We start from the raw sequence: 142,465 nt of genomic DNA, 5'->3' as shown, positions 1-142,465 counted from the left end.
CTTTTGTTTGATAACAGTTTGCTCTTTGGTTCCCTTAAGATGATTAATTACCAAGACCTGTTCTAGGGCAAGCATGGCGGCCAAGCCTACATCCCAAAATGGCTTCAGCCAAAAATGGCTTCTCTTATGTCAAGAAATTCATGCCTGGTTCTCCTTCTTGGGGACCTCCTACCTTATCTGTTTACAGGGGAGGGGGTCCCAGTGAAATATCCCTTTCCTCCTTCGCGTTATGAGAAGGCTGTGAGCTGTCCAGGTGATCAGAAGTGTTCTCTTCCCGGCGCTGAGTTTCCTGGCGTTTCCCACCTGGACGCTTTGTCGACCAAGTTGGTGAGAAACGCCTTAGAAAACTCCTTAGAACACTTCAGAAAGTGAACATTGTCGAGCTTTGGGGGTTTGTTTTTGGCCTTTTGCGGTCCTTTCCGGAAGCAGCTGTGACGCCTATGTGGGTATTTACACAATAATGTGTGTCTCTGGGGAAAAGCGAGAGAGGGTGCCTTTGAAATCTGCTTCTAAATCTGCCATCCCATTTTATCTTCTGCTATTGTGACAAGCAGAACAAAGAGGGCAGGTGCAGCTGGGTGGCGAAGGGTGACACCCCGTGTGTGGATATTTCTCCAACTTGGGCATCCTTCTCTAGCACCAAACCCCATATAAGAACCCTTTCACTTCAAGGAAGCGTTCCAAAGACAGTGATGGGTTCCATGTTCGTTTCATCCTCCCTGTCTTTGCCCAAGTTCTGATTTTGTTTTTTGAAATGGGTGTCTTGTTATTCATAACAAACCTCTTTCCATGACAGCTGGGTTTATGTGAATGGAGTGACGTGTTTTGGTTTGTTTTTTTTGCCGCCCCGCACAGCTTGTGGGATCTTAGTTGCCCGACCAGGGATTGAACCCGCGCCCTCCCTCGGCAGTGAGAGCCCCAAGTCCTAACCACCGGGCTGCCAGGGAAGTCCCCAAAGTTCACATTTGTGTTTTAATCCTGTTGACGTTTACAGCTGTCCCTCCTAGATGCCGTCACAAAGAAAACATGTTCAGGAAAGTAAAACAGTGGGAAGACGTTACATGCTTACATGTTCAGTGTATAGAATCTAGAAAAGTTCAAACGCCTTGGAGGTCCTCCGCTCCTGTAGAAATTCTAAAGACTAAGCAAAGTGTGAGATTCTTGCACCCAACGTCTTAAAAGTCATTCCTTGAATTCTTTCGCTTTTAACCGAATCATGACCCCACCATATTTCTCAGGGGCATTTTTATTCTTTTTATTTTCTAAATTTATTTATTTATTTATATTTATGTTTGGCTGCGTTGGGTCTTGGTTGCTACGCGTGGGCTTTCTCTAGTTGTGGCGAGCGGGGGCTACTCTTCGTTGCGGTGCGCGGGCTTCTCATTGCAGTGGCTTCTCTTGTTGCGGAGCACGGGCTCTAGGCGTGTGGGCTCAGTAGTTGTGGCTCGCGGGCTCAGCAGTTGTGGCGCATGGGCTTAGTTGCTCCGCGGCCTGTGGGATCTTCCCGGACCGGGGCTCGAACCCGTGTCCCCTGCATCGGCAGGCGGATTCTTAACCACTGCGCCACCCAGGAAGTCCCAGGGGCATTTTTAAAGTCTTATCTGTGTTCCATTTTCCTTTTTATTTCTGTAATATGGAAGCAAAATTCTTTTCTGATGAGAAAATATCTGACTCTATTTCCCCGGAAATTTATGAACTTAGGTGTCAAAGTTGGTGACTTCAGAAGTTTGTAAGTGTCTCCATCATCATCATTATTATTTATTGTGCATCCTTTGGTCCTCTTTTCCTGGGAGCATTTATTTCACAGACTCTTGATCAAGACTTCATAATCCTCTGTCCTCTGGTCATTCATCCTAAGAGAATCACAGAAAGCATGGCAGGTGTATTCTGTCTGGATTTGCTGGGGCTCCAGGGAGGCCTTTGAACATGAATAATAACATTGGGGTTTTTCTACAAGCCCAGCCGTATTGGGACCAAGTTATCTAGGAGTAGAAAACGGATGTGAGAGCTGAGAGTTTGGGAAAAAGACATCCCACACCCAACCTCAAACTTTTGTCTGACTGAAACTGAGCGGGAGGGGCCCTCCTGCGGACAAATCCTTTCTGTGTCCCCCATTTCTTATTTGCAGAATAAACGTTTCAGCCTCCTGGACCTTCCCTGAGTTCCAAAGGGCAGGTTCACACAGTTGCTAATCAGGGAAGGGAGGGGATGCAGAGACAAGGGAGGGGCAGCCAAGAACAATAGGGGTGAGTCACAAGGTCAAGGGGTCTGATATGGAAACACTTAAAGTTTGTATCTGCTATTTCCAGCACCAGGGTCATCTGGGGTGAATTGATACGGGTTTTTTTTTCCACTTGATTTTATTATATTTTAGTTAGTTTTTAATGGAGTAGAGCTGCTTTACAATGTTGTGTTAGTTTCTGCTGTACAGCAAAGTGAATCAGTCATACGTATACATATGTCCCCGCTTTTTTCGATTCCCTTCCCATTTAGGTCACCAGAGAGCACGTGGCGTTCCCTGCGCTGTACAGTAGGTTGTCATTAGTGATCTAGTTTGTACATAGCATCAATAGTGCGTATGTGTCAATCCCAGTCTCCCAGTTTATCCCACCCCCCCCCTTGATATGCATACATTTGTTCTCTACATCTGTGTCTGTAATTCTGCTTTGCTGATAAATTCATCTGTGCCATTTGTCTAGATTCCGCATGTAAGCGATATTTTACGATATTTGCTTTTTCTATTACTCAGCCATAAAAAGGAACGAAATAGTGCCATTTGCAGAGATGTAGACAGACCTAGAGATGGTCATACAGAGTGAAGTAAGTCAGAAAGAGAAAAACAAATACCCAGTTGATTTTAGATTATGTTTTCCTGGTTCTTCACATCTATCGTGTGTGTGTGTGTGTGTGTGTGTGTGTGTGTGTGTGTGTGTGTGTGTGTGATGGACATTGTGGTCCGTGTGCTGTAACTGACTCTGTAGACAGTTAACTTCCCCTGCAGAGTCCAGCAGACAGTTCACTAGGCTGGATGTAAGCTCTAAACTCTGCCTTCCCTGCACTGGGCAGCAGCTGAAACCTCTGCTTCAGCCTAAACCGTTCTACTTAGTTCCCTGGAACTTTCCTACACAAGCGTCATTCAGATCTGCCAAAAATGTGGGCAACACTCACACACAGATTTTAAGGCCCCCTGGCCGCAGACGCCCCACTGAGGAATCTCACCCTCATTTTCCAGGTGATCAGGCACCTGCCAGCTCTGTTTTCCGACTTACAGACTAGTAAACCTGCAGTGGTTCTAGCTTCCCCCGGATTAGCAGGCTGGCGGCGGCTCTCAGGAGAAACGCTGTAGAAATACACAACTTGCACTGTGCAGTTCCTCACTTTTCAAAAGAGCTCCCCGCCCGGCTCTGGTTCCTGCTCGTTTGGGGTCACGCCCCAGTGCCTTCAGAGAGTTTTAATGTTTAGAAATGGCATCCAGAGTTTATACTTGTTATCTGTAGGACGTTCGGTCCAACTGAAGCTACATTCCAATTCCTGGGAGCGGAATTCGATACTTCCTGGCATCTTTAAGACGTCAAGTTGCTCAAAAGAGCACTTTGCTTTCATAAATTGAGCCTCAGCACTTTTATCTCTTGGGCACGTATTCCACTGCCTTTCCTAACTGAGATCCTTGTGTGCTGCAGCCTTAGAGATGATTTGGAGAAATTCTATAATTATATATTATTATAGAGAAGTTTGTTCGTTGTTTAAAATCCTTGCGGTTGAGAGTGGGTATTTTCCCCACCCCTATGATAACGGACCATATCCGCCCACTTCTTAAATGAGGACGCTGAATCGGACAAGTGTTTACTGCTTAGAAAGCAAATTACCCGCTTCGTAAGTGCGGGCTGCAAATGGTACAGTATGGAAAAGAGTGGGAAGCGGTATCTTCCCAGGGGAGAAATCCCATAAACACTTCCACCAGGGCACCTGGGTCAGCCTCACCTGTGATAAGCCGTGTTCATAGCCATCACCCTGGTATAATGTGATGAGAAGCGCACTTGACCTCTGTGGTCTTCCTTCCCCAAAACCCACAATGCCAGTCTAACCATGATAAAAAAAATCAGGCAAATCCCAATAGAGGGGCAGCCTACAAAATCCTTAACCAGCACCAGTCAAAACAATCAAGGTCTATAGGTAAATAGGTAACTAATAAGAACCTACTGTAGGGACTTCCCCGGTGGTGCAGTGGTAAGAATCCGCCTGCCAATGCAGGGCACACGGGTTCAGTCTCTGCTCTGAGAAGATCCCACGTGCCGCGGAGCAACTAAGCCCGTGCGCCGCAACTACTGAGCCTGCGCTCTGGAGCCCACGAGCCACAACTACTGAGCCCGCACGCCTAGAGCCCGTGCTCTGCAACAAGAGAAGCCACCGCAATGAGAAGCCCGCGCACCGCAACGAAGAGTAGCCCCCGCTTGCCGCAACTAGAGAAAGCCCGCGCGCAGCAATGAAGACCCAACGCAGCCAAACATAAATATAAATAAATAAATAAATTTTAAAAATGTAAGAAAAGAACCTATATATACATAAAACTGAATCACTTAGCTGTAAGCAAAAACTAATACAACATTGTAAATCAACTATACTCCAATAAAAAGTAATTTTAAATGAACTATCAAGGTCATCATAAACAAGGAAAGACTCAGAAATGGTCCCAGTCCAGAGGTCCCCCCAAAGAGGTGACAACACAATGTCATGTGGATCCTGGGATAGAAAAAGGACATCACAGGAAATCTGCATAGCTATGAACCAGTAAATAATAATGCATCAAGATTGGTTCACTAATGGTAAGGAAGGAGGGAAGGAGGATTTAATAAAGGCTGTGCAAGTTATCGATTCAGCAGCCCTACGACATCCCTTTCTAATTAAATGCAACAAGAGCCTTAAGAGCATTCATGTCTGTTTCTCGCGAAGGTTAGACGGAGAACGGCAGGCATGTCTGCCCCTCCTCCACCGGGAGCCTCAGCTGTGATTTGCTCCACGTGATGGTTCCCAGCGGTGAACACCTAAGCAAAGAGTCTGCGCCGCGCCCGAGCTCTCTGGGGGGCGCCGCTGCCATGGGGGGGGGGGGGGTTCCAGGTGGGTGGCCCCCGCGGGTGTCCTAGCATACCAATGACTTATCTTCCAGTCTGTGTGCAGAAACCAAGTGGTACCACGCTAGGTTTTCTTTTTCTTTTCTTTCTTTTCTTTTTTTTTTAAAGATTTTTTTGATGCGGACCATTTTCAAAGTCTTTATTGAATTTGTTACAACATTGCTTCTGTTTTATGTGTTGCTTTTTTGGGCGCGAGGCATGTGGGATCTTAGCTCCCCGACCAGGGATGAAACCCACACCCCCTGCCTTGGAAGGCAAAGTCTTAAACACTGGACCGCCAGGGAAGCCCATAAGCTATGTTTTCTTGACTTATTTCACACAGGCGTAGGAAGTCTTAACAAATATCCTGGTTAGTGGACACTGGTATTTTTTTTAATGTATTTTTAAAAAAAATAATCTAAGCAATGTTCTTTCCTTAAAAATATCTAAGGATGGTTACACAATTGAGACAACTGGTGGGAAGCCAACACAGTTTTTAGTTCCCAGATTATCCTGAGACGCACAGGAACAGGATAGGTGGAACACAGCAGAGGTCCCTGAAGAGTGTTAATGGATTAATCCTTTGTCTGTGTTTCATGGGACATAGAGCTAACATGGGTCACAGTTATTGTAAAATAACAATATAATACATTGTGCAGATTACAGAAGGCATTTTGAGGAGCCTGATGCTTGATATCCCAAGATCTATGACTCTGATGACTATTGCCCTTTTTAATGTCCCTTCCTTCCTTCCTTCCTTCCTTCATCAAGGATGTCTTAGTGCCAAATGGACCCAGAATTTTTGTTGGACCCCAGGACGGTCGTGAGCACAGCAAAACATGTTTGTTCCCAAATGCCACGGACTTCAGTTGACTCAGATGATTTCATCATTTTTAGAAAGATTTGTTGGCATCCGTTCTCAAAGCCTTTGTCCAAACACATTTTTAGAAAGCGAGCATTTCTCCTCTTTGGCTTACTACATTAAAAAATACTTGGAAACACAGAGGAATGGTGGTTGCCCAATAGTATAAAAGTAATTCCTGCCACTGAATGGCACACGTAAAAATGGTCAGAATGGCAGATTTCATTATTTTTATTGATTATATATATTTTTAATAGACCTTTACTAGAGCATAATTGCTTTACAATGGTGTGTTAGTTTCTGCTGTTTCACAAAGTGAATCAACCATACATATACATATATCCCCATATCTCTTCCCTCTTGCGTCTCCCTCCCACCCTCCCTATCCCACCCCTCTAAGTGGTCACAGAGCACCAAGCTGGTCTCCCTGTCCTATGTGGCTGCTTCCCACTAGCTATCTCTTTTACATTTGGTCGTGTGTATATGTCCATGCCACTCTCTCACTTTGTCCCAGCTCACCCTTCCCCCTCCCCATGTCCTCCAGTCCATGCTCTAGTAGGTCTGAGTCTTTATTCCCATCTTGCTCCTAGGTTCTTCATGACCTTTTTTTTTTTTTTTAGATTCCATATATATGTGTTAGCATACAGTATTTGTTTTTCTCTTTCTGACTTCATTCTGTGTGACAGACTCTAGGTCCATCCACCTCACTACAAATAACTCAATTTCGTTTCCTATAATGGTTGAGTAATATTCCAGTGTATATATGTGCCACATCTTCTTCTTTTCTTCTGTCGATGGACACTTAGGTTGCTTCCATGTCCTGGCTATTGTAAATAGAGCTGCAATGAACATTGTGGTACATGACTCTTTTTGAATTATGGTTTTCTCAGGGTATATGCCCAGTAGTGGGATTGCTGGATCATGTGGTAGTTCTATTTTTAGTCTTTAAAGGAACCTCCATGCTGTTCTCCATAGTGGCTGTATCAATTTACATTCCCACCAACAGTGCAAGAGGGTTCCCTTTTCTCCACACCCTCTCCAGCATTTATCTTTCCTAGATTTTTTTGATAATGGTCATTCTGGCCGGTGTGAGGTGATACCTCATTTTGGTTTTGATTTGCATTTCTCTAATAATTACTGATGTTGAGCATCTTTTCATGTGCCTCTTGGCCATCTGTATGTCTTCTTTGGTGAAATGTCTATTTAGGTCTTCTGCCCATTTTTTAACTGAATTGTTTGTTTTTGTGATATTGAGCTCCATGAGCTGTTTGTATATTTTAGAGATTAATCCTTTGCCTGTTGTTTCATTTGCAAATATTTTTCTCCCATTCTGAGGGTTGTCTTTTCATCCTGTTTATGGTTTCCTCCACTGTGCCAAAGCTTTTAAGTTTAATTAGATCCCATTTGTTTATTTTTGTTTTCATTTTCATTACTCTAGGAGGTGGGTCTCTTGCTGTGGTTTGTGTCAAAGAGCGTTTTTCCTGTTTTCGTCTAAGAGTTTCCTCTAAATGTGTGGTCTTACGTTTAGGTCTTTTTTTTTTTTTTTTTTTTTTTTTTTTATAACAAAATTTACCATTTTTAATATAAAGTTCTATAAGTCATATAACTACAACCACATTAAAATCATAGAACAGTTTCATCACACCAGAAAATTTTCTGTGCTTCCTTATAGTCAAATTATCCCTTTAACCTCAGTTTCTGGAAATCAGTGACAACCAGTATAAAATATTTGGGTTCCCTAACCATTTGCAGATATCATCTGGCCCTCTTCAGGCTTCCCTGTGGGAACTGGGGTTAGAGTTACTAGCACAAGAAAATACTCATATTATTACGTTTAGGTCTTTAATCCATTTGGTGTTTATTTTTGTGTATGGTGTTCGGGAATGTTCTAATTTCATTCTTTTACATGTAACTGTCCAGTTTTCCCAGCACCACTTATCAAAGAGGCTGTCTTTTCTCCATTGTATATTCTTGCCTCCTTTGTCATAGATTAGTTGACCATATGTGTGTGGGTTTATCTCTGGACTTTCTATCTTGTTCCATTGATCTATATTTCTGTTTTTGTGACAGTACCATACTATCTTGATTACTGTAGCTTTGTAGTACAGTCTGAAGTCAGGGAGCCTGATTCCTCCAGCTCTGTTTTTCTTTCTCAAGATTGCTTTGGCTGTTTGGGGTCTTTTGTGTCTCCATACAAATTGTAAAATTTTTTGCTCTAATTCTGTGAAGAATGCCATTGGTAGTTTGATAGGGATTGCATTGAATCGGTAGATTGTTTTGAGTAGTATAGTCATTTTCACAATATTAGTTCTTCCCATCCAAGAACATGGTATATCTCTCCATCTGTTTATGTCATCTTTGATTTCTGTCATCAGTGTTTTATAGTTTTCTGAGTATAAGTCTTTTGCCTCCTTAGGTAGGTTTATTCCTAGGTATTTTATTCTTTTAGTTGAAATGGTAAATGGGATTGTTTCCTTAATTTCTCTTTCTGATTTTTTGTTATTAGTGTATAGGAATGTCAGAGATTTCTGTGCATTAATTTTGTATCCTGCTACTTTACCAAATTCATTGATTAGTTCTAGCAGTTTTCTGGTGGCATCTTTAGGATTTTCTACGCATGGTATCATGTCATCTGCAAACAGTGACAGTTTTACTTCTTTTCCAATTGGTATTCCTTTTATTTCTTTTTCTTCTCTGATTGCTGTGGCTAGGACTTCCAAATCTATGTTGAATAAGAGTGGCAAGAGTGGATATCCTTGTCTTATTCCTGATCTTAGTGGAAATGCTCTCAGTTTTTCGCCATTGTGTATGATGTTTGCTGTGGGTTGGTCATATATGGCCTTTATTATGTTGAGGTAGCTTCCCTCTATGCCCATTTTCTGGAGGGTTTTTATCATAAATGGGTGTTGAATTCTGTCAAAAGCTTTTTCTGCATCTATTGAAAAGATCATATGGTTTTTATTCCTCAATTTGTTAATATGGTGTTTGTATAATATGATTGTATATATATATTTAGATATATAATATATATTTATATATTATCACAATAAAATGTTTTGTTGTTTCTCAATAGGTGGTATTATATTGTTTACAAATGTTCTTTTTATTGAGATATAGATGATTTACAATATTATATTAGTTTCAGCTGTATGTACAATAAAACTTTTAAAATGTATATATTACATTTTAGCATTGCCTATCTCACCTCCAAAGGGCAACACAACACACTGAGTACTCACACACACACACACACACACACACACACACACACACACATATACTCAAGGATCAAATGATTCTGTATATTTTTGGGGGTATGAGTTTTCTTTTCCTCAGAGCAGGGTATTAATCTTCATGCAAATTAAATTTGCTCTCACTTTTTCTGGAAGCTTCACACTGTCAAAGAGTTGCTTTCTTAATGTGGGCATGAAAAGAAAAATCCACACCACCATTCTCAACATGATACCAGATATCCAGCTAGAAGCTGAGGTGTTTTTCCTGAGGTGGCAAAGTCACAAAGGAATTTTCATTTGTTGACATATTTATATATAGCTTGGTGTCCTACTTTCTTCTGAAATGGCCAAGGCATTGATACTGAAAATAACATCTGCACTATTTTTTTTTTAACGTCCTTACCAAGTTTTCAGTGTTTCTATAGCCTGAGGATTTTTGAAGGTTCTGTGGACAGATTTGGTGAACACGCCCCAGACAATGTAGGTTACTCTCTTCTTCTATCACATCTCATACACACACCTGGTCCACTTTCCAGGGGTTTCTTTCCAAGACGATGGCTTTCCTTTTCAAAATTTCTTCTAGACAGCACTATTCACAGTAGCCAGGACATGGAAGCAACCTGAGTGTCCATCGACAGAGGAATGGATAAAGAAGATGTGGTACAAATATACAATGGAATTACTCAACCATAAAAAAGAATGAAATATTGCCATTTGCAGCAACATGGATGGACATGGAGATTATCACACTGAGTGACGTAAGTCAGACAGAAAAAGAGACTTATCGTGTGATAGTACTTATAAGTGGAATCTGAAAATTGATATAAATGAACTAATGTACAAAACAGAAACAGACTCACGGACTTCAAAAACAAACTTATGGTTACCAAAGGGGAAAGCTGGGAGTGAGGGAGATGAATTAGGAGTTTGGGATCAACAGATACACATGACTATATATAAAATAGATAAACAGCAAGGACCTACTGTGGAGCACAGGGAACTCTACCCAATATCTTGTAATAACCTATAAGGGAAAATAATCTGAAAAAGTGTATATATATACATACATATATATGTATATATATATATACATATATATGTATATATATATATACAACCGAATCACTTTTTAAAAAAACTAGTGAGTATAACAAAAAAGAAGCAGACTCACAGATATAAAGAACAAACTAGTGGTTCCCAGTGGGGAGAGGGAAGGGGAGAGGGGCAAATTAAGGAGAGAGGATTAAGAGGTACACACTATTATGTATAAAATAAATAAGCTACAAGGATATATTATCCAGCACACGAATTAGAGCCAACATTTCGTAATAACTGTAAATGGAGTGTAACTGTTAAAAATTGTATAAAAAATAAAACATTTAAAAATAATAAATAAAATTCCCTAGTAGCCACATTGATAAACAAAAAACAAAAAAAACATGGTTGCAGGCTTCCCTTGTGGCGCAGTGGTTAAGAATCCACCTGCTAATGCAGGGGACACAGCATCTTCCTGGTCCCAGAAGATCCCACATGCCGTGGAGCAACTAAGCCTGTGCGCCACAACTACTGAGCCTGCGTTCTAGAGCCCACGAGCCACAACTACTGAGCCCAGGTGCCACAACTACTGAAACCCACACGCCTAGAGCCCATGCTCCGCAACCAGAGAAGCCACTGCAATGAGAAGCCCACGCACTGCAACGAAGAGCAGCCCCCACTCACTGCAACTAGAGAAAACCTGCATGCAGCATCAAAGACCCAACGTAGCCAAAAATAAATAAATAATTTTTTTTAAAAAGGTTGCAATCCAGTATGCACCCTCTTCTAAAAGAAAATTTGTTTATGTAAAATGTACCCATCGTCAGGTACAGGTAACATACCTCAGAGATGGTGAGGATTTGGTTCCAGACTGCTGCAATACAGTGAATATCTCTTTAAATAAAGAGAGTCACACAAAATCTTTGGTTTCCCAGTGCATGTAAAAGTTATGTTCACGGGCTTCCCTGGTGGCGCAGCGGTTGAGAGTCCTCCTGCCGATGCGGGGGATGCGGGTTCGCGCCCCGGTCCGGGAGGATCCCACGTGCCGCGGAGCGGCTGGGCCCCATGAGCCGTGGCCGCTGAGCCTGCGCATCCGGAGCCTGTGCTCCGCAACGGGAGAGGCCGCAGCGGTGAGAGGCCCGTGTACCGTAAAAAAAAAAAAAAAAAAAAAAAAAAGTTACCTGTGAGGGCTTCCCTGGTGGCGCAGTGGTCGGGAGTCCGCCTGCCGGTGCGGGGAACGCGGGTTCGAGCCCCGGTCCGGGAAGATCCCACGTGCTACGGAGCGGCTGGGCCCGTGAGCCGTGGCCGCTGCGCCTGCGCGTCCGGAGCCTGTGCTCCGCAAGGGGAGGGGCCACAACGGTGAGAGGCCCGCGTACCGCAAAAAAAACAACAAAACGAAACAGGATACTGAGCAGAGTTCCTTGAACTATATGTTTTAAATGGAGGAAAGGGCCCATCAAGGCTGTAACCTAACCCTGCATGTAAAGTTCCCCTACGCGCAGCAGTCAGGAAGTCAGGGGCCCCTCCCAGAGCCTCTTGGGTCTTTTCCACGTTTATCATTTTAATGATCTTTTCATGGTCAACCTCAGGGGCCCTGGCGTCAGGGTTGGATGTGATCCCTTGTAAGAGACGGCAGGGCGAGCTCGAAGCAGGGAAGCTGTGCAGACCCTGCAGATGTGGTGGGTGCGAGGAGAGCAATCGGCCTCCTGTGGGCACCTTGCGAGAAAGGTCGAGACACCCCCCCCTCTAGCACCGTGGCTAGAGTTGCTCCTAATTGCACAAAAATCTCTGCATCCTCCGTAGTGGAGAAAAATGCAGAATTTGGAAGCAATGCGCATGAGAATTAAAAGGAAAATCAAGGAGTTGTTGGGACAGAGGGTTCTCATTCAGCCTTGAAGTGTGCACCAAATATCACCCTGTCAGAACCAGGATGCTTATTGAGAGAGAATCTAAATTCCGTCATTGGAGCCTGTGTGTATGTAACGCACTATTTTTTTTTCTCACGTGATATCTGACTTCTGATTGCCGCGTTAATTATTTGAGCTTGGTCTCTAGGGCTTGTGTGTGAAGGGTCCAATTTCTTTTTTAATTGAACAAATAAATTATTCATCTGAGCTGATTTCCTGTTTTTATGGAGACAGATGAAAGCTGATTTATATAACAGATCTGACTGCCAAATCGGTAGTCTTTCCACGTCCCTGGCTTCTGCTGAAAACTGCGAGTCCAAATGCGATGTTTGCCCGTGGTTTTGTGCATTGAAATCTTCGGTTTTGAAAGGATAGATCTTACTTAAACACAAATAAAGGTAGACAACTACAAATGCACCTCTGTCTCGCTAGGTAGCCCCGCTCCAGGGCAGCCCCGCCTCTCAAATTCCTGAAGGGTTTTCAGGCTCTTGAACCAGAAAGAGACATGCAGTCCGTCTGCGTTGAGAAGAAACCATGGAACTTTACCATCCAAGGTGGCACGGCACCAAATAAAAGTTTTAAAAATGTTCTGTGCTCGTAAGAAAGCTACAAAAATATTTTGACAACCTGAAATCTGCTTGCTGTTGGATCTCCTTCTGTGAAAGAAAAGAGCGGGGAAAAAAGCAAGTCTGTCTTCAAACCCACCCTTGATTTAGAAACAGAACATCTTCTGGGCGTATTAGTCACATCTCCTGACTCAGATGCTGCTGCTGACTCATCACGTCGGAACCTTCTGCTTATTTTGAAGCTGCACCTTTTGGGGGCGACGTCTGGGGTTCTGGGTAGGCCTCCAGGAAGCTGCACCCCGGTTGCAGGTGAACTAAAGGCTCTGGGCGTGAGGGAGCAGGAGAAGCGAGGACCGAGGGACCTTAGCAACTGGGACGCACCTCGACCCAAGGAACAGGGAAACCCGCTCCTGAGTTTGGACGGAGCTGGGCAGGAGGCCGGAGAAGCGAGGGCACCTCCTTGACGGAGCCCCTGAAGGAGATGCTCAGGCTCTGGGCTCCCATGCAAGGACCCCAGGCGCTGGAGAGGAGGGGGGCGCCCACGCAAGCCACCGCTGGACCGAGAGATTGGGGTCGTGTCCTCTTCTGGAAGCTGTTGGCACCTCCCGCCAAGGCACCGCCATCTCCTGGGCTCCGTGGCGCCCAGCACAATGGTGGGCCCGCCCGGTGAAGGTGGGACCCCCGGGTGTTTCAGATACGGCAGCTCAGGAAGCGGAGGAGGACGCGTTTGAAGGGAAGGGTCAGCCGCTATGGCTCCCCGCGCCCGTCAGCGTGTCTGGGGTCCACATCGTACGACCCCGGGGTCGTCTCCCAGCACAAAGCTGCCTTCCGCCCCATCCTTGTCTCCAGAGCCTGGGGAGACCTCCCGTCTGCGAGTCCCCTCCCGTCCGCCCCGGGAGCTGAGAGAGACCCTCGAGGCCCCACCAAGGGGCCGTCTCTGCCATTCTCGTCCCGAAGCTGTGCCTGCCCTTCTCAGGGGGCTGGCCGGCCCCTCCTCTCCACTCCCCTGATTTTCGGTCTTACCTTTCTTGAGGCGCGTGTCCATTCCCACATCTATGCCTACACCTTCACCTGTACCCCACTACCTGTCCACCCGCACCTATGCATCTCTACCTGTCCACCCACACCTATGCACCCCTACCTGTCCACCCGCACCTATGCACCCCTACCTGTCCATCCGTACCTATGCACCCCTACCTGTCCACCCGCACCTATGCACCCCTACCTGTCCACCCACACCTATGCTAGACCTACCTGTCCACCCACACTTATGCAAGACCTATGTCTAATAGCTATACCTGTGGATGCAACATGTATGTATCTAGCTGTGGATGCCTCTAGCTCTGTGAATACTTTTACCTGTAGCTCTAGCCCTACATCTGCATACATTTGTTTAAATTCATACACCGATACTTATACGTTTATACCTACATCTATACTTTTACTTAAATGGATTTCTATATACCTATATCTATATGTGTATCTCTATACACTTATCTATATTGATACCTATCTCTCTATATTTATAACTACATCTATAGGCATATACCTATATTTATATCTACATAGCTTCAACTGTAACTATATACTCCTAACTGAAGACCCACGCTTATACTATATGTATATACCTATATATGTATTCTTATATGTATATACCTATAGCTACATCTGTACTTTATTTATAACCATGTCTATATAGCTGTATATACCATATCTATATAACTGTATGTATATGTATATCTCTGTCTATAAACCTATATCTATACCTATTCCTATATGTATATATCTTTACCTATATCTGTATACTTCTACACCTAGACTATATATTTGTAGCTCTGTACTTATATTTATACCTGTACCTATACTTTTATATGTCTACCCCTACACTGATGCTGTCCCTATATCCCACCTATAGCCACACCTGTACTTCTATACCTCCCCCTCCACAGTATGTACACCTGTATCTACAGCCATCACTCAGTATGTGCCAACATACCTCCACCTCCATCTCTCTCTGTTTCTGCATCTCTGTACCTTTCCCTCACCTCTGTGTGTGTCTATATACAGTGGGAGAACCTAGGATCCCAGGATAAATGCAGCACCCATCTTTTAATGCAATAAGGGCATGCACCCCATGACTGATTCTCTTGTCACCCTGTTCCACTAGATTGTGAACTCCTTGAGACAGAGGCTGTTAATCTTGCTTTCTCTTTGCAAGACTTGGCATGGCACTGGGTAGGCATTCAATACATTTGTGCTGAATTGAATGAACGCATACATTATTCTGTGCTAAAGTTGAGTAAAGTCAGAGGCTGTGAAATCCTAAAGTGCGGTTGTTTGATTAATGCTTTTGCTGAGTAGACTAAAGATCCAGGAAAAACGGAAATTCATCTCTTTTCTGTCCCTTTTTCTCCCAATGCCTAGTACCATGCCTGCCACATACCAGGGGGTTACGTAAACGTAAGTGAAAGATGCAAAGAGCTGTATCATTTCACCACGATGGGTGTGAAAGCAGAGCAATGATTCCCTCTGTGAAGGATACACATTTGAAGATACAAAGACACTTATTCCAGAGGAGGTGAGTGAGTAATTCTGTACTAAGTTTTGTAAGGAAGGGTAATTCTGTACTAAGTTTTGTAAGGAACTCTCGACTGTCTCCAAACCACTGAAGGAGTCTGGAGTGGGTTAGGAAGTCAGAAGTCTTTTTTCCAAAATTGAGGAGATTGGACCTCTGTGCCATGTGCCAGGAGAACATTCCTCCTCAACCCGCACCCACTAAGGAACTCAGGTTAACAGTTAAAGTAGGAGGTCCCAGGAAAAGAGGTTGTGTGGTGGACAACATTGAATTCTTCATGCTCCCAGCTTGGAAGGATGAGTTGGAAGGTTTACTTTTTCAAATGGCTTATATAACTGCATGGAAAGATTGTCAGTGTGAGGGAGAGGCCACCTCTTCTCTGGAGTGTCCCTTTGTGTAAGCATTGGATCAGTACTAATTTTGTTGGGTTTTATCCTGATGTATCTCAATCCCTTGCTTGGAACAGCAGACTATAACACTAACACTATAGAGTTACTGTGAAGATTGAAATGGGATCATGGGACTTCCTTGGTGGCGCAGTGGTTAAGAACCCGCCTGCCAATGCAGAGGACACGGGTTCGAGCCCTGGTCCTGGAAGATCCAACATGGTTCAGGGCAACTAAGCCAGTGCAGCACAACTACTGAGCCTGTGCTCTAGAGTCCTCGAGCCACAACTACTGAGCCCGCAGACCACAACTGCTGAAGCCCTCGCGCCTAGAGCCCGTGCTCCGCAACAAGAGAAGCCACCGCAATGAGAAGCCCGTGCACTGCAACGAAGAGTAGCCCCCGCTCTGCACAACTAGAGAAAGCCCGCGCACAGCCAACGAAGACCCAGTGTAGCCAAAAATAAATAAATTAATTTTAAAAAATAATAATAAAGTTTATCTCCTTCTTGGAAGAGATCTAAAGTAACCTTAACCATGGTTAAGCCCAATGTATCTCATATTGTTCACATTTAATTTTGTACAGGGTAAATGGAAGGTTGAATCGGGAACCCTCATTCCACAAGCTCAGAATCAGAAATTTATGTTGTCTTCAGCTTACTAACAACTTAACCAAACTCCTTGCTCTGAAAAACTTAGTTTACAAAACCTCATTGAAATTTTGACAAAACAGCTCAATTTTTATTATTTTAGACACTATTCCTGGTATGTTCAGTGCATTCAGTTATCATCCCAAGAACTGCTTTTTTTAACATATATATATATATTCTTTTATTAATATTCTTTTCCATGATGGTTTATCCCAGGATATTGTATAGAGTTCCCTGTGCTCTACAGTAAGACCTTGTTGTTTATCCATTCTGTATGTAATAGTTGGCATCTGCTAGCCCCAAACTCCCAGTCCATCCCTCCCCTCCACCCCCACTTGGCAACCACAAGTCTGTTCTCTACGTCTGTGAGCCTGTTTCTGTTCTGTAGATAAGTTCATTTGTGTCATATTTTAGATGCCACATATAAGTAATATCACTTGGTATTTGTCTTTCTCTTCCAAGAACTTCTTGATGTGGAGAACATGGAGCCTTCATGGGATATACAAGAAGTAGGAGATTTTCAATTATCTTAGTCAACTCTTTAGGAAGTATAACAAATGCGCTTCATTAGAATGAGATAATATTTGAAAAGCTAATTATAACCCATTTTATTCTACGAACTAAATCAGGTCCCTGTTGGTCTGCTACCTCTTGGTACTTTAATAGTATATTACCTTTATTTAAAATTTTTTTTCCAGTTTATGAAGGTGTAATTTTTTTAAAAGAAATTAATTTAAAAATAAAGAAAAGGGTTTCCCTGGTGGCACAGAGGTTAAGAATCCACCTGCCAATGCAGGGGACACAGGTTCGGGCCCTGGGCCAGGAAGATCCCACATGCCGCAGAGCAACTAAGCCCGTGAGCCACAACTACTGAGCTTGCGCTCTAGAGCCCGTGCGCCACAACTACTGAGACCGCGTGCCACAACTACCAAAGCCCGTGCACCTAGAGCCGGTGCTCCGTGACAAGAGAAGCCACCGCCATGAGAAGCCCGCACACCACAATGAAGAGTAACCCCTGCTCGCCGCAGCTAGAGAAAGCCCACGCACAGCTGCAAAGACCCAATGCAGCCAAACATAGATAAATAAAATAAATAAATTTATTTTAAAAATAAAAATAATAAAATAATAAAGGAAAAAGCCACCGACACCCCACAACATAGCAGAAGCTCAAAACCCCCTACGTTAAGTGAAAGAAAACAGCCTCAAAAGGTTACATAGTGTAATCCCTTTTGAATGCAATAATAGTTCAACTTGTAAAACCCTCATAATATAAAGCTTGGCAAAGAATAAACTGAAATTTGAAAAACATGAAGTTCTTTGCTCTGATATGTTCATGTCTTTTCCTACAAATAGGAAGAATCTTCGTAATTGCCTTCTCCTCTTTTTAAAAAAAACACGCAAAGTAATTCCTGCAGAGGCCATGTATGATTTAAAATCTCTTGAATCCCTCCTTTAGTAGCATATTTGTGACGTCTGGTATTGTTTTTGCTTTTCATTTTGTCCAAGTCCCCCCCCCCCCCCCCCCCGCACAGGCTGCGTTTTTCTCCTCTTTAATTTGCCTCATGGTTTAGGAATTTTTATTTTAAGAGGATTTATCCCTTTGAAGCCCTACTTCCCTCCCCACCCCCCACCCCCGCGCCACGGTGAATCCGTTCTTGCAACCTCGTCAACATCCAGCTGTGTCTGCAGAGTTGGGATGGGATTGTTTGGAGCAGGTTCTTAGGAAGGGTCCCGCCTTTGTGTCCGGTGAGTCTGTCTCTGACTGTGCCTCAGATCTGCTCTTCTCTTCCAGTCGCAGTTTTCCACAATATGCCTCTTTGTTTTGTTTGGGGCCGCGACTCCTTCCTCTTCAAGTCAGCCTTTTCTTATTTTTTAAATAGAAAGCACTGCAGTGCACATAGAGTTAGGAACTCAGCTTGCCTCTGTATAAATGTTTGACCTGAATCCACACCCAATACAGGTGTGCGGTTTTCCTCACTTATTTTTACACTCAGGCAATTCTTTTTATTTATTTTTTCCTACTTACACCCTTGTGAGATGGAAGGGCCAGAAATGGCGCCAAATGCAGCCAGTGGGCCGCCATCTTGGTTTCTTCTTCTCAGCTGCCTTCTCCGTATTGTTTGATAAGCCTGCCTTACCAGCTCATGGTCACGGGTCGAGTCAACCTCAAGGAAAACTGAAGAATACTCATCACGGTTTGGGCTTAAGCCACAGCTATTAAACAATTATTGAAAGATAAAGCAAGTTTACTGCTTTTCCAACTTGCCATCTGCAGTCAACCGCTCAAAGTTTGGGTGGTTTCGTTTTGGGTGATTTTGTCTTGGAAACCTTGCTATTAGAGCTGCAGAGAGATTTCTGTAGGGGACCAGAGCGTAAGGATTTGCAGTGGTTGACCGTCTCCAAGATGGTCCCTCCTGAGCCCCATCTCCTAATATTCATGCCCTTGTGTCATCTTCACCCCAGGAATTCGGGTGGAGTCTGTGTCTTTCTTCTAATGAAAAGATGGCAAAGGTTAGGGACTTTCCTGGCAGTCCAGGGGTTAAGATTCCACGCTTCCACTGCAGGGGACGAGGGTTTGATCCCTGGCTGGCGAACTGAGATCCCACATGCCACCCAGTGTAGGAAAAAAAAAAAAAAAAAAAGATGGCAAAGGTTAGTGGATGTCTCTTCTGAGACTGTGTTGCATAAGACAAACTTCTGGGACTTGCCTGGTGGCGCAGTTGTTAAGAATTCGCCTGCCAATGCAGGGCACACGGGTTCGAGCCCTGGTCTGGGAAGATTCCATATGCTGCGGAGCAACTAAGCCCACGCGCCACAACTACTGAGCCTGCGAGCCTAGAGCCCGTGCTCCGCAACAAGAGAAGCCACCGCAAAGAGAAGCCCGCACACCGCAACAAAGAGTGGTCCCCGCTCGCTGCAACTAAAGAAGGTCCACACGCAGCAACAAAGACCCAATGCAGCCAAAAATTTTTTAAAAAAAGACTGAAACTTCTGTTCTGCCAGCAGAGCCTCCTGCCCCATCTGCTGGCTCTAATGGAACCCAGGGGCCGTGTCCTGAGATGTCCACACAGCCAGGAATGGACGGTGGCTTCCAGCCAGCAGCCAGAAGGGAGCCAAAGCCCTCAGTGTAAAAAGCCACAAGGAACCAGTTCCTGCCAACAGCTGCTTCAGACCCCCCCACTGTCTCAGGGGAGACCCCAGCCCTGGCTAACACTTTTGCAGCCTGAAGCAGAGCACTCAGCTAAACTATGCCTGGATTTCAGACTCCCAGGAACATGTGCTGGTTAAGCCTCTGAGTTGGGCGGGAGGGGGGAGATGTTTTGCATCAAGAGGTAAGTGACACAAAGGCAGAGGTATTTGGAGCAGAGACGGATTTTTGAAAAGAGCCTCAGTTTCATCTCTCGTGGGTTACAGAAGTAAAGAGGAGGATGCTTGCAGTATTTGGGGTTTCTGGTGCCTCGTATTAGGGTGTGCGGCCCTAAGGAGGTCTGTGTCGGTATTTCCTGCTGGACACAATCTTCCCAAAGGAACAAAGCTTTTCAGGCAAGAGCTCTCTGTGGGGCACCAGCCAGCCCCGCTGGCTGCAAGGTTTGTGGGGGAACATCGCATCCATACCTCAGAGACTAAGGCAAATTCTTACCTCAGTCATGCTCCGGTTTCCTCTGCGTTCGTCTTTTTTTAAAAACAAGTCTCATGAAATTGGACCTCCTTCTGCATTTCGGTTCTCTGTTCACCAACAGACGTCCCTCAAGATGTGGATGTCAGAAGATGTCCTGACCCAGCCTTGATAATAGAGAATCCTGCCTGCGGCACTGAGTCTGTGCCGGCCCGTCTTACCTCCATGCCTAGGAAGACACAGATTTCTCCGGAGCAGGAAAATTGAACTTGGCATCCCATTAACACTCACAGCTAGAGATTTTTTTTCTTTCTTTCTTTCTTTTTTGTCTTTAGTTAAAAAATGCTATGCAGAAGAGATGGTCTATTTTGCAAGTGGAAAAATACTGTACACACAGAGACACACACACACACACAGAGTGTGGTGCTATATCTGTAGGTGTGAAGGGATGCAGTAAAGTGTCAGCTCAGCTCACCTGGGTCCAGATCGAAGGTTCATCCTCCAGGTCCGGAGCCAGGAAGGCGCTGTCTACACCAGCTGCAGCTTCAGGCTGGGAACTGAACTACAGTCAGGGGTGCAGGTCAGGAGCCAGGAAAGCGCTGTCTACACCAGCTGCAGCTGCAGGCTGGGAACTGAAGTACAGTCAGGGGTGTCTGTGATCCAGGTGCAAACAGTCCCACCCTTGGGATGCAGGTCATGCTCCCTCCCTGATCGCTGCTTTGTGGCCCCAGAGTTCTGGGATGCTGGGGGTTCCAGGGGGAGCTCTCGGGAGAAAAGGGAGTGAGGGAGACAGAGCAGCACAGGAGGGACAGGCCAGCAAGTATGTGATCTCTGCAGCCTGATCCCTTGGGGAGGTCTGGCGCCTGCATTGCTCCGCTGAGCTGGTCTTTTGTACAATGGGTCATTGCCTGTTGGCTTGCCTGAGCTTGGGGATATGTGGGGTGATCTCCCAGGCCAGGCAGCTTCCATAGAACTGAGCCCATCACAAGGAAAACATGTTGCTCTATTTCTTTAATTTGGAGAATTTGAATCATCAATATGAAAAGATGAACCTTCTCTAAACTTATCATTGTTTCATGGTGTAAGTCAAATCGTTACGCGATACGCCTTCAACTGTTCCAGCGCCGTATGTCAATTCTATCTCAATAAAAATGGAAGAAGAAATAAACATTTTTTAAATAAGAAAATTGAACCGTTTAAAAATGTGAAAGCCGTTCTTAGCTTAGGGGCCATAACGACCCAGTTTAAATTTCATCTCCCGCCGGAATACTTAGAAATAAATCCTTCCCAATCCTATCTCGTTTACCCTTAATTTGGTCAGCACTGAGGATGTGGCTTGTGCTACACTGATTTTTTTTTCATCGTCAGAGATTTTGTATCAGGTTAAATGTGTGTCATCCGAAACAAGCTTCATGATGATGGCCCTTGATCTCCTGGACCGGAGAATATTCAGAAAGTTTGGTTTCGGGATCCTGTACGTTGTATAGATAATAACCGCCAAGGAGGTGAGTGAGGACGGTAAAAAAATAGCAAAGTGCAGACACAGCTGGAAACGCCCAACCCTCCACGCGGTGACTATGTAATTCGCACCCCCTCTTTCCCATCCGCTGTCAGGTCGCGCCGTTCAGATACTTAGTCATGGAGTTCAAACACCGACAACAGCTCCTAAAATGTAATTTGGGTTGTAGATCCCAGATAGAGGATACTACGCGTCCCTTCTGAAAGCCAGGCACATTTTTATTAGGCACGGTTTTGAATTCTTGACTGCTCCCTTTAATTAGAATTGAGGAAAGAGGCTTTAGATCAATGCCGAAGTCTGCGTTTTAAAGTAAATTAAAACAGGAGCTGAAAGGAATCTGTATCCTTCTGGCACCAAGCGTGAGCTATGATTTTCTCTTTTTCTTAAGCCCTCCAACCATGTTGAAGTGCCTTTAAATACAGGCTTAGAGATATATCTGGAGAATGATTTATCAATTTGAACTACCTTATCGCTAATAAACTTCGGGAGAACAGACGCACCTCTTCTCTGGGTCTCTCTTCTTGGTTGTGGAGCTGTTTTCCTTACAGTTCGTTGAAAGGCTGGGATGAACACGTCCTTTTTCATGTAAACTCCTCCCACCTTTTCCTTCTTCCAGGTTTATTGAGATAGAATTAACACACAGCACTGTATAAGGTTAAGGGATACGGCATAGTGACTTGACTTACATCCGTCATGAAATGATGACCACACCAAGTTTAGTGACCATCCATCATCTCATAGAGATACAAAAGAAACAAAACAGAAAAAAGACTTTTGCTTTCCTCGTGATGAGAAATCTCAGGATTTACTGTCTTAACGACTTTCATATATAACACAGAGCAGTGTTAATTATTTTTATCATGTTTATAATATTGTTGTACATTACACCCTTAGCACTTATTTCCCTTTTAACTGGATAGAAGTTCCTCTGGATCACCTTCCTCCAATCCCACCTTCCCCCACCCCCTGTCTCTGTAACCACCAATCTGATCTCTTTTTCTAAGAGTTTTTGTTTGCTTTTGAAGTATAATTGACCTACAACACTTTTAGTCCTTATGTTCTATGACATAATGATTCGATACTTCTGCACACTGGTCCACTTTCTAAGTTACCCAGCTTTCACGTGTTTCTGGGTTTATTGGAACTACAATTTCATTGCGGAACGATCATCGCCAAACTGGTTTATTTTATTTCATCTGTCGCATTTACCAACGTTAATCACCACCAATTATTTGTACGACCTCCTTGTGTTTCTTCAGGTAGAGGATCAATAAAAATCAACCCATGGCAGCCATACTTGAGTGTATGAACGTTTATATGCAGCATTCAGAAACTCTACCAGAATGCAGAAAAAAAAAAAAATGCAGAAAATAAATCACACTTGCACAGTTCTGAGAAACGTGGGTCTTGTGCTTGGGAGGGATGAAACGCAGGCTAAGGGTGTTTTGTTTTTTTTTTTAAGGGATGTTTATCTATTAAGTATGTTCACATATATTTATTTGGCAAAAAACTTCAGTAAATAAAAAAGCATGTATTTATAGAATGCAGGCCTAGGAGTCTTCTCAGCATCCAGAGGTTGTAGATCGGGCGAGCTGAATGGTCCATGGGGATGGAGCACAGTAAGAAGCGAAGAGCTGCCATCAGCATTCAGCAGAGGCTTCCAAATGAACCACCGGATTCTTCTCTCTGTGTCCTTAAGTGTTTTCCAAACTACACCAAGCAAAATTCCTTCCAACACAAATAACTCAGGACACTCACTGTAGTGTCAGCAGGGAGTAACAGGGGCTCTGGGGTTCAAAACACGTGGGAAACATGGGGCTGCAAAGCGTGAGCTATTCATTTCAGCAAGATGTCTCTGTCTTTCCTTTGCACAAGTGCAATGAAATCTGTCCAGGGAAGAGAGATTATGGTACAATCGTCAGCTTTCCCCAAACCAACTTGACCACAGAACACATTTTGCCTGGGGTTGTTTAAGAACATTTCAGTCCAGTTGGATTCCAGGGAACAGAATCATTAAACATCTTAAGTTCGCTGCCTTGTAGATGAATACTACTGTTTGTATAGAGTTAGATACTGTTTGTTAGATACTGTTGAAGTAACTTTGGACAGGAGTAAAATCCCTTCTCCAAGAGGTTGCAGGTAGAATATAAATATACCATGTGCCCTACATTGAAATATAAGATTCACGTTACATATACAGGTACGCTTCACGTGCTAAAAGCTTGAGTTATCAAAGGCTGACATTTTCCCTTAAGCAATGGCTTTCTTGTCTTCCTCCAAGAAAACCTTGTCTCTAGAACAAGGTCTTCATAACTTTCCAGAAGTTCTGCGTATGTCCAAAATATGTAAGAAAGACATCGAGGTTTCCAGTAAACTTTTATATGCATGGAGCTAAAAACCAGGAGATTTCCAGGCAAGTCTAGATGCTTAGATGTCCTGGAACCTGTGAGTAAAAACTCTCCTGCTTGAATGACCTATAAGAAAGAGGCATGGCCCTACATTCAGGTATCTTTCATCACTGAATTAACAGAAGGGTGAATGAAAGGGAGGCTCAGGAGCTGTCCTGGAAATGACACATTCCACAACCACATCCCTGTTTTTTCTCCTCTGAACCGTGGCATTTCTGAAAAGGATGCAGCTGATATTGCCCCTTTGTCCGGCAGCATCTCCGTCTTTCTCAGAATTAAACTTGGGAAACATAGGTCATGCTTGGAAGATTTCAGACTTCAGCCAAGGAAAACCCCCAACTCTTCATTTTCTCATCATTCTGCATGTTAGGGCACAGCTACAATCCCAATGAATAGGGGACAGTGGGCATACCCTCTCATGGGCTAATGGTCCAAGGAATTGTGGAAAGTGATGAGTGTCTTCCAGGCATTCACCAAACTCCCTGCTCTCCTTGAATGAGCTGAGTCCACCATCAAATCAAGGTCCCTGTACGCACCAGCCCTAAAAAATTTCTGGGGAACTGGGGACAATTTTTCAAAGATAAAAACCACCATGCTACAGGGAATACAGCCAATATTTTATAATAATTATAAATGGCATGTAACCTTTAAAAATTGTGAATCACTATATTGCACACCTGTAACTTATATGATATGGTACAGCAAGTCTACTTCAACTTAAAAAATCACCATGCTGAAAATCAGTCACTCAGTCTTGTAGCTCAAAGCCTGTTTCTTGGACCAACCGCTGCAGCCGTTGCCCGGGAGCTGGTTACAGACATAGCGTCTTGACCCCGTCCTGACTAGCTGAAGCTGACTCTGGTTCATGAGACCCCTGGGTGATTCATTCTAGAAGGATACTTGCTCTGACCTGTCATATTTTAAGAGGTGAATCATTCTCCTCTTGCTGTTGTAACAAATTACCACCTACTTTGTAGCTTAAAGCAAAGCCAGCATCTTCTTTTATGGTTCTGGAGAAATGCCTTGTTAGGTTTTCTGCCCATTTTTTGATTTTATTTTTTTTTCATTGAATTGTATAAGTTCTTCGTATACTTTGGAAATTAAGCCGTTGTCGGTCCCATCGTTTGCAAATATTTTCTCCCCTTCCATAAGTTGTCTTTTCGTTTTGTTGATGGGTTCCTTTGCTGTGCAGAAGCTCGTAAGTTTGATTAGGTCCCCATTGTTTATTTTTGCTTTTATTTCTATTGCCTTGGGAGACTGATCAAAGAACACATTGGTACAATTTATGCCAGAGAATATTTTGCCTATGTTCTCTTCTAGGAGTTTTATGGTATCATACCTTATATTTAAGTCTTTAAGCCATTTGAGTTTATTTTTGTGTGTGATGTGAGGGTGTGTTCTAACTTCATTGATTTACACGTGGCTGTCCAACTTTCCCAACACCACTTGCCAGAGAGACTGTCTTTTCTCCATTGTATATTCTTGTCTTCATTGTCAAAGATTAATTGACCGTAAGTCTGTGGGTTTATTTCTGGGCTCTCTATTCTGTTCCTTTGATCCATGTCTGTTTTTGTGCTGATACCACACTGTTTTGATTTCTGTAGCTTTGTTTGTAGTATTTTCTGAAGTCTGGGAGGGTGATGCCTCCAGCTTTGTTCTTTTTCTTCAGGATTGCTTTGGCAGTTCTAGGTCTTATGGTTCCATATAAGGTCCAGTGATTTTTTTTTAAAATGACACCCCAAATAAATATTCTCAGATCTCAAAGTTTAGGTAGTGTGATACTGTGATTTGGCATAAGAAACAAATATTTGTTCCTCATCCCAGTTGCTGGGTGATGCTGATGTTGCCAGTCCATGGACCACTCCATGTGTGGTTATGTGTGTAAACACACTGAAGAGAACAACCTAGGCTGGAAATGGTAGCAAAGTGAAATCTGGAGGTTTGCTTAACTTGGGAGATGGATTTGGAGCTTGGGAAAGCCTCTCCCCTGACCTTCAGTAGGAATTGAACACACCCAGACAATTTGTCACAGAGCAGATGAGGTGAACATCCCAGATGGATCAGTTCAAATGCATCAGTAAGACTAGCAACAACCAAAAGCATGCATGGCCTCCCGAAAGGATACAGGAACAATTGCATCACTTTCCTCTGTGCCTGTGTGTGGTTTTGTCCCTGAGGAAGAAACAGCTCATGTGATGAAGGGCTGATTAGATCAAGCCAGGGGGGGAAAAGCTTACAAATGGGGCAGGGGTTAGTCGATCATGGCAGAAAAAAGGAACTTTTATCAAGTCCAAACCCCAATCAGTTTTAAAGAGTAATTAGTTGTGTAAACAGCAAATGAAGATTGAAAGGTATTTAAACTTTTTTTTCATTAATTTTAAAAGTGAGTCTTGTGCCAGTTACCATATTATGCTTATATTATGCCATTGTTTTTAAACCTATTCTACACACATTAACATATTTGTCACATGGTCCTTATACGGTAGGCATCATAGGATATTCGTTTTCATTTCTTAAGTTGGGTACCCCAGGGTGTCCCAAGGATGAGATGTTCACTCCTAGGTTTAAGCCAAGGCAGCCTGATTCTAGACCATGCTCTTAGCCAGGATGCTCTGCTGGAGGGGCCCTGAACCCCTCCACGGAGGGATGCTGTCCATCTTCCCCCAGTTGCATGAAAGTAGAGGGATCTCATCTGCAAAATGGTGATGATCTGTGGGGTACACACTCAGGTCTCTCCCTGTTCAGGCCTCCCAGGTGTCTCAGCAAAATGCACCCTGAAAATATGAGGAGGGGTCTGTCTGTCTGTGGGGTTCTTCCCCACCAATGCTTGTTCAGTTTCTGACAAAACCCCTATGTCACCACCAAGCCAGCTGCTTCTTGTACCCTCCCCTGCTCCCTTAGAGAAGCCATCCCTGGCCCCCCAGACCACGAAGCTGAAACCCCTTTCCCACGGGAAAAGACCCCCCACCGAGCCTCTTCAAACACTGCATCCTTTAGTTGGGAGTGTAGAGAGAGAAAGGATCCCTGAGTCCAGATTTGCCCAGATGTTCTTCTTTGGATTAATATGAAAATAAGTGCATTATAAGCACAAGAGCGTTTTTTTTTTTCTTTTATCCAATTAAAATCATGCTCTTTAAATATGCCTCGGGACTTCCCTGGCAGTCCAGTGGTTAGGACTCCGTGCTTCCACCGCAGGGGGGCGCGGGGTTCTATCCCTGGTTGGGGAACTAAGATCCCACATGCCGGGCAGTGTGGCCAAAAATACATTTTTTTAAATATGCCTCTTCCAACTCCATTCCTTTGCCCTTCCACCCTGTGCTGGGCTGGGTCACGAGATTACTCTGCATCTTACGTGTGTCCTCCTTGTGGGGCAGCTCACAGACGAGGCAGGTGCGTGATGAGAACTCGGACCAGCATCCCTGGAGAGAAGCATTCTCCAGCTCGAGGGCGGTGACCATCCTGAATCCTCCTGAGATACAGGGAAACCAGACCTCGTTTAGGAAAATGACATCAGAATAATAGCTCTTGTGCTCAATCACCATCCAGTTTTGCCACTGCTTTTTTGTTGTGGATGTTTTTATAGAAATTACACCCTTTCCCACCTATGGAAAAGCATCTGAGAGGCGTCTCATTCTGCAAGATGCACAGAGACGATGCTATGCCCACCTCGCGTGATGAACACCTTTCCGCCCCTGGCTATCTCTACAGGGTCAGTGAATTCTCTGTGCCTCTTCCAAGTGCAACGCTGCTAGCTGCACACACACCCGGGTTCTGTTCCCACTATGAGACAAAGAGCTGTAGGCATGCTGTGCGGTTTCAAAAATATTTTATTTTCTGGAATAGCCATATGTCTGGAAGAGCTTTGTCTTCATTGCCCATCTCCACACGGGGAGACAGAAGCTACGGCGAGAGAACAGAGGTGCTATACATCACACCTGCAGGACGGAATGACGGGAGTATTTGGGAGAATGTATAAAAGGCTCACCGGGGCGCATAAGGACAGGTTGGGGGCAGGGGTGGGCGATGCCGGGTTGCAGACTGCTGACCACACTCATCGAGACGCGCCCGCACCCCACAGCGCGGGGGGAGGGGGGGCCCTGAATTTTCATCTGGTCCCCCCCTCAGAGTTTAAACAGAGTGGAGGGAAAAAACGGCTCCAAGTCCTCCGCGGCTGCCACACTGGGCAATGCAAGTCTCACCCGTGATGCGATGTCCAACGTGCCTGACGCATCGTTTACAGTTGCAAGAGAACTAATGCTAGGTTTGTTTCTAGAATGTTCCACGACTCCCTTATTCCATGTGCAGAGGCTCTTGTCGGTATTGTATAAGGATGACTTCTTCCGGATCACGGGCTCTGTTCCTCGCAACAGACGGACAGAAAGACTAGGGTTACGTCGGCCACAAGGATGGTGGGGCGTGTCTTGTCTGCGTCCCTTTGCGCGTCTGCCTGCTGTGTACACGAGAGCAAGCCAGGAAGCTCCGGGCGTGCTTGTGTACGTTGTAGGGCATGGGCTTGCATCTGAGACTGAAGAGGGTCAGGCACCAGCTGTACCTACCTTCACGATGGCATAATCTGAAGCTGATTGTCCTCTGGACTTGCCTAGCCAGGAATAAGAGTAAACACTTCCGCTGGGCTGCCCCACCGAGCACTGGAACCCCTGTGCGTTACCACTACGCACAAGGGGAAGGCGGAGGAAAACGTCACAACGCGGAGTGGGCTGGGAGGCGGGCGGGCAGGAATGGCTAGGATGGGACCACAAGGGGGTATGGAGGTTATAGATGCCAGCATAGCCCCGGAGGTGACACTTGCCCGTGAGTCCTGACCGCCCGGTGATGGCTTGGCAAGATGAGTGACGGGGGGTTATGGCCTTAATCCTCGTGGGTGGTCACACCACCCTTCACCCCACAGCGCAGCCGGAACACATGCTTGCTGGCGGTCTCCAGAGTAGGGCCGAGCAGGGATCTCCAGGCATCCGACCCTACATCCACACTGGAGGCCTGGCGGCCCGGTGGTCCACGCGGGGGGGTGTTCTCACGACCTCTTGGCTTGTACCTGGAGGACAGGTGAACGGTAGGCTCCACGGGCAAATGGAGCTTCTCTGTCCCTTCAGGGCCCCTAAAGGGTTGTAAAGAGAAGGAAAGACAACAAAAGTGTAAGGGGGAAAACATCAATGGTCAGCCCATAAGAGCGAAATCTCTTCCATGCTGCTGAGAAGCTTTCTCCCCCAGCACCCAGACCTCGCAAGGTTCCTAATGCCATATGCTCAAATAAGAGGAAACAGGGCTCCCTGGAGAAATGGCTAATTCTAGGACCCAGGCTTAGAAGACACAGGACGTGGCTGGGAGTGTCTTCTAGTTCCAGAAAGTAAGGAAATGTTCAAAAATACACAATAATTGGGACATGTCAGTAGGACACAGAAGATAAAGTGAAAGAGGTCCCAATGGCCAAGCAATTTGAGCCAGGAAATAAAATACTAGTGGACTGTAACCCGAAATAAGCAATAAATATCCCTGTGTCCATACTGGGAGAAATCCATGATTTTTTTTTTTTTTTTTTGTGGTATGCGGGCCTCTCACTGCTGTGGCCTCTCCCGTTGCGGAGCACAGGCTCCGGACGCGCAGGCCTAGCGGCCATGGCTCACGGGCTTAGTTGCTCCACGGCATGTGGGATCTTCCCGGACCAGGGCACGAACCCGTGACCCCTGCATCGGCAGGCGGATTCTCAACCACTGCGCCACCAGGGAAGCCCCATGATTGAATAAATAAATAAATGAGGGAGGAAAAATAAACATCCCATGCAGAAAAATTCCAAATAGATACTGTGCCCTCAAGACGGTGGAATATAGTTTTCCTTCTTAAGTGTGGGCTGTTCACAGGATCTTCCTTCCAAAAGCGTGTGGAAGGAGGACACAAAAGTAGCTTTGCACTGGAGACATCTGACTACCTCAGCCAGCTGACCAAGAAACCCCCAAACCCACAGCGACAAGTCATGTTGATAATATGTCCCTTTGATAAAAGGTGATGAAAAGGGCACTTCACTCCCGTGGATTTTCTCTCAAAGACCAATCATCTCAGTCTAATAATGAAAAAAAAAAAGCAGGCAAATTCTAATAGAGGGGCAACCTAAAAAAAGAAATCTAACCCGTGCTCATCAAAGCTAAGATCATCAAAAACAAAGAAAGTTGTAAAACAGAATTACCATATGGTCCAGCAATCCCACCCCTGGGCCTATAGCCAGACAAAACTATAATTCGAAAAGATACATGCACCCCAATGTTCACAGCAGCACTATTCACAATAGCCAAGACATGGAAGCAACCTAGGTGTCCATCCACAGAGGAACGGATAAAGAAGATGCGGTGCATATATACAATGGAATACTACTCAGCCATAAAAAAGAATGAAAAAAATGCCATCTGCAGCAACACAGATGGACTTTTGAGATGATCATACTGAGTGAAGTAAGTCAGACAGAGAAAGGCAAAAACAAAGTTTGAGACACTGTCACAGCCCAGAGGAGCCCAAGGAGGCATGAGGGTGAAAGTTAGATGGTGTCCTAGGTGGGATCGTAGGACAGAAAAGGGGCTTTAGGGAAGAAGTAGTGAAACCCACATAAAATTTGGGGTTTAGCAAGAGAGTCTTGACTCATGTGCCTACATGAATATCATGTTCCGTTCATGGATTATTTCTATTCTTTGTATGGCTGGACCAAATGGAACACAAGATCTGGCCATCGGCAGTGTCTCCGAAGGCCAAAGGGATACTCGGTGAAGCATGGCGGGGAATTCTGGGGCCCCGCTGCTGTCAGGGCACCCAAAAAGGCATCGATCCATCACAGAAGCAGCAGCCATGTGTGGTGGTTTGCATGTGTCCCACAACCAGGAATAGTTTTGGCCAAGTAACCCTACATTTAGGAAACTGGATGGTTGACAATCCAGTTTCAGGGCCAAGGGAGTTCCAGGGATCCCACCCAGAAAAGGGTGGGTGAGCGAGAAGACACTAGAGCATCCGACCCTGGAGCCACCAAGCTCTTAGATAAAGCTTGTCTCAACTGACACGTGCTGTAGGTGTACGATACCCATGAGGTCCAAAGGCTTAGGATGAAAACAGCACGTCAAATATCTCCCTGATGGTTAGACAGACAATTCTAAATGCGTGGATATACCTATAGAATTTTAAAATATAATTTTAGTAAATTATATATGTATGTATATACCTATAAAATTCATAAAGTATATGTAGAGATGTTTTCATAAATTTCTATAAATTCTGTACACTAAAAAATAGAAACATACGTATCTCTATTAATATATAAATTTACATGTTCATTTATGTATATGCACACACCCATATATATACATATATATTGTTGAAATGATACTTTTTGATATACTGATTAAATAAAATATATTAATTCAATTGATTTCTTTTTTTATAAATTTATTTATTGTATTCATTTATTTTTGGCTTCGTTGGGTCTTCGTTGCTGTGCGTGGGCTTTCTCTAGTTGCGGCGAGCGGGGGCTACTCTTGGTTGTGGTGTGTGGGCTTCTCATTGCGGTGGCTTCTCTTGTTGCAGAGCACGGGCTCTAGGTGTGCGGGCTTCAGTAGTTGTGGCTCATGGGCTCAGTGGTTGTGGCTCGCAGGCTCAGTAGTTGTGGCGCACGGGCTTAGTTGCCCCGTGGCACGTGGGATCTTCCCGGACCAGGGCTGGAACCCGCGTCCCCTGTATTGGCAGGGGGACTCTCGACCACTGTGCCACCAGGGAAGCCCTCAATTGATTTCATCTTGACCATTTTTACTATCTTTTTTCATGTGGCTACCACAACAATTTTTTCCTTCCGGTTTTATTGAGATATAATGGACATACAGTGCTGTATAAGGTGAAGGTGTACAGCATGGTGATTTGACATACATACACCATGAAATGGTGACCAGAATAAGTTTAGTGAACATTCGTCATCTCATCTCGATACAAAATTAAAGAAATAGAAAAAGCCATTTTTATGATGAGAGCTTTTAGGATTTCGTCTCTTAACAACCTGCATATATGACACACAGCAGAGCTAATTATCTTTCTCATGTTGTACATTACACCCCTAGTACTGATTTGTCTTATAAGTGGGAGTTGGCACCTTGGTGGCTACCAGAAAACGTTTTAATTACTTATGTGGCTCGAACTGTGCTGCCATTCGACAGAGCTGTTCTAGACCCTGGGGAAACGGGGTTTCCAGGGGAAAGTGCAGAACGGGGCCCCGGGCCCAACAGTGGCATGTTGGGTCCAGCTGTATGCCGGAGGTCATGCCCTCAGAGGACCCCAGGAGCCCCGTGTCCTCTGGGCACAGTGGGCCAGGCAGCCACCTGCCGCCACCCCTGGCCCCTCCACCTTTGTCAGAAAGTGGCCAAAGCCTTTCCCACTTCAGATCTTCTGGAAGCAAGGCGGACCCAGCACCTGGGAGCCCCTCCGTGCTGCAGGTGGGGCAACTCGGAAGTGGAGGGCTGGTCCCTGTGAGCCGGGGGAGGGGGCCTGGGGTGGGAGCGTCGCTCAGACTTTCCCAGTAAATATCTACTGAAAGAGGCTTCTCCTCCTTGGAGCCACTCGAATTTCAGCAGCAAGCTCCAGGTACCACCTCCTAGGTTACAGCAGCTGCTTAGAGACCATCGTGAGCGTGCAAGGACGACCACACTCCCCCCAGCCTGTACGGAGGCTGGCTTTTGCAAGGAGGCCCACCCGTCAGTCCAAACCAGATGTCCCCCCCCCCACATTACATCTCTGTTATTCGTAATTCTCATCCTTAAAATGGGGTGGGTCTCCACCCCCTACCGTGTCTTCCCAGGAGACTGAAATTCCCAAGAGGGCTGAGCCTGGCAGGTCACCTGTGGGGTAATCTGAGGGTCACAAAGGACGCCCTTCCTGACCGGCCTCGAGCCTGGCTTCCCCCCACGGCGAGGTCCTCCCCGGCTTTCGACGCTGTGATGCGAGGAAGGTGCAAGAAAACTTGCAAATGCCCCCCAGGGGTAGCCATGGTCACCTGCACTGTTTCTCCGCCCCCGGTACCACTTCCGGGGGAGCAGGAAGAAGGGTCACAAAGAACAGCAGGCAGGACCGTGGGGTGGCTTTCAACCCCAGACTCGGCACGTGCTCGGCGGAGGACGTAACATCAGGACCCGGCCCGGGGCCCGGCATCGCCAGGTCCCTCTGCAACACAGCGTCCCAGCGGGCAAAGGGGAAAGACTAAATGTTGCCTCATGCCCCCTTTGGCTAGTGGCGCGATGCGTTTCCAGCAGCACAATCTCTGCGGCCGCCTGGCCTCAGCCGCACTGGCTCAGAATTGGAGCAGCCTTTCCGATGGGGGTGGTGATGTGTACGGGAAAGGGTGTCCCCCTGTGGCCCTGCTGACCCAGCCCTGAAGCCCCAGATCACAGGGGTGAGATGACGCCCACTGCCCCAAACACTGGCACATGCAGCCCTCCCTCCCCAATCCCAGGCCTGCCGTGTCCTCCGAAATGTATTTTTTATCCTTTTGATACAATGACTCAAGGCATTTTTGCAGTTATTTCCTTTTTCTTTTTCTTTTTTTAATATTCACATCAGATTTTAATTTGTTATACATTTTTGTAGTTCAGTGAATGTCCTTGATAATGTGAAACAAAAAGTGTTATTTACTTGGGACAAAAAGAGTAATCTGTGTAAAAAGCGGGGGAAGACCAAAATATGTTTATATGCTTATTCAGGTACATGGAATTTTTGTGAATTTAAGAGGAACGAAGATATTCAAACAGTAATCGAAAATCATTACACTTATTTTTTGTGTGTGTGTGGTACGCGGGACTCTCACTGTCGCGGCCTCTCCCGCTGCGGAGCACAGGCTCCGGACGCGCAGGCACAGCGGCCACGGCTCACGGGCCCAGCTGCCCCGCGGCACGTGGGATCTTCCCGGACCGGGGCACGAACCCGCGTCCCCTGCATCGGCAGGCGGGCTCCCAACCACTGCGCCACCAGGGAAGCCTCCGTTTTCCACTTTTTAAAGATTTTTATTTTATATTGGGGTATAATTGATCAACAATGTTGTGTTAGTTTCAGGTGCACAGCAAAGTGATTCAGTTGTACATAGACATGTATCTGTTCTTTTTCAAATTCTTTTCCCATTTAGGTTATTACAGAATATTGAGTTCCCTGTGCTACACAGCAGGTCCTTGTTGGTTATCTATCTTATATACAGTAGTGTGTACATGTCAATCCCAAACTCCTACTTTATGTCCCACCCCATTTCCCTTTGGTGTTTGTTTTCCATTTTGAATGAATACCTCTCTATATCTGCTAGCCCAGGGGGCCGCCGGTGAAAATGATGCATATTCTCCCTTCGTGGAAGATGGGCGTCCCGTCTTAACTCGAGTGCAGTAAACCACTAGTCAAAAATTATACCCTAGGTTCAGAATGGCTCTCATCAAAAAAAATCTACAAGCGATAAATGCTGGAAAGGGTGTGAAGGAAAGGGAACCTTCCTGCACTGTTGGTGGGAATGTAAATTGGTGCAGCCGCTATGGAGAACAGTATGGAGGTTCCTTAAAAAACTAAAAATAGAACTACCGTACGACCCAGCAATCCCACTCCTAGGCATATATCCAGAGAAAACCGTAATTGGAAAGGATGCACGCACCCCAATGTTCATTGCAGCACTATCTACCATAGTCAGGACATGGAAGCAACTTAATGTCTATCAACAGAGGAATGGATAAAGAAGATGTGGTGCATATATACAGTGGGATACGACTCAGCCGTAAAAAGGAATGAAATGGTGCCATTGGCAGAGATGTGGATGGATCTACAGACTGTCGTACAGAGTGGAGTCAGTCAGAAAGAGAAAAACAAGTATTGTATAATATCACTTCTATGTGGAATCTAGAAAAATGATACAGATAAACTTGTTGGCAAAGCAGAAATAGAGTCACAGATGTAGAGAACAGACTTACGGTTACCAAGGGGGGGGCGGGGGTGGTGGTGGGACAAACTGGGAGATTGGGATGGACATCTATACACTAGTGATACTATGTATAAAATAGGTAACTAATGAGAACCTATCGTATAGCACAGGGAACTCTACTCACTACTCTGGTGACTTAAATGGGAAGGGAATCCATAAGAGGGGATGTATGTATACGTAGAGCTGAGTCACTTTGCTGTACAGCAGAAACTAACACAACATTGTAAAGCAGCTCTACTCCAATAAAAATTCTAAAAAATTACTCTAGGAATGATTCAGTGGGATAAACAGGAGCCATCAGTCTGGGACTTTCGCTTGTGACGGAAGGTGACATCCTGATTTCCAGGCCGAGGCTGCGCCTCCCCTGGTTTTGCCTGATTCACACAAGGAGGAGGTGGGCTGGAAAAGGGCTGGGATGCCAAGGAGGACGGGGAAATATAGGCCCCGAAACAGGTCACCCAGCTCTGGCAGGAAGCAGCCTCTCTTTATAGCTCAGCGGACTAAATAAAGCCCTGAGTGCTGAAGAAGAGGCCAAGGAGAGTTTTTTTATTCCAGGAGAAGAATAATTATTTCCTAAGTAGAATTCCTTTGGTAAAAAACAAAACAAAACAGCTCTGTACCCTAGAAACACTTCAAGGGGAAAAAGAGAGCAAAAGGTGGCAAACAACAAAGTGAACCACCGGGCAGAGTAAAATCTCAAGATCCTTGTTCTGGGTTTTTACAATGAGATTTTAGTTTCCACGCAGCATGCGTATCCTGGGCCGTCTCTAACCCACCTGAAGAAATTGCAGGAAATTTTAAAGTAAGTTAATAAAAGCAAAGAAGGTGTTAAATCACAGCCAGTTCTGAAATGAGGTGGTATTCTGTGTTTCTCAAAATCACGGTGCCGGGCAAATGCAAGCTGAAAATCAAAAGGTTTCACTGAAACACGGGATGAGGGTCCTAACGCTTGAGAACTCTGTCACAGACACACCAAAAACAACGAAAAGAGATAGGAATTGAGGGCTTCCCTGGTGGCGCAGCGGTCGGGAGTCCGCCCGCCGATGCAGGGGACGCGGGTTCGTGCCCCGGTGCGGGAGGATCCCACGTGCCGCGGAGCGGCTGGGCCCGTGAGCCGTGGCCGCTGCGCCTGCGCGTCCGCAGCCTGTGCTCCGCAAGGGGAGGGGCCACAACGGTGAGAGGCCCGCGTACCGCAAAAAAAAAAAAAAAAAAAAAAAAAAAAATTCAAAAGAGTACAAGGACCTACTATACTCAATATCTTGTAATAACCTATCACGGAAGAGAACGTAAAAAAGAATACATGTGTTTCTACATTATCTATGTATAACTGAATCACTTGGCTGTACACCTGAAGGGAACACAACATCGTCAATCAACTATATTTCAATGCACATTTTAATAAAGAGGAATGCGACCCTGCATGGTGGTTGGACTGTCGTGCACTGGGAGACGCAAGCGTGCGTCTGACGTCTCACGAGTGTGGGAGCCCATTTCCCCTCCTGGGCGACTGGTCGACCTACAGCTTCAACCACTGGGTGCACAGACACCAGCCCTGCCTGCTGTGCTTAGACGGCCAAGGATCCACAGCGAGGCGAATGCGGGTGCACGGGAGGCTTGGTCCGGTCCAGTGGAGAGTGAAAGCAGGAGGGCTCACATCAGCCACTGCTGACCCCGGCAGCCTGCCCTCCAGATCCCTGTTGACCGCGTAGCCGGACCCAGTTTTCACGCACACAGACGAAAACCCAACAGCACACCCCAGGGTTTTGTGAGGGTCACCTGAAACAATCTTAAACCCACAAGAGGTGCTCAATAAATGCATGGTCCCTGCTCCCAGGCCCCAGAAATCCAGCTCGGGGAGGGGGGAGTGCTACTTGAAAGACAGTGGCAGGTCCACGTCTGTCACATCACGGTGGGGATGGGCGTGCCGGACCCCCCGTGGGGGACAGACGCCCCTCCCTGGAAGAAAGTGGGAGCTCGGCGTGGACCGCACGGGGCCGGCAGGTCACGCTTTATATTCCGTTTGCGTTTCCTTTTCATTTACATGTCGCACAGACTCCATCTGTGTCGGAGGGTGGGGGGTGGCTTACGGAAACGTGGTCTTTCAGAGCTGGAGTCCCTCAGAGGCACAGAAGGGGTTTAGGACGTTCCACGGGACTGTTTTCCTCTGTGGCCGAGTTGCTTTTATTCCTGCCCGCACAGCCCGGCACCCCAGCCCGGCGTTCGGGTTTCAGATGCAGCCTCCTTCACGCCCGCCAGCCACATGCCCGGCGGCCCCGGCTCCAAGTCAGGGCTCCATCGCGCCGCCTTCCGGCTTCAAGTCCACTTCTTTCCGATTTCACTCTGCAACCGCGATTTAGCTTGACACGCGGAGAACACCGCATCTTGAAACGAAGGGGTGAGACGCCCACTCTTCCTGACCTGCCCACACCTTCGATCTCTGTGACCTGAGCGCCCACGTTATTTAGAAACATCTGCAACGCAGGCCACTTTGAGGATGAACATCTGTGGAGTGCAACCTGAACAAAGTAGGAACAAAGGCTATTGTACGGGGCCCCGTGACGGCCTGGCAAACATTCTCTGCTTCCTTTTTCGTTGCTGTTTTTCTTTCTGAAGCTGAAAATAGCTGCAGTAGCAAGAATCAGATTCCGTACCCAATTCTCTCCCCCCAAAGTCACTTGTCTTGAGCTGTAACATGTTTGCTCCTGCCAAAGAATCTTGCTTTTCGGGGATGCGGGAGATGGGGGATAGGTACATCAGCTCACAGAGTACGAAACCCCAGGATTATACTTCCCCAACCCCGCCCATCAGCTCACACATCCTGAGCAAAAATCAACGGCCCAGCAAGCCGATACCCCGGCCACGTGTGAGGCAGCCTGCTCCTGCCCTGCTCAAGTTTACCTTTCACAGAGTTCTCTCTTACGCGATTGGCCATCAGCGTCCTTTCTAAATGTCACCAGTTTTCCCTCGTGCTGGGCTCTGGATGCTCTGTTTCCCTGTTTCCCCTGAGGCTTCTGTGCAGATCCAAGGTGCTGGCTTCCACCAACTAACCATTCTTTGAAAGAAGCCGAGGCTTCCAGCAGCCACCCTTTGCCTCTTTGGAGAAACCTTCAGTTTGGGGCAGAAAGGGGTGGGGGGCACAGGAGGGGGCTTTGGGGGCCTCTTTACACCACACAGGACGCAAAGCGCAAGCCTCGTAGAACACAAATAAGTTCGCAAGACAAAGTATGTTAGGACACTGTTATTAAAAAAGTGCAGTCCGGGAATTCCCGGGCGGTCCGGTGGTTAGGACTCGGCGCTTTCACTGCTGAAGGCCTGGGTTCAAGCGTTCAATCCCCGGTCGGGGAACTAAGATCCCACAAGCCCGGCGGTGCAGAGCCAACAACAACAAACAAACGAACAAAAACAAAAGCTTTCCTTGCCCTAGGAACATTAACTGATAACTTCCAAAATATAAAAATATAGACACACTCCTTTTAAAATTTTAATTGAACTATAGTTGATTTACGATGCTGTGTCAGGTTCAGGTGTACAGCAAAGTGACTCAGTTTTATATATATATGTGTGTATATGTGTGTGTGTGTGTGTGTGTGTGTGTGTGTGTATTCTTTTCCAGAATATTTTCACATATAGGTAATTACAAAATATTGAGTATAGTTCTCCGGGCTATACAGTAGGTCCTTGTTCGTTATCTATTTTATATATTAGGCACACTCTTGAATTCACTTTTTCAAATTTGTATAGCTGATTATCAATATTTATAAAGAAATAAGTCAAAAGCTTTTTAAAAATTGAAACCTCTGTGGACAATGCCTGCAAATACATATTAAGCAGTTATTTTGAAATCTATCAGAAACAACTTAAAAGAAGAATATCATTCCTAAGCCCTAAGGGAGAGGTGAAGATAGAAACACAATTAAAAATTTTTGGAATCGGAAAGCCATGGAGGTGAGGTTTTATTTACAGATACACATGAGCATGCACGCAGGTCCGGGGTAAGAGGCTGGAGACTCTTGGTGACTGATTTTTTTTTCCTTGCAATCTTAGGAAAATTACATAACCTTTTTCTTTTAGCCTCTTTTTTTCTGTTCTGTATAAGTGGGATAATCATTAGATTTGTGTTGCTGTCAGAAGGATAAAATGCGACGTAAATAACATCCTCTTAACTCTGTCTGGTACTTTGTAACACACTCTGTAAATATTAGATGTAATTGTTATTTATAGGAAGCCACATTTTGTTTTTTCCTTTTGGCAGGCACTCTGGATTTGTTGCTTGCCCGCAGAAAATTCAGAAGGTGACGGGACAGATATTTCTACCTTGTCACGCTCTTCCAGCCTTTTGAGATCAGCCTCCCCCACTGGATTCAGGAGTGATCTTTCTGGGCCCCAGAGAATGATTCTTGGTGGAGGCTGCTGTCTTGAGGCAGATGAGCAGTCCCTTTTCTTTAGACAGTAGATACCCAAAGGGTCCCCAGGAGCTCGGGCTCCCTTGGAGAGGTGATGGGTGGAAAGAAACATACAGTCGTGGACATAAGAGGGAACAGGGCGCTCCTTTCACAGAAGCAGAGGAAGGTCTCCCGAGCAGCCCCTCTCCGGCCAGAAGCTCCCCGGCTGTGACTCTGTCCTTTACCAGTGACGCCTCGGCACTTCTGGCTCCATGACCTTGGGCGAGAAACTACCTTGGTTTGTACCTGAAATGGGGATGCTGGCGTCGATCCGGAAGACCATTTGGGAAGGTCTTTTGTAGATCACAGAGGCTACTGTGAACGTGAGGGGCCGCGACTGCATTTTGTCTAAAGGGCCGTGGTTCTACCCTGGTCTAAGTCGGGGTGGGAGGGGGCGAGTGTCTATACCGTGAGCATTACTGTGTCACTGCAAGAGCATTAACTCACATATTCGTTAAGAGCAGCCGACTTCACACACGCCTGGCAATTTGAATTCTGGGACCCTATGCTTTTGTCCTGATTGTGCGAAGACCCTCTCCACAGGCACGGTAATGATCACGAAGGAGACGCATTTCATGGGTCATAGAAATAATATGCCGATGGCTGGTTTCTAACTGATGGGAAGGCATTCTCTGGGAAATGGAATCAATGCTGAGCTGTCAGGATTGAAATGGCATGTGAGGAAAATAACCCAAGGGAGGCCCAGCATGTACCGACCTGACACGTCACCGGATGGAAATGGGGTCCCGTTCCCGTGTGTGTGTGTGTGTGTGTGTGTGTGTGTGTGGCCAGAACCGTCAGCCGTGGGGGACCGACCCTCCGGCCGCAGGAAAACACCCTGGACCGTCTCAGTTATGTAATGCTGGGCTCTTTCCCTTGTACAGGTGTTTTCCTACCCCTGCCAGATGGGCCCCACTAGTGACCAACCCCCAACTATTGGTGGCTTCCCCTTTCCTAATCCACTCTCCCGCAGTGTACGTGTTTGTTGTAATTTTGGATCCCAATTCACGTGCCGTGCATGGGATGCAGACTTGCCAGGTACTTTCTCTGGGGGAGGGGTGGACAGTTTTCAAGGCATCACATTTGGGGATGTGATCACGAATCTTTTAACCCCCTTCCGCGCGGCTAATTCACCTGACACCTAAGGCGCAGCGCTTCAGAAATTCATCAGAAGTATTTGCCTGGTCTGTTTCGAACTCAGCCGAGCAAATCTTAGGCTCTGGCTGTTGAGCTGGGGGTTGGGGTCGGGGGTGGGGGGGTGGACAGGGGAAGGGGAGCTGGGGCAGGCCCTCCAGAGACGCATGTGACAGGGGAGCGTTTGTTTCCCCAGCCAGCTCCACAGAACGCCTTCGGGATGCATTTGCATTCGGGGCATCGTCTGGGGGGTGTCCTCGGATCTCCATTCCCTCAAATAGCGTTTGTTATCTTGAAAATGGGTCTCGCCTCCCCTCCCTCCTGGTCCTCAGAACACTGGATCTTGGAGACGTGCGCTGGAGGCTGCAGGACCACTCACCGACTCCGCACCAATTTTAACCGCAGGAGAAAACCCACGCAACGCGCACAAACCCTGATCGGCCCACATCAGACAGGCTCGCTCCCCTTGGGTTTTCCAAAGATTCCCGGGGACGACGAGTGTGTGCGCTTTCAGTTTCCTTAACCCTCCAGGGGCTGGAAACGGTTAGTGGGAGAGGAATACACGAACAGGAATTGCACAAAGCAGGGCTGCTGAGAGCTGGGGCGTCTCCCACATGACCACCGGGACCCAAACACCCCCCTCTGCCCTGATGACCCCAGGAAGACGGCCTAGCCACCCGGAGGTGCATAAGCTGGCGGCCTGTCTAAGATGGGTGTTTTTCCTCACACTTTCCTCCTGCACAGAGACGTTCAGAGAGAGGTCTTTTTTTCTGGACAACAAGCTATTTATTTAAGTCGCAAACTTGCTCGGCACACCTGGTGGAGGGCAAAGCGTTCCCACGTTTCCTCTCCTCTGGGGTAGGGGGCTAGGGCCCCGGGGAGGGATTCCCCTCCCCGCGGGTCTGCGCCTCTTGGGGGTGCCTGGGCCGTGAGGAGGGCGCCCCGGGCTTTCGACCCGTTTTCCACGGCTGGAGGGAGGTGTCCCTTTGCGGTGGATGGCGCTCGCGGCCCCCCCCCCCCCGCCCCGCGCCGCGCTCTCTCCGCACGGCTCGGCGGCGCTGCCCGGGGTCCTCCGCGCGGGGTCCCCGCGCCCGCGGGCCGACGGCTGGGGAGCCGGCAGCGCGCGGCACCAGCCGGGCGCCCGGGAGCTCGGTCCCGCTCCGCCCCGGGCCGCCGCGCAGGTGGCGACCCTTGGCGGGGGAGGCCCAAGGCGGGAGCGCCTGGCTCTTCGCCCCCGCGGCGCCGGGCTGCATCGGGGGGCGCCCGGCCCTCAGCGCGCCCTCCCGCCGCCGCCTCCCCCCGGGTGGCGGGGCCCGTCCCGCGCCGGCACCCCGCGCCCTCCGCGAAGTTGTGGCCCGCCCCCGCCTCGCCCCGCGGGGCGGCCGCCGGAGTGCACTTACCCGCTCCGCCCGCTCCGTCCCTGAAGGTCAAGGCCAGGCAGCTGCTGCGGGCGCGCGGCGGGGGCCCGGGGCCGGGGGCGCCGGCGGGCCGCCCAGCCCCCATGCCCGGCGCCGCGGGGGCGCCCTCAGCGCGGCGGGCCCCGGGGGCCGCGGCGCTCAGATGCCGTGGTCGCAGTCCACATCGCGGCAGATGTACCAGAGGATCACGTACAGGATGAGCAGGATGGCGAAGATGAAGAGGGCCACCAGGACCGCCTTGGTCACCGGCGAGATGAGCGACTGCATGGCCCCGGCGGGGCGAGCGGGGCGCGGGGCGCGGCGCTCACGACCCCCGAGCGCGCCCGGAGCCCCGCGCCGGCCCCGCGCCTCATCCGCAGTGCTCCGTGCCGGGGACGGGCGCCCGCCGCTCGGCCGCGGCTGCTCCGGGCGGCTGCGCGCGGGGTCCGACCGCCCGGCGCCGCTCCGGGGCCCGCGCTCCTGCGCTCACCGGGCCCGGCGGCCGCGGGGCTGGGCGGGCGGCGCGGGGGGCGCGGCGGCCATGGGCGAGGACGCGGACGCGGACGGAGGCGACGAGGCGGCGCGCCCGGCAGGTCCCCGCAAACTTGGGCGGCGGCGAGAAGGCGGCGCGCGGGGACAGGTGGAAGCCCGGCCCCGCGGGGCGCGGCGCGCGGCCGTCCGCGGGCGGCGTGGGGCGCGGGGCTGCCGGGCGGCGTGGGCGCGGCGGGGAGGCGCGGGGCCGCGCGCGGGGAGGGGCTGCGGCGCGCCGGGGCGGGGGGAGAGCCGCGGCCCCACCCGCGGCCCCGCGCGCGCCCCCTCCCGCCCTGGCGCTCCGGCCCCCCGGCCCTCTGGCGCCGTCTCAGCCTGGGCGGTCCGCCCGCTCCCCGTCCGCGCGCCCCCCGCGCTCCGCCTTTCCCGGGCGCCCGCCCCCCGGCCCGCGGCCGGGGCGCTGAGCGGTCATTGCGGAGGCCCCGGGCAAGGCGGGCGAGAGGCAGCCGGCGGACACGGGCAGCCCCTTCCTGCCTTCTGTCTCCCGGAGCGCGGCTGGCTGCACTCGGGAGGGGCTGCGGGTTGCGTCCGACTCAGGGCTGACCCACCCGGGCAGGACGGGGTGCAGACGCGATGGGGCCGAGACAGGGGGCCGGTTCAGACCAGAGTGCCCTTACGTGAGGGGGCGCCCCGTTCTGGGGGAAATAGACGAGGAGCCCGGGACTGGACCTCCCGGAATGGGGAGGCGGGCTTGTGCCCTGCCGGAGGAGAAGCCTCGCACACCCGCGCCCCCTTCCCATACGCGCGTGTCCCACCCTCCCGGGCTGGGCCTTGTGCACGACAAACCAGACCTTGTCCCCCACCGCCTACACACTCACGCACACACACGCACACACACCCCTTTCCTGCGGGCTGGGCTGCGCTTAGGACTGACGCCCGCTGGCCCTTCCGGCAGGGACAGGGAAAGGAGGTAGAATCCCCCCAGCCCAGCGCTTCAGGGATGCGGTGCAGGCCAGGGGTACCGGGGCCTAGACTAGAACTTCGGGATATGCAAAAAACAGAGCCACCCCTGTCCCAGAGGATAGGGCGTTCAGGCCCCAGGAGCTCCGATTCCAGTCTCCACCACGTGAGGCCCCCAACGCCAGGGCCCGGGGGCTCAGAAGGCCTCATGTGTGCAGGGTGAGGGGCTGTGAACGGGAGGAACGCATCTGCAGGGAACCCCCCATCCCTGAGTCCCGGGTGCCTCGGGGGCGGGGGGGGCAGACAGGGACTCTTCTCCTGCACTCACTCCAGGCGACCTTCAGAGCCTGGCACACAGGACACAGGACCTGACCCCACCGGAAACAGCATCCCCTTTGATACCATCTCACTCGGCAGCTGAGTGAGGATTCAGGCAAGACGTGCACGCTGATCGTAGGGGGATGGCCTGGTCCGGCGTGGACACAGGGGAGGAAAGAGTCAGGAGTGGATTCCAGAGTGGCCCTGGACCCCTTCCTGCAGCCCATCCCGGGGGACTGTGCTCTCCCCCCGGTACAGCATAGGAAGAACGGAGGGTACCCAGCCGCGCTGGTGCCAAAGAAGGAGGCCACATCCCCGGCTCCGGGCAGCCAGGACGGGTCTGCGGTCTGTGGAAGGAATAGGGGCTGAAGGCATGTCCTTGCAGGTGAGGTGACCGAGGCCAGCAGGATCTGCAGTCAGGGGGCTTCTCAAGGTCACCTGGGGGGGAGGGGAGATGCCTAGTGTCTGCACACACACAGAGCAAACTGTTGGTACCCCCCAGCAAGTATCCGATGAGCAGCCATACTATGTATGCATCTTTTTCCAGGGCTGCAGCTCTAATTTTGAAAGGCACCTGCATTCCCAGCCTCGAGCTGTTCCCTGGCCAAAACAAGAAGGGTAACCGAGTGTCTGTGCCCGTTTCCGGTGCTCCTACCACACTCACACACACAGAGTTCCTGTTTCTTGGGGGTCCGCTAGGGAGGGGAGCCCATCTCTGACATTCTTCGTTAAACTTAACTTTGTCTGCAGAACCTCTCTGACGCCCAGAGCCAGAGCCGCCCTGGTGTGAAGGCATAGGAGGTGTCCGAGGACATATGCCACCATTCTTTGCTCACCAAATGGACTTGGATGTTGACTGTGAGAAAAAGAACTCAGTTCAGGGAGCATTTTCTTCATTGCTCTTGTGAGCTTTGGTGTGTTCTGGTTGGTCCCTGTTTGTTAACATCTTGTGTGTGTGTGAGTGTGTGTGTGTGTGTGTGTGTGTGTGTGTTTAACTTAATCGGATTCCTGGAGGAGCCTTGACATGGAAGCTAGTCCTGTGGATGGAGAGAGAACAGTCACTCTGTCGAGAAGCATACCCTCACCCGTAAAACTCATAATGTGTCCAGGCTCTGTACACCCTCAGACCCAGCCTGCTCTGCGCACCCTCGTCGGCGTTACTTAACTTTTGTTCTCAGCCCCTGTTCCCCGCACTCCTGGCTTTATCTGAAACCTTCTCTCACGCGGAGGCTCCTGTCCGTTCTCCTTCCACTAGCAGAATTGTCCTTGTTGCCTTTTATTTCTATTTACTCCTGCCGTGGGTTTTCCTCTTCCAAGTCCTGCAGCAAGACAACTTTCAGTGCCTGGGATCTTCCTGGAGTGAATTGTTTTGGAATCAGATACATGGTTGGTTCCGAGATCAAAATTCAGGAGCTGCTAAAACCTCTTCCTAGGTGCAGTGGTTGAACCGCAGGCCTCCGGACCACGATGGACTCTGGTGGTCCACTCTTAGCCGTCAGGGCTTCCTCTTTTTTCCAACGTGTGTACGTTTGTCTAAAACCTTTCCTTGCTCCTGAGTGTATAAAGCAACCTGAAAATCCAGGCCAGACTGTCCCTACAGGGGAACTTGAACTTTAGAAAGAAATCACGGATGAATCGACACGCCTTCGTCCTGGCTCTGGTGCACTGTTCTTCAGGACGCAGGCCACGACCAGTGAGAGGGGTCTGAGGTGGATTGGGGTGGATGCAAATGGGATTTGTGAAAAACCCGGTGGATTGTAACAGCAGAAGGCGCCACCTGCAGGAAGCGTCAGTGCTGTGCCAGGAAGCTCTGGGTATGTGTGTGTGTGCGTGTGTGTGTGTGTGTGTGTGTGTCTGCGAGCCCATGCGCCCCCACACACACATGTGCCGGCTCGTAATGGATACTGTCTGTCAAAGGTGCTAGAGGGTAGCCACCCTGTGGGCGGAGAGTTGAAAGATGCAGAAACTACGACTGGGGGGCGTTTGGATGGAACGTTAGGAACGAAATTTTTAAAAAATGTTATTGACATAGAGTTGATTTGCAATCGTGTGTTAATTTCTGCTGTACAGCAAAGGGATTCGTCATACATATACATACATTCTTCTTTCATATTCTTTGCCATGATGGTTTATCCCAGGAGATTGACTAGAGTTCCCTGGGCTCTGCAGTAGGGCCTTGTTGTGGATCCATCCTGTATCTACTGGTTTGCATCTGCTGACCCCAAACTCCCAATCTTTTCCCTCCTTGTTCTTGCTAAGCCAAGCCATGAGCGGACATCTGTAAGCCACAGGTGAGCCCCCTGGATTGGTTTCCATTTGAGCTGGCGGCAGCATCTGGGAACTCAGGGGCAAGGGCACCCCATGGGTTTGGGGCAGGCAGACAAGAGCAGGGAAGGCCCCCCAATGACCCAGGGCTCCTGCGTGACTCTAGCAGAATCAGGAACCCAGTCCCCTCCTGTCGGATTGTCTGGCTTGATGTCTGTCGGAGCACGCATTGGCCGTGGTCCAACCAGAGAAGCTGTGGACCCCTGGCGAGCCACTCTCTCTAGGCAGGCTTGTGGAAGAGATGTGTGTATTTTCCTGAACGGACTACAGGTCTTTGGGGTAACCCTGGAGCAAGCTGGGGGCGGCCCAGCGTTTTACATAGAAGACTGAACACCCTTCCTGAGAGTTTTTGGACAGTGTCTTTCTCTGGCTTGACTCAGTTGCCTGAATTAATCCAATAATAATTGCTTCTCCCTCGGCATCACTTGGAACGCCCACATGTGTGTTTTTATCACAGGAAGACTTGCCCGAACGGCCCCCCCATGTCTATCTCCCGTGGAGGATTACGGATCTGAGGACCCGTCTCCTGGATTTCCACGTCAAGTCACCAGTATTCAGCACGGGTGAAGCTTGGTCAGGTGTCCCGTTCCTGGATTCCAGAATTCCCGCTCATAAAACTCTATTTGTAAACTGTCAGTTTTCTCTCTGGCTCTGTGGCTGGTGCATGTGTCTTGGGATGAGAGTGGCGGTATTGAAATTAGCGTTCTTTTCCTTCTTGATAGGTTTTTGGGATTATAGGTTTTCGCCTACATGTTGGCTTAGGCGAAAACAGACTTGCTAATTGAGGCCAAAAAACAAAGCAAATGATAAAAACCAACAAGAGCCAGTGGACTAAAACGGGATGTTTCCATAGTAGCAAGATGTCACCCACCCTAAGGCTGGGATGGCATTTCATCTTTTTAGTGTGTGGCTTCTGCTCTCCTTGACTCTCTCAGCTTTCTTATCTGTGGGATGTGCCTTTTTACAATTTGTCCAAATCCTTTCAAAGTTCATACGGGTCAGCGCAGTGGGTAATAGCTAAGGTTTTATGTAGGTGCACTTAATACACCGAAACGAATAATTTAGTTGTGCTGCATTTCCGTCTGTGAACAGAAGCGCCCTATAGGAGAAAGACTTGCCAGTAAAGGAAAGCAGCTGTAGCCCATCTGCCTCTTGGAGTGGGGTCGCTTTACACGGAAACATTCCTCACATTCTTGGGATATAACTGCTTTGTTCCAAAAGACGGATGCATTAAACTCAGTGCATTGGAAAGGTACTCATCAAGTAACAGAGTAACAAAGGCAGCGCTCATGGCAAGTTCAGACTTGAGCACTTTACAAAAAACTTTATTGCAGCAGCTATGGGTCGGTGACCAACTATGGGAACCGTAGGAAAGGGTTTTACTTTTGAATGGTTGGGTTGATAGTCTCCTTTTAAAAAATGTGTATCAGGTGGATGGGATAAACATCTGTATTTCATGCATCCAGGGTGCTGTCGACAGAGTGTGGACTCTTTTATAATTTGCGTGCAGGTCTGTGGCTTCGAATTAACATTTGAAACGCTCCTCAATCAGGAGATCCCGAGAACTGACTTCAATCCGTATTTATGCCCTTTTATTGGGGGGGGGGTCCTTGCTTCCCACGAAGTGGGTGCTTGATAAAGATTGATGGTCTGTGAAAATCAGGGGGAATCCTGCCAAGATAGAGCGTTGATGGCTTGTAGGAAAATGCCCACTTTTGTGACAAGCTCAACACCACCCACCCTCCCTAAAGAGACGGGGGAAACTCAGGTGTCCAGAGGACCTCCTGGTTCTGTCAGTGGGATATTTAACGAGCAGTTTTGTGTTCTTTGAAAAAAAGTCATATCCTTTAAGGCAGGAATGCCCGCGTGCTCCACAGCCGTAACCGTCAGGCTGAATGTAACATGACGAACAAAGACCTGCCGTAGAGCACAGGGAACCATATTCGGTATCTTGTAATAACCTATAGGAATGCCCTAGTAGGGAAAATATGCGACTGGGCGACTAGAGGGGAACAAACAGACCATACGGGTTAATTGATTCCCCTTTCATGGTGTTTCCTGTGTGTGGAAATATTTTACATAAAGCCCATCCCTTTGAGGTAGGAAGGACTGTGCCCCTTTCAAAGGAGATAGCTAGGGAGAGCCAGACCAACTCGTCTATGGGGTTTGAACCCCGCCCTTCCTTGCGGGGACGACGGTAGGGGTCATTCAGTGTCAATAGATGATTACTTTTTGTTTCTAAAAAGGTGTAAGGTAGAGGGTCAAACAGAAGTGCGATTTTTAAATCTCCCCTGCCTTGAACACAAATTCCAAATTTCCAAGTGTAAAGCCAGACCTGGGCGCCCATCTGGGGCGTCAGAAAACTCACGACGGCAAAGTGTCTCCTGTGCTTCACGTTGTCTGGTATTTATCCTCTTCGTAAATTGGAGTGTGGTTGGTTTACAATGTGGCGTTAGTTTCAAGGGTACCCCAGACTGCTTCAGTTATACTTCTAGAAATATCTGTGCTTTTTCAGATTCTTTTCCACTTATAGGTGATCCCGGGATATTGAACAGAGTTCCCTGTGCTACACAGGAGGACCTTGCTGTTTATGTTAGGTACAGTAACACGTATCTGTGCACGCCAAGCTCCTAATTTATCCCTCCCCCTCACCTGTCCCCTCTGGGAACCCTGCGTTAGCGTTCTGTGTCTGGGAGTGGGGTTAAGATATTCATTCTTTCATCGCCCTCTGACCTCGTGCATCTCGCGCCTGCCAGGGTTTGGGTGGGGCTGGGCTGTGACACCCTGGCTGGGTTTCCTTCGAGGATGGGGAGGGTCCTGGGGGATGATTGTGCGGGGTCATCACACGTGTGTGAGGACCTGGCACGGCCTGCGGGGTGAGGCTGCCCCGCAGACTCCAGCTGGGATCCGGGGGGTGGGGGTGGGGAGGGCGTCCCGGGACGCAGGCACCGGCGCAGCTCGGATTCCCTTTACCGCGATCTCATCGCGCCACCTACTGGCCCTGCAGGGCGCGCGCTGCCCGCCTGGTCCTTTCCAGGCGCAGCTGCTGTTGCCCGGGTGTCTGTCGGAAGCCTGGTCGCCGCCCTGGGTCCACCTGCCCGGCCGCCCCTGGGGTGCTGTGCACGGTGTCACCTGCCGTCCGTCGGGTCTGGGAAGAGCGCAGAGCGGGGACAAAGAGGGCGCATTTTGTTAGGGAGTTTGGAGGTTGCTTGGCCCGGCTAAGCTTCTGTAATAATGGAAACTTTGGTGGTGTGGTGCTGGGTTCTAGAGAGGAAGTGGACGGGTTGGGGAAAGCGGGAGGGAGAGAGAAGCCGGGGCCGATTGTCCATTTCCTAAGCCATGACTGATTTACGACATTATATACGTTCCAGGTGTACAACATAGTGGTTCAATGTTTGTACACGTTATACCCCACTTCCCTTTATTATAAAACGTTGGCTACCTTCCTCGTCTTGTACAATATATCCGTGTAGCTTATTTAATACATAATAGCTTGCGCCTCTTAATCCCCTACTCCATCCTGCCCCTCCCCCCTCCCCTCTCCCCACTGGGAACTATTACTTTGTTCTCTATCTCTGTGAGTCCGCTTCTGTTTTGCCTAGACGTTCATTTGGTTTACTTTTTCTAGATTCCACACGTAAGGGATATCACGCAGTACTTGTGTTTGACATTTCATTAAGCATAATATTCTCTAGGTCCATCCATGTGGCTGCAAATGGCATTCTTTCATTCTTTTTTATGGCCGAGTAATATTCCATTGTCTGTATGTACCACATCTTCTTGATCCATTCCTTGGCTATTGTGAAGAGTGCTGCTGTGAATATTGGGGTGCATGTATCTTTTCGAATTAGAGTTTTCATTTGTCTCTGGAAATATGCCCAGGAGAGGAGGTGCTCCATCGTGTGTGATGCACCCTTCTCCCCAAAAATGAGAGCAGCAGCATCACTGGAGTGTTTTAAGCCATCTACTGTATACAGTGAAATCACTATGGGGACACATAAGCCCTGGAATTTCAGTGTCTTAACACATTAAATGTTAAATGTTTATTTCTAGGAATTCCCTGGCAGTCCAGTGGTTAGGATTATGGGCTTTCACTGCTGGGGGCCCAGGCGGGTTTTTTGTTTGCTTGTTTGTGTTTTTTGGCTGCGTTGGGTCTTTGTTGCTGCAGGCAGGCTTCCTCTAGTTGTGGAGAGCGGGAACTACTCTTTGTCACGGTGCACGGGCTTCTCATTGCAGTGGCTGCCCTTGTTGTGCAGCGCGGGCTCTAGGTGCGTGGGCTTCAGTAGTTGTGGCGCACGGGCTTAGTTGCTCCGCGGCATGTGGGATCTTCCCAGACCAGGGCTCGAACCCGTGTCCCCTGCGTTGGCAGGCGGATTCTTAACCACTGCGCCACCAGGGAAGTCCTGGGGCCCAGGTTTGATCCCACGTCGGGGAACTAAGATCCCGCAAGCTGCTGCGGTGCAGCCAAAAAAAAAAAAGACGTGTAAAATAAATGTTTATTTCTCACTTCCCTAATCGTCCACTGCAGGGGCTGCTGGATGGCAGGGATGCCTCGGTGACTGACTAAGGACCCCTGACCAGGTGACCAGCTCCCAGGGCCGATGTGTGGATATCTGGGCACCAGGAAAAGCTGCAGGAATTCTGGTGCTGCTCATGTCCGGGGAGACTGGCCTCTGGGTTCCTCGGTTCCCAGTCTTGGTACAGATTCCTGCATCCTCAGGATATCAGGGGATGCTGGTCGCAGGTAGAGGGGGTGAAGGGGGAGTGAAGCTCCGAGTGCATCTGTGATGGACCAGTTTTCAAGTTGTCTGAAAATGGAGCATGACCCAAATTCTTGTGAGAGTCTCAGGAGGGGAGGGAACCACAGTAATTGGGAAGATTACATTTCCCAGTGGGGCAGAGTCTAGGAGCTGGATTTAAGTCCATTTAAACTGAAATGAAAAGGATGCAGTTATGCAACAGTCTAGGGGTTCCTCAACAGATTAGCTGTAGACTTACCATGTGACCCAGGTATTTTTCTCCTGGGTGTAGACACACAAGAGCCGTGAAAACACATGTCCGCACGAACACGTGTGCACTCGTATGCATGGTGCCCGTAGCAGCACTATTTATAATGGGCATAAATGTGGAAACAGCCCAAGTGTCCATCCACAGACGGATGGGGAAACAGCGTGGGGTCCACGCACACAGTGGAATATCACACAGCCGTGAAAAGGACTGAAGCCCTGACGCAAGGCTACCACGTGGACGGACCTTGAACACAGGATGCGCAGTGAGGGAAGCCAGACCCAGAAGGACACACGGCGTGTGATTCCGTTGATGGGAAACGTCCAGAATAGGCAAATCCACAGAGCCAGAAAGTCGATTAGTGGCGCCAGAGGCTGAGGAGTAGGAAGGGGATTGGGGTGAGCTGCAGAGTTTGGACTCCGGATGGCATTCCATTCCTAGAAAGGCTGAGCTCCTAGTGTGTCAAAGCGAAGGAAACTATCTGCTCTGGAATCTTCTTTCCCCCTTTTTTAGCTTTATTGAAGTATCTTTGACAAATAAGAATGACATATACTTAAGGCGCACAGCTTTAAGTTTTGATATACCTGGTGAAACTGATCACAGGTTAATCACCATATCCATCACCGCACATTACCTACCATGTTCTTTCCTTTTTCTTTTTCTTTTTTTTTTGGTAACAACAGTGAAGAGCTATCCTCTTAGCAAGTTTCAAGTTACAATAATAGCAGTCTTGTTAGCCGTAGGCTATAGTTGATTTCCAGAACTTATTTACCTTGTATAACTGAGATTTTGTGCCCTTTGGCTCACATCTCCCCATTTCCCCTCCCCCCATCCTGCTCGCTGCTTCTATGAATTTGACAATTTCAGATTCCACATAAAAATGAGATGATGCCTCTAGATAAATAATAGATAACTGATAAGGACCTACTGTGTAGCACAGGGAACTCTACTCAGTGCTCTGTAATGGCCTACATGGGAAAAGAATCTAAAAAAAGAGTGGGTCTATGTATATAACAACTAGTCACTTTGTTGTACACCTGAAACTAACATAACATTGTAAATCAACTGTACTCCATTAAAAGTTTTTTTTGATGAGATGATGCAGAATTTGTCTTCTTCCGACTAATCTCACTTAGCACAACGCCCCAAGGTCCATCCACCTTGTCCCAAATGGCAGGGTTTCCTCTGATTTTAAGGCCCAGTGATGTTCCATTGTATGTACACGACCCCTTTTCTTGGTCCATTCATCCTTGGATGGGCACTTGGGTGGTTCCCATATGGCCTTGGGCTTTAAGGACCTTTTCTAAGACTGTATGGTTAACCTTGGTTTCCATTCACAGCCTAGAAGGAGACTGAGGGTCTGTTGAAGGTCAGATTCTTTGCCGTCTTGATGGTTCCAGCTGGTTCCAGCTGGTTTGGGGTTATCTCTCCCTGTAAGTTCCTTCTGTTAAGTCCTGTTAAACGTGGAGGTCAGCAGGCTTTGAGCAAGGATCCTGCTGTAGCTTTGGCAACAGGACCACATTCTTCCCACAGCTTGTTCTTTGCCAGCTTCCAACAGCAGCAGTGAAGGGTCTGCCCTCTATTCTTCGGGTTCCAGGGAGGGAAACGGCGTCCCTGTCAAAACACGGAATTCATTCCCAACCTGGCTCTTGCCTGGGTCCCAGCAGACCCTCTAGGATTGCTGATGATCTCCCGTTTGGAGGCAGAGATAGAAGGGCTGCAGGGGAGACATTGACAAGTGGCCTCCTCGGGTGAGAAGAAGACGGGCTCCAGGCCGGACATTCATTACCAGCCTCCTGTTTACATTTCCTGAAGCAAGAGACAAACTGGGCTCCAGGACTACATATTTATGACCCGACTCCTGTCTATATTTCAAGAGCTGCACCTCGATATTAAAACCAGCAACAACAACAACAAAAAAAACCAGCAACAGAAATAGGGTAAATCACCTGACATCGGACATTTTTACGGCAGGGACAGAGTGGGACTAAACTCTCTTAAAAGATCAAGAGGTCATACGTTTCCCATCCTTGGGGCAAGGGAGGCATTGCACATGCGCAGAAAGCCTCCTTGGCGGTCCAAAAGGAGGGGGCGCCACCCCATAATAGGTGATGCTAAGGCCGTCCCATAGGCCTCTGGGCTGAAATCCATCTTGGAAAAAAGTTGCACACGCATGTTAAGGAGGGTCCTAGGCAGGGCAGGTGTGGAAAAAGAAACCAGGTAATTGGCCAAAGGTAAACAAAGACCGGAAAGAACCGCCCTGTATGAATGAACTAACCGCCTCTTTCCTGGGCTTCTCCTCATTAGGGGGGACGCCCACACCCTTTCTCTCCGGGTGTGCGTCTCTGTCCTGCTTCTGTCTTAACTAAGCAAACTGTTTCCCTGTGTGCTCTCCCACTTGTTGTGCTATGTCTCTAATCATAAACTTTGTACCTGTCTTTACAGTTTTACCACCGTGAGAAATGCATTTTTCACTGGGGGCAAGAGCCAGGGGGTGCGGTGTCTAGCATTCCTGGTTTTCATCCAGGCTTCCCAGGTTCAGCTCCTGGGCGGGGAATTCAGATCTCACTCCACGCCACCGCCCCCTGCTGGTCTCCGGGATCAGTTTGTCTTCGGGAATAACCACCCTCCACCCAACCTGCAGCATTATCCACGTTGTGTGTTAACCACTCAGCCAGGAAAGGCAGGCTCGCTGTTAATTTTGGGAAAACGGTAGAAAATCATCAGTGTCTCTGACGTCTCAAAACTGGATCTAGCCTGGGGGGAAAACGTACATTTTTCAAAGTGTGGCTGCTCTCTTGATGAGTTTCAAAGAACTACTCTTTCTTTTCTTCTTCTTTTTGGCTGATTTGGGTCTTTGCTGCTGCGCGCTGGCTTTCTCTAGTTGTGGCGAGCCGGGGGCTGCTCTTTGTTGCGGTGCGCGGGCTTCTCACTGCGGTGGCTTCTCTTTCTTGTTGCGGAGCACGGGCTCTAGGCGCGCGGGCTTCAGTAGTTGCGGCGTGCGGGCTCAGTAGTCATGGCACGCGGGCCCTAGAGCGCGCGGGCTTCAGTAGTTGTGGCGCACGGGCCCAGCCGCTCCGCGGCATGTGGGATCCTCCCGCACCGGGGCACGAACCCGTGTCCCCTGCATCGGCAGGCGGATTCTCAACCACTGCGCCACCGGGGAAGTCCTGCTCATTTATTTTTCAAGAAGTGTTTTCACGGGGGGAACATAAACTAATTGGTGGTGTTGGAAAGATCATACGCTGGTGAGACTGACAATTATGACTGTAAAGTGATGTTTAGAGTGTGGCCATGGTGGTGACAGCTGATGTTAATTGATAAGGGACGTTATGATCATAAAAGCGGTATCTTCATGAATATTAAGATAGCTCCAAGAGGTGGGTACTCCAAGAGCAACGTAAATCAAGTCATGGAGTCATGGGAGGAAGGGCTGAGGAGACCCAGAACGGTTAAGCTCATGTGCTTTGTGAGCAGAGCCCAAATTCCATCTGCAGGCTGGATGACCCCTCAGCAGGTCCCAGCCTTGTATCTCAGCCCTTAAAATGGGGTGTCTTAGTCCATTTGGGCTGCTACAGCAAAACTATCACAGACTGGGTGCTTTATAAACAATACAGGTGTATTTCTCACCGTCCTGGAGGCTGGAGGTCTGAGATCCCGGCGAGGGCAGATTTAGCGTCTGGTGAGGACCCTCCTCCTGGTTCATCGATGGTGTCTTCTCGCTGTGTCTCCACCTGGTGGAAGGGTCGAGGGAGCTCTCTGGGGTTTCTTTTCTAAGGACATTAGTCCCATTTAGGGGGGGCTCCACCCTCATGACCTCATCAACCCCCAAAGGCCCCACCTCCTGACACCATCATGTCGGGGGTTAGGGCTTCCATCTATGAATTGCGGGGGGGGACATAGACATTCACTCTGTATCATGGGGATGAGGAATCAACTCTGCAGCGTTGTAGTGCAAATAAACTCAGATCATGTAAAGGACTTCGTACCTGGTGCTTAAAAACCAGTCCATAAATGTTAACTCTCACTACTGTTAAGACATGCCTATTCACGTAGGAAATAACACTATATTTAAAAAATTTATTTATCTTGCGGTACACGGGCCTCTCCCTGTCGTGGACTCTCCCGTTGCGGAGCACAGGCTACAGATGCACAGGCTCAGCAGCCAGGGCTCATGGGCCCAGCCGCTCCGCGACATGTGGGATCTTCCGGGACCGGGGCACGAACCCGCGTCCCCTGCATCGGCAGGCGGACTCTCAACCACTGTGCCACCAGGGAAGCCCAACACTATATTAATAGGTTTAACATGAAAAGGAAAGGTGATTCTTTATTTGGTTATATGCTTCTCATAAGTATGTTCCCAGGGGCAGAAGAGGTTCTGTTTTATATTAAAAATATAAAAAACCTCTTGACTTCTCATTAGCCCCTTAAAAATATTGCGGTGATCTCCATGCTATGAAAAATGTAGGGACTTCCCTGGTGATACAGTGGTTGAGAGTCCGCCTGCCAATGCAGGGGACACGGGTTTGAGCCCTGGTCTGGGAAGATCCCACGTGCCGCGGCCACAACCACGTCCACAGTCAGATGCGTCAAAAGTTCAGCAGGTTAGGAGTTGTTCAGAATCACGGGCTCAGTCTACATGGCCCTCTGGGAGGGGCAGGGGCAGGTCAAATCACCCGTGTTTCTGAAGATGCTGAGCGGACGAGTCTGACCCCAGAGAGAGACGGGGGAGGAGAAAGGACGCATCGACCCACGAGTTTGGTCACATTGGGACTCTGGCCTCTGGGTGCTGCTTTCTCTGTGTCTGTGTTCCTTATAAAGTCCTTAGTATTCAAGATTTCATTGGCTTGTTTGCAAAAGACATGATGGGTCACTAAAAGTGGTACACCTAGGGGCTTCCCTGGTGGCGCGGTGGTCGAGAGTCCGCCTGCCGATGCGGGGGACGCGGGTTCGTGCCCCGGTCCGGGAAGATCCCACGTGCCGCGGAGCCGGCTGGGCCCGTGAGCCGTGGCCGCTGCGCCTGCGCTCCGCAGCGGGAGGGGCCACAACGGTGAGAGGCCCGCGTACCGCAAAGAAAAAAAAAAAAGTTACCTGTGTGGGCTTCCCCGGTGGCGCAGTGGTCGAGAGTCCGCCTGCCGATGCGGGGGACGCGGGTTCGTGCCCCCGTCCGGGAGGATCCCACGTGACGCGGAGCGGCTGGGCCCGTGAGCCATGGCCGCTGCGCCTGCGCGTCCGGAGCCTGTGCTCCGCAACGGGAGGGGCCACAACGGTGAGAAGCCCGCGTATCGCAAAAAAAAAAAAAAAAAAAGTTACCTGTGTGGGCTTCCCCGGTGGCGCAGTGGTCGAGAGTCCGCCTGCCGATGCGGGGGACGCGGGTTCGTGCCCCGGTCCGGGAAGATCCCACATGCCGCGGAGCGGCTGGGCCGTGAGCCGTGGCCGCTGCGCCTGCGCGTCCGGAGCCTGTGCTCCGCAAGGGGAGGGGCCACAACGGTGAGAGGCCCGCGTAACGCAAAAAAAATAATAAAATAAAAGTGGTACACCTAAAACCATCTTTATGGCAGTTTTGATTGCAAGAAAATTGACCTCCAATAACATCAAAACCTTTACTATTAGAAATGCATGGAGTAGCTTATACATTATTAAGCTTTTTCTTCTTTGGCCAACGCCTAAAATATGAGTCAAATATATTCTTGAGTGAGTTCAAGCTTTAAATGCTTGCCTAGTTCCTGTTTTGTTTTTTTTTTCTGGGTGGAGACAACTTCCTGAAACATGTATAAAATTGTTTATGCTTCATGCATACTCTTTTCCATCATGACAGAATTAAAATAAAAGACTTTTATCAATTGTTCTTTCCTTCCCCCCATCCTGTGCAAACAGAAAGCACAAGTGTGTTATAGCCCGTGTTTATTCACAAAGTTCTACCGCCAGATGTTTCATATCCTTGGAATAGGGTTTCACACACACACACACACACACACACACACACACACACACACACACACTGAACTTGAGAGTAATGGAAACTGGCTAATCCAGGTCTGGATTTGAACATACAGCCCACGACGTGTTCATTTTGGGACACAAAATATATTTTTGCTCTGTTTACCTGTTTAAGCATTCTTTGTACTTTGTGAAGGACACCCACCTCTTTGGGGGATAAGCAAGTCCATGATAACTCTGATGTGGACCCCTTCGCTGTGACATAAAACCGCACTGAACGGCCGATTTAACATGAATCACGCTTCCTCCCAGTGGCTTCTGCAGCTGCTCTGAGGTTCCTGAGGTCAGAGCTATGCTCACCCGAAGTGACAGCTGGTTCCCAAGGAAACCCCACCCCAGATGCTGCACCCGGGGAACCTTCTGCTTCCCTACGAAGCAAATGACACACACAACTGGAAAGCAACAGGGGTGTTTGCAAGGCACCCCTAGGCTCTGCTGCTTCCATTAATCTTGCAAACCTGACAGTGATTTTGCAGACTTACATCACCTCGGCCATGGTCACTCCAAGGCCTGCCTGTGTGATCCAGGGGCCTTAAAGAACACCAAAGCCAGGAGCCACTCCCCTGTGCTGAGATTCTGATGTATCTGGGGTCCTGGGGGCAGCGTCTCCATCAAATACCCAGGGCTGGGAGGTGTGAAACTTGGGAATGAAACTCTTTATTCGGTGCCCTAAGCCGACTGGCATTTGGGCTGAATGACCATGAAGGAAAGTAAGGGTTAAGTATCCACCAATCCCACTCCTGGGCATATATCCGGAGAAAACCATAATTTGAAAAGACACATGCACCCCAATATTCACAGCAGCACTATTTACAGTAGCCAAGACATGGAAGCAACCTAAGTGTCCATCGACAGATGAATGGATAAAGAAGATGTGGTACATATATGCAATGGAATATTACTCAGCCATAGAAAGAACAAAATCATGTCGTTTGCGGCAACATGGGTGGACCTAGAGACGATCGTACTAAGTGAAGCAAGTCAGACAGAGAAAGGCAAATATCACGTGCTATGGCGTATATGAGGGATCTAAGGGTAGTACCAATGAACTTATTCACAAAACAGAAACAGACTCGTAGACTTTGAAATCAAACTTATGGTTACCAAATGGGAAACGTGGGGGGGGGGAGTGATAAATTAGGAGACTGGGATTAACATACACACGACTGTATATAAAATAGATAAGCAACAAGGACCTACTGTAGAGCACAGGGAACGCAATAGGCTGTAATAACCTATAATGGAAAAGAATGTGAAAAAGAATTTATATGTATATACATATATGTGTATGTGTATAACCAAATCACTTTTCTTTTCCCCACGTAGCCTCGCCGGCATCCTCTGCCCTGCCTGCCACGTGGGTACCGCCACCCAAAACTCCCTTCCGGCTCCCCTGGGAGTCACAAATCCTGCTTCTTCTTCAACGGTCAGCGCAGAGATGGCTTCCCCTCTCGCGAACCCCTCTGATCCCCATCTGGGCCCCTGCCAGAGCCCCTGGGGGGGTTCCCTCTGGAAGCATGCAGAGCCCCAGACCCCCTCCTCACTGCTGTTCACACAGAGGTGCTTCATACTCCGTTGAAGATTTGGTTCCTAGCCTCCTTCTCTCTTGTATTGTATGCAGAAGGAAGGCAGACGTCTGGCTGATCTGGGCAGACCCTGGGCATCTGGTGGTTTTCTAAGCCGGACCATCTCCGTGGGTGCGGGACATGGAATATCGCTGGCCGTATCAGTACAGAAAGGATGTCACGGTCAGCGATTACAGCCGCCAGCAGATGGTCAGCAGGTGAGCCCTGAGGGCACTCAGGAAGGAAAGAGTACCTGCCATCTAGCCGCCGTCAGGCTGCAGCCACTGTCCACGGTGAGCCCCGAGGGAACTCCGGATGCTGGTCGCAGAGAGCTGAGGTGCCTATCAAAGGAATGCGTTCAGTGAGCCCGCACTGTTGCACCTTCCCGTGCACAGAAAAGCGCTGAAGTCCTTCACTTGACATATCTGCTTTTCTACCTGTCCTTTGTCACAAAACTCCAAGATATCCTGGAGCCACCCCCCACCCTCGCCTCCTCTGAGCAGTTCTCTCAGGGTTACTTGAGACGCTGCCTCCCAGGCTTGAAGTCTTAAAAATTCCCGCCGAATAAAACATAACCCTCAACTTTTAGGCTGTGAAAATATTCTTTAGTCAACAGGTGCACCTGTGCCCCGGGCTGGGGCCTGTCCTCCTTTTGCTTGGTTCTTTCCTGTCACCTGGACCGCCTCACCTTACTTCGCCCCCTGCCCCCCACGCCCCCACCCCCGAGCCTTCACAGATCGTGCAGCTCCCAGGCTTCCTGGAAGCTCCCCCTGACGGCAGGAATGCATGCATCGACGTGCCCCCTCCCTCCCGTAAATGCACAAAGTCTGCAGCAGCTGCTACTTCGGGACTTGGTTGAGATTTCGCCTTGTTCGACACATCGAAGAATATAATGACGACGCTCCATCCCGCCAGCAGCCGCAGGCGACAGCACCGGACACCGTGAACGCGCCACACTTTCAACAAACGTCTAACAGCTCTCCAGCTTAAACCGGGTGTCCAGCCTTCCAGCAGCTCCTCGGCTCCGTGCCCACCGCCTCCCACCTCCACCCACCGTCTTGTCCCTCCGAATCCCACGGGCACCCCTGACGATCTCTGCAAAGGCCAACATCGGATCCTAGGTCTTCGGCAAAGCCAATAGCAGGGGAAAGATGTCCCCACGGCTATCAGCGGAATCTTCCCCAAGTCTTGAACTGCTGACTTAAAGTCATGTCCTCCCCACGGTAACATAAAGGTGCTATGCGAGTTTCCCATCTTTTGCTGGGACAGGTAGCCGCAAACTCTGTGGCTGCAAACCAAGCAGGTTCGTTCTCCCATAGGTCTGGAGGTCAGAAGACTGCCCGGGTCTCACTGGGCTTCAACTCCAGGTGTCAGCAGGCCTGGTTCCTTCTGGAGGTGCCAGGGGAGAATCCACGTCCTGGCCTTTTCCAGCTGCAAGAGGCACCTTATTCCTTGGCTGCAGGCCTCCTCCTCCATCTCCAAAGCCAGCAGTGCATCATCCTGAAGTCTGACTCTGGCCCCCGTGCTTCCCTCGTTCACTTGTAAGGATGCCGGTGATTCCACTGGGCCGCCGGAGCCATCCAGGTTCATCTCCTGTCCCAGAGACCTTCATTCCATCTGGAATGTTAAGCCAATTCCCCTTTGCCACATGATATAACATAGCCAGAGGTTCCAGGGATCAGGGTATGGGCATAGCAGCAGGTAGGGCTGTGGCATGGACAGCAGTGTTACAGGTGGGCTCGTGGCTAGCGGGATGTCGACAGATGTTGCCTAGGGACCCATGTGCTGGGCAGGAGGGATAGAGAGAGAGAGGGAGGGAGGGAGGGATGGAAGTTTGAGAGGATGGATGGATGGGTGGGTGGATAGATGGGTGTTTGAGTGGATGATAGATGGATGGGTGGATGGATAGATGGGTGGGTCAACAGACAGAAAGACAAAGGTAGCTTTATAAAAATGACAGCCAGAATTTCCCTCTTTGGGTCAGAAAGGGAGAATTACATCTCCAGGCCTGTGTCGTTTTGTCAGGGTGGGGCCCTCCTCCCAGCCTCCCGGTGGCCAGAGAAAACCCAGTGCAGATGTAGAGTAGCCCTGGGCGGTGAGCCCAGCTGACTCTTCTGTGCGGTGATCTCCCCCAGACCCTTGGACTGTCCTGGGTCTCCCCCACCTCCTCTGTCAAGTGGCAGTCTCCGGGCTTCCCCTTCTCTGTGACATGCGGCTCTTCTGTGTCCGGTGGGGGCAGCCTGGGCCTCTCTGGGAAGCCCTTCCTGCCCACCACCTCCTATCTCTTTGGACCACACTTGAAAGTCTAGAATGGGCTTCTGGGTTTCTCTTCCGGGGCTGTCCGTGGGAGTCCCCAGCCCACACATGCACAAATGCCTTCCCTCACCCATTGCATCCTCTCCTTCCTGCCAGCGAGCCGCCCCTGCTGGCACCAGCCACTTCCTGACACAGGAACCCTCGTTCAGAGCTCGCTGACAAGGCGCCCCCCCCCCCCAAGTGGGAGCCCCGCGGGGCACAGCCCACTGCAGGACATTTTTGCAAAAGTCACTCAAATTCCTGGTCGTTTACATCCTGTCTGCAAACACATGTGAACATGCCTTCCTCCCCACTGGGCACATGACTCCTTGCCCTTTCACTGCCAAACCAAGGCGGGGTAGGGAGGGCTGTCTATACTGCCCACGGGGTGGCCGGAGACAGAGTCTCCGAGTGTTTGAAAGTGGGGTCAGAGTGTTTGCTTTCTCCTAGAAGCCAGGCACGCGGCACTCAGGGCCACACCAGCTGAGTTTGCGGGTGACTGGCGGGGCGGCTGAACGACCAACCAATGAAATGAGGCCCTGGGACAGTTGGGGGGCCGGGATGCCATTTCCCTGCCCCAGTAAATTGCATTCCCTTGTCCTACCTCTGGAGTCTTCCAGCTCTTTTTCCACCCCAAGTGGGGCAACAGGAAGTCTTTGCCTCTAGCCTGTCCCTGGGGTATCACCCCACCGTGCGCGAAGGAGGACAGAACACGGACCAGGAGAACCAGCTTTTTCAGTCAGCGTGTGTATTCTTTTCCCCCATGGTGACCACTCACTTACGGACACGGGCAACAGACCGCAACAGTATTCGAGCTGCCTGTGGATTTGTCACCCGTCATAATCACGGGTATTTTCACAGCACTGCAGTGGACTTTCAAATACCTTAAAGTCTCCTGTATGCTCACCACCACAGCAAAATTATCATGGCTACCATGCCTATCGATCCTGCAATTTAATGGATCTCTGAATGCATGACAGGGTTTACCCGACAGCAAATGAAACCATGATATATCAGTTGCCCAGGTGAATTAAAGCAGCCTTGACACCTGGGAAGGATCACTCAGGATTTTTTAAAGTCCCCTGTGTAACTGGATTTTAGACTTGGGGGTCAATCTAGTAGGATTTGATGCCTGATTTTAAGATGACATACACGTTTGAAGATGTTGACTGTAGAATAGGTTTTAAATGCCACGTTGGTTTTTAACAGCACGTGGATCTTATGTCGGGGCAAAACTGTATAGCCTTGGTAGTATCTAGTGTACACTTGTGTGGGCGTGTGTGAACATTTGCAATTCTTTTCTATATTCATCTAAAGTGGAAGAGAAATGGAAATAGCGTGTGCTTCTTTTGCAATTCCCATACCTCTGTTTTATTCGTATACCAATTTCTAAGAGGAGCTAGTGGGCTGTTTCGCCTTTCAGAACAATACTCTTCCCTGACCCAAAATTTGAGCTGACCTAGAACCATCCCCACTGTACCCAACAGGGGACATGCCAGCCTGAATTTTAGCGCTGATTAAAATACATTAAAACCTGAATTGCTTTTTGAAGAGCTACTTTACCCTAGAACAAATATGGAGATGTTCTCAAGTGGAAATTAGACATCTATCAGAGCAGTCCAAGCTCCGCTTTACATAAGAGACCCACAATTGTTACCAACTGTTGTCGATTCCTTGGGATTTGGAAATAACAGTTCTGACCAGAAGACAGGAACTGTATTAACCCCACCTCTAAGCACCTTCAGTTGTCTTTCTGTTCAGAGTTGCATTTCCACCTTCTGTACAAATGCAGTGATGACGAGGAGGTCACGAATGCACGACTGCGTTCACTTCTGTGTGACCAGAGAGCTTCCGTGTCGTGAATGTGGGCATCTGTGATTCTCCCCAAAGGTTTATCTTTACCTGGAGTCCAATGGAGGGCCAGGAGGGGAAGAAGAAAGCAACATTCTCTTCCTGCATCTTGCAAGAAAGCATCACGGGCACCATCTCGTCCATGCAAAGGAGAAGAGGTCCTCCACTCGCCCCTGACGCGGTCGTCGGTGCTCCAGTGCAGACGGTCCTAGACCGCGTCCAACTGTCTTCAGGTTTGAGATGAGTGCGTGAAGCTTCAGGTCTTCAGGTGTGAAGCACGTCTCATCTATCTGAGGAGTGTGCACTTAGGAACAGGGTGATTTATTCTTATGCACTGGGCAGAGGAGTAAAGATGGCGGTGATGAAGAGAGACAGGATGGCCCACCACTGGCGCAGTCTCCGGTGAGACACACACGCTATTTTTTGCCTCTGGGTCTGTGCTGTGTTTTTAAAAATACCTGTGGCTGATAAAATGACAAAATACTCAAAATATAGGAAAAATAAGATCCCTAAGATACCATAAAATATCTTCAGTTTGTAGAGATCACCAAAATGTATCTTCAGTTTGTAAAGGATTCAAATAGATACATATAGAAACTGCACGATAGAGTGAATTTTATTCTGATCACAAAAAGAATAATTTTTTTCTGTTCTTTGGAAGATTCCTAAGAAGGAATAAGATGTGAAATACCAATGCTTACTATAAAGTTGCTTAAAGAAAAAAACTCAAAAAAAAAAAAATCCACAGCAATGGCAAGAAGCTTTTAAAACATCAATCTGCTACCCGATCTCACATTTTTCACTTCCTGAAAACAAAACCTGCACCAGAGCAGGAAATCTTACTAATCTTCAGCCCTTCATTCTTTGTGGTTAAAAAAAAGCCCGATTTAGAGCTGCACAAGATCTCCATGGAGAAGGTGAAAACAAAACAGCAGAAGCAACACGAGTCAGCGGGAAGCCTGCGCTGAGGAACGCGGAGACCCAGCGGCGGCGGCCGGGGAGGGACAGGGGACAGGCATCTGGGTACAGTGGGCCTCTGCTGCTTTGCTAGAGTTTGCATTCCCCTTGGTAGTGAAGCAAACAAACAAAGCCCTGCAGAAGTACCTTCATTTGTCCTGACCCCAAGAGAACGGTGCTCCTTCTAGACCAATAAATATCTTATTTTACCACCACGGTCGGAGGGAAAAAACAGACCTAGCGTTTTCCCCGAGACACATTGACTTAATTTATGATTTAAAAAATTTTTCAAAATTTTAAATTTAACTCATTTTATATTGGAGCAGAGTTGATTTACAATATTGTGTTAGTTTCAGGTGTACAGCAAAGTGAGTCAGTTGTACATATACATATATTCATTCCTTTTTAGATTCTTTTCCCATTTTTCCCGAAATGGGAAATACACTGTATTGAGTAGAGTTCCCCGTGCTCTCCAGCAGGTCTTTGTTGATTATCTATTTTATATATAGTCGTGTGTATATGTCAGTCCCAAACTCCTACCTTATCCCTCCATCCTTAAAAAAAAATTTTATTGAGGTATAATTAATATACAATATAAGTTTCAGGGGTACAGCATAGTGATTCACCATTTTTAAAGGTTATACTCCATTTATAGTTGTTATAAAATACTGGCTACATTTCCTGTGTTGTACTAAATATCCTTGTGGCTTATGTATTTGCTACATCGTCGTTTGCTCCTCTTAATCCCCTCCCCCCTCCTACCCCTCCCCCGTTCCCTCTCCCCCCTGGGAACTACTCGTTTGTTCTCTGTATCTGTGAGTCTGCTTCTGTTTAGTGATATTCACTAGTTTGTTGCATTTTTCTTAGATTCCACATGTAAATGATGTCCTATAATATTTGTCTTTCTCTGTCTGACTCATTTCACTCACATCACGCCCTCCAAGTCCATCCATGTTGCCGCAAATGGCAAACTTGCATTCCTTCCTCTGGCTGAGCCGTATGCCATTGTGTATTAATTTACGGTTTGAGAATGGACTTCTGTGTCTCAAGAATTACGTAGGTGGGCATTTCGAAGGATAAGGGGATTTGAGATTGAAGACGCTGTGCTCTCAGCGTGGGGTACACGCTTTTTCATCAACGCCCCCCCCCCCCCCCAGACCCTGAGGTCTGCTTTCCCGGGAGGACGCCCTGCGGGGAGCTCTGCAGGAGGAGTCAGTCCTCAGAAGTCGCCGGACACACCCACGGCAGCCCCAGGCGGCCAGCGGCTCAGGGCCCTGGTGACAGCAGGTCACGAGACCCCCAGGCATATCCAGCTCACCGCCCAGGGGACCGCAGCCCTGCAGAGGGAATCGGCCCGATAGGCCCCTGCTGTGCCCTGAAGGAAAGCGGCCTTGCCACACCGAATCCGCTGTTTTTCTGGTCTCACTTCCTTGTCCTGCGCTCTTCTTCCTGCAAAGGTGTTTCATTGTGTACAGCTCCTTGGAGCTCCTTTCTATCTGCTGAGTGGGAGGTTGCCTGATTCATGACTCATTAAATCAAGCCCAAAAGACCTTTACAATCTACTCAGTTGAATTTTTTAAACATTGGAACTGGTTTACTATCCTGGATAAGGTAAAGTGCAAAGTCTTACCAATGTTTTTCTTTTTTTAAAAAAAAATACTTCTTTTGAAGTATAGTTGACTTACAATGCCATGTTACTTTCAGGTATACAGGAAAGTAATTCAGTTTTATATATACATATGTATGTGCATGTATACACCTTTTAAGATCGTTTTGCTTTATAGGTTATTACAGAGTATTGAGCAGAGTTCCCTGTGCTGTACAGTAGGTCTTGGCTGTTTATCTATTTTATACATAATGAAAACGTAATGACCAACATCTGACCCAGAGACACGAAGTGAGCAAATGCTCTTCGGAAAAACATGCATGGTCGCCTCAAAGCTTCCGTTGGTTACAAAAAGCAAAAACAAAACAAAACAAAACTACTCTATCTTAGAAGTGCAATAAAATGAGGTCTGCCCGTAACTGCAAACAGAAAGAAAGGATCTCAGTGGTGTTTGGCTGCCTTTGCTGTCACTATAGATAAATCAAATCTGGAAGCCCCCCCCCCCCCATACACACACCCACCTCCTTGACTTTGCAAGTGTTTTCTCTCGGGGCATCTCATGGCCCGGTGTCACCCTGACCGGAGCACACTGGCTGCCAGACAGGCCAGCTCCAGAGGACCAGGGACATGTGATTTTTACACGGCTGGTGATACCAAATGTCTTCCAGATGCTGGATGACCCACTTTTAAAAAAGTCTAATTCGTCATTAGAAAATGAAAAAGTATATGGCGTCCTTTTCATTTTCATTGAGTAAAAGTCACCTTTGCTCACACCGATTTTTACGGCCATTAGTGGGTTGAAAGTTGGGGACCCTTCAAAGACATGTGGGAGGCCCCGAAATAGTCTAAGCCAAAAATTATCATGGTTACCACGTCTAAGCCGAGGGAGTGCTGAGATAGGAAACGGAATTTCAAGGCAAATAAGCACGGCAGCTGGAATGCTCTCCACATGTGATTATTAATGAACGGTTCCTGATGGGCTGTGTGTTGAAAACATTAACAGAGCAGATACACACGTCCCGGGAGATGAGGAACGTTATCTATTTTATTTTGTTTTATATATTTTTTCTTGGCTGTGTTGGGTCTTCGTTGCTGTGCACGGGCTTTCTCTAGTTGCAGCGAGCGGGGGTCACTCTTTGTTGCGGTACGCGGGCTTCGCATTGCAGTGGCTTCTCTTGCTGTGGAGCGTGGGCTCTAGGTGCATGAGCTTCAGTAGTTGCAGCACGTGGGCTCAGTAGTTGTGGCTCACGGGCCCAGACGCTCCGCAGCACGTGGGATCTTCCCGGCCCGGGGCTCGAACCCGCGTCCCCTGCATCGGCAGGCGGATTCTCAACCACTGCGCCACCAGGGAAGTACCTCTATTTTTATTTGTTTTATCTTATTCTCTTCTATTCTACTTTATTCTTACTTTATTCTATTTATTTTACCTTATTTATTCTTATTTTATTCTTAGTCACACTTATTTTATTCTATTTATTCTATTCTATTCTACTGTTCTTATTTATTTTGTTTTATTTTAGTTTAGTTTTTCACAATTATGGGATTTCTTTGTATCCCAATTTAAGCAATCCAACTGTAATCCAAGTATTTTAAGACAAAGGGTGAAGATATTCCCTGCCTTGATATTTGATGAATTTGTGAATTATTGATCATTTTTAAGGTGTAGTCGTTTTTAAATATGAAATTTCACTTTCAGAGATACTCAAATATTTATTGATCATTGTTAGGGTGTAATAGTTTTTACATATGAAATTTCACTTTCAGAGATAGTTACTCAAATATTTGCAGATGAAGTTTTATGATGTCTGGGATTTGTTTGTAAATAATCCAGGGTGACATGAGAAATAGATGAAACAAGACTGGCTGAGTTTACAGGCATATACGATTCTTTTTACCTTTGAAGAAAGGGACCTCCTATTTTTTTTTCCTTTTTTTTTTTTTTTTTTTTTTTGCGGTGCGCGGGCCTCTCACCGTCGCGGCCTCTCCCATCACGGAGCACGGGCTCCGGACGTGCAGGCTCAGCGGCCACGGCTCACGGGCCCAGCCGCTCCGCGGCACGTGGGATCCTCCCGGACTGGGGCACGAACCCGCGTCCCCCGCATCGGCAAGCGGACTCTCAACCACTGCGCCACCAGGGAAGCCCAGCAGTCTATTCTTTTGCTTGCACCTAAGAAACTTAATAGCGGACAGATCAACAGTGCAGCAGAATGGCCCCAAACGACACTTGTGTCCCTTAATTATTTCTGCCTCTGACTGTCCTGTGTCTCTCCACCCTCCCTCACACACACACACACACACACACACAAAACCGATGATGTGAAGAAGGGCATGTGAGTGCAGAGAGGATATCGTTAAGAGCACAGACTCATCATTGTTTTATGGGAAAGACTGTCAGCATGGGTCTGATCTTTGTGTTTCCAGGGGCTGCCATAACAAATTACCTCAAACTAGGTGTCTGAAAAACAACGGGAGTTTATTTGCTCATAGCTCTGGAGACCGGAAATCTGGAATCAACAGGTCAGTGAGGCTGATTCCTTCTGGAGGTTCTGGGGGGAGAATCTGTTCCATGCTGCAGCCTCCACTTCATTCATGTGGCCTCAGAGGCCACCTGTGTCTTCAAATAGGTCTTCTTGGACCACCTCCTGCCTATCACCCTCCATCCTCATCACCCTCTCTATCCATCACCCTCTGTATTTCTCAGGGTTCTCCTGAGAGACAAAAGAAATAAGATATGTGGACATACGTATAAGAGAAGATTTATTATAGAAATTAGTGGTGGTCCAGTGGTAAAGAATCCGCCTTCCAATGCAGGGGACGCAGGTTCTATCCCTGGCTGAGGAACTAAGATCCCACAGGCCACAGGGCAACTAAGCCTGTGCACCACAACTGCTGAGCTCGAGCGCCTCAACTAGAGAGCCCACATGCTGCCAACTACAGAGCCCACATGCTCTGGAACCCTCGTACCACAACTGCAGAGCCCACGCGCTTTGGAGCCCACGTGCCACAACTAGAGAAGGGCGCATGTCACAACTAGAGAGAAGCCCACGTGCCCCAATGAAGAGCCTTTGCATCACAAAGAGAGAAGCCCACGGGCCCCAATGAAGAGCCTTTGCATCACAAAGAAAGATCCCGCATGCCACAACTAAGACCCGAAGGAGCTAAATAAATAATAAATTCATTCATTCATTAAATCATTTAAAAAAAAAAAGAAAGAAAAAAATTGGCTCATGGTTATGGAGGCTGAGAAGTCCCACGGTCTGCTGTCTGCAAGCTGGACACCCAGGAGAGCTGCTGGTGGTGTCAGTCCAAGTCCAAAGGCCTGAGAACGCTGAGAAGATGGATGTCTTTGCTTAAGCAGAGAGGGAGCAAATTCCTCCTTCCACCATCTTGATTTTCCATTCTCGCCCTCAGTGGGTTGCATGAGTCCCGTCCACATGGGGTTTGACCTCAATCTTTTGGTTTCCAGCTTTCTGGAAGAGTCTCAGCCAACAACTTTATACTCTTGACACGGCCTCAGATGTAAAATTAAAGCCACACGGACTTGCTTGCTGGCATCTGTTTTTCGTGTGTACCACCAAAAATGAAGTATTTCTTACGCATGATCATTTCCAGTCAGTGGCAGTAAAACAGGAAAAAAATTATGGTTTTGACTGTGAAACATTTCCTGTGACTTTTGGCTATACTGGGGTTCTACTTGTGCTTTTCTTTTTTTCTTTTTTTTCTTTTCCTTGATACACTCTTTTTACGTTAAGAAGCACCAATATTTCAGATATAATTAAAGACTATTTCAAACACTCCTATCTACATTTTTTAGTCTCAATTTTCTAACATCAGCTCGATGACACATAGATGAGGGAAAATATGATTCCTACCAATGAGAATGGCTGACGATAAGAAATAAAAGTTCTAGGGGGCAGGTAGCCGTGTAGGTGGCGGCTTGGAGGAGGGAAATGCTTGTGGGCTTGGCCCTGGTGACTGCCAAAGGCCAATGGGTCAGGTGCTGCCCAGGCTTGAAGGTTAAAGCCTTAAGCTTGAAAGGGCACTAGAGCTGGTGGGATTCAGGGTAGCGGACTGGTTGAATATACACCAGGTTGCAAATTTGTCAGTTTTGGCTGACGACCCAAGAATAAGTTAAACATCAGGAGAAAGTCGGGTGGACATGACTCGGTGTGGCCAGGTGCTAATAACATCCATCCATCCATCCACCTACTTCCCACTCACCCATCCATCCACCTATCCATCCATCTATCCATATATCCTGCCCTCCTTGCTATCTTCCTTTCTTCCTGCCATCCATTTGGTGTACGTGTGAGACTTCAAGTTGCCCTTTATCCCTCGCTCCACAGTACGGAGCTTTGATTTTATCACGGGTGGTGATGTGGTGGACATCGTTGATGCTCCCCAAGCCTGGACACCTGACTGCCAACAGCTAGGAGTGTTGGCTACTAACTGCCCCTTCTTCACAGAACGGTCCTGGCCTGAAGATGAACCATCTCACCCTAAAGGTTATACCCATATACTCCCTTCCTAGGGTTGAAGGCAGTGCCTGGCCAACGACTGACGCCTGGGGTGGATAGAAGCCCCTCTGGCCTCTAGGAGACACATTCCATGCGCCAGAGTGCCCGGCAGGGTCAGGGTAAGCCTCAGGCCCAGCTGACATACCTCCTTGCTCAGCTCTTGCCCCTGTCCTGGCCAGCCTCCCTAGCGTTCTCCTCCCGGGAGCTCTCCCTCCACAAGCCATTGGCACAAGAAAGCCCATCTCAGGTTCTGCTTCTGGGAATGCAACTTGAGCCTCTTCTTTCTCACTGGCAGTACCTGATATTTTCTGCCAACTCCAGGGGGGTACTCTGCTCAGATAGTTTCTGGACTTCAGGCTTCCCATGGACCTTCTGTCTGCTCTCACCGCGTCCACGTCCAGGGGTGAGAGGGGACGTCAGACTCCATCCTATGAAATTACCATCGTATTTCCAGGACCTCCTTCCTGAACTAGGTCGCCCTACAGGGTGTTCTCCAAATTTCCACTCTTACAATTTTAAAATACATTTACCTCCTATTCAAAGATAATACAGTGCAGAAAATTTAGAAAACACAGACACCAAAACATCCCTCAGAATATGAGAACTAATCCCTACGAAAGGTTTAGTGTGTATCCTGCTATTTACTTTCACTTATTTATAGAGCGTTTCTATAGAACTTGCATTGGCTTAGGCTGTGCCTTTAAGATTTACGAGTATTTGCGAAGCATTAAACGTTCTCCTACGATGCTTTCAAATGGCTGCAGAGTTTCCCAGCACACACTGACTTCCTGTCGTGACTATAGTTGTTTTCTGTTGTGTTTGTTTTTACTATTTTGCTGTTGTAAAGAATGTTCTTGATGGATGGAGGTTGTTATGGACTGAATGTGTGTGTGTTCCCGAAAATTCATATGTAGAAGCCCTGATTCCCGAGGTGATGGTGTTAGGAGGAGGGGCTTTTAGGAGGTGATTACGGTTAGATGAGGTCATGAGGATGGGGCCCCTGGGCTGGGATTAGTGTCCTTCTAAGAAGAGGAAGAGGCACCAGAGCTGTCTCTCCATCACGTGAGGACACAGCAAGTAGGCGGCCTCTGTAAGCCAGGAAGAGAGCCTTGCCAGGAACTAATGTGCCCACGCCGCGATCTCAGACTCCCAGCCTCCAGGACTGTGAGAAATAGACGTCTGTTGTTTAAGCCGTGTGTGAGTGTGTGTTTTAGCGGAAATATGTACATATGCATGAATATCTGGCCTCGAGAGCAGGTTATGAGTGGACCAAAGTCAGATGGATTAACAGTTAAAAAGTGAAGAGATAGACGAGGTCCCAGCTTAAGACGGGGAGTGACCAAGAGTAACGCTGAAACACAGAATTGCCCTTTGCCTCCATCAAAAACGGTCCAACCTTGGTCACGTGCTGCGGTTCGACCAGTATAATGCACGTGTTACGGAAGCAGGTTTCTTCGCCTGACACCAAGCAAGCCAAACGCTGTGATGCTGCTGAGGTTTGCAGCAGAGAGAAAGGGCTTGTTCACGAGGCAGCCAGGTGAGAAGACAGGAGAAGAAATCTCACATTGGCCTCCCTGAAGGTGAAGGGCTTAGGGTATTTATGGGGCAAAGCTGAGGTGTGGGAAGTGTGTGGGGAGGTGACTGAGGATAAGAAAAAAATGTGGTGATCACACCGGTTAGAACGGCCAACATCAAAAAGTCTACAAATAATAAATGCTGGAGAGGGTGTGGAGAAGAGGAGACCCTCTTGCACTGCTGGTGGGAATGTAAATTGGTGCAGCCACTACGGAGAACAGGATGGAGGGTCCTCAGAAAACTAACAATAGAGCTACCATATGATCCAGCAATCCCACCACTGGGTGTATGTATATCCAGATAAAACTCTAATGCAAAAAGATACACGCACCCCAACCCTCATAGCAGCACTATTTACAACAGCCAAGACATGGAAGCAACCTAAACGTCCATCGACAGAGGGATGGGTAAAGAAGATGTGGTACATATATATACTACGGAATATCACTCAGCCGTGAAAAAGAATGATGAAATAATGCCATTTACAGCAACACAGATGGACCTAGAGATGATCATACCGAGTGAAGTAAGTCAGAGAAAGATACGAAGCATATGATGTCACTTATATGTGTAATCTAAAATTTTGTGTTCTAAAACACAAAAGAACTTATCTACAAGACAGAAACAGACTCGCAGATATAGAGAACAGACTTGTGGTTGCCGAGGGGGAGGGGAGTGGGGGAGGGAAGGACTGGGAGTTTGGGGTTAGTAGATGCAAACTATTACATATAGGATGGATAAACAACAAGGTCCTACTGTAGAGCCCAGGGAACTCTATTCAATATCCTGTGATAAACCATCATGGAAAAGAATATGAAAAAAAGAATGTGTGTGTGTGTCTGTGTGTGTGTGTGTGTGTGTGTGTGTGTCTGTGTATTTATGTATAACTGAGTCACTTTGTTGTACAGCAGAGACTGGTACAGCACTGTTAAGTCAACTATACTTCAATTAAAAAAAAAAATTTTTTTTTTTTAAAAAGAAAAGTGAGGTGATCGTCACTCTGCAAAGGTGTAACTAAGGTCCAGGCTTCTTCATGGGACCATTGTTCAGAAAATGTTGGCATTAGCTTGTTCTGAGGGTTGAGTTTTTGGCCCTGGGATGTGAAAACATCATCAAGTGGACTCTCATAAATGCCCAGTTGGACGGTCTGTAGTCTTGACCAGTCTTACCCGGCTTGAGCTCAAACTGGACACAGCTGAACCCAAGTTCCTGAAAAATAACTCAGGCAAAGATCTTACGGTTTAGGCTCCATGATGCTTGGGGAGCATGCGAGGCTTTTTGTTTTCTGGGGTTTTTTTTTTGGTAGCCACAATTAAAGTGATCAGTGAAGGCAGGTTCCAAGTTCATTATGTATTAAGCACATTACAGTTTAATGCATCTAACTTATGACTCCCCTGAGCTCCCCACTCGGAGCAAGAGACCCGTTCCCAAATGCGTTCCATCCAGCTCCCAGCCCAGCTTATGGACTTCACATGGGTTCTATGGTGTTTGGATACAAGTGAGGAAGCTTTTTCAACTAATTTAATTTTCATTCTGGAAGTTAGAGCTTTTTGAAGCCAAAGCATCTGCATGATGTTATGGAAATTTTTATTTTGAACTAAGGAAGGCAGCACTTAAAAAAAAAAAAAGAAAAGTAGCCAAAAGTCATCTTAATAAATTACAGAAGTCTTCTGAATGCCTCTCTGTAGGGACATAAATATAAAGCCTCCAGGCCTGGCATTCAGAGAGCAATGGTGCCTAAAATTATGGCTGATGATGGGGACTCAGCCCCTCAGTGACCAAATGCACACAGCCTCCAGAAGCTTCTAAAAAGAGAAAAATGTCAGCCGTGGTACAGCTCAATTGTCAGAGGTTGGAGATTTGCCAGGTAGGGCCTTTCTTTTGAAGGTAATTGGGGACAACTGAAAAGTTCGCAGGGAAGGGTCTTTGGAATTTGACCTTGGCAGGAAGCACATGGTTTCTTTTATCTACGCTTCATTCAGAGGCTGACTTACCTCAAGGTGCCAAAATGGCTGCAGCAGCTCCAGCATCCCCTTCCTCCCTCAGAAGTGCCCTGGACGTCCTCTTGTTTACAACAACCAGGGTCCATATACCCTCTATTGGCCCCAAGACTGTGGTCTGGGAGAGGGAAAGTGGTAATTGGCAGAGTCGAGGCTGAAAAGCGAGGGGTAGAAAAAGATATAGAGAGAAATTTGCATGGAGGTGTGGGGCTCTCTGGCTGAGTGGTCAACCCAGGTTAGCTACAAGTAGGGACACTTCAAAGACAGGTTTTTTGGTTCTTGTTTTCCCCCAAAATGATTACATTACCTTCCTGCCTGTAGACTACAATCATGTGTTGGGGTTTCCATTAGCCAAGAAAAAGAACCACCTTCTCCCTGGGTCCAGGTGTGTTTGTTCAGACTGCTGGCCTTGTAAGATAAGCAGTCTGGGGGCCCTGGGGTGTGGGTCCAGGCACCTCTGGCCAGATGTGTGTCTGACCCAGGGGGTACACGTGTCCGTTGCGTATGGCGGCAGATGGCGGCCGAAGGACAGGTGTCAGGAGGGCAGGGAGGAGGGGCCCTGAGTCATCCCGGGAGCGGCTAGCATCTTAATTTAAAAAATATTGTTAAGCCTGGGACAGGGAGGGGCACCCACATTGCAGCTGTGGCTTGTGACTGTCGCCAGAGATGCCCCTCCCCACCCCAACCTGGGCGCCAGCTGCCTCGGATGGGGGAGGGGAGACATGTCCCGGCCCTCCCCACCTCCGGCTCTGCGGGGAGACGCTTCCGGAGCGCGGAGGCTCCCGCAAAGGAGGTCCTTGGTCTGGCTGGGAAGTAAGGGCGGCCCTGCGCCCCCAAACCCCTACCTGTGCTCTGCGTTCTGCTACTTCAGACTGGACTTTGGGGACCGCGGGCTGTTGCACCCGAGGCCGACCCCGGAGGGGGGGCTTCACTCCGTTATCTAGAGAGGCCGCCCGGGGGCGTCGCCCTTAAAGAGGGGTGGCAGGGTGGAGACGCGGCCCTGCCCTTTCGGAGCAGGAGGGACTGGCCTCGCCCCGCCTCCGACGCGCCCGCCCTGCCCCTGCGGCTCCCCGGGACCCGGGGGTGGGGCGGCCGCCAGAGGGGAGGGCTGAGGCCGGGGCGGGGCGACCGCGCTGCACCCCGACCCGGCCCCGCCGCGGGGGGTGTCCCTCCCGCCGCCGCCGTCCGCGCGCCACTCCCGGGACGGATCCTGTGCGTCGCGGGGCGCACCATGGCGCGCCGGGCGGCCCTCGCGCTGCTCATGCTTGGCCTGCTTGGCACCCAGGTGCCGGCCCGCGGTGAGTGGGCGGCGGCCGGTGGGGCTCACGGGGGCGCTGGCCTGGCTTGGGGACCCGCGTCGGGGCCCCAGGGAAGGGCCGCGGGAGGGGGTCGAACCTTGGGGGACGGACGCTCCGTGGGGGGGGGGGACACATACTTCGGGGGGCCTAGTGCGTAGGACACGCAGTTTGGGGGGCGCGCTGTGCGGGGCCTACACACCTTGGGGGGCTCATGGCGAGGGACGTACTCTGGGGGCTCACCGTGTGTGGGGGGGCGCGTGGAGGCGGACGCGCCGGGGACCCCCGAACCCTCCTTCCCGCCTAGAGGGACCCGCTGTGCCAACGGGTGGCCAACGCCCCAAGGAGGCGGCCTTACCCTTTCCGGCCCGCTTTCTTCCCGGGCGCCTCTCGACTCACTCCGCAGCCGGAATGTCAGCGTTTCTTTTCAGATTTACAGACTCTTAAAAGTTGGGGGGCCCCTGGGTGGGGCGGCGGCCCCCGAGTCCCCCTCCCCCTTCCCCCCGGGGGGGTTCCCTTCAGTTCCCGGGCGCGCGTGTGCGCCCCTGCGGCCGCCCCGCGCCCCGGCCGGAGAGCTGGCAGGGCCCGGGGACCGCGTCTTTGTTCAGGCGCTCGGTGGCCGCCTCCGGGCGCCACGCCCTGCGGCCCGGGACTAAATTTGGACTCGGCCGGGGAGCCTGAAATCCGGGAAAGGGGGAGGAAGGCAGGGAAAACTCGGAGCTCTAGAAACGCTCAGCAGCTCGTGGGGTGTCCGGGCCGCGGGGACTTTTGGCGAGCGCGCGGTCGGGTGCAGAACGGCGCCGCCACGGGACACGTATTCTCAGCCGATCGTCCGTGTGTCCGAGGAGATAACTCGGAAAACCGCACCCAAAAAAGTGTCAGGAGAAGGACAGGCGCCCACACCCCCCAGCCAACCTGGCCTGTTTCTGGTTCTTGCCTGCGTTTTTCTGTCTTTCCTTTAAAAAGGAAATTGAGATCCTGTTTTCCTCTCTCTCTCTCCTTTTAAAAGGAAAGTTGGGATCCTGCTGGGCGTGGCCTAAAAAACAGGTTTCTCCGACTAACGGTTGTTTTCTCTCCTTTATGTGGTTATTTTTAAGTGGACAGCCACTAGGGCAGTGTCTTTCAGGAGTGGTCTGATCGGTGGAGGACACATTTTAGGAACCAGACACAGGACAGAGAAGGCCCGGTGTTTACCTGGAAATTTCCAGCTCAGCGCTGGAGGTTGAATGTTGAGACCTGGCCCCCCCTGCCTGATTTTTATTTTGGGGAGGATTTGCTAATTGATGTCTGCATTTTTAAAATGTGTGCCATGTATTCTAGAAGTTGTGTGTTCGTTGCAGACTTGAGAAAAAAATTCAGCCTGCCTGATCCATGGGGAACTCGCGGAATAGTTTACAGCTTGGTGGGGAGGGCCTGGGATGGGTTTCCTGTTTCTCTCCTTCCTGCCCTAAATCCCACCTAGCTGCCTCACCACAGAGTTCTTCATTAGTTTTGGGGTTTTTTTTCCTGCTGCGTGGTTTAGTCACAACTGCTGACGACAATTTTTCGTGCACCCCCTGGCTACACCTTCATTCGTGTTTCATGAGTTAATTGCCCTCTGAGCCCTTAACTGGGTGCTGTGCCCCACGGAAATGGATCCCAAGGGGTTCTGGTCACCCAAGAAGGTACCATCTGCTGGGGGAAGGGAAGCATCTCGTCAGACAGATAGGACACAGGGCCAAAAGATGGTGACAGTCCCACAGTTCAAGAACTCGGGGGAGGAGAACACAGCCTTGGCCAGTGTAAGGGTTTGGCTGAGTTGGAAGCTGTCTCTGGTGACAGTTGTTTTTTGTTTGTTTGTTTTTTAACAGGTTTCACAGACAGGTTATATTCTACCCTGTATGTAAAATGTGTAATTTTTAGAAAAAACCCAGAGCACCGTTAGCCTAGAATTGCCTGATTTCTACGCTCGTTGCTCCCACATTCTCCGGGTTGGTTGATGCTTTCAGCCAGCAGATGTTAGGGATTTAATGGCAAGGAGATGGGAGGGGGGGGCACAGAGCGGCGGGGGTGGGGTGGGGGTGGAGAGCCAGCCTCGCCCCAAAAGAGCAGAGAGAGGACAGAGCCTTCGTACATGCCGATCTCTCGGAGGGCCCCTCCCCCTTCCCCGCCTCATCCTTCTGGGGTCCGAGGCAGCGAACGGACTGTTCCCAAGACACACATGGGGTCTGATCGGGGAAGTTTGCCGTCGAGTTGCTGAAGTTCAGAACACGCTTCCCTGTAGAAATCGGGCTTTGGCTTCGTTTCCATGCTGGCTACAGAAGTCCATTTGAGTCTGGGGTAGATCTTCATCAGGGTGCAGACAGCACTGGCCTGGTTTCCGAGGCCTTGGGACCCGTGGCTCCTGTGTTTCCAGGTTTTTCTGGAAGTCCTCGTGGGACAGTGTGGAGTGGAGAGACAGACGCAGGGACCCTAGAAGGAAAGAGGCAACTTCGGCTTCCAACGGAGCACTGCTTCCTCCTGCCACCAGGGACACTTGGCCATGTCTGGAAATGTTTGTGGGTGTCTCAGCCGTAGGGGGCGTGCTCCTGGCACGTGGTGGGTGGAGACCGGGGAAGCTGCTCCGCAGCCCGCAGGGCCCAGCACGCCCCGCATCAGCGGGTCCTCCAGCCCCAGATGTCAGTCGTGCTGAGGCCGAGAAACCCTGGCATTTGTGTCACAGATTCCAGGTTGTGGGTAGCTGGGGGCTTGGATTCCGTAGTCTTCCTACAGGTAGGACGCTCACATCCCGGGCTCTAGAGCCCCTGGTACCTGGGCGGCCTAAGTGCGGGCCGGGTGGGAAATGGGTCCAGGAAGGCGCCGAATCCAGGACCCCACGCTTCATCTCAGCCCCTGCACAGTAGCCAGTGCCGTTTGAAAATCCAGAAACGCCGAGGGAAAGCGACATTTCCTGGGCAACTGACCGGCTTCCGGGGATGCCCTCATCCCCACCCAAGCGGGTGGGAGCTTCTCCAGATTCCCGTCCAGCTCTTCCTGTTTCTCCTTACCAGGCAGAGAAAGAGAGTTTCATTGTCCCGCCTGCGTGTTTGGCTCTGATAAAAAGTTAATTGCGTGTTATTTCCTTCAGGGCTTTGGCTCTTTCTTCATTCTCAGTTGATGATGGTTCAACCCCCCCCCCCTTTTTTTTGCATCTGGAGATATTAAAATACTTGATTTTGGCGGGGGGGGGTTCTTCATGGGGCAGCACACTTTTCTTCCTCTGGATGATATGCTAATTGTTCGGAAAGAATGCAGGTGGTGGAGTAGTTAAATCCATCCGGATGTGTGGGATGGAGGGATTTTCACGGATGAAATCTGGAATTTTTTCCAGCTGAGGTTTTCCTCCCAAAGGAGACTGACTACCACACACTCCATGGAGCCCGTGTATTTGTTCCTACTGAGATTTTCCAATCACGGTGGCTTCTTTTAGGGAGAAAAGCATCCCATGCTGTGTGTGACATACAGACGGGGTTAGAAAGAAGACGGAGGTAGTCTCGGGGTGAGGTGCTAAGTCATTCAGCGTCCTGGCTTTCCGCAGAATCCTTCCGACACCCAGCTGCTTGCGGACGCCCAGCCCTGGCGGCAGTCGGGGAGACACATCTGGCACAAGACATCTCGCGGAGTCCCTGCGTGGCTGGTCCCGACACCCGGCTGTCCGTCCCGTGTACATCCGCGGAGATTGCTCTTTGCCCTCCTTTGCCAGTTCTTAGGGTTAACGATGGAGTGTGTGTTTACAGATCTCCGAAAGTCCTCTTGGGGGGATACAGTGGTTTGGGAAGTGTTTTCCGCAGACAGAGGGGTGTTTTCTAACGCTCAGAGGGTGACACATACTTGAAAATGAACCGCCCTCGAGCACTGTTGCCAACGTGGGTTTCGTGATACAAGTCACAGCAGCCCCTCCGTGGCGGTGGTGTTTACCAGAGCGTCTTTGGTGGAACAGGGAAGGTGGTGTTGGGGAATTAGAATTCAACCCAACATCAACCCAGAAAGCCTCTCCGCCAAGGTAGAAGGGAAGGAAACCCATTTTATGATTGAGTGAGTATGATACCCGGATGTGACATGCATCACAGGTGACCCACTAAGGCTACAAAGACGCACTTTTAAGAGCAGCTCAGTAAATGTCACCCGTTCTACACAGGTTGTCAAAACAGGCTCCTCTAGCCATTAAAAATATTTACCCACCTTGGAAAAGGACAGAGAAAGATCTTCTGGAAGCAAAGGGCGAGGGAAGAGAAGTCTCTTCCTTTGTTTCCACCAGGGCTTTTATTTTTAACTTACCGTCACCCTTCCAGCCTTACAGGCCAAAGACCCACATCACACACACACACACACACTTCAATCACAGTCAACAACTGTGAGTATTTCGTTATATCTGTGTCCTTCTGGGAGAGTGGCCAGGTGGTGTGGGATACACAAATGGTTGGTCTTACGAGATGCTGCCATATTGCTTCTGATTTTGGCTTTATCCTCCCAGGGAGTTCTGGTTGACAGCCCCGCACTAGATGTTCTTTTTGTGTGTGTGCCTAATCTCTTGGGGGAAAGAGGTTAGCTAACCAGAATTCCTCTGTGTATTTACGTTAATTAATAGGACAGGCACACCTCAGAGAGATTGGACTGGGCCTTACCGTAAAATGTCTTTACTTCCGCAGACGGCAGGCAGGGGTGTTTGAAATCCGTTGCAAATCTGAACCCCTTTTCCATCGCTCTTGCCTTCTACACTTGGACGTTTTGGATAGAATCCCTCTGTTTGCAAGAAGGGCCCTAAAGCTGCAGGGCATCAGCAACTTTTCATAGACACAAGTAATGACTCCCAAGTGTGTGGTTGAGGAAAAAAAAAGAGAGAGAGAGAGAATAATTCATTTTCATTCCGGCCTGTTCGCCGCCCTTCGTGAGAAGGCGGAGAGCCCAGACCTGTTGTACTGCTGGACTTGGAAGGCATTCGTCATCCGCAGACAATGCAGCCAGCGAATCCGGCTGTTTCTGTTTGTGCGTCTGCAGGGCGTTCCACCCTCCCCTCCCCCTCCCTCTCCCCTCCCTCTCCCCTCCTCCCCCTCCCTCTCCCCTCCCCTCCCCTCCCCTCCCCTCCCTCTCCCCTCCCCTCCCCTCCTCCCCCTCCCTCTCCCCTCCCCTCCCCTCCCCTCCCCTCCCTCTCCCCTCCCCGCGCCGCCCAGTGTACGGCGGCCGCAGGAACGCACTGGACCCGAGCTACTGACGCACAAAGAGTAAATCACAGACAAGGCGTCGCATAGACCTTGTCCCTCTGGCAAGACCTCAAATGCTGCCGGTCAGCCTCTGCTGTCCTTAGCTGTTCTCTTTTAGGAAAGGGTCTGGCGTCAGTTCTCAATGGAAGTTAAAGGGGTGCTGTTTGCCACGTAGTTGGCCCAGAAGGTGCCCCACCAGATGAAGGAGACTCAGGAAGGAGAATTCTTAGGTGTTTGACACAAAGTAACACCGTGGAACAGGAAGAGGAAAGGGTGCGGCTGGGTCTCAGAGGGAGTGGGAGATGCATGTGAAAGGCTGTCTCTCAGAGGTCCAGAGGCGGTGCTGCTGGACGGACGAGGGCGGCCTCCCCTCCCCCTCCCCGCCCCCACTCGACTCCATGCTGAGGAATTAATGAAAGACTAGTGGCCTGGCTGGAGTCAGGTAGCGCTGGATAGGTGTGATTGATGATTGACTGGTGATAGATCATAGGTTTATAGAGGATGGATGGATAGACAGACAGATGGTGGAAGATAGATAATGGATAGATGATAGACACAGGATAGATGGAGAGATGTCAAAAGATAGATGATGGATGGATGAATGGATGGATAAAAGATGATAGACAGTTATGACAGATTAGAGGGAAGATAGATAGATAGATAGCTGCAGTACCTCTCACCGTAAGCACCTCACCAGGCAGTGGGTTATAATCTCTGCATTCCTACAAGAGAAGGAGCTGACTCAGAGTTGGGGAAGGAATCAGGGCATGGTAAGGACAGAGCAGAAGATGAGTCTCAGCTGGGGTGTGGACTGCATCCTGCTGCCACAGAGAAAGCTTTCCTGTCCACCTCTCCGGAAGGCTGATGTTGGTTCCCCTGAAGTCCCGCCCCCAAATCTCTCTCCACCCTAGGCTAACTTCCGTCACTGCTGATAGATCTGGTCCGTCTGGATGCACCCACGGTGTCTACAACGCTTCATATCCCCGGCTTCGCATGCTGTTCTCCCAGGCCTGCATCTCCTCCTTCACTCCTGCTTCTTGTGATAGGACCGTCTGCCCGGATTCTCAAAATGAAAAGTCACTTTCATTCCTGCCAGCTCCTTCTCCCATATCCGATGTTAGCGAATCCTGTTGATTTCATTTTCTAAATCTTTCTCCACCTATGCTCCTGTCTCCATTTCTGCTTTCATTTTTAAGGCTCTCCCCCTTGCCCCCCCCCCCCCCCCGCCCCCCGGAAATCCTTCCAGGAAGAATACAAGAAGCCCTTAACCAGTTTCTTCCCTGGCTGCTCAGGTACTTTGAGAAGGCCTGGGGACTCCCTCTCAGAATAACATTGCTTTTTAATGCATAAAATAAAATACATAAGACTGCCAGGGAAACCGATTATATTAAACCAGCTACCCCAGTGTGCAGGGGAAGAAGATGCTGGCCTTAGCCGAGGGTGTTGGCAGAGACTGGACCAAGACAGCAGAAATGAGAGAGAAGGGACCAGCTGTGTTAAGGAGTAGTAAGGAAATAAAAATCGATACTAGTGGCTTGCAAACCGGCCCCCAAAGTTTTTTCTTTAATTGGCCTGGGACACAGCCTGGGCCTTGGGACTTATGAGGTCTCCTTGGATGTGCAGCCAGAGTTGAGAACCAAGATCTGTATTTGAGCTTCTGAAACTGTAATGTGCATAGGAATCAGCCATGGAAATGCTTTAGTCTGGCCGGGAGGGATGCTGAGGGCTTGCCGTAGGAGGGCAGCATCTTATTGGGGCTTTGAGGCCTGAATAGGAGTTTTCCTGGTATGGACAGAAGAGATTGGCATTTATGGCCAAGTAGAGGATTCGAGGGAAGCCCCAAGGATGGACAAGGTGCCCAAACTGTGTGACCCCTCAAATCATTCACAGGATGCTGGGGGAATTGTAAATTTTCGAGGGACACAGAGTGACATCTACGTATTTCCGTAACATCTTACAGAAAAACCCGAGTGAACTTTTTGGCCAGTCATAGCAGTGATTGTACCATCCATCCTCAGCATTCACAGACTCCATATTTGCAAATCTGCCTACTTGCTACAATTCATTTGTAACTCCCCAATTGATACTGAGTTCAGAGCTTTGTGCCCAGCTGTCAAGAAACGGAGTCACCTTTTCGGTCTTAGATTGTAAACAAGTATCTCTGTAGTGCCACATGTTTGCATTTTTGTGGTTTATGCTTGCGATTCTGCTTCTAAGCACCGGAAGGTTGCCGCGTGCCCGAAATAACGGGTGTGAGATGAGCTTCCTTTAGGCAGGAGAAAGAGTGCTGTGAGAGCATCAACACTCTAGATTAAGTAAGATCAAACTCCACAGAAACATGCACGAAACAAGGTTATGTGCGATTAGCTGGTGGCGGGGTGACCTGAGGGTGCAGGAACTTAACCCTGGACTTCCCCAGGAGCCATGATTGAATATTAGCTCATTCAGCATTTCCGGCAACTGTAAGAACAAAACCACTACGGATGATGTGCCTTGACTGTGATTAATAAACAGAACTGTCAGGTCTAGTTTAGGGGCCTTGGGCCAGTTTCTGGAGATGCAAAGCCTCCGTCAACTGATCAAGTTTGGGGCCTTCTGACGGGTCATTTAGGGCCAGTGCGGTGACCCACGGTGAAGGGTGATAAAATTGGAAATGGATTTGGGGCTTCTTTGAGCCAGATCCTGGGAGATGAACTTTCAGGGTAACAATGACTTGGTTTCCTAGCTCAGGGAGACTGGATTTACGGTCCTAGATCTACCTCCTTACAGCCGGGATGAGGGTCCTGGGCCCCGCTCCTGCCATCCCAGCCCACCTGGCAGGGTCAGCATCAACTGGACATTGTTAGAAATACAGATTCACAGGCCCGGCTCCCACCCACTGAGTTTGTGTCTTTGGGATCTGGGCCCAGGCATCTGGGCTCCCCAAATTCTAAAACTCACCGGTCCACGGCGCACATACCTGCACCGCACACGCGCCAGTGCACGTGGACACGCATGCGCACAGGCACACGTGGGCACGCGTGCAGTTCGCCCCCACGCGGTGGGCACGCCCGCGGGTGCGCGGGTTCACAGACACGCACACGAGTGCACTCACGTGCACATTCGTACACAGACCCACCACGCAGGAGCGCGCACGTGCACGCATCACGTGTAGAAACAGCTTACGTTCAAGCGTGTGGCTGTCGGTTTCGGCATATTCCAAAGAGCCTTGTCTGCTCGTTCTTTCCAAATCCCCGTCCGAAACGCAGCATCGTCCACTCCTTGAATCGCCTTGTTTGGGGGTACTTGCCAGCCCCCTCCCGTCAGGTGTGGAGGCGTCCCGACGGCAGGGACGCTGGGCGGCTCGGGAAGGTCCCAGCGCCGTTGCTTCGGCAGAGGCGGAGCGCAGGGGGAGTGATGATGTTGTGGATCTCTAGGCAGACGCACAGGGCCGGAGACGCGCATGTGCGTGTAGGCTCTGCGCCTGCCCAGTGGGGCTCTTCGGGGCTGAGCAAATCCCACCCTCCCCGGCCACCCTGGCTACCTCGTGAACGTCTGCCACATGCTTGCAGGGAGAGCTGAAACCGCACCTGTCCCTTCCGGGCTCCTGTTTCGTTTGTTTGTTTTTAATTTGGGGGCACATCTCATTGTTCATGTCGTATTTTTTATTGAAGTAGAGTTAATTGACAATATTAGTTTCAGGTGTACAGCAAAGTGATTCAGTTATACATATATACATAGCAGATTCTTTTCCCATATAAGTTATTACAGGATATTGAATAGAGTTCTGTGTGCTCTACAGTAGGTCCTTGTTGTTTATCTATTGTACATATCGTCGTGTGTATCTGTTAATCCCAAACTCCTAACTTATCCCTCCCCCCTCCCTTTCCCCTTTGGTGACCACAAGTTTGTTTTCTATGTCTGCTTTGTATATAGATTCATTTGTGTCGTAGTTTAGATTCCACACGTAAGTGATATCATAGGGTATTTGTGTTTCCCTGTCTGACTTTCTTCCCTTAGTATGATCATCTCTAGGTCCATCCATGGTGCTGCAAATGGCATTATTTCATTCATTTTTTTCCTGCCTGTTCTTAATACACACGTGGAAAATCACACACACACAAATATACTTCCCAAACTACACGTAGACACACTGACACATGGGCACACGCCCAAACTACACACATGCACAGACGAAACCCCACATATACACATATGCTACACACACCACAAATGCACACATGCCAACTGCACTTAGACACGCACGTGTGCACATACAAAGCACACACACACACCCCTACACAAATACACACATACAAACCACCCACATACCTACACCCCAAACCCCGTGGATCCCAAACCACTCAGTAAATGGACACACACACACACCCCTCCGATCGCTCACACACATAGCTGCACATCCCCCACCCCCACGCCCCCACCCCCACGGGAGAGAGAGAGAGAGAGAGTGGACACACACACACACCCCCGATCGCTCACACACATAGCTGCACACGCCCCACCCCCACGACCCCACACACACGAGAGAGAGAGAGAGAGAGAGAGAGAGAGAGAGAGAGAGAGAGAGAGAGAGAGAGAGAGAGAGAGAGAAGAGAGAGAGTGTTACAGGCTGACACGTGTCTGCGAGACATTAAGGGGACTGAACACATTGCAAGCTTCTGGAGGCCCCCGGGGGTGAAGGTGGCTGGCTACACGCCCAGCGCTTCCTGACACGGGACACGTGTGCCCTTTTGCTTCTGCAGCTGCAGGATGATCCACCACCCTGCTCTCACTCTCCCTCCCGCCGACCGGACGGTCCAAGTGGACTGTTCCCAAATTCCCTTACTTTGCTTTCCTTCAACCCATCATTAATTGGATAGAAATAGAAATAGTATTGAAATTGCTTCAGTAAAGCGGTAGCAACAGGATAGAAGGACAGTGGAATTAAAGGCACTTTCCCCCCTTCTCTGGGATCACAGGAAATTAAAAAGAAAATTTACCCTTTTCTGGGTTGTCTGGTGTTTCTACGAGAAGTACATTTCGGTTGCGTGATTATAGAGCTGTTGCTAATCCGAGGGGTTTTTCTCTCCGTGTTTTTTCTCCATCATGTACTGGAAATTGTCACTCACCTATTTCAAAACACCTGCTTTTTTAGAATAACGCACGTGCAGAATTATCATGGTTTCCCACTGCTATAATTGCTGCCAAACTCTACGGTTGTCCATAGTGTAAAACAGAAGCCGACATGTTCTTACGTTTACGCATGAGAGTGAATATGTCAAATGAGAAATCCCAACACGTGATGCATTTTCAAAGCCGCCAGACATCTCAAAACCCCAAATCATGCCCTTTTTAAATTGTTTTCTTAATTTCCCAATTTCCTTGTATTTGACTTATTTCTAATTGGACTCTTTTTCTTTTAGGCCAGGGTTTTGATTTATCGCATGCCCTTGATGGTGAGTAATATTAAAACATTTTATAAACTACAGGGAATATTTTATTGGACTACAGTAAATCTTTTGAAATATGTCTCACTGTGGTAACTAGAGTCGCGTAGGTCGAAGAAAATCAAGATGCCCCTGCCAGGGTAGATACATCTTTTTCGGTGGAATGATTTCCACACTCTGTGGTGGTGAACGAATGTGCCGTGAGGGGTTGCCCTGCGCTTGGGGAAGTGGCGGGTCCCCCGTGGGCTCACTTACACCATCCCCTGGCTGGTGCCTGCATCTCGCCAATCCCTGCCTCTGCCTTCACGTGGCCGCTTTGCTGTGCGTCAGTACCTCTATGTTTTCCAGTTTCCTTCTGCTAAAGGCCCTCGTCTATAAGGGTCTGTGCTAATCCACCGTGACCTCATCTTAACCAGTGTTATCTGCCGAGATACTCTTTCCAAATAAGGTCACGTTCTGAGGTTCCCGGTGGATGTGAATTTGGGAGCCCGGTATTCAACCCAAGACATCCTTTTTTTTTTTTTTTTTTTTTTTTAATGGGAGTACAGTTGCTTTACAATGTTGTGTTAGTTTCTGCATTACAGCAAAGTGGATCAGCTGTACGTATACATACATGCCCTCTTTTTCAGATTCCCTTCCCACTTAGGTCACCACAGAGCACTGAGTAGAGTTCCCTGGGCTACACAGTAGGTCCTCGTTACTTATTTAGTTTATACGTAGTACTGTATGCATGTCAGTGCCCCAAGATATCTTTTTAACTCCCGGGGTCCGATGCGGAGGTGTGAGTCAAAACCGTGAGGGCGGTAATGTTCCCCAAAGCCAGCGGGGGGGTAAGTCTTGTTCTTGACGGTGGAACCCTCGTTGGCTGCTGGGGAGAGATGCCCGGGAGGTGTCTGTGGTCCTGATAGCCTCACCCCGCATTGCCTCGGTTGCCTGGGGGTCCCAAGGAGCAAAAGGTGGGTCCCGTTTAGTGAACGTGCACAGCCTTTGAGCCGAGGGTCCCGTGTCCCTCCTTCTCCCGCACAGGTCCCGGGCTCTCCCTCGTGTCCTGTGTTCTCCCGGGTTCCTCTGTCACTCACAGCCCCCCACCTTGGCGGCATGAGGTGGGAGGGGTCCTTGGCCTCGGTGGCAGCCATGGTCGCCGTGGGTCCTCAGGGGCTCAGAATCGTCCTCCAGTGCTTGGCCACTTCCTGAACTGTCGGGAAAAAATGCTGCTTCAGACGTTTTCTGAGTCTTTTTAAGGAAACGGAACAGTGTCGGGAGTTGATTCTGTTTCCCCGCTGCAAGTGTTACTGACGGAAATGTCTTTTCTCCTTAGACCACGACAAGAAACCCACTCCGGCCCCACCGAAACAAGCCAGCGGTAAGAAGCGAAGGTGCCCCGCGTGCAAACACAGCCGAGAAAAATGGTTGTTGTGCGCCCCAGTTTTCCCAAGAGCTGGGTGAGGCGTAGTCAGCTCTTCACCGGCTCTGGATCCAGCCTGGTTAATGTTTGAATTATGCTGTGATGTTGGTGCTTTCAAGTCCACAGTGGCTGTAAGAGAACGGACGCTGACACTTGGGCGAGTTGCTTTTGGGTCCCCTGGAAGGCATCTCTGGATGCTTTTATTCTGAGTATCTGTCCCTGGTTTTGGATACTCATTTCTTGGGAGGAACGATTTTAGGACCTGGGACCCTCATATAACCCAGGAGCAAACTTCCATCTCAGCCTCTAGGAGGGGCACTGCTAGTTGTCGCTAACCCTTTCCGATAAAAGTCAGGAATCGGACCGATCGTGGAATTGACCAAGGGTCAGATTCATTGGTGGTTAGTCACAGTAAAATCGATGCCCAAAGTTACAGAGCTCTTTATCGCTGATTTTTAAAAAAATGTGATAGCTCTCTTCAAATGTTGGGCTTCTCATCTGGAATGGCATCTTAGGAGGAAAAGGATAGCCTTGTTCCCAGCCAGGTCCTTGACCTGTGCAGGCACGCGTGGAGGATGCCGGACAAGTCATTATTGAACCATGGGCTTTGTACCGTCCACGCCCTCCCTGGGGCAGCGACGGTGTTTCCCCATCGTGACTCGTGATGGGTCAGTACGTCGTGTTGGGTGGATACGCAAGCTCACCTAGATGTTGCTGGGACTTGCAAAGAGTCCTTACAACTAAGAAGGCAACCTCGGAAGCCTGCAGGAGTTGTCACATCATTTTGTCAAGCACACCTGGGTCAGTTGAATCGTTTTCTTGGTGGGCACAAGCCCAGATCTGGCCATAAACTTCCCCCCTTATCTCGTAGTATCTACCTTGCACCAAAGTTGTTGGCAACTTGGTAGCGGATGATGCTAGGATGAACAGTCCCTCGGGAAGGATCGTCTGCAGGCGGAAGTTGGAATTTCAACTCGGTCCATGGGGCGTAATTGATTTATAAATTACCTTCATTGCTTTGGTTTGGTTTGCCTTTTATTCCTTTCCTTGGAGAGAAGGGTGATATGAATACGGTCAGGAATTTGGTTTTTCTGTTGAGACCTTGGTCACAATGATGTTCAGGAAAGTGTTGTGAGATGTGGAGATGCAGTGTTTCCTCCATCTATTTAGGAAGTCATTTCTCTTCCTCGTTTCACCCAGAACTTCAGTATTAACTATCTGTTTTTCTCCTTCAGATGATAACTTCAATTTAGAAGATGCCCTTGGTGGAGGGAACAGTAAGTAGTACCTATTAAATCTCCTATGTGTCTGACTTGCTTGTTTATTTATTAAGGCAAGGCTTACTTATTAAGACAAGCCTTGCAAAGAGGCTTGTCTCTTTTAAATAAGTCGAATTAGTTTTTACCACGAAAACCTAAGGAATAGATGTATTGTTGGTTGTGGTTGAGTTTTTGGCTTTTATCCGTATGCCTACTTTTATTTTAAAGCTCTTACAGTCTTTGGGGTGATACAAGACACACTGAATATCCTTTGCCAGGGCTGGCCTCATGGGCGCATAGGGTCACGCAGGGCTCCACGCTCAGAAGGGCTTCCCTCCTTGGTTGACTGCTCTGTGGCCGCCATATTGAATTTCTTAGTACAGCTTAAGCAAGGGACTCTGCATTCTCATTTTGCCCTGGGCTCCACAAATTCTGTAGCTGGTCCAGCCATCTGCTTTATTTTCTGTCGGAAATACATGAATTTAAGTATCGCAGCTGGATGGTGATGGAAAGAAGTCCACAGGTGCCGGTGTGTATGTGTATCCCCATCATGACAAAGTACTTGCCCCTCCACGACAAAGGACATGCTTCCATTTCTAACTGCTTAGTCAACCATCTGTGTGCAAATGCACGTTTTGTTTGCTTGACTGCACAGTGCTCATAATTGCAACTCTCCTCTTCTACAGATGACCCAGTGTCACCCGAACCGCCCAAGCCAAAACCTCATCCAAACCCCAAGCATCCCGGCTCTTCTGGTAAGACCTTCTCGCCCCTGTGGGTCCTTGTGTGTTTTTCAGAGTACAGTGATATCCATGTCAGCTGAAAGGAGGTGATTTCAGATTTAGCATGATCTTACTGTGAACTCTCTGTGCAAGGTAATGCCAATTTTCCAGTCGTGGAAAACAGTTTTCAGAAAGATATTTTTGATTTGATTTTTAGCTTGCTGATTTAACTTCCAAGGTTTTAATGGAAACTTTTAAAAATTAAATGTTAAGATTTTAAATATAGCGAATCAATATGGAGAAAAATATCAGCTTGTTCTTTCCCTTTAGAGAAGCTCTTGGTTTGTTTTTTTTTTTTAAAGGTTTTTGCCGCCTTTTTTCTGACACATCATAGTATTCTCTGAGTATTTGACTGACGTCGGTGTTCTGAGTTGAATGGCTGCTGAAATTTCAGATTTGAGTTGGCTTTTCTGTTTGTTTATATATTTGTTTACTTTTTAATGCAGAAAAATAGAAATACTGTCTGTCCTCAACCACAGTGAAGATGGTTATTCTCCCTAGTATTTTATACCAATTTAAATGAAACAACTGTTAAGTAAAACTGTCGATCTTTGATTCACACTGTGCCATAACATTATTTTTTGCTTATTAGTATTCCATAAGCATTGTCTTATGTCATTTAATACTTTTTATCATATGACTTTTCTTGGCAGTTATATACTATCATAACTAATCCCTAATTTGGAAAATGTTATGTTTCTCTGCTCTTTTAGAAGTATGAGTTGCAAAGCAAACTGAAGCCATCTTCATATGCTTTCTTATGGTTTTATTTCTTTTTTTAAATAAATAAATTTATTTATTTTATTTATTTTTGGCTGCGTTGGGTCTTTGTTGCTGCGCGCGCGCTTTCTCTAGTTGCGGCGAGCGGAGGCTCCTCTTCGTTGCAGTGCACGCGCTTCTCGTTGCGGTGGCTTCTCTCGTTGCGGAGCACGGGCTCTAGGTGCGCGGGACCGGCGGTCGTGGCGCACGGGCTTAGTTGCTCCGCGGCACGTGGGATCTTCCCGGACCAAGGATCGAACCCGTGTCCCCTGCATCGGCAGGTGGATTCTTAACCACTGCGCCACCGGGGAAGTCCAGTAATTGTATCTTTGAAAGATTCCTTCCATAGAGTAGTACCTGTATGGGGTTCCCCGCCACCCCAGGTCTGCTTTTGATTCTGATGTGTTTCCTTTCACCCCAAGACATCAAGACTCTCCCAGCAGTTCTGATGTGAGAGGTGACTCTGTCTTTTTCCTTGTAGATGGCTTTTCGGATTTGGACCTTACCGATGGGACTTCAGATGGAGGTAGGGTTCCCCTTCTTTTTTTGTCTGTCTTTCTTTTTTTTTTTTAATCTTTTGGCTGTGCTGTGCAGCATGTGGGATCTTAGTTCCCCAACCGGGGATTGAACCCACGCCCTCCTGCAGTGGGAGGGCAGTGTTCACCACTGGACCGCCAGGGAAGCCCCTCAATCTTTTATTTTATATTGGAGTAGAGGTGATTGACAATGTTGTGTTAGTTTCAGATGTAGAGCAGAGAGACTCAGTTCTACATAGACGTGTGTCTATTCTTTTTCAAATTCTTTTCCTGTATAGGTTATTACAGAATATTGAGCAGAGACCCCTGTACTCTACAGTAGGTCCTTTTTCCACCTCTGTCTTTAAAACCTTAGGTCAATGTGGAGGCCACAGCAGTATTTAAATATAATAAATAAATAAGTATAAAATTAATATATGCTTAGAATAGTTATAACTTGATGAAATATATAGTCATTTTTATGTATTTATGTATGTATAAATGATAGTGTATACATATGTTACATATAAATATATTTTTACTATATTCATCTATTATGCATGTGTAATCTACAATAGGTGTTATGTCTAGGATGTGTGTATGTCGTATATAACACATAGCCAGACACAAGGTAAAGATCTCCTCCACCAGGATTCCTCTGGGTCACCCTCAGGAGGAGGTGGGGAAAGATTGTGCGTCAGCCTTGAATTGGGGCTTCACTCTTGGCCCACAGCCTCCTAGGAGGGCTGCAAACTCAGAGCCTCAGGACGTCCACCTGGAGAGAAGCTCCTTCCCTGGCAGTTAACTCCAGCTCCCCCTCCCAGGTAGAAAACCCTGGCTCTGATGGCCAAGAAGCACAGGAAAAGCTGCTCAACAACACTAATTATTAGAGAAATGCAAATCAACACTACAATGAGGTATCACCTCACACCAGTTAGAATGGCCATCATCAGAAAATGTACAAAGAACAAATGCTGAGAGGGTGTGGAGAAAAGGGAACCCTCTTGCACTGTTGGTGGGAATGTAAACTGATCAGCCACTATGGAGAACAGTGTGGAGGTTCCATAAAAAACTAAAAATAGAACTACCGTATGACCCAGCAATGCCACTACTGGGCATATACCCTGAGAAAACCATAATTCGAAAAGACACGTGCACCCCAATGTTCATTGCAGCACTATTTATAATAGCCAGGCCATGGAAGCAACCTAAATGCCCATTGACAGACGAATGGATAAAGAAGATGTGGTACATATATACAATGGAATAGTACTCAGCCATAAAAAGGAACGAAATTGGGTCATTTGTAGAGACATGGATGGATCTAGACACTGTCATACAGAGTGAAGCAAGTGTAAGTCAGAAAGAGAAAAACAAATATCTTATATTAATGCATATATGTGGAACCTAGAAAAATGGCACAGAGGAACCGGTTTGCAGGGCTGAAATTGAGACACAGACGTAGAGAACTAATGTATGGACACCAATGGGGGAAAGTGGATGGCGGGGGGTGGGGGGTGGTGTGATGAATTGGGATACTGGGACTGACATATATACACTAATATGTATAAAATGGATAACTGATAAGAACCTGCTGTATAAAGAAATTTAAAAATTTTTAAAAATTTAAAAAAAACAAAACCCTGGCTCCAGCCCCCAGTTTGGGAAATCTTTTATTTCTAACTGCGCCGTGGAGCTCTGGTTCTTGTTTATTTCTTGGAGAATTGAGCGTAAGCGGTGAATAATAGTAAGATGATGTGAAGATTTCCCAGGAGGTGACCCATGGCTCTGACACCCTTGGGGAGGGACCGTCATGCTCTGATGGCTCCTCCACGTTCCCGCCCTGACCTGTGTTCTTCCCCCTGCATGTAAAATCTGTTTATTCCCCCTTCTCTTTTTAAGCATTTAGGTTATACCAGTCTCTCTTTTTCTTAATAGAAAAATAACATTTTTGTTAGTTAACTGCCTGATACTCCGTAATGCTTTTTTTTGAGGTATCGTTGATGTACAGTATTGTATAAGTTTCAGGTGTATGACGTAGCGATTCAGCATTTTTCTAGGTTATACTCCATTTAAAGTTATTATAAGATATTGGCTCTATTCCCTGTGTTGTGCAATCTATCCTTGTAGCTTATTGATTTTATACCTAGTAGTTTGTGCCTCTTAATCCCCTCCCTCTATCTTGCCCCTCCCCCTTCCCTCTCCCCACTGGGAACCACTAGTTTGTTCTCTAGATCTGTGAGGCTGCTTCTTTTTTGTTATTTTCATGAGTTTGTTTTGCTTTTTAGATTCTGCCCCAGTTTCTTGTACGTATCTTTGCGCTTTGACATTGGATGTCCTCCATATGGTTCCCTTAAGGTGGTTTCTAAGAAGCAGGGTTTCTGAAAGGGGTTCCCACTTTTACATCCCTTCATGGGTTGCTGAATTGCTTTCCAGAATGGCTGGGATCGTTGAAGGTCCCGCTGGTAAGAGGACCGTGTGAGAGATTGCTGGGTTCATTCCTCGCTGGCCTGCCTTAAATGTTACTGGAAACATTTTTGCTTTGAATCCTTGCTTGATGGAGTGCCATTGATTGACATCAATGGATGCCCCAGCCCCCAAAGGATTATAAGTCTGTTTATATCAGTCACGCCCTTACGGTGACATGCTTTTTTGTCACCTCGTTTGCGTTCTACCGGGAATGCCTCTACCTCCCCTCTTGAGCTCACATACCTCTCAGAGTAAAAACCCCTTCTACCCGGGTCCCTGAAGTCATGTCTACAGTGGCTAGCCGTCTGCCTTCTACCTTGGTTTTCCGCTTAAATTTACATCTCTAGGTGCTGTACAAGATCGCCCCACTTTGAGGAGTGTGACAGGCAGGATCCTAGTTTGATACCCGTGTAACGTGCTCCTACCCACTGAATGTAACAGACAGTACGCTGGCTCTGTAGCTGTGTAACATGCAGCCCCTCCTTTGTAGCAGGCAGCGTTGCTCCACAGCCATGTAACACGCAGTGCCTGTGTGACTGTACTGCAAAGACACACTGGGAGGGACTGGCTGACACTAAACAAAGCTGAAGGCACCCTCACAAGTGTACAGTCCACTGGGTGGACTCCTGGTTTGTGCACTAATAATTGTACAAGCATCAGCTTAGCATCAAGTATCAGGAACTGCCTGACGGTCCAGTGGTCAGGACTCTTCGCTCTCACTGCCGAGGGTGCGGGTTCCATCCCTGGTCGGGGAGCTAAGATCCACAAGGTGCGTGGTGTGGGCAAAAAGAAAAAAACAAAATGAGATGAACGACAACAAAAACAATCGAGTGCCCATTGGCATTAAATGTGGAAGAAGTAGAGGGGGTGGTGAAGTGGTAGCCCTTAGCCCCGGGGAAAGCACGAATGAAGACCCTACCCGGAGGTGGTGGGTCCACGGATAGGACACGGCCGAGAGCCACCCCTCGTGAGACTGGGGAACCCGAGAGTTAACAGGACAGTGCCTGGGACGACCCCATAGCCATGTGGGGGTCTCAGGTGGGCTCTGAGGCCCTGGCTGGGTTTCTCCCCGAATCCCTGGGGGGCTTTGAGGACTAGTGGATCTCCTGGAGCCCACCGTGGGGCCAGGGGGTTGAGTCAGGTGCCAAGCCTGGATTTCAGGTACACGGGAGCGAGACAGGTGATACCTCTCCCACAGAACGAGGACGGCCCCTCCCAGCCGTGGAAAGGGCCACCCTGATATTAATGGCCTCATGAGTCCCACGGTCATTTCTCTCAAGGAACCTTCCCAACCCCAAGGTCACGGTTTTCGGTTACCGAACGTCTTCCCAGCGCAATTTGTCACCAAGCCTTGTTCCTCTCTCGCAGGAGGCGGTGGTGGCGGAGACCAGAGGCATGGCTCGGATGAGCAGGGTACGTACCCCTGGTTCCTGGTGTCCTGGGTTCCTCACAGGTACTGCTGAGGAAAGCAGGAGCCAGCGGTCACGGCCTCACTTTTAGTATTTGCAGCGTCCTCTGAAAGATACTGGACTGAAGAATGGTTCTCTGGACACGTGGTCCAAGGGGGCTCTGCGGAAACACAGGCAGACGCCCGGCGGTGCTGGAGATTCAGGTCCAGACCACCGCAATCAAGCGAATATCGCGATACGGCAAGTCACACGAATTGTACGGTTCCCCCAGTGCATCTAAAACTGGTGTTGACGCTACACTGTAGTCTGTTCAGTGTGCAGTGACATTATGGCTAAGGAAAAACAACACGTACAGGCCTAAATTTATAAAACTTTTTATTGCTAATAAATGCTCACCATCCTCTGGGCCTTCAGCGAGTCATAGCAGTAACATCAGAGATCACGGATACCGTCACAAATAGAATCACAAGGAAAAGCTTGAAATATTAGAAGAATTGCCAAAATGTGATACAAAGACGTGAGGTGGGCAAATGCTGTTGGAAAAATGGCGCCGATGGACTTGGCTGGCGTAGGGTGGCCACAAACCTTCAATTTGTTAAAAAACAAAAAAACAAAAAACCCACAGCATCCGTGAAGCAAGCTAGCATGAGGTCTGCCTGGAGCTGGTACCGACGGCACCTGCATTTTAAGTTCAGTCGCTCTCCCCAAGTGCCCTAAGAAGGAACGCCGTCCGTGTTACCCAACGTCCCCCAGAGAAACGGGACCACTAGGGTGTGTGGAGATAAGTAGAAAGACACTTATTATAAGGAGTGGGGACACGTAGTTATGGAGGCGGAGAAGGGCCTCGATCTGCTGTCTGCACGGCGGACACTCAGGGAAGTGCCCAGTCGGTCCCGATGCAAAACACCGAGAACCAGGAGAGCGAATGGCGGAGGTGCCAGTCTGAGTCCAAACTCCCAAGGATCCGGGGCACCAGTGGCCAAGGGCGGGAGGAGGTAGACGGGCAGCTGAGGCGGAGAGCACGTTGCCCCTTTCTGATCTGGCCGGACCCTCAGTGGATCGAACGGTGCCCGTCCACGTTGCTGAGGGCAGCTTGCTTTACCCAGGCCAACGGGTTCGAATGTTATTTTTTTCTGGAGACGGCGGCCCCATGGACACATCCAGAAGTAAAGTGTCCCCAGCTGCCTAGGCAGGCCCTGGCCAGTGCACCTGACACGTACCATGGACCATCCATCACACCGTCCTCCTTTTTATTCTTGGGGGGGGGGGATGTCCTGGGCACCCGCCATGTCAAGAAGCATCTGTAGATGTGGGACGGGTGCAGGTGGTGGTAGAATTCTTGACGGTGGATGCAAACCCCGTCACCGTGGAGCACGTGAGAGTAACGAAGAGGTCGGTCAGTGACTTTGATTTCTCAGAAGGTACCTGAAGAGCCGGGTGTCTGTCTGCTTGGGGTCACACGGCCTCTGAAGGGTCCCCCCAGGCCCCCTTCCACTGTGGCTTTGTCACCTACCTGAGAGCCTCCTCACTGAGCTGGGAGGACACCTGGGCTGCTCCTAGGGACGGGGAGGAGGTGGGCTTTGGCATCCCACTGGGAGCCAGTTCTTGGATGGGGAGCAGCTCCCGGACGTGGGTTTCCGGGAGAGGCTCCGGAGAGACGGTCTCCCTCCGCGGTTCCCCGGGGCTCCGCCTCTCAGGCCTCGGCCCCACCCTCTTCCTCCGGGCGGGGCCGCCAGCCCCGGGCCCCCGCGGTCCGTCTGGTCTGCGAGGGTTACGTGTCTGCCCGTCGTGGCCACTGACGTTGACGTGTCATCGCCCCACGCTTCCTCCCGCAGCTGACTCCCCGGGGGTGGTCCCTGGCATCGTGGGCGCCGTCGCAGTCGCCGTGGCCGGGGCCATCTCCAGCTTCATCGCCTACCAGAAGAAGAAGCTGTGCTTCAAAGAGAACGGTAAGGCGTTCGCCGCCCGTCCTTTCCGTGGGGCCTTGCTACTTGGAAAACCCTGCTTTCTTAAAAAAAAAAAAGAACTGAAAAGCAGAACTCAGGATGGCATGCAACACGTGGAAGGCGGCCGAGGGGGTCCTGAAGTCGCTAGAAAACTGGGATCTGACGTTGTGGCTCGGATCCCAGCGTCTCCTGCGTTTAGCCGTGTGAGCTTGTGCAAGTTACCAACCACTCTGTTTTGGGGGGGGCGGGCGTTCCCATAACGAGGAGAGCTGATAGTGTGCGCTTTCGAATTTTTGTGAAGGTCAATAAGGTCATGTGTGAGCGTCTTGACAGGTTGCCTGGCAGAGAGTGAGTGTTGAAGAAGTGTTAGCTCTTACGGTTCATCCATTGTTACGTACGTGGGCCGCCGAATGCCACGGTTACCAGCCCGGAGGTCGGGATTCCATCATTGGGCGTTTTGGGACTTTGTGCTCAAACGCTAAGTTACTTAGGATTCGTGCTGACATCTGTCTGGAGCACTTAACGTGTGTGCGTCTCTGGAGGTCTCCGTCTAGGTCTTGCTTTGAGAGCAAGCGAGAGGTGGGGTGCGGTGTTTGCGGTGGGCCCGTGGACCGTGGCCCCATCCTCCTTGGAGGAGCCTTCTGGTCTCTGAACTTGACCCCCTTCTGTGTATGACCCTAAGTCCTTATCCATACTTGGCCGTTGGCCATTGGTATCCTCTGCCTAAAGGACCCTTTCCCGAGGGTTCTTGGGAAATTCCCAGAACACTGGATGGAGGCAAGGTTACCCTCTAGGGATGGACTTCAGCCTTCGTCTTCCATCATTCCAGATTTTTAGGTTCACAAACACGATTTATAGCCTGAAATTGAAAGTCTGACACGGCGTTTGGATTCAGAGAGCTAAAATAAGAGGCCGTTTTCATATTCCTCTCCTTGCAGTGCGGGGTGTATGGGTGCCCGAGTGCATCTTATTTCCCTCGCGTGCGTGGCTGCCTTCCGTCTGGCCGCGCTCAGGAAGGTGTGCTCGGCTGGCGGGATGGCGGGCGCCCGGCAATGCCCAAATGCACAGATGACCGAGTTCCAGGAGATACTTCTTATAAAAGATGTAGTTAGAACCGAGTGGGGGAAACAGAACAAAAGAAAACACCTTTTTCTTTTGCTTCTCCTAGAACAAGCAAAGACTTAAAAGACTAGGGATTCGATGGAAGTGAGTTTCTGTTTCCTTTTCAATGACATTTTCCCCTTTCTCTGAAGATGCTCAAACTCAGAGCTTGACGCTCAGCCCAGAGAGGAAGGCGCTCGCTAGGCAAGGATGCACAGGAAGTCCTGGCCCCAAGATTTTCTGAACACCTTCGGGTGAACCCCCCAGTGGGACTCTGGAATTCCAAAGCATTTCTGTTACCGTGTGAATGGGATATATGACTCTCTGGATGTCCGTATGTCAAGACACAGGGATTTGAGGAAGCACCCAAGAGTCTTAATAGACTTGACATCAACTAATATTTGGAAAAGGGATTCTGAAATCGGGAAAACCAAGTGATCTGAATCCACCCTACCCCACCCCTGGGACTCGGTCGTGGGTTCAAGCACTCTTCCCCCATTGCAGGGGGAAGAGGTGGGCATGGAAACGGAAAGCTTCCTGGGTAGAAAGAGTTGCACGTACGATTTTCAAAACCAAAAGCAAACTTTCTGAAGAACTGGCTCAGGGCAGGTGAGGATCCAGCTTATGCTTCCGGAGAGGCTGGCTACATTCATTCCCCTAGAATATGTCCTTCAGTCTCTCTTCGTACGCTGAATTAACATTAGGTGCGACTTAAAATGTTTGATTTGCTTTGTGGTTTTTACAGGTTCTTGGTCTTGGGCTGATGTAGATGCACAAAGAAAAAGAGAAAAAAAGGGGTGAGGGCAAACCTTCATGAGGGAAGGAAGTGGGTATTTCTTTTCTTTTTTTTTTTTTTGCGGTACGCGGGCCTCTCACCGCTGTGGCCTCTCCTGCTGCGGAGCGCAGGCTCCGGATGCACAGGCTCAGCGGCCACGGCTCACGGGCCCAGCCGCTCTCCTCTTAGGAGAGGAGGGGTTGGGTCCATGGGGTTGGGTCGGGCGCTTGGCAACGGGGAGTCCGGCCCTGCAGCCCTGAGCACAGGGCTCCAGCTAAACGGGATCCCAGGGGGCCGATCCTTTTCCCCGCCCACGAAGCACCCACCCACTCTCAGGCTCTCCCCAAATGCTGGGCGTTGGTGACACCAACATCACAACTGGAAGTGCCAGCCTCGCCTCCCCCTCCCCCCATATGTCTATTCGCAGAATGGATTGAACATGCCTTTTACTTGCTGGAAGTAACGTTTAGCCCCGAATGGATTTGGGTCTGGCTGTACTGTATTATTTTCCAGGGGCATTTCTTCTTTTCTTTTCCTTGAACGTAGCTAGATATAGGGTTTCTGCGGACCCATTAGAATATTTTTACTGGGTGTTTTCTTCCTTTCTTTTGCTTTTGGTAGGGAGATTCTTTGTCACGCGAAAGTAAAGCACAGCTAGGATTTCTCGTCACGATAGTTCACTCTAAAATGTGTGTGTGTTCAGAGCCTGCCTCCTGCCCGGCCAGCAGAAGACGTGACATTGGCAGTGACCGCCCTGCAGTGTTTCCACAGATCTCTTCAAACTCTCCCCTCTTTGGGTGTTTCTCTTTCTTTTTTTGTCATCTTAGAATTTTGGTCTCTGACTGGGGTCTCCTTTCGTGGTTGGGGGAAAGGGTGACGGTTCACGGAATCCATTTCATACCGACGGGGGATGCGTGTTTCTGGGACCTGGATTAAAAGGGGTGCTGGGCGTTCACGCGTGATGCCAACCCCAGATGCTGCTGTTTCGCAAAAATCAAAGCTTCGGGAAAATAGGAGAACGGTTGTCGTGGGTCCCGTGAGCTACTTCAGGCCTTTTCATGTCATACATGCTTCCGTGTCCCTTCCCGAGCATGCAGTAAAGAAATAAACATGTTTTGACTGGGAATCTCTCCTGCGTTTTTGTTTGTTTCTAACTGAAGTATATAGTTGGTTTACAAGGCTGTGTTTATTTCTGCTGTCCAGCAGTGACTCAGTTATACACATACGTATGTTCGTTTTCATCTTCTTTTCCACGATGGTGTATCCCAGGATAAACTCGATCGAGTTCCCTGTGCTACGCGGTAGGGCCTTGTTGTGGATCCATCCTATGTACAATAGTTTGCATCTGCTAACCCCAAACTCGCACGCCACCCCTCCCTCAACGCTGTCCTCCCGTCCTGTCCCCCGCCCCGCTCGCCCGTGCGTTTTGAATTCTGTCACCTCACACTGTATGCCGGGAGATCGTTTCTGGGGGCCGGCGGGGCGCGGCGTGGTCCTCTTTGCGTTGATGTGTGTTCGAAAGCTTTTGGCGTAGAGATTGGGAGATAAAATGATAGACTGAAAAAGCATGGGAGCGAAGAAACCAGACCCCACGAGGTGCCCTTCCTGCCCTGATGAGCAGGGCGGTCCTCTGCTTGGGGGCAGCGGTTGGGGACAGGAGGCCCGTGCAGCTTCAGAGTGGCCATCGGGGTGCATTTTCTTTGTATTCACCCTCCTGGGGGGTTGTGTTCTTGCTTGCAGCTGACCAAGGCGAGGTCAACATGGAGAACCATCAGGGCGCCAACGCCGAGCCACCCGGTAAGAAGCGACCCGAGTGGCCCCCTCCCGGCCCCCCGCGGGTCTCTTTTACCTCCTCTCGCCACTTCGTGCTCAGATTCTTGGATGGGATCCTTTGTGTCTCCAAGTTTTCCAGGGGGTTCTCTGGGGAGATGCTACGTAGACTTTCCGGGGCTTGACGCTTCTGATGAGACCTAAGTCTGCTTCAAGTTCTCTTTAAATGTCGGCTACAAGAATTTTCCAAGTGTCGCCCCACGGCCACGTGGCCGGAGTCAGCAGCGGGCCAGAAATAAGGGCAAGATGTATAACACGAGCTATCCTTTTTTTAAGCACAAGAAAATGCGAAAGAGACCTCCAAAACAGAAACGAACTGATCCGAAAACCTTAGCCCTGCATCGTTGTAAATGAACCAACGCCGTGGACCCTCATTTACAGAATTATTTATTCTGAAATTTGTAGTTTACAGACATTTCTTACCGTCGCAGAGAAGCCGCTAGTAGAGAACGCCTCTTCTTAGTTTCTTTCTACTTTTCCCGAAGTGTCCGTTCTTTAATAGTGACCGTTGCATCGTAGTCTGAAATCTATTGAATTTTTTTTTTTCTAACCAGTTAGGTTTCGTTTTTGCTTTCTGTCAGCAGTGAGTTTTGAGCACACTTGTATCTTCTGTAGAAGTAGAGTCACCCGCTTCTGGAATTTTCCACGTGCAGGTATTCGCGTGCTTGTCGGGGCCGCTGGGATTGTTGCCTTTTAAAATCTGTTCTTGTGTCTTGGTCCTCTTCAGTTCAACAGACCCTTCTGGAGAAATAGAAGGTCGACAGCCGAGTGATTCATAGCAGGATCCCGAGCTCGCCTGCTGAGCCTCTCCGAGGATCACCTCCGGGGACAGAGCGGAGAGCGGCCCCGCCGGGAGCAAGCCCTGGCTTGTCTGTGCCTTTGCTCAACTTGGGATTCCTAGTTTTAATCTTGAGTTGCATCACCACCGTGCTGGGTGGGTGAGATTGACTTGTGTTGAGTTTTGCCTCCAGAGGGGAAATAACCCTCACCTTCTCCACGGCCCTGAGGGGTTTCCCGTGTGCTGTGAAAGGCTGACCCGCCAAGCCCCCATCATTCAACCCCACCGACGTTCCCCGAACAGAAACTCCGGGCTGTTTACCAATTGCCTGTAAATTGAATGCGTCTGAACCTCTGCTAACGTTGACCCTTTTATAGAGTGACATAAGCCTTCAGCTAGTTTCCTCCAAAGTTCTTCCATTTATTAGGATTTTTTTTTTTTCCACACCAAACTAATAAAAAGTAATTAGAAACCAAGTACTTTTCACTTAATGTTTTGCCCTGGGGGGAACTTTTAAAAAAGGTTGTGAAACCAGTGAGATGGATCTCCTGTTCCCTTTTCTGGGGCTGTAAGACAGACGACCGTCGTAAGTGCTGGCTCTTCATAACATCTTGCCGTGAACGGAATGCCTACTCTTCTCCTGGTAACAGACGATGATGGCTTTTCCACCTTTAGAAGCATTTCCCCCATTTAGGACAGCACACCCACTGCATAGCGTCCAGAATGCTTGCTTTTATGCAAAAGGGCTTTGCTTGGATTTTTGCCTTCATCTCGGGAAGTGCAGAAGCCCTGATGTTGCAGGTGGGCTGGACCTCACCCATAGACCGCCCTCCACAGAAATATTAGTTTCCAGTGGCGCAGGCTTGCCTCACCTAAAGCTCTTAGACTAGTAATCCAGAGCAGTGGCGGTCTCCTGGGAAGACTTAATCTTGTCACGGAAGATGGTGTCAAGAACTGTTGTGTGTTTCACATCAGCCTCTCCAGGTTCAAAGGTATGACGTCAGCACACCCGCGTGGGCTGCCTTCGCAAATCACCTGACTTGGGAAATTTCCCATCAGTCATGAATTCTGGGTCTTTCCCACTCCTGAAGCTCAGAAACTCTGCCAGTAGTTTGAGGGGTAGGCATCTGAGCCAACCCCCTCCTGGTGAGGACTCAGCCCCTCTCCACGCCCGTATCCTTTCTGTGACCTCTCCTCACCGCATTATCTAAAAGCGTTTGGAGTTTCTTTCTCAAGGTATTGCTGGAGACCGTCATCTGGCTATTTAACTTGTTGTATCTTTGACACTATGATAACTTTTGAGTATATGAAATGGTGTAAAAAAAAAAAAAAAAGGATTGGCTATTTATCATATCCATATTCATTGCTTCATTCAACAAATACCTATGACCTGGTGTGCACAGTGGTGAACGTGACATTCTGGATTCTACAGGATGGAACGCAAATAAATGTCATCCATCAATGGATGGGATCAGCCAGCTGTCAAGAGCTGAGGGCCAGATGAGTCAATACCCTTGGGTCCCCTCGCTGAGTGGCTCAGAGCAGCTGGTTACAAAGGTAGCAGAGAGCGTCCATATTCTCCTCAATGAGTCATCATGGGTTGCCTTTGAGGTCAGATCGTGCATACTGACTTGCTTCGTAATAAGAAAAAATGCATAAAGTCTTTTTGTAACTCTCAATAACTTTGGCATTTTTATAAGCATTGCAATCGTACTATAAAGCATAAATGCCTCATTAAAGAAGAGAAGAGTGAAAGGATGGGTATTCTTTTAAGGATATGAAATTACAACTCATTCATAAATAAGCATACATTTAAGAAATATGTCAACTGGGCTTTTCTTATGGATGGTGGCTGTACATTGTTGTAGATGCGGTTGAATTTCACGTTCACATTAAAATAAACATGATTTTATCAAAGTTCTGTCGTTTGAAAAATTGAATTTAAATTATGTGGCTTGGATCATGAAATACTTGGCGTGACGATTGCTTTTTAAAATCATTTTGGAACTCCCATATGAAGAAATCACAGTCCAACAGATTTTGAAATCAACATAAAGATTTTATCTAAGGGCCAAAGGGAGACAATACCAGTGGAGGATTTGTTAAAAGTCTGGGTCATCATGGATTTGATCAACCCACTTAAGCTGTGACCAAGTTTTTGTTTTCAAGGTGCTTCATTGAATATCTCTGTAAGCACGTTTTTGTGGCTCTGTGCAAGTGTGTGTGTTGCATTAATGCCTGAAGTTGGCTTTGTGAGGAAAAAAAGCATGTGTGTATTTAATTTTTATGGACACCGCCCAGTCATCCCCCATAGAGGTTGTGCAAATTCATGATACCCCCCCCAGCGATGTCAGATCTGTTTCCTCACTGCCGTGCAAACTTTCTGATTGGTGCCAATCTGTAGGTTGAAAAATGATATCAAATTAACTGCTTTTACATTGCATTTCTCTTAACACAAGTGAGATTGAGAATCTGTGCGTGGGGGACCCATTTGCATTCCATTTCTGGGGGAAATGAATGTGCCTTTTGCCTATGTTTATATGTGATATTGGTCCTATCCTTATTGATTTGTGGGAACTCTTTACATATTAAAGATATGGCTGTGAAGTAAATAGCAAATACTCTTTTTCACTTTATCCTTCACCTTTTAACTCTGAAGTGATATTTTTCCCCATTCCTTTTTATTATTTTTGCACAATGAAGTTAGTTAATTGTTTCTGGGCTTGCTGTCATACTTCTAACACTTTTGTGGGGTTTTTTTACATTAAAATATTTGATCCCCTAGGAATGCATTTCTGTAAAGGGAATGAGGAAGAGATTCCTTGGTATTTAGCTTTTTAAAAACCGCCATGGGATAATCCCATTATTCCCAAACCATTTATTGAATAATCCATGTTTTCCCACTGATTTGAAATGCAGTTTAAGTCATCCACTAAATTCCTGGACCTCCCAGGGGAGGAAGTATTTCTTTATTTTTTTCTGTCCTATTGCATCCTTTACAGAAGAAGGTTGGTAACACCTGCTTGAATACATAAAACACCTGTACTTCAAACTGCATCTTGCAGGGGTCAGGCGTGGTGGAGCAGGTAGTGGCTATTTTGCACCCGTTTTGCATCCACAAGGATTTCCAGCAACTGCCGTCCCAGGTCAGTGCTTGCCTCTCCCACAACCCTGCCTGAGAACGAATCCCTCTTATTCTGCTTAAGAGATGCCCAGGTACAGCCGGACGCACACTCGTCCGCACGGGATTGGACCTCAGCTCTGGCCTCAGGCAGGTCCCACAGGGCCGCAGGCCACCTGCTGTCGGGTCTCCTGCTCTTTTCATGTCACCCCAGGCCCCGTGTCCATCCTCACGACCCACCTTCCTGGAAACACCCCAAGCCCCAGGTGTAACGAGTTAACCTGAGGCGTCCCCACCAGCCACTCCTCACCCTCCCTGCCCCTGGGAGCTCCCAAGCACCGCCCCCTCTCCACCAGCGGGCACCCAAAGAAAGGCATTGGGGTTCTGCCCGCTCAGAAAGCCCCTGCATCTCCCAGCACACGTAGCGCCATCCCCTGCCCCCTGGGCATCCTTCCTGTGACCCTCCCCTCTGTGACCCAGCACTTCCTCCTTGTCAGCCTAGGGGAGGTTGGAGCAGAGGCGTTTTTTGTTCTGCTTGCTTTTTCGCCTTCCACTCAATTTTTATGGGGCCAGTGAGGCCCTGGACGCCCCTTGATCAATGTGGGTCTTCCCCAGCCTGACACAGGGCAGGACGGTGGAGGTGTCCCTGCCACGTCGTCTGCTGCCAAGGGCCAACCTCGAAGCAGGAACAGTCCTGTTTGTCTGCTGGTTTCAGCATGTTGTGCAACCTTGGCCTCTGTCTGGTTCCAAGACAGTTTTATGAGCCCCAGGGGAGTCTCATCAGGCAGCGCCCTGGACGAGGGTCCTGGAGCTGCTGTGACAAAGCACCACAGATGCGGTGGGGCGGAGGGGGGGGGGGCTTAAACGACAGAAATGTGTCCTCTTGCAGTTCTGGAGAACAGAAGTCCAAGATCAAGGTGTGGGCAGGGCTGGTTCCTTTCCGGAGGGTCCACGGGAGAATCTGTTCCAGCCTCTCTCTCAGCTTCTTGTGCTGGCTACCCATCTCTGGTGTTCCTTGGCTTATAGATTCATCACTGCACACACACACACACACACACACACACACACCTGTGTGCATCAAAATGATCCATCTAAGTGACTGAGCTTTATAAAGAGGTAAAAGGGAAAAAAAACCCAAAACACCAGATGATCAAGAAAAATATGCCCATTTTTAGACGCTCCCCAAATGCAGAAAATGTCAAGATTCATTTCTCCTTTTAGGTCTGTGGCATCAAACCAGCCTGTCCGGGTATTTAAAAACTGCTTTCCCAGGCTGGATCAATTTTTCTTTCTCATGCACTTATTCTGTGCATCAGAGAGATTCAAAGCCTTCTGCAAAGGCTCTAAGCCACTGCTTAGAGGTGGGTAGCTTGCAAGGGTTAACCCTTACCTATACGTATAACCTTATATGTTACATATACATATAACCCTTACATATGCAACAGGTATGTGGATAAATGAGGTCCTGTCACAAGCCTTAGGGCAGAAAATAATAATAACAAACTGGGTGAAATTAGGAATAATCGCTGGCCTCAGTCGCGGGACCATGTTCCAAGTGAAGGTGTAGAGAATTGGGAAGTTACAGCACAAGGCCTCCAACTTAAGTAACGTATGTTCACCCGTTTTTGCTGTTTTTTGGTGGAACAAAGTCCAAATGAAACAACGAAGGGGAACATTTCCCAAAATCAAATGGAGCTTGAAAGCAACATCTGTAGATCTCTTTGAATTGCATCGCAGGGTCTTGGAGGGGGCAGAGCAGTTCATTATCCCAGATCACATCCGAGACCCTCTTCGTGAGCCGCTGAGGAGTTCTTCCGGGGTGAGGAAAAGGAGACTGTAGTAGTCTTCTCGCACGCTAGCTCTGCTCTGACTTTCAATTCTTCATCTTTCTCTGCGTCTCCATGGCTGCTGGACAGCCCAGTTTTTTGTTCCTAAAATTGCTCTTGCAGAAAATGCATTTTTTTTCCTGCAGGTCAGCGACAAGGACCTACTGTATAGCGCCGGGAACTATATTCAAAACTTTGTAATAACCTATAAGGGAAAAGAATCTGAAAAAGAATATGTATAAGTGAATCACTTTGCTGTGTACCTGAAACTAACACACCATCGTAGATCAACTCTGCTTCAATTGGAAAAAAAAAGAAGAAATTTGCCCCAATCTATAACCACCTCCAAGACCTCTAGTGGGCTTATCTTCACATAAGGATCCCGTCTCTGTCACCCCCTGATTCAAAGTGCAACGTTACCCCCGCTCCCTGCCACCTGCAGAACACAGATCTTCAGCTGCACACGGAACTGTGGCAAAGTCAAGTCCCGACGTGTTGTCGCTTCGTTCCCAGGGGACCCAGCCCAAAACCAGACTCAGGACGTTCACACCCGGAATGTCCTCCCCGCCTTCCGCAGCTGCAACTTTGTGTTCAGTCTTCGCACGTCAGCTCACATATTTGAGGGTCTTGATTTGGGGGTTCCCAAAGCACATACTTGAATGATCGCCCTTCATGGCAGTTAAGGTGTTTTCTGTTTGTTTGCTTGTTTTTAAAATTTATTTATTTATTATTTATGTTTGGCTGCGTTGGTCTTTGTTGCTGCGCGCAGGGCTCTCTCTAGTTGCGGCGAGCAGGGGCTACTCTTCGTTGCGGTGCGCGGGCTTCTCATTGCGGTGGCTTCTCTTGTGGCGGAGCACGGGCTCTATGTGCGCGGGCTTCTGTAGTTGTGGTGCACGGGCTTAGTTGCTCCGTGGCCTGTTTGTTTGTTTTTCATCCTTGTGTCTTCGTTGTCAAGGGAACCTTGACTCCTTGTGGCCAGAACTGGTGTCTTAAGCCCCACTGTAGCCCTCAGATCATGGTACCCGGGCATCAGGAAGAGTGAAATAGCAGGTGGAAGACGGTTTATACGTTGCCCTCTCTGTGCTTCAGTTCGGAGCTGCATTAGTCAGCTCGGGCTGCCGAAATAAATACCCCAGACAGAGCAGCTTAAACAGCAGACATGTATCTCTCCTAGTTTTGGAGGCTGGAGTCTGAGATCCAGGCGTGGGCAGGGCTGGTCCCTCCCGAGGCCTCTCTCCTGGGCGTGTGGACGGCCGTCTCCTCCCTGTGTCCTCACTCGTGGAGAGTTATCTGGTGTCTCTTCTTACAAGGACGCAAATCCCATCTTGGGGGCCCCACCCTCATGGCCTCATCTAACCCTAATCACTCCCCAGAGACCCCACCCTCTAACACCATGCCATTGGGGGTTATGGCTTCCACAGATGACGTGTTGGAGGGACACAAGCATTCGGTCCACACCACTGGGCGGTGTGCTCAGCACCCCCTAGAGGTGGTCCTACAGAAGCCCTGGGTCCCCCCTTTCTACCATGTGCCTTTGCCCCACCCCTTCCTCAGCCTCCACTCTCCATCCCTCCCCTCCTCTTCCCTTCCTACCCAGCCTTTAAATTCAGTGTGAGGTGGGACTTCCCTGGCTGTCCAGTGGTTAGGGCAGGAGGCACAGGTTCAATCCCTGGTCGGGGAACTAAGATCACGTACGCTGGTATAAAATAAAATAAAAGAAGAGAAGAGAAGAGAAAATCAAATCAAATCAGTGTGAGGCTACAACCCTCCCAGAAACCTCTAGGACACAAGCTGGGTGCAGAACCTCCCAGGAGCGCCCCCGGCCTTGGTGTGCTTCCCCCGTATTACTGAACATTACACTGCAACTCTCTCCTCCTCTTTGTAAACAACTTTTCTTTCTCTGTCTCCACACAGCCGGCATCTAGCCTGCCTCTCTGACTCAAAACAGCTGTGTGTCAAATGTTTGTTGAATGAATGCACGAGCTCCTCTGATGTCCCACGCTGTGGAGCTGGAAACTCTGGAATTTATAAATCTGGTGCTTCCACCGCCGCATAGCACAGGGAGACCAGCTCGGTACTTTGTGACCACCTAGAGGGGTGGGATAGGGAGGGTGGGAGGGAGACGCAAGAGGGAGGAGATATGAGGATATATGTATACCTATAGCTGATTCACTCTGTTATACAGCAGAAACTAACACACCATTGTAAAGCAATGATACTCCCATAAAGATGTAAAAAGCTTTACAAATAGAAGAACCTACTGTAGAGCACAGGGAAGTCTACTCAATACTCTGTAATGGTCTATATGGGAAAGGAATCTTAAAAACAAAGGAAGAGTGGATATACGTATATGTATAACAGATTCACTTTGCTGTACACCTGAAACTAACTAACACAACATTGTAAATCTACTATACTCCAATAAAACTTTAAAAAATAAAATAAATCTGGTGCTTCCAACCAGTTCTTTTTATTTTTAAAAATGTTCCTGAAGTATCATTGATTTACAATGTTGTGTTTAATTTCTGCTGTACAGGAAAGTGTCTCGGTTATACATGTATACATTCTTTTCGATATTCTTTTCTGTGACAGTGTATCACAGGGTATTGACTGTAGTTCCCTGTGCTGTACAGTAGGACCTTGTTGATCCATCCTATGTATAACAGTTTGCATCAGATTGTACTGTAATACATATACCGAGATGTACGTAAAATTTATACATTTATATATAAATAATATATATATCGTATGTAATATAATTTCTATCTGAAAGGTATAACTCAGGTGTATGCAATTGGAAACAAAATGCTTCCCTCCACACAGAGGGGTTATTTTCTAGAAGCCTGTATCCAACCACTTCTCACGCAGCACAGGTGAAGACATGGAGAGCGGGCCGGGTGAAATTTGCTCCTCTGGCCCCAGCATCCCCAGCCAGACTAACCGTCCCGGCCACCTACCAAGAAACGGAGGTCCACGGATGCAGCGCGACTCTTTAAAGGTACGGGGTCTACAAGTCACAGGAGCGGAGATTAAACGTGGGGCTAGACTCTGATCATTGCCTTGGCGCTCCGCTGGGTCTGGCGTTGGCATCGCCCTGCAGGAGGGTTCTGGGGAAGGACCTCGGGCAGGGAGCTGTCCTGCGTGCACCCAGGGTTGGCGCCTTTGATCCTGGTGCATCAGACCTGCCAGGCAGGTGTGCCAGCTACCCGAAGCCCAGGACACCCATGGGTGCGGGGCTGCCACCTGTTTCCGCAGCATCCTGAGGCTGGTTGGCGGCGTAGCGCAGGGAGGCGGGCTCCCCAGGACGCCCTTCAGCGTGGAGGGAACGCCTCACGGGCTCCGGGCCTTGCGGTTTGGGACGGAACGCCCAGCCCTTCAGACTCTGGCAGAGGCGCTCAAGTTCGGTTCATCCTTTCTGCCTGGAGACATTGCCTGTTTCCTTGCACGCAGGGAAGCAGAAGTCAGCACATCCATCCAGCAAGGGTGGGGTGGCCAGATCGCCCAGAGCGCGCACGGACGGTTCGCCTGAACGGAAACCGAGGATGGAGCCCTGGTGGGGCCTCTTCTACCTCACGTTCCTGTGTTACCTGATGCACGTCCGAGGTAAGGGAGGGTTTGCTCTGGGGAGAGCTGCGTGGATGTGCATTTCTATCTGGCCGCTTTAAAAAAACAAAACAAAACTCCGCCCCAAACCACTTCCACTCAGGAAATGGCTCGAACGTGCCAGATTCTGGAAAAACAAACAAAAAAAAACAGACCAAGTATGATGGCTTTGAGGGGAGAAAAAGGGGCCGGGTACCAATTCGGGGTCTGGGAATTGGACCCAAAAGTGTAGGATGTGGGCTCACAGCACTTAGAAGTGAACTGTTTTTGTTGTCTGCTTTTGATCTCTGGATGTGTCACACATGCAAAAAAGTGAGCCGTGTTCCTGGGGCGTGTTGGGATTTTTCAATGCCTTGCTTTCAATTTAAAACATTAGTGCTGCGTTTCCGTATGGGGACAGTGGAACTGAGACACAGCTTGGTTTTGTGAGACTGATCACCCCAGGTTGGGTTTGCGGGAAGGGCAGCCTCTGTTCAGGTTTTTAGACATTTCTCATCAACGTCACCCCTCCCGTTGGCAAATTAAAAGCATCTGAATGGGGCTTCCTGCGCGCCCGGAGCCTGTGCTCCGCCCGCGTACAGAAAAAAAGAAAAAAAAAGCATCTGAATTGTTTACGCCCCAAACTTCAATACAGGCTCTTCTGGTGATGCTAGGATTCTGGTTTGTCCGGGAGTAGAGGTGGGGAGGGACCTAGCTTGGGAACTATAATTTACCCATGACATGTAGGATGTAACAGCAATTGGATAAGCTCCTTTGGTCCTTTGAATATTTGAATTTGAGGAGATGGAGGCCCAGGCAGGGTTTAAGAGTGAGAAATGTAGTAGGTTAGGAATGGAAGGATCTCGTCTGGACGGCACTCCTGTGACATTTCCTGTTTATCCTGTTTGAGGATGGTTGTTGGGGGGCAGATGTGGTTTTGTGAGACATCCCGGCACCCAGAGCGCAGGATCTTCCCCGAGACCCTTCCAGGAGTCCTTTGCTGGCTGCATATCCTGCCCCCCCCCCCGGGCACGGGGGCCACGCAGAATCGCAGCCCAGGCGCTTCTGTTTGCAGAGAGATGTTTGTTAGTCCGTGAACTGACACCGGGGCCGAAGGAAGAGCAGGAAGGCAGAGCTCTGATTCTCCACAGACCCGCCCGGAAGCCAAGCCAGCAAAACCTGTCTGAGCGTTTGTTCCTGGGGCTGTGCACACAGGGGAATTGCGGGTTTCCAGGCGGGCTCAGGCAGCTTAATCTCCTGCCAGGCACGGTCGGTGGGTTTGCTCCTTTGGGGATGATGGGCTGTCAGGTTCCGTCCGCTCCTCCCGTGGCCCGTTACATGCGCCGAGGAAACTTGTTGTGAGTTTCAGCGCTGTTCTTCAGAGGAGGAAAAAATGTAGGAGCCGGCCCTGGCTGGTGTTAGCTGAGTTCTTCTGGGGATGCCCAGGTTGCGTGCTTTTGATGAGGGCGTGACTTCCGACGGGCTCTGCGGGTGTTGATCAAGTTCATTGTCACACAGAGCCTTGGGCTGGGGCTGCCAGGCTTGATGCGCTGTTTCTTTCTTTTTTAAAAAATATGTTTCCTTTTTGATCTAACACGGAACTTTTTTTTTTTTTTCTTTTTGAAGATGATATTATTTTATTTTATTTTTAGCCGTGCCGCACGGCATGTGGGATCTTAGTTCCCTGACCGGGGATTGAACCCGTGTCCCCTGCATCCCTGCATTGGAAGCGCAGAGTCTTAACCACTGGACTGCCAGGGGAGTCCCTTGATGCCCTTTTTTTTTGGTTTTTTTTTTGATGCCCTTTTATAGATGGGTACACGGAGGCACAGAGGTGTTCCATCATTTGTCTGAGGCCACATTGCTGGGAACACGCACAGGCGGGAGAGCTGTGAGGAGGGACGGGAAGGGTAGTGAGGTCTGGATCCGGGTGCGTCGGCGTGAAGACGTGCAGCTGGCCCGAGTCCTGGGTAGTTTGTTAAATGCATGGACCGCCCCCTCACACCCCAAACCACCAGCCGCTGTCGGCGTGAGCGAGTCCACGAGGTCCCCAAACACTTCCTGCGAGGCTGTCAAGGGGCTTGTTACAAAGGCTCCGGAAAAGCAGACTGTTGCTATGGTGAACATCCCTTAACCATTCTTATAATGACTAAAGTGCGTGTATAAAATAAAATAAAAATATGGCTATAGTCCCGAGGCATAGGGGTTTACAGTTTGGCGGTTTCAGATTTCCAGTGTATATAATTACCTTTCACTATCAAACCTGGATGCAGTTGAAGGACCATGAGACCAAGTCAGGTCTTCGAAAAGCTGATAGAAGCAGAAATGGAAACTCCAGGGGTGGCTTGTCGTGTCTGGTTTGTTGAGAAAAAAATCTATCTATCTATCTATCTACCCACCTACCTACCTATCTATCTACCTACCTGTCTATCTTCTGTCTATGTATCTATCTATCAACTATCTGCCTACCTACCTACCTACCTACCTATCTATCATCTATCAACTATCTAACATCTATCAACTACCTACTTAACTACCTATCATCTATCTATCAACTATCTAACATCTGTCAACTATCTATCTATCATCTAACTATCTAGCTATAATACAGGTATAACTCTAGATTTTGTACATATATATATATTTCCTTATATTCCCTTTTTTCCTGTATCTATTGTATCCTGGGTATACATTACCATTTTCCTGCGTCTGTATTATACAGTGGCTCTGAAATTCCCTTCTACATGTATTGTATCTTCTTCTCTTATCAGACAAGACTAAACTTCTGTGTGTGCTTAAACAGAGCTCCTTTTCTACCTACAGACTAAAAAAGTACCGGCATCCCTTGGTATTTGAGGGGGACTAATTCCAGGACCCCCTGGGACACCAAAATCCACGGATGCTCAAGTCCTTTATATAAAATGATGCCATATTTGCATATAAGCCACGCACTTCCTCCTGTAGACTTTATTATTTTATTTTTTATTTTTATAAATTTATTTTATTTATTTAGTTTTGGCTGCGTTCGGTCTTTGTTGCTGCACGCGGACTTTTCTCTAGTTGAGGCGCGTGGGGACTGCTCTTCATTGCGGTGTATGGGCTTCTCATTGCGGTGGCTTCTCTTGATGCAGAACATGGGCTCTAGGCGTGCAGGCTTTAGCAGTTGTGGCACATGGGCTCAGTAGTTGTGGCTCGCGGGCTCTAGAGCACAGGCTCGGTAGCTGTGGCGCATAGGCTTAGTTGCTCCACGGCATCCCGGACCAGGGCTCGAACCCATGTCCCCTGCATTGGCAGGTGGATTCTTAACCAGCGTGCCACCAGGGAAGTCCCCTTCCTGTAGACTTTAAATCATCTCTAGGTGACTTATCATACCTAACACCATGTAAATGCTATATGAAGAGTTGTCACATGGCAAATGCTAGTTTTGCTTTGGGGAACTTTCTGGAATTTTTTTTAATTTAATTTTTTTTTTTTTTTTTTTGGCCTTGAGGCATGTGGGATCTTAGTTCCCCAGTCAGGGATCAAATCTATTCGCCCTGCAGTGGAAGTGCAGAGTCTTAACCACTGGACTGCCAGGGAGGTCCCAGAAAAGTTTAATACTTTTATTTTATTTTATTTTATTTATTTATTTATTTTTAACATCTCTACTGGAGTATAATTGCTTTACAATGATGTGTTAGTTTCTGCTTTATAACAAAGTGAATCAGCTGTACATATACATATATCCCCATATCTCCTCCCTCTTGTGTCTCCCTCCCACCCACCCTCCCTAACCCACCCCTCTAGGTGGACATAAAGCACCGAGCTGATCTCCCTGTGCTATGCACCTGCTTCCCACTAGCTCTCTATTTTACATTTGGTAGTGTATATATGTCCATGCCACTCTCTCACTTTGTCCCAGCTTACCCTTCCCCCTAAATTTAATATTTTTGGTCCGTGGTTGGTTGAATCTGCAAATGTGAAGTCTGCAGATACAAAGCTGTGACTGCAGTAAAAACTGATAGTGATATTCTTTATAGTTTTTTACAGCAGCCCATTATGGTTCTGAGTACTTAACATTGAATAAAGGTAAGTCAGGTGCTGAGCGAGGTATTTTGGGTTGGTTGCTGCCTTCAGATGTGGCAGGATGTTTGGGCTTTGCTTCTGAGGATGGTAATTTGGAGAAGTTGTGATACTTGCCCAAGGCATTAAGCCAGCCTACGTGATGCTACCAGACTCCAGCCCTCTCTGGTCTCACCCCACAGCCCTGAGTTGAGTCTTTCTGGATTCTGCCCCTTTCCTCATGGCCCCCAACCTCTCTTTGATCTAACCAATCTCGGGTCCCTGCCACCGTGGGCCCTCTGCTCTGTGGTTCCTGACTCCGTGATACATCCCTCACCTAAAAGGTGCCTAGTGACACCCCCGGGGTAGAGATGCTGCAGCCAGCCATGCTCAAACAGGGGTGCCTTTGCCTCCAGGGGACACTTGGCAATGTCTGGAGTCATTTTTGGTTGTCACAAGTGGGAAGGGGCTGCTGTCATCAGATGGGTGGAGGCCAGGGGTGCTGCTCAGTGTTCTGTAGTGCACAGGACACCCCACAGAGCAGGGAGGCCTCCAGCTTCCAATGTCAGTACTGCTGAGGTTGAGAAATCCTGCCCTAGCATGAGAGACTCTATCTACCTATGTACCTATCTCTCAGTGTATCTATCTCTCAGTGTGTCTATCTATCTATCATCTATCTATCTATCTACTATCTATCTAACTATTAGCAATCACATATCTATCTATCTATCATCTATTGTCTCACAAGATTACAGGCCTGAAATCTGTAGGGCAGGCCCATAGCCTATAAACTCAGGCAGGTTTTAACCGGCACCCTTGACTCAGAATCCCTTCTTCTCCAGGAAACCTCCATCTTTGCTTTAAAAGCCTTCAACAGATCAGGGGAGGCCCACCCACATTATCAAGGATAATCTGGTTTATTTACAGTCAATTGATTGTAGACGTTAATCCCATCAACAAAATACCATCATGGTGACATCTAGATTAGTGTTTGAGGGAACTGGACCCCATAGCCTGGCTGAGCAGACACATAAAGTTCACCGTTCGGTATGATTTCATTTTTCCACTCCAACTGGCCGAGAGGCTGATCCTGTAGACAATTGTATGGAGGCCTCCAAGGTCCTCTTGCCTTATAAAATCATCAGGCCCACATGTCTGTGTCTTAAGAAATAGTTCCGTGGTTGTGGCTATTGCAGGACATGGGGTGGAGCCAGCACTATTAAATCTTTTTGCTGCTCCAATTTCCCTATTGTCACGAAAGGCTCCCTTGAACGGGGCTGCCTTTGTGGTGAAAACAGCTCCTGTAGAAACTGACAGATGCTTGAGCCCCAAGAGTTGATGTGTGCAAAGCACTATGCTCTTCCTTGGAGTAAATCATTCTCAAGATTAAAAAAAAAACAAAAGCAAAAATCTCAGGGACTTCCCTGGTGGCGCAGTGGTTAAGAATCCGCCTGCCAATGCAGGGACACGGGTTCGAGCCCTGGCCCGGGAAGATCCCACATGCCGCGGAGCCACTAAGCCCGTGCGCCACAACTACTGAGCCTGTGCTCCAGAGCCCACGAGCCACAACTACTGAGCCCACGTGGCACAACTACTGAGCCCGCGTGCCTAGAGCCCGTGCTCCACCGCAAGAGAAGCCACCGCAATGAGAAGCCCAGGCACCGCAGCGAAGAGTAGCCCCCGCTCTGTGCAGCTAGAGAAAAGTCCGCACGCAACAACAGAGACACAATGCAGCCAAAAAAATAATTAAGATCTAGAGTTGTCATACTAAGTGAAATAAGTCAGAGAAAGACAGCTACCATATGGTATCACTTATACTTGGAATGTAAAAAATAATACAAATGAACTTATTTACACAACAGAAACAGACTCACAGACTTAGCAAACAAACTTATGGTTACCAAAGGGGAAAGCGGGGGGGGGGGGGATAAATTAGTTTGGAATTAGCAGATATCAGCTATTGTATATAAAATAGATAATTAGCAAGGACCTACTGTACAGCACAGGGAACTGCATTCAATACCTTGTAATAACCTATAAGGGAAAAGAATCTGAAAAAATATATATATGTATAACTAAGTCACTTTTGCGTACAGCAGAAACTAACACAGTATTGTAGCTTAACTGTGCTTCAGTAAAAAAAGAAAAAGACGGGGGTGCCGTCATCTTGCTTCGGAGGCGTCTTTGGTGAGGGGCACAGCCTGCCAGGAAAGCTAAGATGTTGGTTTGACAAACACACCACAGGGGAGGTGGAGAGAGCGGGGGGTGGGGTGGGGGGGGGGCTTTGATCTTCCTCTGACGTCACGGTGGGTGGTGGGCTTGCCCTTTGCACCAGGAGGGATGTCTGGGCAGACGAGGCCAAGGGGGTGGAGACAGGTGTCAGGGGGCCCTGATGGTCCCATCGCGGTGTGACCTAACGCCCCATGTCTCCCCACAGGTCAAAGTGACTTCGATTTGGCCGATGCGCTCGATGACCTCGGTAAGTGCCTGTCTTTCTCCAGGAGATGCTGTGCTTTGCAGCCTGTGTCAGCTCTGCGGTGCCTCGGGGTTTGGCGGGGATTCTGAATTCCAGGCAGTGAGAGCTCTGTTTTTCACCCAAGATCACAAGCCCCTTCACGTCCTGCCTTAGCTGCGGGGCTCGGTCTTATGTCTTGGTAGGTCTGGGCCCCCCCAAGCCAGGGGTCCGCGCATACGCTGGAGGGTTTTCCTTCTCTTAAGTGCGGCTCGCCTCTCCTCGCGGGGCATCTACGACTTAGAAGAACCCCCTACGCCCCACCTGTGTGTGGCCTCTACCCTTGAGGTCAGCTGGACCTTCTTGCCAGCTGGAAAGCTCACTGTACGTCCCCTGGGCCCGGGAGGAAGGTCTGGGTTAAGGCCCACAGTCGAGCTGGGTGGCAGGAGCGTTCAGACCTGGGGGGCTTGGGCGAGAAGGAAAGGGTGTGACCTGCTGGCACAGTGGAAGAAAGATCGGTGCTTGGCTACTCAGAGAAAAATCAGCTGCTTCTGTCACCAGGACAACCCCAGGTCACTCATTGCACATCAGTTACGGTGGATTTTCCGAGAAGTCAAGAAGGGCTGTGATCACCAGACCCCCTCAACTTAAAAAAGGATGCCAACCAAAAAAAAAAGAAGAAGCTTGAGAACCAGGGGACAGGGCGGCCTCCAATAGCAGCCTGTCACCACTTCTCCACTATTTCCTAGAGATTATGAGCCGGGGGCAACACTTAGTACTTCTGTACTCTCAAAGGAGCTGCTTTTTAAAATGAAAATGCACCTTAGGAAGAATAAAATGTTAACAATGTTTCTTCTCTAGAGAATGGCATTTTGAAAGATATTCATTATCTACGTTTTCACATTTCTGATGTGTTGGAATTTTTACTGTGTATTATTTTGTAATCAGAGAAATTGCAGACATGCAAGAAACAGAAAGAACAAAATGATGGATGAGGAAAAAAAGGAAAAGGGTGACAGCCAATGATGCAAGACCTGCTCCCTCCCCAGTTTTCCCCACTAACTGAGGCTGTTGCTAGCGGTAAGCGTGACAGGGCAGATGTGAGATTATCGTCAGAGCCCCAGACAAGCCGTAACGAGGCAGGTGAAGGCTGACACGCTGCTTCCCCCATCAGACTCTGCCATGGTGATAGGGCTCAGTCCTCCCCAGAGTGGGCAGGCTGCGAGGTCAGGGTTACAGGAGGGCCAGGGGCTGCAGCCACGCGGTGGGGCATTGGGAGGTGTCCCCCCAGATTCAGCCTGGGAGGTCGGCGCAGCGTCTGGGATGGATAAAGGAGGCACACGCCCAGGGTAGAGCACGCGCGGCTGAGGGCTGGGGTTCAGAGTCATCGGAGGCGCTTTATCGGTTAAAAAACACCATCAACCTGCGAACTGGCAGTTCCCCTCCTAGGAAGAAAGGGATGGATTGAAAGGAGAGACTCGGACGCAGACGTGTTTACAGCGGCGTAGTTCAACCTCCCCAAAAGGCAGAAGCCACCCAAGTGTCCGCGGACGGATGGATGGATACACGGCGTGGGGGTCCATGCACACGGCGGAATATGACGCAGCCGTGAAAAGGAGTGGCGCGCTGACCCAGGCTACCGCGTGGACGGACCCTGAACCCTCGATGCTCAGTGAGAGAGGGCTTTCTGCAGAGAGGAAGGGCCCTGCCCACCGTGCACCCGGCAGCTCCAACCTCCCTCAGCCTTGTCAGGTGCCACCCCTCCCAGCACCTTCCCCAAACCTCCTTCTCCTGCTGCCCCTGTCTGCCCACCCGCACCGCACCCCCAGACTCACTGAGCCTGGCAGACAGCTGCTGTGCACCCGATGCCCTGTCCACGAGTGCCGAAACCACCCGGGAGGCTGTGGACCAGCGCACTTCCACAGCCCCGGCAGCGGCGGGCACTCCGCGGACCTTCTGTCGCGTGAGGAAGCACGTGCAAGAGAGAGAGAAGCATCGTCCTGGAATCGGGGGGCGCTTCTCCAGATTTGCCTTCACCCGCCCTGCCTCTGCTCTGTGGGCATGCAGTCACCTTGAGTGTTTGAGGGGCACCAGCTCTGCGCCCCCCCCCCCCTGCCCTGGACGCTCTTTGCTCAGTCGGTCATCCTGCTGGCGTCCGAAACCTCGCTGCCTCACCTCCTGCAAGGCTCGGATGAAACTTACTTCCTAAGGAGCTGAGCTGAGCACCTCAGGAAAGCCTTGCTCCCCCAACGGGACCTCTGCACAGCTCCGGTGGAGACTGGTGGGCATGGGTTTTAAAGATGCTTTTGTTCTCCACCGGCCCCCCCCCCCCCGCCCGAATACAGAGTGGAATTTGTGTTCATGTCACGTCTGTGTTAGTGCCTTGAAATTCTCGTTATTAGGGCATTAACGATTCTTTCTTTGAGCTGCACGTGAATCCTCGATGCGTATTGAATGCATGTTCTCTCTCTGTCCGCAGAGCCCACCAACAAGCCTAGCTCAGGTGAGTGACCACCGGCTGCACAGAAACGAGGCTGCGCCCCTGACATGAGGTTTCTGAAGGTGTTTCTAGGGACGTGGACCGTGTGAAAGAGGGGCAGGTGTTGAAAGCAAAGCCTGGTCCTTGGGGAACTGGAAAGCAAAATCACAGTGAGACATCACTCGTACTAGGGCTGCCAGAATCAAAATATGGGCGATACCAAGTGTCGGTGAGGGTGTGGAGACATTGGAGCCTTCGTGCGTTGCCGGTGGGGATAGAAAATGGTGCAGCCTCAGCGGAAAACAGTCTGGCAACTGCTCAGAAAGCTACATATAGAATTTCCCTGTGATGCAGCAGTTCTAGTCCTGGGTATAGACCCAAATGAACGGAAAACAAGGATTTCAACAGAAACACACACCCTTAGGTTGATCGTGTATAATTCCTACATTAGTCCAGGAGAGAAAAATTAAGAATAAAGTTGATGAAAAGAATAATAAAGTTGATTGAATGAAGAATAAACTTGATTAGAGAAAAACGAAGAATAAGCTTGATTAAATGAAGAATAAAATAAACTTGATTGAATGAAGAATAAAGTAAACTTGATTAACTAAATAGAGGTCCAGAAATTAAAAAAAAAAAAAAAGAAAAGAAAAGAAAGAAAAAAAAATAAAATAGTAGGAATAACGTTAACATTCATTACTGTAGATGTAATGACTATGTTAAAAGACAGGGCTTAAAGCACTTTAAAATCAGTTATATGCTATTAAACAAAGTGAAAGTAAATGTTTGGGTGAAGATTTGGAGGCAGATACTAACCAGAGGAAAATGGCGTCATGTAGCAAAATGTCAGACAAAATAATCTTCAAGGAATAAACAGTTTTTTGGGGTGGGTTTTTTTTTTTTTGCATACAATGTAAAGGCTAAACAGTTTTCTAATTGTGTGTATGCAGTTTTTTCTTTAAGTTCTACGTTCTGAGGTTTTACTTTTAGCGGCTAAGTGAGTTTTAGCGGCTCGATGGTGATCTGTAAGTCTGTGAGCAGCAAGTGTGGATAAAATATAAGATCTAGTTCTTATTTTATAGGCTGCTACTGACAGAAGGACATTCTTCTAAACATGCCATGCTGTCTTCCCCACAGATAACTACCCAAAGCCGAGGCCCCCCTACCAGCCACAGCCCGGAAACCCCGACAACAGCGGAAGTAAGAATGTTCATTCCTTTTGAAACAAGTTTGATGAAAGGTGCCTCTTTTTTTTTTTTTTTTTTTTTTTTTGAACTATGAGTTTTCATCTGGCTGCTTCTGAAGTAAGAACCAACTCAGCTTTTACGGGGGCGGGGGGAGCAGTTTGCATTATTTTATTTCCTCGTTGCTCGGACACTTGGAGAATACTGAGCGTTTTGGGACGTTGTGCATTCTCGTGCTGGAATTTTAATCAGGCTGGAGGACGAGTCTTCTTCTAGCTGTTTCCGTGGTTCCTAATAACTTCCTGTGCGCTATGCGTTTTAGGTCATTTATCTTCAGTTTCTCCTTTGTTTTAAAAGCTTGGCAGACACTGCGCCTATAGATCACTTTAGAAAAAAAAAAGGGGGGGGCGGGAGGGGGGTAATATTAACCAATAGCCCATAAAGTCCTCAGCAATTCAAAAACCCTAAAGACCTAAAAGCTGACCAGGCAGAGGTGACCGCTGACACTGGCCAAGTTGACGGTTTGCGGAAGCTTCTGGAAGCTTGGTGTGGCCTTGAGATGCGTGGAAATTCACCTCCTCGGCGGTGGTGCTGGCCATGGTGAGGGAGATGTCACGAAAAGTAAGACATAAGGTTCTACGAAGCTGTCACCTAATTGCAAAGCAACCCAGACCACTAACCGCGTTAGTTAACGGACGCTTACGTCACTACTCTGTCATCCTTGACACCGAAACTTGGCCTCTGTACACCGGTGCCAAGTGGAATCTCAGAGACAGGGTTTCAGGTGCAGTAGAAGAGAATAGCTTCGTTGCTTTGCCCGGCAAAGGGGGACACAGCGGGCTCCTGCCCTCAAAACTGTGTCCCTACCTGGGGTGGGATTCGGTGAGGAGTTTTATAGCAATGGTTCAAAGGGTGGGGCTGCCGAGAAGGACCAGGGTGCCTGCAGGGCCTGCACTCCTTCAACCTAGACATCACTGGGGCTCAGGTGGTCTCCCGATGGGTTTCCGTGCTTGTCAGAGGTTCTCAGACTGTGGCCTTCTCTTTGGAATGAAGAATGCTTTATCAAGCAGTTAACATCGTCCGTTTGTTGGGGGTTTCGATGTCTGCTGAACAGACACGTGTACCCCTCGAGGGGGAACCAGGACCCTGCCCCAAAGGCTGCACTGTTGTTTCTTGGCCGTTCCTCCCTTGTCTCTGCATCCCCTCCTTCCCTGATTGGCAACTGCTTGAAGCTGCCCCGTTGGAACTCAGGGAAGGTCATGGGGGCTGAAGGTAGCCTATTTAGCCTATTATCTATTTATTTATTATCTATTTATATCTATGGTGCCCCGGAGCCCCACAGGGCCCTGTCCGGTTTCATCCTCTTTGGGTTTTTTTTGTTCCCCTCCAAGTTTAATATCCCAGCTCCATCGATTCCTTTCTTGTGAAAATTCCTTCTAGCCTTTTCAACCAACTATTGTCCGAAGGAGCGCTGTTATTCTACCAGGTGCCGATAGAAATCCCTCCTGGGGAGTGTCTCTTGCTAGTCTATTTGGGGATCTCGGGTTAAACGTATTCCCGTGGGCTTCCCTCCTACGGGGTCCAGAGAATGTTTGATGTTGTTGGCCATCCTGGAAGATGAGTCATCAGGACCAGGGCGGGGCGTAGCCAGCCTCTCGCTCCGGAGGGGTCCCTCTGTGACTCAGCGTTTCAGCAGCTGACACAGTCCAAAGGAATGTGAGGAAGCTTGCTCTCTGGCCTTTGTTTTCAAGCTCTGCTAAAACCCATTTTAAAGGAGATGCCTTTAAAATGCTGCCCCCAAATAATGAATTTATATTTGAAACGAGTTACGTGGCTTTTGGTATCAGCCCGACTGTCCCTTAGAAGCTAGTTCTGCTGATGGTTTATTGCTTATTGGGGAATACGTCTTGATGAAGAGGTTTTGGAACGCTGATCCGACTCAGTGAATATGCCTTCTGCCTAAACCATTTGGAATGATTCATCGTGAAATGATAAGACATGTAAAAACAGGGACACAGCAAACTCAGTACACACAGCAAACGAAGAGGGGAAAGGACTTGATTAGAACTTAAGTATGGAAACAGCAATACAGGAGTAGAAGGTCTCCTTAAATTTCAGTGGGAGATCCTGGCAGAGACAGTGCTTTGTGCCAAGGCTCCGGGGCAGGAAGCTTGGGCTAAGTTTGAAGGACAGATTAAGGGCATTGGTGACAAAAGTTAAGATTAACTCCAGTGACGGAATGTACACACGCGCGGCAGGAAGGGTAACACGCCATCCAAAATGTGAGATGCTTTTGTCCCAGCATCGATGACGGGCTTTTGCGAACAACCTGATGTTGGCAATAACGCTAAACATTGGGACATTCACAGGGCAGCGTCTGACAGGTTCATTTCAGGAATCCGTGAACTTCTTGCTTTCGGAACCAAAGGAGGAGGTTCTGGGCGCCGAGATTAACGTGGCTTTTAAAGCTTTGGAGATTCTGAGTACCAGAGGTTCTGTGAAAGCGATAAACAGCAAATATAAATAAGCCGGAATGTCACTTTGTATTTCGGCCCTTTGTATTGTGTGAATGGTTCATTGCCGGAAGATGGCATTCGTTTCCTAACATCACCTTGGTGTTTTCCAACAGATATCTATCCAAGGCTAAAGCCACTGCCACGTCCCCAGCCTGGCAGCTCTGACAACAGTGCAGGTGAGTCCTGAGTATTGAGACGCCTTCTGGAAGCATTGGGTGGGAGAGATGCAACGGACCATCTTGGAATTCTGTCCTGGGGCGGTGAAATACAAGTTGGCGTTTGAAATATGCAGAGGTTCTGCTCTTATCAGTCCCTCTGTTGATGGAGGATGCGTTTTTGTTTTGTTTCGTTTGGGGCTGAAAGAATGCAATATGCCCCACAGACATCTCTAGTCACTGTGAAGGAAGGGGATTCTCTTTGTCCTTGGTTGCTCCGTTTTGGGGGTTCGGTTAAGTTTTGCTTCCCTCCTCGTCAAGAGCCCTTTGGGGCCACGTTGCCTGAGTTCCTGCCACAGACCGAGTGACGTGTTGGGAATCCATGCACCTGGGGGAGGGCCAAGGGATGCGGGCGCACGGTGGTGGGAGAAGCTCAAGAATTCCAGGGCTTGCGCAGACACGTGTGCCGACAGATGGGTGCTGGGGAAAGCTCAGCTCCGCGGGTATCCTCATTTCCAGCTGGTTTGGCAACGAGGAGTTCCCTGGTTTCAGATTCTCTTGAGATATTATTCGAACGTTGAATTCCTAGGGTGCAAAACACCGTTGCTTATGTCCAACCAGACAACCGTCAGAGAGATCCAAGCATCATTTCTTCCCTGCAGGTTTCAGCCTGGGGGGGGGGGGATCTCTGTCTCCAAGACCTGACCTCTAGATCCTAAACTGTGATCCTTTCCGATGCACAAGTATCCCTTTGCCCTGCAGCAGGAGATCATGTTATACTTCGTAACATGCAATGCCATGCAATTGTGGTTAATTTATTTCCTTGAGTTAGAACCAACAGGTTGTATCTGAAATCTGTGTAGATGGATAGATGATAGATAATAGATTGATAGACAGATAATAGCTAGCTAGTTAAACCACCTTGTCTGTGCTACTTTGTCACAGCGGCCAGTACTAGTCAGGGCTCTCCAGGGAGACGGAAGGGCCACGTCCCTATCATCCTCATGGCGCTGGCAGCAGAAGAGGCTGCCCGACCAGCTCTTCCGAATAAATGAATGACCGTGTGCTTGTCCCCTTCCAGATGGAGATGGCTCTCCCTCGTACGGCAGCCCGCAAGGTAACACGCAAGGGCAGGGCACCCCAGCGTTCCCAGGAGCGAGCCCCCCGCATCACTGTGGGATGAAGGGGGGTAGACGTGTGATTATTGCAACCTGAGGGCGTCCGGGGGCCCCTCCTCTTCCCGTGCTCGTCCGGAAGCTCCTGAGCACACACGTCTGTCCTTCAGGGAGGGGTCCGTCCTGTGGGGGTCAGAGAAGGAGGGCGAGGACTGTCCTCGGGCTGGAAGATGCCTCGGAGAGCTCTGCGAGCAGGGCCGGGGTTCGTGGACCTGCCGCTGGGCCCCCGATGGTGTCCCTTTCATTGACCACTCCTGACCGGAAGCCACAAAGCAGAGGAGAGGGGAAGTCGTGGCATTCAGCCCTGGAGAACCCCCAGAGGGCACTGCCAGCCCCATCAGAGGGCCAGCAGTGGAGGCTGGAGTCCGGATGGTGGGATTTTGTTGTGCGTCGCTGGGAGGATGGGGTCCAGCCTCTTGGTGATCTGGCATTTAGGTGGAGGGTGACAGTGAATCCGCCCAGCTGAGCCCAAGGCTTTGGGAAGGAGAAAGGTATTGAGGTGTCTTTCCAACCTTAAGACCCTGTCCCCATGCGGAGCCTCAGTACTGCTCTTTGCTGGGGAAGTCCATGGATGCTTTTCTTCTCGTGGGCAGGAGGTGGGGCGGAAGGGGTGCATCTCAGGGCAAGAATCCAGGTCTGACACATGGTTTGATGGGGTCCGCGGCAGGACAGAAGGACTCATCCTAGACCGGGGCAGAACGGAGGTGGGTAAGGTTGCTCCTTGAGGGGACCGTCTCCAAGGCCGGGTCTAAAGGATGGGTGAGAGGCAGCCAGGACAGGAGAGGTAGGTGCTGTGCTCGGTCGGGCTGGGTACACCCCCGGGAACATCAGTAGTTTATGGGACCAGCAGTGTGTGGAGTGTGATAGGCAGGGGGCAACACTGGTGACTGGCCAGGCGACCCTGTGGGCACATCTGCCCTTTATACCTGCGTCACGGGAAAAAGCCCGCCCCTATTTATACCTGTGTGATGCGTGGATCGGAGGGCCAGCGACGGCCAGGGAGATCAGTGTTAAGACCCGCTTAGTTCCCAGACTAAAGAGGATGTTGTAGAGACAGTGGATGTGGGATAAGAGGTCAGCCTGGAGGACCATTTGGTAGAGTCATCATTGATATTACATGGTTGATTTGTATGGGATGGCAGAGAGGAAAGAGGTGTATCAGTTAGCAGTGCTATGTAACAAAAGAGCCCCAAACATAGTGATTTTAAACAACCACCATTGATTATGATTATGTGAGTCGCAATGGGGCTAAAACCAGCCCACATCCGTCCAAGAGGCCAGGCCAGGCTGGGCCACAAGGCAGCCAGACATGGTACCAGAGGATAAAGAGAAGCATCACAGCTTCATGTCTGCTGGTTCTATTGGCTGAAGACCCAATTCTGAGGATGATGACCGGGACCCCCCCCCCCCACCTCCCATGCCACCAAGTCACATGGTAGAGGGTGTGGACGTGGGGTGGGGAGCCCCGGAGAGCGGGGTGCAGCAGGGGACAGGGTGAGACGGCAGCACGGGGGAGGGGTAGATCCCTGGGCGCCGTGGTAACGCTCCTCCAAGCATCACGGGAGCCACATCCACGGCGTGGCCACTCACCCATCACCTGCGACACGCCGGGCACTTGCCTGGATCTGATGTAGGACACGGGTGGTTACTTTTGACGGAAGCAACGATTTGTTCTTCTGGGGAAGTGTTGATTTTTGTCACATCCAGGTTCCATACCTTGGATTTTGTGCAGGAAAACCTAAGCTTCCCTTAAAGCATTGATGTTTGCTACATGCTTGCGTTCAGAGCCCCAGCATGATTTGAGGATCGGGCTATCGGGGCACTTTTTGGTTAAAAGAATTTTTTTGCATGAGTAAAGATTTTATGTCCTCAAAGCTACCGACTCATCCAAATTCCCAAATACATGAAAAAACATATCAAGCCCATCTTCTGCACATAACTGTTGGAAGCCCCAGTCCGATAAGACTGGTTGGTAATTGCCCCTCGGGTGAAATCAGAATCACTTCCTCGGGCTGCTTGTGTGAATTCCATCATCTTCCCGTGAACAGGAGGGTCAGGAGGGCCAGGGACGTGATTGCAGAGTTATTTACCATCGGCGGTGTTCTGGCTGGGTGTGTTTTTCACAGACCATCTTGCTTTTCTGGATTCCCGCAGGCAACAGGATAGCAAAAATCATGTCTCCTATCGTGTGCGGGGTGCTGGTGACCCTGGCGGGGGCAACGGTCAGCTATTTCCAGTACAACAGTAGGAGGAATTGTTGCAGGACAAATGGCAAGTTTCCCTCCCAATTTTACCTTCCCTAAGTGTAAATCCTGATAAGTATATGAATAAATGTAACAAAACAGAAGCCGACTCGCAGATACAGAGAACAAACTAGCGGTTCCCAGTGGGGAGGGGGAAGGGGGAGGGGCAAGATAGGGCAAAAGGGATTAAGAGGGACAAACTGCTGTGTATAAAGTAAATTAGCAACAAGGATATGTTGTACAGCACAGGGAATAGAGCCAATATTTTATAATAACTTTAACGGAATACAACCTATAAAAATGTTGAATCGCTATGTTGCATGCATGCAACTAATATAATATTGTACCTCAACTATATTTCACTTTAAAAATTATTTTAATAAAATAACAGCCAAGGGGCTTGCTTCCCTGGTGGCGCAGTGGTTGAGAATCCGCCTGCCAACGCAGGGGACACGGATTCGAGCCCCGGTCCGGGAAGATCCCACGTGCCGCGGAGCAACTAAGCCCGTGCGCCACAACTGCCGAGCCTGCGCTCTAGAGCCCGCAAACCACAACCACTGAGCCCACGTGCCACAACTACTGAAGCGCGTGCGCCTAGAGTGTGTGCTCCGCAACAGGAGAAGCCACCGCAATGAGAAGCCCGTGTAGCCCCCGTTCTCTGCAACTAGAGAAAGCCCGTGCGCAGCAATGAAGACCCAACGCAGCCAAAATAAATAAATAAATAAAAAGAATAAATTAAAAAAAAAAAAAAACAGCCAAAACAACTTACGTCCAATAGACACACTGGCACATCTTCACACGAATCATATGTATCTAGGAAATTTGTTCTTAAAATGAAAAATGTTTCATTTTATTTAGAATTTATTACTTTTCAAAAAGTCCTTAAAGTAGTTTTGTTTTGTTTTTTTAAAATATGGGCCTTTAGAGCTGATTTGAAACCACACCTAAATAATGGCTTTTAAGATCTCTTCTTGTTATACATTTTTAAAAATTGAAGTATTTTTGCTGTACAATATTATATGTTACAGGTGTACAATATAGTGTTTCACAAGTTTTAAGAGTTATACTCCATTTACAGGTATTACAGAATATTGGCTATATTATGTTATAAAATTCTTTGACAAATATATGTTAGTTAATTTATTTAACTTATGATGAAAGGCTAAATCGTCTTGAATACAATCTATCAAAAAAGTTCATGCAAAATACATGCTTTGATTTCGTGAGTAAAAGATTTTCTGTCTGCTTTTGTTCAATAAGGCAATGGGTGTAAAAATATCGCAAAGAGAGTTGAAAGCAGTCACCCGCGATGCATCTGTGTGAGCTGTGTTCAAGTGTCACACTCAATAAATGATAGCATATTTTGAATTAAAAAATACTTTCTGGGGTCCTTCGCTGGTAATGTTATTTCTGATAAAGTCCAATGTAGACCCCCTTGCCTAATGAAGGGCTTTTAAAGCTGGGGTTTTATTACGGACACACGGGGGACTTGAGAGATGCTTTTGAAAAGACGCTTACACTTCTATTAATTTTTTAAGGTTTTCTCATCTGTAAGATTTGGTTTTACTGCCACAGACCTTACATAAGTAACTTGCTTTTGTTTTCAGTGAACTTTCAATCACAAGGGAGTCGGGAAAGATATTTGGGTGGAGTCTGCAGTTTTGGGACGCTTCTCCCAAAAGAAAACCACAGAAGGAGTAAATTGCAAACCTTTCTGTCGAAAGGTGTACGGACCCCAGGGAAATGGGTTGGGGCCAGGGCTGAGGGCGTGCTGGGACTTTCTGCTTCACCTTTGGGTCCAGGCTTCCGGGTTTGAAGAATTACACGCCCGGGCTGGTAGCCGTCCTTGGGGGCAGAGATCCTGTCTGCTGACCCATGAATGCCCTAAAGACATCGCTAAAGGGAAGATGGGCGGGGGTGGGGTGGGTGGAGAAAGGAGTGCTTGCTTTATTGCAGAAACAATAGCTCAGATGCTAACTCGGGGTCTCCCAAGGTTTGGTCCTGAGACCAACTCTGTCTGAATCTGTCTGTGTTTTGCCAGGGGGCCTCCACCTCCAGGAAGGAAGCTATGAAACAGAAGCCTATTCCAGGAGTGTATTTCTAAGGATTTGGGCGACTTCAAAATCCCAAAACCTACCCTTGGCCTCCCTCTAGTGGTGGATGGGTGGTACTGAGCAACCCCCTGGCCGGGGCGAGCCTTGGTGTGTGTACATAGCCCCCGACCCTCATTACAGAGACACTGTGCATTAATTTCGCTTGCATCTTTGGCCAAACTCTGTAAGCACTTGTGACCCCGGGAGCTCAGGGCTGAAAGCGGGCAAGGAAAGTGAGGCATCACCTCAGGCACAAATGTAAGGGGGCGGAGAGAGCCCCAACAAGCGAAGTCACCAAGATAAATACTACTTTAGTGCCATATTTTAAAAAAAAAATAACAAACTGGCAAACTACAGCCTGCAGGCTTGCTGCCTGTTTATGTCAATAAAGTTTGACTGCAGCCAGAGGCAACTGAGGCATCATATACAAACGCAGGACTGGATCCCACGTTTATTTCACATTTTGATACTATGCTCACGGTGGGCTTTTCTGGGCATTCATTATGATTTTTTTTACAAGAACACTGCATTCAAGTGTTACGACGTAGCCCGAGTTTCCCTGGCGCCTGCTACAACTTGGTGTCCACTCACCTCCCCCCGTTTGAATTTCTGAAACAGGAGCAGTTTTTGTTTTCTTGGATCATATGCCCTTCCCGTTTATCTGAGGCGGAAGCCCTTTTTGGTTAAAGCAGTGCCCTGTCTTGAAGCTCTCTGCTGCCTTTTTCGGGACTAGATAAAATACACGTCTAGCTGATTTACTTTGCTGTACAGTAGAGACTAACAGAATATTATAAAGCAACTACACTCCAGAAAAAAAAAATTCTGTCTACCATCTCAATTATACTTCGATTGTAACTTCACCAGGTCCGCTAAGGACCGAATTTGGCCGCCGTTCTGTGAAAGTTAGTGAGCTCAGAGAGTGAAGACATGCTGTGACATCATTCGGGCACCCCTCCCACAGTGGGAAGCACTGATCCTTGATGGGTGCAAACCCCGTAAACCGTCTAAGAAATACGGCAGCTTGACATTCCCTCTGCGGTCTGGCGCTGACGCTGCCTGGCTGGAACCCCTGAGTAGGGCCACAGAGAACGGCCACTGTCTCCCGAAGGAAGGCAGGCACGTACACTGGCCAGCCCTGCAGCTATTCGGGGCGGTGCACGACCTGTGCGTCGGTATGCAACGCAGTCCTGGAGCTCGTGCGTCTTGTAGGGACAGAGATGGGGGTGGGGGCCTCGAACATGGCGACAGATGTCTATTCGCTCAAGGGCACCGTGTGAACATCACACTTTGCCTTTACTTTGTCAAGTGGGCGTAATAATAACTCCCAGTTTAGAGGTTATGAAGTCTAATTCGGCCGCATCCCCCAAAGGGGTTTCTACAAATATGAGTTGTCACCCAAAAGATAGAGTTCCTCGATTCGTCTAAAATGTTCGAAACTCTGAACAAATAGAAAGCAGTAAAAAAGGTACCAGTGCTTTAAGATCAACCCATAGAGTCTTTTTCTTTCTTTCCTGGCTATGACATCTTGCATCCAATCTTTCCTTACAGAACCAGAAAACATCTGAGGCCTTCAAAATCCACCCTTTGCTTTGAGAAAAGCTCCGCCCAGACAAGAACCGCCTTCATCACTCCTGTGCAAATTTCCTTTCCTTCTTGGCTTAAGCAGCTGCCCTGAAGGGTTTTCTCTCCTGTTTGCAATAGACGTGCTACCTGACCAAGAATTCCTAATTCCTCAGACGCCTCGATCATGATAAGGTAGACAGCTGGACCTTGGGTTGTAAAAAGATTGCTTGATCTGTTGGTTTCATCGTGAATCCGGACAGAGATTCCAGCTCTGGAATGAGCTCCGAAACTACCTCCTGGTGTGACCTCAGGCCACCGACGTGGTCACAGAGCACAGGGGCAGCAGGTGGCACCGGGGTCTCGGGCGGGAATGCCATCGGCTTCTAAAAGATGGAGACAGACCGCTGTTTGGGTTTCCAGCAAGCTGGGGTGAGAAGCTTGACTGATGCTGTACGTTCCTTAGTTATGTCAGCAATCCAGACCTGTGCATCACCGCCCGTGAATCGGGAATGAGTGATTTCTGACACTAACGGCAGAACGTGAACATTATTTCAGCTCACGAAAGTATTGTCACCTGCAGAGGATGAGGCTGGATTTGGGAAACTTAAGTGCAAAATCGCTGATGTGGAAACCGTCTCGGGGAGGTGGTCATGAGGTGCTTTTTCCTGTGAAATGGTACAGTTTCTACATTTTTGGGGGAGAACCTGGGGTAGAAATAGAGGTTTGCAGATGTTGAGGCTTTTCGTATTAATTTTGGTCTTTGATCCTCTGTGGGTACCAGTTCTTAAGGCGACGGCAGTGCTTTCCTTGGTTTATACTTTTCTTTTTACTGGACTAGGTAATCTTCTATCCTCAAATATCTAAAACGTATACTAGCTGTTTGCTTCTATTTTAGTAATACTTTAGGGGAGAGGAAAAAGGATGGTTTGGGCAGATGAGTATAGTTTGATCCAACTGAGATTAATGCTGATAGAATTTTAGAATTTAAATATTAGAACCAAAGAGGAGGCCAGTCACTAGCATCTGGGTCTCATAAAGACGACACGTTAACATTCCAAATACGCCTGCTCTGCGCTCACCCTTAAGGATTGAGAGCTGGGTCTCCCCGAAGGCAGAAAGGGCTTGAAAGAGCTTCCCCCAAATGGAAAAGACCTTAAAACTAAAGATCCTGATTAGATGTCTCAGAATTGCATGACTTCCGTCCTGGATTTACAAAGATTTGAGCCATTTGAAGACAGCCTGTATTTCCTATTTTACTATGAATGTCCTAGGACTCTTCCCAGATTTTGCTGAGCTCCCCCATACGTGAGGACGCCCACTAAACGTTTCCCATATATGAGTTTTAGTGGGGAGTTTAATGTGTATGTACACACACAGATTTACACACAGATGTACATAAATGGAACTCAAGCATTTTTAAAGGTAACTCCATCCATTTTCTACCCTTTTGTGGGTAGGTGTGGTCACGTGACAGCTCTGGCCAATGGCGTGCCACCTCGTCTCAGAAAAGGTAGGACTCTCGTGTTGTCTGCGTAATAACATTTTCCAGCTTGGCCAGCACCAGGATGGGTGTGTCCAGTGTATCTCACTTCGGGGGATGGACCCGAATGTCCGGATGGAGGGACCCTTCTTTTGCGTTCCTGACCTGTGGGCGAAGGCTCTGGTCCTCACAGCCTACCTCTCTGAGCTGTCCCTGGCTCTTGTCAAATGCCCTTTGTAGAACATCCGGGTTGGAAAGATGGTTTTTGAAATTTTCAAATTTAAATTCTCCCTCAATCATTTTTTTTTTTTCTTTTCTGATGCGTGCATTTTCTTAGGACATCAACCTTTTCTCACCCAACAGAATTCCCTAAAGCCATGAGCTATTCCTCTCCTGGTAATGGCTAAAAACCAAGCGTTCTTTCTGACAAATACTGTAGGATCTCACTTACATGGGGAACCTAAAACAGCCAAACTCATAGAACCAGAGAGTAGAATGGTTGCTAGGGGGTGGGGGGCTGGGGTGAATGGGGAGATAGTGGTCAAAAGGTACAAACGAAAAAAATAAATAAATAAATAAAAATAAATCAAAAATAAAAAAGCAAAAAAAAAAAAAAAAAAAAAGGTACAAACGTCCACTTACAAGATGAGTAAGTTCTGGGGTTCAAATGTACAGCATGGTGACTCTAGTTAACAATACTGTATTCTATACGTGAAAGTTTTTAAGAGAGTAGACTTTAAATATTCTAACCACAAAAAGAAATGGTAATTATGTGACAGGCTGAAGGTTGTTAGCTAAGGCTGGGATGGTAATCCTATTGCAATCGATACACAGTGTACACCTTAAACTTGTGCAATGCTACATGTCAATTATTATCTCAATAAAGCTGGGGGAAAAAAAGAGCTCTTTCTGACATTTTCTTCTGGAAGCGTTTTCTGCTTGGATTCTGTAGGCATCCAGCACTCCACATGCACAGACGATCATTTCAGCGGCTTTGGCAAGATTTTCTTCTTTCTTTCCATGGCACATTCACTATAAATTTAATATTCTGTGGTAGTTCATTTTGTACACACATATATGTATCTGGGGGAGTGCAGCTCACTCAGTGACCATATGTTTCTACTGACGTCGTAGAATCTGACTTTCAAATGCTGTTTACTTGTGACGGCGGCGGGCAAAGCTTGTTCATTTTCGAGACTGTTTAATAGGATCTGCATGTGCATCTGTTCTTTTATCTTCTTTCAGATAATTTAGTGTAGATTTGGTGGCTTTTTCTTGCAGACATTTGGACGACTCCTTTATCTGAGCTCATTAATCAGTTTCTTCGAAACTCCTTGTGATTCACGTTCGAGAAGGTCTCCAACAGCTCAGGCATTTCAAGTGCAAGGAGCCATCATCTGTAGTAGAATCGTTTCTACCTTCAGCAAATGTTTTCTAACATTTTGTTTGTTTATTGAATTCACTCTTTCTTTGCATCCTCTGGTTTCTTATAAAAGCAGCTTTATGCTCCCCCAAAGGTGGACACATCCATCCAAACCCTCTGTTTCTTTTCCGGCTGTGTTAACCTGAGACAGTCATTCTTCAGTCTCACAGATCTTTCTTTTCATTCATCGACAAGTGTCACGTTGAGATGTCTCGTGAGGCAGGTGACAGATTTCAGATGCCCATCTGTAAAACCGCGAGCCTTGGGCAGGTATAGATGAGTTCTGCTGGTTTTCGACAGCTTTTCAGAATGCAAATTCTAATAGCAGCCGCCAACCGTGTAATCTCTCCTCGAATTGTTGCTCTGAACCCATCAACCGTTTCAGGACACGTTAATCCATTTTCACAGGGGCCTTGAATTTTTTTTTTGTTTGTTTTCAATTAAGGCCGCTCAGAGAGTGAGAGCATATAATGAAGCAAGTTGTCAGAAGCTAATCACCAGCCTTAAAAAACCGACGGTTTGGGCTTCCCTGGCGGCGCAGCGGTTGAGAGTCCGCCTGCCGGTGCGGGGGACGCGGGTTCGTGCCCCGGTCCGGGAGGATCCCACGTGCCGCGGAGCGGCTGGGCCCGTGAGCCACGGCCGCTGCGCCTGCGCGTCCGGAGCCTGTGCTCCGCAAGGGGAGGGGCCACAACGGCGAGAGGCCCGCGTACCGCAAAAAAAAAAAAAGAAGTTACCTGTGTGGGCTTCCCTGGTGGCGCAGTGGTCGGGAGTCCGCCTGCCGATGCGGGGGACGCTGGTTCGTGCCCCGGTCCGGGAGGATCCCACGTGCCGCGGAGCGGCTGGGCCCGTGAGCCGTGGCCGCTGCGCCTGCGCGTCCGGAGCCTGTGCTCCACAAGGGGAGGGGCCACAACGGTGAGAGGCCTGCGTGCCGCAAAAAAAAAGAAAAAAAAAAAAAAAAAGTTACCTGTGTGGGCTTCCCTGGTGGCACAGCGGTTGAGAGTCCGCCTGCTGGTGCGGGGGACGCAGGTTTGTGCCCCGGTCCGGGAGGATCCCACGTGCCGCGGAGCGGCTGGGCCCGTGAGCCGTGGCCGCTGCGCCTGCGCGTCCGGAGCCTGTGCTCCACAAGGGGAGGGGCCACAACGGTGAGAGGCCTGCGTACCGCAAAAAAAAAAAAAAAAAAAAAAAAAAAGTTACCTGTGTGGGCTTCCCTGGTGGCACAGCGGTTGAGAGTCCGCCTGCTGGTGCGGGGGACGCAGGTTTGTGCCCCGGTCCGGGAGGATCCCACATGCCGTGGAGCGGCTGGGCCCGTGAGCCGTGGCCGCTGGGCCTGCGCGTCCGGAGCCTGTGCTCCGCAAGGGGAGGGGCCACAACGGTGAGAGGCCCGCGTACCGGAAAAAAAAAAAAAAAAAGTTACCTGTGTGGGCTTCCCTGGTGGCGTAGTGGTTGAGAATCCGCCTGCCGATGCAGGGGACGCGGGTTCGTGCCCCGGTCCGGGAGGATCCCACGTGCCGCGGAGCGGCTGGGCCCGTGAGCCGTGGCCGCTGCGCCTGCGCGTCCGCAGCCTGTGCTCCGCAAGGGGAGGGGCCACAACAGTGAGAGGCCCGCGTACCGCAACCCCCCCCCCACACACACACACAAAACCGACGGTTCAGGCACCGTTTCTGAGAAAATGATTCCTCTTCCCACCCGTAAACTCACGAGGGGACATTAGTTCTGGAAGGCTGCCTGCTTTGGTAGAAAAAGAGCAGAAAGCTGTCTTCTGATCCTGTGTCTTACCATGACGATGACACAAACCAGGCAGACGAAAGCCCTCGCGGTTTCTGAAATCTACCGTTCTGACGGGGCCAAATTTTCTTTGGAGAGCCGCCTTCTATGTTAACCATGTATTTCTTGACTCTTCACATGTTGGGGCCACACCCTTGGCATAAAGCACACCTCCAACCCTGGCAGCTTTCACCTTGGTCCCCAAAGCAGGTGGTACTGTTACTGGTCGGGGCTCTTGGCCTCCTTAAGCGATAGAAATTGACTAGGAGGCCAGACAAGAAATTCCGGCCAGGCTTCATGCGGGCCCTGCTGCAGCAGGCGTGGGAGGGAGAACAAGTAACAGGTCCCCTTACTTGCTTGCTTCCTGGGCAGGGGGGCAAGCTTGTTCCTTAAATGGGCTGAGGGTACGGGTGGGTCCAGGGGTCGGGCCGGAGGGGAGGCGTAGGGGGGCTGCCCACCCCTTAGGTGCTGCTGAGTGCAGGGGGCCTGCCCAGGACCCTGCTTTCGCTCCAGACCCCCTGCTTTTGCTCCAGGCTCTTCAGAAGTGGCAGGTGGGCTTTTTGGTCTCTTTGTTATCTTTTGCCCCAAATTTTCCCCAACTGCGCGTGCACACGGTTATTTTTAGTCCTGTACATTTTCTTTGTGTGTTGCTGCTGCAGGAGATCTTTGTGCAGGCACAGGCGCTGCAGCAAAGGGTCCCGGGTCCCAGCCCGTCTCAGTACTTTCAAAGTATTATTATCTCTGCCAATGACTTTATGAGCACGTTGCCTGTTTTATTCCCAGGGGATGGTTTTTGCTGCTTCTTGGGGTCCTCCAGACTCCTGTGGTTAGGAATTCTGTGGAGGGACCATCCATGAATGCAGGTCGGGTTGTTGTCCGGAGATCTGTTCGCTGCCTGTTGTGTAGGGGACCCCGACACACCGACAGTGCATCTACTCAGAGCTCATGCAGAAGTGGCCCCTTTCCCATCTCTTGGTCTCTTGGTTCAAAACACAGCGTGGGTAGTTCCCCTGCAGATGGGTAAAGTGAGAGATCCTGCAGCTTTGTGAGGATTTGGGTCTGGGTGGTAATTGCTTTTTGAGCCCATCAGCGGCTCCTGCCTTCCGGCCCATGAGAGAATTACATTTCACATTTTGCCCTGGCGGCCCCCTGAAAGCGTTCAGAGCTTTGTCCTGTGCAGAAGGGATACTGTATGGTGCATGGATTTTATGCCATGTGATAACTTTTCCATGCAGACGAGACCTTGGACCTCAGGAGAAAAGAATTAACGAGATGCAGAATTCCATGTGTTGTCTTGTGATTCTGATGACTTTTCTGTAAAGGGAGAAGATATGTATATATATTCTGTAAAAATAGAAATATGTTTTACTTAAGGGGAGTTAAGCCTTAGAGCTGCAGAAATTTCAGTTTTTTCCAATATATTATTCTTAGGTCTATAGTCTTAAAAATCTTTTAAAACAACCTGCACAACAATTCCAAAATTCAGTAAACAAAAGAGGAAGTATTGGACATTCGTTTTCACTAAATTTACTGATGAAAATTTCCCAAAACAGAGGCGGTCCTCCAATTCATATATCCCCAAGAATCTTGTAAAATTAGAGTCTCCTGACATTGTGAAAGCCCATACTCATTTTATATTAATTAATTCAGTTAAACCGAGTTACATTGTTTATTTTTACAAATAAACATTTTCTATGACACAAGTGAACGTATCTATGAAACAGAAACAGACTCACAGACGTACAGAGCAGACTTGTGGCTGCCAAGGGGGTGGGGGGATGGGGGAGGGAAGGGCTGAGAGTTTGGGATTAGCAGATGCAAACTATTGTATGCAGGATGGATAAACAGCAAGGACCTACTGTAGAGCACAGGGAACTATATGCGCTATCCTGTGATAAACCATAATGGAAATGAATATGAAAAAGATTAAAAAAAGAAGAAATGACACAAAAACCTTAAAAAACTTATAACTTTAAAAAAAATAAATTAATTGAAAGAAATAAACATTTTCAATTTGGCAAACAGAGAATGATTTATTAGATCATCAAGCCAGTGTTAAATCTATCAAAGAAAGAGTAGCGATCTAGAAAGTGAACAAAATAACTGATGTTCTGATTAGAAACACCAAGTGCCAGTTTGAGTAATAGTAAATGTCAATGACATATACATATGTTCTATTTTAGTAAGAAGACATGAAAAAAACCAAACTTTTAAGATACATTAAATATTTTACGCACGTACACATACACATGGGTGTCATTGACAGCAAATTGTTAGTAAAGATATAACTAGTTCCAGGGTTGACTGGGCAGGTATAGTGTATTGTAGGTGCCACCATGCACCCTCCAGGGTCCAAGTAGTAACCGTAGAATTCAGGAGATTTACAAAAGAAGTCTTCCTCAGCTCGTTCAATTACTTGTCGAGCCATTGTAAATTTGTGAAATGGCTTTAAAATTTGTTTAGCATTTTTAAAAATCACGGTTAAAAAAAATCATCAATACCTTGCAAATCGCTATAGCCCATGCACACCAGGGCATCAGAGATTCCCATTGGATGTCCCATGGAAAAGGTCGTAGAAATCCAAAGTCTTCTAACACAACTTCTGTCTGAGCCTGTTGGTGAAAGGCTCGTGAGATTTCCTGGGAAAGAGAGAAAGAGGGTCAAGGTGTCCATGGGCCAGCCCCGTCCTGTGAACCCTTATTTGCAGGTCAGACCCCTAAGGGATTCGAATTAGCTTGTCTGGTTTCACACCATGTACTATTCTGGTTCCTGACGCTGAAGGGCTTCGGTGACGTGGGTTGGCCTCTGCCCCAGTCCCATCTTCCTAACGGAGGCATGTCCCCCGCAGTTCCAGATATAAATGCAGGGCACATCTGTGCCTTGCAGCTGTCTCCCTCCGCACCCTGGTCATCCACCCCTTCTCACGCTGGCATGCATCCAACATAACTAACTGCTCCTCTATGAATAGCTGGGGATGCATAAGTGGTCTGTGGAAGCACAGAGGACGTCCCAAACTCCCCTCGACTGAAAATAAAAACAGCACTTGGACCTGACAAACATGGAACATTTTGCCCCTGGGGTGGAGGGCTGGGGGCAAAATCTGACACGCTCACCTTTGGCCGTAGACCAAAGGGGACTTAGTCAGCAAGATGGGACCTCTGCAGTCCCGGCCCTTTCCCCCACCCCGCGCTTTCCCTCACCCACCTCTTCTGCCCAAACGTTTGTTCTCTATCTTGTATCCACTTCCCACATCTTATGCAGTATAACTTTTTATTGTTTATTGCCTGGCTTTTTCCCCGCCCCCAGAAGGTACATCTATAAAAGCGTGGGTGTGTCCGTAACTCCTAGACCAGTGACTGGCTCAATAGCTGTTTATTCAGTCAACACTTGGAAGAATGAATGAATCTGTCTCAGCTCAGGCTTCCGTAATAGAACACCACAGACTGCGGGGGCTCAACAACAGACGTTTGCTTTGTTTGTTCTTCGCGGTTCTGGAGGCTGGGAGTCTGAGATCGCCGGGTGGGCGGATTAGTTCCCGGTGAGGCTCTCTTCCAGATTTATAGACGGCTGCCTTCTTACTGTGTCCTCACATGGTGGAGAGAGAGCTCTGGTGCCTCTTTTTCTTCTTCTAAGGATGCTAATGCCATCTTGGGGGCCCCACCCCCATGACTTCATTCAAACCTGCCCAGGGGCCCATCTCCTAACACATCCCATTGGGGGTCAGGGCTTCAACATGTAGATTTTGGGGGACACACACATTCAGTCCATAGCGGAATTTCTTTTCTTTGTTTTTAATTTTAAAAATTTATTTATTTATTTTATTTTTGGCCGCGTTGGGTCTTCATTGCGGCATGCGGGCTTTCTCTGGTTGCAGCGAGCGGGGGCTGCTCTTCGTTGCGGTGCACGGGCTTCTCACTGCGGTGGCTTCTCTTGTTGCAGAGCCGGGGCTCTAGGCTCGCGGGCTTCAGTAGTTGCAGCACGCAGACTCAGTAGTTGTGGCTCGCAGGCTCTAGAGCACAGGCTCAGTAGTTGCAGCGCACGGGCTTAGTTGCTCCACGGCGTGTGGGATCTTCCCGGACCGGGGCTCGAACCCGTGTCCCCTGCATTGGCAGGTGGATTCTCAACCACTGCGCCACCAGTGAAGTCCAGAATTTCTTATTTAGGCCACAAACTTCACATCACAGAGGAGTTGTTTCCTCTTGTTATTCTAGCTAAAGACCTTTATGTGATGAGATTAATAGAGATGTGAACAAATGTGAGGTTTTAAAGTATATATATTATGAAATAAAATGTGCCAACATTTGGAACACCTCCAGATGACCCATGCATGATATTGCAAGATCCTAAGTGGATAAAAGATGTGTCTGAAGTTCAAGATAAAGCTGTGGGTTCTAACTTTATATACAGTACAAAATTCATTGATTGGTATCCAGATTCCATGATGAAATCATGGAACCTTAAAGAAACTACCAATTATCAAGTTCTGGTGTGGCATCAAAGAAGAATGTCAATTGTGTGAAAACCCTATTAAAATATTCCTCTCTTTTCTAACTACCCATCTAGGGGAGGCCAGATTTTCTTCACCCATTTCAACCTAAACTATTGCTGCAACAGAACAAATGTAGACGTAAATATGAGAAATCAGTCAACTTCTATTGAGCGAGATATGCAAGAGATGTACAATGTGTACGTTAATGCTGCTGTTTCTCTCTCCCCCAGTTTTTGTTTGGGAAAATAAATTTATTTTTCTGTAAAAATATGTGATGTATACACAATGGAATGGGTTTATTATTATTGCTATCTTTAAACTTATTAAATGAATAAATATCAAAAATTTTCAGTTTTCATTTCTAATACAGAAAATATGGATACTTATAAATAAATCTCTAAAAATTTCAGTTTTAAATTTGAATATAGAAAACATCGATAGTTATAGATAAATATTAACATTGGCCGTTTTAATTTCTAATACAGAGAATGTGGCTTATTTAAAACCTACATAAGCAAAAGTTCTTAGGGTTTCTCACTAGTCTTTCAGACTGTCAGGAATCCGGGGACCAAACGGCCTGAGGAATTCTGCCATGTGGTATAAATTAGGATGCTTTTATGCTGAAGTAACAGAAAGTCCATCTCAAAATAGCTAACGCTAACAAGACAGTATCTTGTAAGGAGACTTACGGAGGTTTAGGGCGTCTGGATGGGGGATGATTTGAGGATTTCCTGGTGTTCTCTCGTGGTTCACCGGGCATTAACCCGTTTCGCTCATGGTAGAAAATGGCTCCAGCCCTCACAGCCTCACCCACTAGTATCTGGAGGCCCAATTAAGGCCATTTTCTCTTTTGAGAGTGGAGCCCTCTCTCCAGAAGCCAGCAGCTGACCCCGCCTCATTCCTCACTCACACACAATGGGCCACACAGCCCCTCGCTGAAACCGGGCCGCATAAATCCTGGAGGAGTAGCCCAGTTCTGTTAAAAACAAATAACAGAGAAATAAATGGCGCTTGAGCGGTAACCAGTAGCATGTGACGTAAATGCTTTGCTTCGTGTTTTCTTGCAATTGTGGTCCCTTCTAGCTTACTAGGTTAATGTGTGCGGATCAAATACAGATATGTAAGGACTGCCCTGGCAGTCCAGTGGTTAAGACTGAGCCCTTCCAATACAGGGGGTGTGGGTTCCATCCCTCGTTGGGGAGCTGAGATCCCACATGCCGCGTGGCCAAAACATTAAAAAAGAGACACAAACGGATGTGTCACTGCAGTTGGGACCCACACTTATATGGATGCGTGTGCGGACTGCAGACTTCTCTCCTTCCCTCACTTATCTTTCAAGGTCATCCACGGGATCTTTGTCACGCAAACGTGGCAAGTGATCCGGTTGGCTGGCGTTTCCTTCTAGCTCCTGGGCTTGAACTATGCCCGCCACGGGGCCCTGTTAACTTTCCAGCAATGTTGCAACTGACGTACCAACCAAAGACTCAATTTCTCTGAATGGCTTCTGGGGAGAAGGCAGGCTCACTTTCGCGGCGGCCAGACCTCCTCCGTGCGGCCCGCCGGCTTGGGTGGGTGGCAGGCGCTGCTTACTTCTCCTGCCCGTATCAACCGCCTGCCTGGCTTGATTTCCCGGCCTCCTGCGGCTTGGGTGGCATTCGGAATTCCTAGGATTCTTTACCAGCGGGAGAGCATAATGAAATGGTGCGTTCCGGGGTGGGGTTGAAGGAATCCGCCTGTTCAGTGTCTGGGTTTCAACTTGGCCTTGAAGGGGCTCATTTTCTCCCCACCCCCGCGAGGACGTGCCGCGATCCACGCCCCCTCCCCCAGTCTGGACTGTAGCTTTTTAACCCTCTCTTCCCCTCTAGGCCAAAGAAACCCCCTCCTTCTCTCAGCTGGTGTCAAAACAGAGACACAGCTGTCAAGCTGTCACAACTGGGGAGGGGGAGCTCCTGGCACCTGGCGGGTGGAGACCAGGGAAGCCGCTCCACAGCCCGCAGGGCCCGGGACGCCCCGCATCAGAGGGTCCTCCAGCCCCAGATGTCAGTAGCGCTGAGGCTGAGAAATCCTGGCCAAGCAGCAGAGATTCTATCCTATAACTACTTAGCAATCAACCTCTGGCTCTGTATTATCTATATATTATAATGATAATTAACCTACCTATTATCTACCATCTATCTGTGTATCTCTCTATCCTGTCAATCTATCCACATGTCGATTATCTATCATCTTCCATCATCTCTGTCTTTCTCCCTGTCTCTCTGGCTGTAGTTCGCAACCAGAGACAATTTTACTCCCCCAGAGACACTTGGCGATGCCTAGGGACGCTTTGACTGTCGCAGCTTGGCGGAGCTGCTGGTATCTGATGGGTGGAGACCAGGAATGCCGCTCCACACCCCGCAGTGCACAGGACACCCCACATCCGAGAGCCACCCAGTGCTGAACGCCCCTAGTGCTGAGGTGGAAATCCTGCTGGCAGGTAACTTCTAACCCAGGGCAAAGGGACAATTTTAGACTCTCACCTGCCCGCACTGTGGACAGAAGGACGCAGACGCTGTCTGGGACGTTCCAAAGGGGACCTCTTGTCGCCGGAATGCTCTGGTGGGTCCTTTTCCCCGTCTCCAGTGTCACACAGGCGCGGTGCACCCCTAGGGCAGAAAGAGGCCAGAATGGGGCCAAAGGGCGTGACCCTGTGGCACGGATGAGCGGGGACAATTGGCGAACACTGGAGACAACAGCCAGGCAAGCGCAGAGGCTGGGAAACCGTCCCCTTCCTCTGGAAGCCAGGGGGCCGCTGGGGGCTGAGGAGACCTCGGGGCCCAGAACGGACCCTTCCTGAGACTGTCGGGCTGCATCAGAAGCGCGTCAACCTCTTTCGGGTTGCCTGGCAGGGGACAGAAAACCAGCACTGTCACATTAAGTAAGTCAGACAGAGAAAGACAGATATCATTTGGTATCACTTACATGTGGCGTCTACAAAAATGATACAAATGAACTCGTGTACAAGACAGAAACAGAGTCACAGATGTAGAAAACAGACTTATGGTTACCAAAGGGGAAAGGGACGGGGGAGGGATATATCAGGAGTACGGGATTAACAGGTACAAACTACTGTATGTAGAATAAACAAGGACCTACTGTAGAGCACAGGGAACTATACTCAGTATCTTGTTATAACAAGATGGAAAATAAATGGAAGTAGATTCTTTTTATTAATCTTTTATTAAAAAGAAATAGATTCTTTTCTATAATGGAAAAGAATCTTGAAAAGAATATACATATAACTGAATCACTTTGCTGTATACTAGAAAGTAACACAACGTTGTAAATTAACTGTACTTCCATTTTTTAAAATGGTTAAGAAAAAAACAAAAAAAAACACCAGCCCTGACTGCAAGGAGAGTCTTAGCCTGGTTCTTACTCAGGTCCTGATGCTTACACCAACGGTTCAGAAGCTGCAGGGATTTCAGGAAGACTTCTAGAGGCTCAGTAAGTCCTGCAGACATCTTGCAGCACCCCGATAATAAGTACGTGCACATAACGCCCGGTGCCCTTTTCCTGCCGAGCGAGGCCTGCCACACTTCCATCGCATACGAGATCTGCATTTTGGAGACAGCGGTGAGGAGGTGGGGTCCCGCCCTAGCGTTTTCCAGTCGGCCTGGCCCAGCTCTGTCACCTGGATGCGATTTCTGAGATAGCTCTGAGCCCCTCTGTGACGGGATGCTGAAAACACCTGCGGTATCTGTCCCTCGAGGCCGATGGCTATCCATCCACGGTGCTGTCTCTGTGGACAGATGCCCTGAGACTCTGGGCTCTTGCCTCATCCGTCTCCCCACTTGTCACGGGGAATCCTCTTCTCGCTCCAAGGCAAGTGAGCCCCGATGGCTGTTAAGCCTGCAAAGCCCCCCTGTTCCCCATGGGGCATGAAATCCAGCAAAAAGCCCAGACAGATATCCCGGTCTGCTGGGCGATGGGTGACATCCACGCCTTACTGCGCTGATCGCTAACGAGCTTTAGCATCGGCTATGTCCTCTCTTAAGATTTTTTTCTGTCGCTTCGTGAGCTTAAATTGTACCGGTTCCCAAAGTGGGAGGTGTGGAACCCTGAGGGGGCGGGTTCCCCGAGATCAGGACATCCGCGTGGCAAGATCTCCTTTGTCTTTGTTAAAACTATGTTGCAGTTTGCACAGATGGTGGAGAAGCGACACGGGGGCATGGGGGGCGGGGGAGTGAGGCCTGCTGGGGCTTAGCTGGTGTAGTGGAGAGGCGACCCCTGCTGGGACGCCTCCCGCCCCCCCCCCCCAGGTGACATTTTCAGAGCAGGAAGCCCTGTTGCTCAGGTCCTGCAGAACAGGAACGTCCATTCCTTCTGTCGATAGGTGTTCCCTGGACCCTTGATCCCGCAGGACAGGACAACGTCCCGGGTGGGCAAGGTCCAGGAGGTGGGAGAATTCCTGAGATACGGGCTGGTTTCTCGGGGCCCCTGGGCTTACGCGCTCCCATGGCCCCAGCCAGTGGCTGCATCCTCCCTGAGGACAGCGGCGGGCGCACTCTTCTCTCCCTCTCTACAACCCGCCGTGGCTCACGGGGCTCAGAAGGCGAGTCGTCCACTCACGCGGGCGTTGCACTCA

The 142,465-nt window shown here is 48.9% G+C and overlaps 3 protein-coding genes across 23 annotated transcripts; 2 read left to right on the top strand and 1 right to left on the bottom strand.

Annotated features, from left to right (window-relative positions):
- Positions 1–27,671: 27,671 nt before the first annotated feature.
- On the bottom strand, positions 27,672–79,535 carry LOC136793400 (uncharacterized). 20 transcript variants are annotated; one of them, XM_067023345.1, is made up of 6 exons: positions 79,223–79,535; positions 73,279–73,438; positions 58,737–58,824; positions 54,549–54,652; positions 48,908–49,059; positions 27,672–28,978 (listed from the first exon to the last, which is right to left on the bottom strand). In XM_067023345.1, the coding sequence occupies exons 1-6, from the start codon at positions 79,296–79,298 to the stop codon at positions 28,842–28,844; spliced, it is 717 nt and encodes a 238-aa protein (XP_066879446.1). In that variant the 5' UTR covers positions 79,299–79,535; the 3' UTR covers positions 27,672–28,841. The 20 variants fall into 20 exon arrangements, 10 of the variants coding, with proteins under 10 accessions (XP_066879446.1, XP_066879445.1, XP_066879447.1 ...); XM_067023343.1 differs by lacking the exon at positions 27,672–28,978 and adding an exon at positions 47,209–47,828; XM_067023347.1 differs by lacking the exons at positions 27,672–28,978; positions 79,223–79,535 and adding exons at positions 47,209–47,828; positions 74,938–75,467.
- On the top strand, positions 74,387–102,169 carry CD99 (CD99 molecule (Xg blood group)). 2 transcript variants are annotated; one of them, XM_059050695.2, is made up of 10 exons: positions 74,387–74,582; positions 85,201–85,233; positions 86,543–86,587; positions 87,865–87,906; positions 88,575–88,643; positions 89,911–89,955; positions 93,782–93,826; positions 95,658–95,771; positions 99,385–99,441; positions 100,202–102,169. In XM_059050695.2, the coding sequence occupies exons 1-10, from the start codon at positions 74,516–74,518 to the stop codon at positions 100,225–100,227; spliced, it is 543 nt and encodes a 180-aa protein (XP_058906678.1). In that variant the 5' UTR covers positions 74,387–74,515; the 3' UTR covers positions 100,228–102,169. The 2 variants fall into 2 exon arrangements, with proteins under 2 accessions (XP_058906678.1, XP_066879454.1); XM_067023353.1 differs by having other exon boundaries at positions 74,395–74,582; positions 99,751–102,169.
- Positions 102,170–105,350: 3,181 nt separating this feature from the next.
- On the top strand, positions 105,351–131,062 carry XG (Xg glycoprotein (Xg blood group)). The gene is made up of 11 exons (XM_067023356.1): positions 105,351–105,883; positions 107,114–107,273; positions 108,023–108,197; positions 108,650–108,802; positions 115,260–115,301; positions 117,754–117,777; positions 118,891–118,953; positions 121,567–121,629; positions 122,690–122,725; positions 124,938–125,054; positions 128,668–131,062. The coding sequence occupies exons 4-11, from the start codon at positions 108,742–108,744 to the stop codon at positions 128,682–128,684; spliced, it is 423 nt and encodes a 140-aa protein (XP_066879457.1). The 5' UTR covers positions 105,351–105,883; positions 107,114–107,273; positions 108,023–108,197; positions 108,650–108,741; the 3' UTR covers positions 128,685–131,062.
- Positions 131,063–142,465: the final 11,403 nt, after the last annotated feature.

The sequence above is a fragment of the Kogia breviceps genome, chromosome X (genome assembly GCF_026419965.1).
Source record: "Kogia breviceps isolate mKogBre1 chromosome X, mKogBre1 haplotype 1, whole genome shotgun sequence".
NCBI lineage: Eukaryota > Metazoa > Chordata > Mammalia > Artiodactyla > Physeteridae > Kogia > Kogia breviceps.
This window is presented reverse-complemented; position numbering and strand designations above follow the sequence as displayed.

Excerpts from the sequence above, each read along its gene's own strand:
- CD99 (XM_067023353.1), top strand. The coding sequence starts at position 74,516 with ATGGCGCGCCGGGCGGCCCTCGCGCTGCTCATGCTTGGCCTGCTTGGC. Across the intron at positions 86,588-87,864 it reads CCCACCGAAACAAGCCAGCG|ATGATAACTTCAATTTAGAA; the intron begins GTAAGAAGCGAA and ends TTTCTCCTTCAG. Across the intron at positions 93,827-95,657 it reads GCATGGCTCGGATGAGCAGG|CTGACTCCCCGGGGGTGGTC; the intron begins GTACGTACCCCT and ends TTCCTCCCGCAG.
- LOC136793400 (XM_067023343.1), bottom strand. The coding sequence starts at position 79,298 with ATGGAAAAGGGGTTCAGATTTGCAACGGATTTCAAACACCCCTGCCTG. Across the intron at positions 58,825-73,278 it reads AGCCATTTTGGCACCTTGAG|GCACCTCAGCTCTCTGCGAC; the intron begins GTAAGTCAGCCT and ends TTCCTTTGATAG. Across the intron at positions 49,060-54,548 it reads GACCTCCAGCCTCCAGGACG|ACCCGACGGACGGCAGGTGA; the intron begins GTGAGAAATACA and ends CGCTCTTCCCAG.
- XG (XM_067023356.1), top strand. The coding sequence starts at position 108,742 with ATGGAGCCCTGGTGGGGCCTCTTCTACCTCACGTTCCTGTGTTACCTG. Across the intron at positions 115,302-117,753 it reads CGATGCGCTCGATGACCTCG|AGCCCACCAACAAGCCTAGC; the intron begins GTAAGTGCCTGT and ends CTCTGTCCGCAG. Across the intron at positions 121,630-122,689 it reads CAGCTCTGACAACAGTGCAG|ATGGAGATGGCTCTCCCTCG; the intron begins GTGAGTCCTGAG and ends GTCCCCTTCCAG.